Genomic DNA, 123,178 nt, shown 5'->3' with positions numbered 1-123,178 from the left:
CATTTTCGCTTATTTCAGCGAGCTACAAAATTAATTTGAACGAGATGATTCTTTTGATAAAAGTTTTTATATTCCATCATATTAATTATATTTTTCCTTCACTTATTATTACAAGTGTACATTGTTATCGCGCATTGATCAATATCATTAATAGTGTACTTTTAAATGTAATTTGAATTTAATTCTAATTTTATTCTAACTTTTGCAAAATTTTGGAAAAATTTTAAAATTGTCCTGAATTACAAAAAGATAAAAAAAAGAGGAGAGATAGAGGAAGAATTATAAGAAATAAAATTAAAAAATATATTATATTCCTAAAATTTCTTTAAACATAAATTTATTCTAATTATAAGCTAGCATTTTGATGATAGAAACAACATAACAAAAATTTTTGTAACATGTAATTTACATTTGTATGACTCTGAGCATGACTAATAATAGTAATAATGTAAAACTGAATCAGCAACAATGTATGCATTTATGTGCAGATAATAGAGAAGCCTTTTATTTTAAAACTGATTTTAAGATTCTTTAATCTTCGTATTTCAAACGCGATATCGAAGTAGATTGCGTTAAAACGCATTTGGCGACAAATTGTACTGATTACTCGTCACGTAATTATCTTTATCACATTTCCATTTTAAAAGCCGTACCATCTGTCGTAATTTTCAGGACTGCCGCTAATAGTGGTGCTCAATAATTCATTAGACAGTACCTGGATAATTATCGAAACTCTGTTTAATGTTTCAATCGCGTTCTTCATTTTTCGTATTCCTCGCGAACTTTTGTTTCTCCCCGCTTCGCTCCCTTCTCCGTGGGGTCTCCCAATGAGCGTGTGACAAGTCGCGGCAATGACATTTTACTTTACTCGCCGGCTCATTGTCTTGCCATTTCACCCGCAAAATGTCGCGACTCCGACGCGCCGTGCAACGAGAAGCTTACGAAAATGTCATACCTTCGTCTCAAAGTCCCTACCCGCGCCATCCCAGCCAATGTCGTTTCGCATTTTTCGAGCTCACTACGCTTCAGCCTGGGTTTATTTTCAGGCGCGGTTGCATACGTTTCGCGGAGGTATATGCCGCCGGCATGATGCACCTTGCATCCGAGAGGAGGCAGAAAATAAACGGTAGAAGTGTTTCAAATATTTGCCTTTTGGATAAGGCAACCGATGGGTCGGGCATTAACATGTGGATTATTATGATGAAACAAGTGGAAAAATTTTCATCGTGCTTTTTATAGACGCTATATTCTACGAAAAAAATGACCGAGTGATATAAAATACAGCGAAAAATATAAATTAAATTACGCATGTTCACAAAACATGTTAAAATATGAGACTTATAAGTATTATCTTTCGCAATCTCCCTTTCTTTTTATACAATTATTTGAATCGAAATTAGCCATTAAAAAATTTCTTATTCTTCAAAAATAAAATTCGTTAATTGCAATATAAAACTAATTGTGATAAAATAAATAGATTTTATATAAATAGATAGTATCAATATTTGCGTAACAAATTTTTTAAGATAGTATCTTTAATTTAAAAATATGATATTTGTAAGAAATATATTTCTGTTTCGCCAAATTTGTAATAATATTTATCTAATATTAAGACGCAAATTTTTTTAAATAATAAGCTAGATTTATAATAAGCTCAAATTTTCTTATCGAGAAACATTTATAATTATAATGATAACTGACAAAGTACTTGGGAAAATGCTTCAACAGATAGTGCAATTCACCATTATTTCGCGCTTTATCGATTTTTCTAGCGTATCTGTGGCTCTCCGAGTGACGATAAATTAATGTGAGGTGCAATTCCAAACGGTACCGTTAATCCTCCTTATGACGAAGTCGGAGAATGCATTCATTTGGGAATGTCAGAAAAATTACAAAGTTTCTTAATGCGGAAGCTCGACGCGGTGACCTGCGGATGATGTTACAATTTGCTCAAGGCGATGCCGTTTATTTCGCCGACCGATAACTATATTTTATACGTATGCGACGTGGTATAGTTAATGGTAGAATCATTAATCAAGCGATTATGACGTATAGAATGAACCAATCTGACAGAGTAATTTATTCTTTCTACTGAATTTCCCTACTTACACAGGGGCAAAATTTTAAATAGCGAGCTAATGAACCTCCGTCATCCTGAATATGTTCTAAATACCTGTTCTTTTCGGAGAATTCATTACGTTAACTGAAATTTATGCTTCTGTCTCATTTACACTTATTTCGACTACAATTTTGTTACGGCCAGCTAACTATACATTATTCTGATCCTTATTCAACCCTTAACTTGATTCATTATGTGCATGTAATAGCGTGAGATATGAAGCTTACGATCTATACCTACATCTTTCTTTCGTTATTTTTTCATCACAACGTGAAGTAATAATAACCAAATCATTTTTTATCCCACCAACCATTCATTGCCCAATATTCTCCACAGACATTTATCTTGCAGTTTCTTGATCGCTCATTACTCCTGCTGCGTAGCTCGACCAGAGAAACATTGCACGCACGCACCCTGTCTAAAGATTTATTCCTCACGCGAATCTTCCCCAATCTTTTTAGCCTCGGCAAAATAATTTCCGGCGAAGTTGTAATAATACCAACTGTCTCCATAGCTAATTCATCTCAAGATACTGGTACATGTATGATAGTATGTATAATTTATGATATAGAATGACTTGCTGATAATAGAATATAGTGCAAGACTTACTACAATGGTTAATCTGTTTATTTCTTTGTAATGCAATATCTGATTTTTGTTTGTATGCAAGTATATGTACAAGATATATATTTTAATACTATATCGAGTTATGTTATTTTAATTCTGAATAAGGTCAAAATATATTTCTAAAAGAAACTTTAGTGTAACATGTGGAGTGGAATATTACTCACGCTCGTAAATGGATACATTTTTAGACTACCCTTGTGTAGCATCCTAAAATATCCTTCTAATGAATATTTCAGAGGAGAAAGCCATTATCACGATATGTCATTGCTAAGTTTGAGTTGATGGTTTCGGTAATTAGGCAACCTTATTCGTAATTAATAAGCAGTAATATAGATACTGTTCGAATACTAACAAGAATATATTTGTTAAAATACAAGAAGCTTATTAAAACAAATGATAAAATTACATTTTAATGTGTAAATGTTGCTATTTATATTGTGCCATCTTTATGATTTATATATCTTTTTTATTACTATTTTCAAAAATTCAAAACAGAAACAATTTAGCACATTACTGACCACTTAAAAAATTTATAACGTCATCGTGCAAATAATGCAGAAATAAATCCATTGTGCTCAGAACGGCTACGTGTAATCTTATGATAACAAGAAAAATATATTTATAATTTCTTTCGGAACCGTTACAATGCGCTTTTACATGAAAATTTAGAATTATTGATCTCCGAGAAAGTGAGAGATGTCGATTATATCGTTTTCAAACGTATATATTCTGAATTCTTTTTTATTAATTTCAATAATATTAATAATTCTTTATAATTCAAACTCGATTGACATATATATATATATATATATATATATATATATATATATATATCCGTGCGACGATTACAAACTATCAGATAAAAGACCGTATTTTTTTCTATCTCTATTAAGCCAACGTTGGGGAAAATTGAGTTTTTTTATGATCTTTAAAAAAACTCTCACCGGTCGTGCAATAAAATGGCAGAAAAACTACATCCGCCGTGGCTCGCGGATGAATATAACGCTATTGATAGTAGACCACACTCAATCGAATCCACCATCCATCCACGCGATCCGAAACTAAACAACTGTGAAGTAATTTCGCCGAGCCGAATCGTTTGACGTGATAAAGTTCAATTAACTCCGTGCGATGGCTGCATGCACGTGGTTTTACGACAGCACAGTCGCTTCAAATCGGAGCGTATTCGAGGACAAGAGTGGCACGGAGATTCGCCGCGTGCACGGCCACGAGAGAGAGAGAGAGAGAGAGAGAGGGAGAGAGGCAGGCAGGGGAAAAACAGTAAGCGGGATGAAAGGTCGGAAATGGGGTAAGCTTCCTTCCGTAGCCAGCTGTTTTCGTACAAGCAACGACTCTGCTTTGCACGTGTGCAGGCGCGTGTGCAGAAATTCCGTGTATACAGATATGCGTTATTGGGGAAAACGTTACCCCACTTTCCTTGACTACTTCCGCGCTTCATCTTCACCCTTCGATTCTCACGGTTCTCCTCTCCTAGATTACAAGCTGCAGTTGCCGTTGCTGCTGTTGCAGCGACTACCGCATCGTATAATGCGCGTGAGAGAGAGCCCAGCAATACCGAATGAAATTGAAGCGCGTATCCTATCCACGTGCACTCGTGGGAGATGGGGAACGGGATAAGTGGGAGGGTAGCATGAGAAAAAAGGCAAATTGATAACGCGAGTTTCTTCAAATATTTCACATCGATAATATCATTCCGTCGTAATAAGTACGTCTGCATCAAGTGCGGCCAATCGTGTTGAGCATGTTCAACGATGCATGAGTCCATTAGTAGAGGATTGCTGTGTCCGCTTCGTTTGACTGAAATATCAGAAATCTTTCTCGGTGTAACCTGAAGCTCTCAGCAGGCACCGAAAAAGTTACCAAGACCCAGAAACGAATCGGGAGACCTGAAAACCTATTTCGTGAAGTATATTTCTGTATGTTATTATTAATGCATCAGTTTCTTCAAAAATTTTTTGTCGCCTGCGTTGTTTATTCCCACTAGGAGCTATTGGGAAAATGAAATATATAATTCACATAACGTGTATTATAGATTTTTTTCCCCCAAAACTTCTCAATGTGAATAAACAAACGCAGGCTTATATAGGTAAACTGCATATGATCTTCTTTTTTGCCTTAAGAAATTGATTGTATCTATTTCAGGAATCCGAGAATTTTGTATTCATGTGCATGTATTAAATATTTTGTTATTCTCGACGTGCCGTCCACATCAAAATTTATATCATGAATATCATGAAGGAATAAAAAGTTGTTTTGAAAACAGAAAAAGCCTACAAACACAAACAGACTGACAGTAGCAGGATGGCGAATCCTAATAAGAAATCGAGAACGATTCCTAAAGAAAGAAAACAAATGTAGCGACCCAATACTAAATTGACGAAAAAATATAAGACAAAAAGAATTGAAGAAGCGTTTGTGATATCTGAAATAGAAAAAAAATTTTAATATTGATTTATTTATTGTTATTACCATTCTTTAATTGTATATCATTTAATATATATTTTTTTTCTTCAAAAAATAGTGAATAGCTCAAGAGTGTGTAGACGTTGTTATTATATAAGATGTAATTGCGTGTAGATAAGAATAAGACCATCCTGCTTTCAACACGGGAAACAAAACCTATATTATATACAATATCGTACAATACTTGAAACAGTTACTTCAGATGACCGATCGTATAAAAGTACGATCTCTCTCAAGCAGCTATACACGAAATTTGAACTTTACAAGTGCCATCGTCTGTTAGTGAGAACCAAGAAGAAAGTGCCGCCGTCTTTTTCGATTTCGTGCACGAGTATTGCGGAGATAAGTGAGACTTTCAAAATGCATTCTATAGAATATTAGCCATATACGTTTCCCTCTTATAATCTATGATACGAATCTGCGACACTTTAACGATATCGAAACAAATAATGGAACCATTTTGCTGATGCTAACTTTTTAATCTAGTTCTACGAAATACGTATTCGTAGATTAGAAATATCTATTCGTTTCATGTTATCCTACTAAAATCAATCTGCCGTTGAACCAATCAACAAATCGATCGTTGTCAAAAGACAACGGGTTTAATATACTCGTAAAAAAGTGCGCTTGCCTTTTTTGTTGCCAATACTTACAAATGAAATATTGTAAACGTGAATTCCGTGTTGCAATACTTAGCATCCGATATAATGTATATTATGCTAATAAACATTCCGTATTTCAGTATGCGAGCTCGATATTAAGCGCGTATTATAGGCGCGTCGACTTTATATTGCACTTTTATGTAGCATATTCTTGTATAGGGAGAGTATTCCAAGCGTCGTGATAGTATAGCGCACCGACGATGCACCCGAATCGAAGGGTAAATTCAAATTTGCATCTCAGACCGGTATCCGTAAACGGAAGGAAACGCGTTTCCGATCTCGTCCACTTATAATCCACTCCAAATATAATGGTTTCCTCGATCGATGGCGCACCGCACACAACGTGCATGTAACGTAAAGAGCATCTCTCGCTCCGCGCACGACGCGAATTCTATACGTATTTGGTTGGAACAATTAATGCTCTCGCGAGATATTAATATCGGTGGCCCGCCTTCGCGTGCAACAGAGAGTATTAAACCGAGAGAATGTGCGGGATCGTTGGGCGGTGCGGTAAGCTTGAGAAACAAGGGAAGATAGCAGGTAAGAGAGAAGTGATTAAATCGTAACTGGAATTCCGTATTGGTCATTCTCGCTTTCCGCTCGCGTAAGATTAACTTGTCATCGGACAATCACCCACTTAGCTATCCGGCATACAAGACACCAAGGTCGTGCGAGCAAGTTTTGTGCAATATCGCTTATTCGGTGTGTTCCAAAAACTTATCACAAGAAAAGCGACAATGACTACATTGAGCCATTGAAAGATAGTGGCGGGCGCGAAGTGTGAGGCACGAAGTGAAAGTTCGTGTCTGTATACGTGTGTCGGAGAAAACAGAGTTGGCAAGAGGCAAAAAAAGAGGACCGGCGCGAAATAGAAGTGGCGACCCTGACCATTGACGCGCCGTTACTCTCGAGAGGAAATCTCAGCCGACCCGTAGCGCCGGGGTTTCCTCTCCCCCGAGATTCAGGAATTATCGTCGACAAGATCGTAACTCCTCTAACATCGGCTTCTTCCTAGGATATCCGGCCGACTGCCGCTCCGCTCAATGCAACCGCCAGTATCGCGAATAATTAATACTGCGGTTTGTTTGCACGAACAATCACAGGGGCGAGCATGAACGCGACTTCTCTCTCCCGTGTGCTCGCATCAGCGTCGGCTTTCTCGCCAATTCCGAACTATTGACCGCGAGAGAGACATTAGATATGCCAGGATTCTCCGAATGTTAAGCACCTTGATCCAAAGTCCGTCACATTAGAGCCGACGTCAGATATGTGCGGGAAATCGCGCGTCGTGTCGGTAAGGACTACCGAGTAATCAAGGGTCGTCAAAGGATTGTGGAATATTCCGCGTTACCGTGCCTCCCATGGATGCGCAATTTGCCGAATGCTACAGTGAGGAAGTACACAATACGTTTGCAACAGGCCGTAATGATTTCGAGAGTTTGCTCTCTCGGGAGAATATTAGTCGTAAGCGTTGCATTACTCGACGCGAAACAGCCCGTATAAGGTCGCGCTAAGTTTGACGTCTTATTAGCGTAATGGAAAACGGAAACTGAGGACATTATAGATTTGTGATAAAAGCTCAAAATTTCGTAAGACCTTTTAAATCCGATTATATACTTTTTTTTATTAATTCTACGTAATTCGCATATTTACGTTAGCTATAGATATGTAATTGTATCTGATGCGAATACAGAGTCGATGGAAAATTATGCTTATTTCCGACGTCCAATTTCGAAGGAAATAAAATTTTGTCTGGAAAATGAGATTTGTTCGCGGCGTAGCAATAGATGGCACATGACGGTGTATGACCATTTGGCAGCCACGGCTGGCTCTTGCGAGATCAAACTCGTAATCTGATGGGGCAGTTGCAAACATTCACAATATAACATATGGACGTTTTGCCAATAGATGAAAACATGGTGCTTGAGGTAAAAGTTATGCAACAAGGCAATTATGGAAAATTGTGGAATATACAGGTTGCCCCGGCACAATACTACTTTAATGTCTTTTTAGAAATTAATTAATGTTTTAACATAGCACAAGTCTTAATTATATTTTAAAATTGTTATAGAAGACAAAACATTTCGAAAATCAGTTCAGGACGCAAACAAGTTAATAATTTTCATATTTTAGATATAGCATCCTATTCAAATGTCATTTTTTATTATTATATATCGCACAGATATGTTGTATAATACGCTGTGTGCGATTTTGCATTTATTCGGAATAACGGAATAAAAAAGTGCACGTGTTGACATAAAGCTGAAATCATGATTATTATCTAAAGGAAAAAAAATTTCCGAGCGCTAATCTTCACGAAGCCTAACGAGTTTCAAGGACCCAGCTTCAATTAGATTTAGGACCGTAAAAATACTTCGCTGGGGGTGCCTCCTTTCCTTACACTGTTCCCACTTCCACAGGAAGCAATTTTGGCCCTTTAATGAAATTTTAAAATTTGCTGGAAAGTCGGGATAATACATAAATCGTTTTATTTCTAAAGCACCCTTATTTCCGCACTTCATAAGGTACGATAAAAATGAAAATGTTATAGCTGCAAGCACATCGGATGAGCCCTATTTTCTGATAAGATTTAGGCAAAAATATATATTACTTCCTACGAAAAAGGATAATTGAATTTATCTTGTTAATTTTTCAATGTGCTTATTAATGAAACAATTAGCACTTTTAATTTGTAATTTTTTAAAATTATAAAATATGTATGTAAAGCATTTCGTAATCGACTGCAGGATATCTTATAACTTTTAAAATAACTTAATAAAATATCAAATCGAAAATGTTGCTTATATTAAAATTAATTTGAAAAATATTTTTAAACAGTTAAGTTGTTATATTTTATTTTTTTTATTTTACTATTTAACTTTGTTTTACTATTAATTAAAATCTTTTATCTAAGATTTTTAATAAATCAATACTGTTTAAACAAAAAATAAAAAAATTAGAGTTCTTGATAACTTATGCACGTACACTTGCATAGTAAGTCACAGCAAAATTTAATATATAATGGATCACTGACAAGCTGTGTGCATGATTAATCCAAAAATATCAAGTTTGAATAAAAAGTTTCCGGCGATTTTTTAATTATAATCAACTAGGCGACACATTTATATTTGTACAGTACGTTCATGTCAAGATTTAACTCTGTTACTTTATAATTTTATATAAATATAAAATAATACAATCGTTTCTAATACAGACTTTAATGTAATTGATTTGTGAATTGTAGTATTTATCTTCTAATTGTTCTTTAAAAATAATACTTATGTTGTTAATAATTAGATATATTTTATATCTTAACAATTAATTTAATATATTAACAAATATAATACCAAATTAAATACTTCAATTATTTACATCTTTTATTTATCTTTTTCATCTTGTTTTTTAAAATGTATTGCATAAGTATAACGACGATTTCCAAAATCGTTGCTTCTAAAATCGTTCTAAAGTCGACTATAACGCGAAGAAGTATAACATATAAGTGACATGTTTGTTGCTAATTAGGAGAATTGGTGCCATCGTGTACTGCATAACACGGTGCGAGTCGTAACACCTTACGAGTCGTAATAAGACGCTTTATTATTTCAAAGCACCGGAGAATTTCTGAGATGTTTCTTCCCTCTCACAAGAGTCACTATACATAAAATCCACCATTACTCATGTTGCAACTTGAAATATAAATAAACTCGATGTCAGCATCGTCGTTGCACTAACGTACGTTCTCTTTGCGTTATTCGTGTTTAAACATATATTTACGTCTCTCTCCCCACCTCTCTCTTTTCTTTGTTAAAATGATAATACTGCGAGTCCGCTCTCCACTTAATAACATGTCCTATCAGAGGAAATTAATAACTTATTTATAGCGATGTAAAAGGATTACCGTCGGCGCAAAGAACCAATCACGCGATATTGGTTATAACCGCGCCGTATGCGACTGCCATGTGCTAAAACGAGTTACGCTAAAAAGCGTTAATTTCGCGGCGACAGTCGTCGGCATCGATTATCGAAAGCGCACCCCTTTGTGTCCCGTCCGGGCAAAGTGGCACGCGCTTTTTATTATTTTCGCCAAACGCTTTTCGCGAGTATCGCGCCGGCTAACGTGACTCGCCGTTTTCATTTCCGCCAGAGGTGCCGTTGACCAACCGTAAGGATAATGCATCGATTCCGTTCGAACGCGCGCGAACGAACGCCTATACATATATACGCGCACACGCATATATTCCGGCGATGCCGTAAAACAATTTCGCGCATTTTTATCGCGAAAACATTTCCACGGTCGCGAGAGGTTGGCGTTATCTATAAAACTATAACTCCTCCATACGCGGTTTGAGCGCGCGCTGCCGTGCCTGGCAAGAGAACAGAGAATCGAAAAGGGTATTTCCACGAGAAGCGCCCGATCTCTCGCCCGAGAGGAGGATGGGAAATAAGTAGAAAATAAGGGAAGAGAGACAGACGAACGACAGGGAAACGATCGGCCGAAAGACGACGCGACGCGCGACTCGCGACGGCGGGTGGGAGCCTAGAGAGGAGCCGCTTAACAAACTGCTGAACTCACACACACACCCCACGGGATTTTATTTCTACTTAAATGGAGTTGTTCAGATACGCACTGTGATCCTCGCGCTCCAATCCCTCGCTTTGAATTTATTTGTCCTGTTTGTTAACTTCTCCCCGTCCCGTGCAGAACTTTGCGAGCGTAGTTCAGTAATGACGTCGCCGTGCCGCTCAAAGCGTCTTAGTACCAATTTTCTAAATCGCAAATTACAGCGTATCTATGTTTTGGCATGAGAGTAACCGACGTGATTTCGTAATTTAGAGATAAAGATCTCTGTATTTGCATAGTAAACTTACTGCGAACTCTCGCTATCTGATTTTCATCTTATATTTACGGGGCTCTGCCGGCTGGCCAAACAGGAAAATGAAAGCCGCTCATATTAAACTTCCATTAATCGCAAATTGCATAATTTTGATGTAAAATCGATTGGAAATGAGTTTAAAAATTCTTTTTTTTTTTCCCCAAAAATAAAATTAGTGGAAAGTTGAAATAAAGAGTTAACATGTTTGTTATTGTCAGTCAAAATCAAACTGATGAAAATTTCATCAATTTTATCGATTAAAAAAGAAGGATCATTTCGAAATTCGATAGATGATATCACGTTATAATTTATCACGAATGTCTAATGAAATTTGCACGGCCAAAACCCCAAATACCAATCATACGGAGAGACATCAGCGCGCGCAACACGGCGTGCAATTGCCAACGCCAGCACAGCGGAATGTATGGCTGCAACCGCGCGTGGAAATAGGATAGCCGGGGTTATGATGTTGCGTCTCACCTTGTATGGTCCGAGACCCTCGACGATGCAGGTGAAAATGGCTTCGCGACCCACCGAGACTGTGAGATTGTTCAACGGTTGGCCAAACCTGGGTAAATCTGTAACACGTGAACGTCCTCGACTTAAGTATCACGCTATCGCGCGAATGCTCTACGTATAAACGGCGGCATACATACTCTTATACTTACTTACTAGTATACTTATACTTATAGCCCACCTACGTGCGCGCCGAAGTTTGCAAAGTACTCGAGGAACTCGGCAGTGAATAGCGCGAGTTAACGTAAGCGGGTCAAGCGAGGACTAAGCCTGGCGCTTTATAATTCTACAATGTTCTTTGTGTGCTCTCGATTTTGAAAAAGAAAGGCCATTCGAAATCATTGCACGCCGATCATATCGTTGCGCCGTAATAATTTTATTGATTTGCCAAGTAACTCTTATTGGAAATCAGCCGGAAAGACTCAAACAATCGTTTCTATTGCGTTTTTATATAATGGTTCCGAAGATTCAAAATGCAAGTGAGCGAGCAAACTCCCTTTATATTCTGACGGTAAATAATGATATGTTAATATCTAATAATAATTCATAATTAGATTATTTAACATAGATCCATATATAACGATTTTTACTAATTTCCTCACATTTTGCGGTAAAATTTATTACGGTAATGAGATAAACGTTATTGTAAAAATGACAAGATTGTTTGTCCAATATATAACAAAATTCCTTTCATTAAGCTCAGCTTTATAGACGGCCCGCTCATCAAGCTTAGAAACTTCTAAGAGGCCATTAATAAGCGAGCCAATTACTACTTCAAAGAAAATTTTCGAGACGAGGTAGTATACTTACGAAACTACGCGTGATGATACGAAGTAAGTTAGCAACAGTTTATAGATGCATGGTACGTGCATCATCACGCCGTTATAATCCGGAATTTAATGTGTTCAAGTATTTCTCTCACCTAGAGAATCGATATTGTCGCACGCGTTATTTGCATATTCAATATCACGTCAAATATTTAATTCTCCAGATTTTCGAAATCCGAAGAGACGTGATAAATGAATTATAGTTGACAGCACACCTGTTTATAATTTTTTCATGATCGTATATTTTTATTCTCAAAAAATAGTTTTCAAACCAAAATGCAATCGTGTCTTTTTTTCTTACACGTTTGTTAGTTGTATTAGCGCTATCATATTTTGAAATTTTAAACTATGTTTTTCTGCTGTCCTGTGCAAATTTAATAATCTCAGAAATATATCCGATAACTACACTGTTGCAACTGGAATATGAAATACTGGCATTTGAAATGACAGAGGCATTGAAATGGTCGACACATTATCAGAAATATAATATCGTTCGATTTTCAAATGCGTATTCATGTTTCTCTTTAAAAAAAAATCCCTTTGCTAATTGCTATACTACGAATACATCCTTTTTCATCGATATAACAAGCTACAGTAATTATAGCAAAGTCCATTCACCCGCATATTCATAGATGGTTTATTAAGCTTGGTATAAGTTTCATCGTACAGTATCTCGTCGAAGAGTGAGATGAATAAGATCTGTCAATTATTGCGAATTGCTCGATTCATGATCCGCGACGAGGGCTCGTTTACAAGATCAGGTACATTGCGCACGTCTGTCAGTGCAATGAGTGCCCCCATGCATCGTCAGTCACCGTTGCTCATTTACGAATATAGCCGTGCACTAAAACGGTCTCTTAATCTTGTTCGTCTGACAGACAAAACGTAGTCGCTATCGTATATAATTTCAATTTCACAAATAAATCACATTGTAAATACTAATCGCTTGATACATAGTATAAGAAACCTATATGTAATCCTCTCTTGTATTACATGTCAATTCATTATTATCTAGTATATCTCTTAATAGTTTGATGAATTACTTTTATCAGCAAAACAATGAAATGACAAATTTAAATCAATTATAATATACTGCCTAATGAATAATGTTGTATTGTTATTAAGTTTATACAGCTAGATGCTAGAAAATATATTTATGTATATAATTCACGATGTTTATACGAAACTTATGCGAGATGTAAAACTCGACATATTAAGTCTATTTTAAACTATTAAGTTTCTTTCGTCTTCATAAAAGAAGATTTATACTTGTGCGTGCAAGAAGATTATTATACATTCATTAATACCCGCACCCGCTATGTTTTCATGAATTTCGCCATGAAAGAAGTTGCTAAATTAAGATTTTAAAACTCACGGATATCAGTTTCCAATATATTCGAAAGATCTTTACATTTAAGAAAGATGAAAACAACGAGTATTTAATTCAAGCATGCGTGCTATTTATAAATAATAAATTTTTCATTTATAATATTTAAATTAAGAAAAACGGGTAACAAATTTGTAACTTTATTAGAATGTATCTTTTTTCTAAAAGCGACAATCTATGTAAAAGCTTCTTCCTATGTGATATGAATATATGAAGATATGATCTATAACATATAGTCTGATTAAATTCAGCTGACCTATTTTGTAAAATTATTTTACAAAAATATATGAACTTTTGATTTACATATTTCTGCTAATCAAAAATCGTTACATAGCGAAATGTTAAAATTTAAATTGTTGAAAAATAGACGAATATAATTGATAGATATAATAAAAAAATGTTTGTTAAAAATTATTTAAAAGATCCATGGATATAGAATAATATAAAAAAAAAATTGAAAAAATTTGCATGTGAAAAATAACTTAAAAAATTTTTTTCAAATATTTTAAATATTCAATAATTTAAATATTCATTTGAGTATTACTACGAGATATAAATTAAACTAATAAAATAAAGCATTTACACATCTGTATGTTTTATAAAGTTGTATCTGCGTATCAAAATCGATTAAAAATATTTCAAATGTAGTCACAAAATCGCAATACAAAATTCTAATTTTTTAACGCCGGATTCTAATTTATAGCCTTCATGTATGAATAAATAACCTATTTATAATCTTCTTAAAATTTTTGAATTAACTTTTTGATTATCCGCTGAGACATGTAATTAATTTATTTTAACAATGTAATTATCAGAAAATGATAAAAGTCATACATTTTTGCAGAGTCATACATTATTTAAACAAAATACAATACTGTATTTCTAGTGAAAGTGCTTGCATTAGTGTCGTATTTCATAAAGTAATCTTTTAAGTATCGCAAACCGTGAAAGATTAAACTGAAGTTATAAATCATATGTTAATATAGTCCGATTCACGAAGAACTAAAATGAAAAATAATGAGCACACTCCCTCCCTTAAATAGCAATCTAATCTGATTTAATGGTAAACCGAGTAAATGGAAAATAAAGATCGGCACGCAAAGATGTTCTGGATCGATAGTATCTCGGTAATCGAACTGAAGCTAATTATTCTGGTAAGAAACAGATACAAAATATATTGCAAGTCGACGAGACTGCTTAAGATATGCAATGTGCATTGTAACACAGTTTTAATTAAATTTAAATCTCTCGTTTACGTCGGTTACGTTCCATTCTATTCCATATGCACATCAACATAATGTTGCTGACAACAATGTGCTTTTTTTCTGTACTTGTAAAAAACTTTTGTATCTTGGCAAGCTTCATGTAAAACAGTTATTTATAGAAATTTTTGTTAATATAAAAGATCCCAAAAATATATTTCTCAAAGTATGCATTCTAAAGATAAAATATTGGCAATGTTGCAGTTATTAATAAAACACGAATGATGATATTTATATTTAGAATAGAAATTGACTAAAGAACAGTATTTGAAGATATGTCAATAGGACAGTCAAATTTCATGAAAATTATATAAAATGTGATTTATCTATATATCGATTTTAGCTGCAACATAAAGACGCTGAAGACGCATATATATATCTTGACATCCTTTCATTTTTATCTGTCATTTTTATCTTATTGATTTTTTACTGATTTTTTTTTTTATCAGGTCACATGTCTAAAACCAGTAGCGGAGTATTCTTTAATAATTCGCGTATACTAATTTAATGTATTCCACTTAAGTCGCGCGATACGCTCGAAAACTATATTTGAGAGCATGTGAATTTCTGGTTTGCCTTCATACGCAGACCGGCAAAGTCCAACATATCCGAATGTGTAATCTTCAGTCCAACCCGGGATCTATGTAAATCCAGATGGAAAGATCCGTACGCGCGAAGAGGGCAAGAGAGATAAACACAGAAGGAACGGACAGAGGGGAACCGGTACAGAGAGAGGAAACGATAGTGGATAAAACGAGTTCCGAATCCCCGCACGTTCGCGTATTACCATTGATAGAGGCATCAGGGTCCCTCCTGAAAATAAACGTGACGTCTCCTATTTAAGATCGAAGGATCAATACCCGTCGCGATGACCCGTGAAACGGTTACACCCGAACGCGCGGAACCAAACCGTTTCCAGAATTATACTCATGAACAATGCAAGAGTCGGCGGTCCCTAATCGAAGAAGTAAGCAGGCAGGCAAGCAAGCGCCACGGCGCGTATATACGCGACGGCTTCACCCGAGCCGAGTGACAGCTTCCGGTATCTCTTATTTCGGGCACAATATCCGACCACGAAGCTCATCAATCCTGCGTGTCGGCGTGGGCTACGGGCCAGAGCTGCACACACGTATGAGACAAACTTGCGCGTATCTGGTAACTGGAAATTGCGCGATACTATCTATCATTCCTTCATCCTACCGTAAAAAGAATACCAGATTCCGTGTATTTCGAGAATGTAATATGGACCTTCCCCTCCGCGGCCGTGCAGCCGGGATTAAGGCTGTCCTTATATTTCTATTGTGCGTAGATAAGCGAAATAAACATATATTGAATTATGAATCAATCAATTTTTGATTGATTCGCACATATATGTAATTATATGCGCGCGTGTAAGTATAGTAATATAGAACTTCAATGAACGCTACCTAATAGTAGCCGAACAGGTATAAACATTGAAAGCTATCTGATTTTATACTGCTTCATTTCCATTACACAAAATATAAGAGAATAGGTAGGCAATAAGAACACAAAAATTAGAATTCTCCAACTTTAGGCTCCAACTTTAGAATTTGATACGCAAGATATGATACATGTCTATACGTATAGTATATACCTACACAACGACTTATAATAGTTAATAATTTAGAATATTAAATTAGATTGGAATATGATATTCTATTAACATATATATATATATATATATATATATATATATATATATAATTTCACATATTGTATATATAATATATAAGGAACTTAAAGAATCAGAAGGCACATACATATATGTAACTAATTATATCACAGATTGTAGATCATCTAAAATGGTATTTAATATAAGGAATTAGGGCGATAAAAGTATGGAAGAAATTGAACTGTTTTAGCTGTATTCGAAGCATACTCAATTATATCATGTGACATACGCGTTAAACTTATTGATAAGAATATGAATTTGAATTCATGAAAATCACATGTCAGATTGTGTAAAATATTTTATACGCCACTTTATTTCATTGCAAAAGCCATTTCCTAAATAAGGACATTATTTCGGTTTTACATTTTTATAAAGCAATTAACTTTGATGAAAACATTTTATCATTAAATTACAGCGCCGCGTCTGTAACAGTATTCATATGGGCGCGATGGAAATTTCTATTTTATCGTGATAAAAGTGCTCATATTTCATTGGAGTAAATTTGACCAACCAACAGTATGAAGCAACTACGGTTGTGGCCATTGTGTACACATCGCTAATAGTAATGCTATTAACATTTGCACGTAAAGTACATTTTGTCATTCTTATGCAATTATATGTTACAAATCTTGGCTTGCCGCTATATATAGAACTATGTGTAGTTGTACATATGCATATTACGTGCGTGTGTGCGTGCATATGTAATTTATGCATCATGTACGTTTGATATCAGATGTTAATGTGACGAATGGCTATCAAAAACTTTTTTCATCTTAATGATTTCGAATTATATTATACGTTATATCTTACAAAGATAATACGTATAACTCAAAGGCTAAAATATTTTCGTCAACTTTTTTATGTTTAACCTTTTCTATCCCTCTCTTTTCCTTCCTTTCTCTTTCTCTTTCTTTCTTCAATTAGGTAATTTTTATAAAAAAATTAAACCTTTAGCTCACACACTGGGGCCGTTTCAGACCCCACCACTGAAATGCTTGTTGTGAGGAAACTATTGATTTTCTTTACTTAAAAAAATTCCAAGATAGTTTTTGAATGTTGTTTTAACAAATGCCATAGGTTATTTTAATAAAATGTAATATTAAGTATGAAAAAAATTGGAGAACGCAAAAGGAAACGAAAAAATGACTGTTTTCTCTCAAAAATTCATAACTCTTATATTGTAACTCTTCCATTTTTAGTACCATTTTCTTACTATAGGAGGGCTTAAATTAAAGCTGAATTAGACTTGAGCGTTTAATACCCCACAGTGCCAGCTAAGGGTTAATAATGTACGCACAAATAAAATATGCAACTTATTTGAAAATATAAAAAAAAAACGCGAAAATACTTTGGCTAAATAAATAACTTTCAACTTTTAATTTAAATAAAATTTCAATAAAATTATTTACTTATTTGCAAGTCGCATCCTGTCGCATAAAAAAACAGTTTGTACGAAAAAGTCGATGGTTATGTAGCCAAAGTATTTTCGCGTTCTTTTTATATTTTCAAGATGGTATTTAATTCAAAGTATCGTTAATTGTTTAGTTATAACGGGCACAACAATATATGGTACATGTATGTTTAGATCTTTAGATGTAACTTTGCATATGGTAAAAGGCAATCGGTCAGCGTCGAGGAAAATAATCGGTAAGCAACAGTGAATATTGGATATGTATCATGAATAGCAAAATTAAAATTAACGAAGTATTTTCTTGGATGTTAAATAATACTACAATATTCATTTATTATAACGCAAACTCCGTGGCTGGCCCGAAGTAGCTTTATATTACGATACGCTATTAAACTTTGCGACGATGATAAATAGCACAGCAGATATTTGAAAAATGTAAAAAGCGATGCAATAACAGTTCACTTAAAAAACGAAGGATATCGTACTTCAAAATAAGTAGAATCGTACTTCAAAATAAAATTCTATAATTTCTTAAACGTTCACTTAAACACGTTTATAGTGGAAATTCTACAGTTCTAGCAAGAATTTTCAAACCGACGATAAACCGATTGTCGAAAAATTATGGTAGTCTAAGGGGTGATTCCCTAAGGGGGATTTTCGAGAAGCCCACGTTTATCGACGCGGGTATAAAAATTGTTTAGTATCAATAATATCGTTACGATTTCGACGATCGCCCAAGAAGCGAGCACAGACACAGTACTTCACTTCGTTGTTTGCCCCTGAGGCTATTGGGATTCCATGAAGGTTTACACTCACTGCGATCGCGGGCTGTTATATAAATCGTATCTCTGAAATTGGAAAACAATCTCAGTCGGCGTGATTCCTTCACTCTGCGGCAAAATCGCGTCTCCGGAGCACTCGGAGAAAAGATGAAGTAGTCGCACTTCTTTACGTGGTGTGGTGCACTATTCGTCTCATAACATCATGAAAAATATCTCAAAAATATATACGTACCAACATGAAAATCGGAGATGAAATTTGACCGCATGGCGGTTTGTACGTTACACGAGATGGAATTGTTACACTGATCGGGCTGATCAAGATACGAGAGAGAATCAATTATAGCCAATATTGGTTCGTTAGTTCATACCTGATTAATGAAATAAATTATTTTTTTCAATATTATTATCGAAATATATATATAAATATATGTGTTGCAATAAGAATTTTAAATTTTTATTGATAAATTAAATTTATTTAAATATAATAAAAGTTTTTAAATATTATACTTTAATAAATTTATAAAGATAACCCGAACACGCGTATAAATAATACAATATATTTTTTGTTCTCTCATATAAAATATTTAAGATATTAATTAGATTAAAATATTTAATTTGAAAAATGTAGTTGCTTTATTCCTGGATGTATATAAATAAAACAATAAAAAATATTAGAGTAACGAGTTAAAAAGATAATAAATTCACGAAATGTAAGACAAAAAATATCACTTACATTTCTTACATTTCCAAATCATAAGGTAAATATCCGAGCGATTTAGTTTCCCTAATGAAGTTAAACATTTCTAGATCCTCACGTGTTAGAGTCAACGATTCCTTTACCCGGACTCTCGTTAAAGCAATTGGCCATTTACTGCAATCCCCGATAGCTCTCGTCTTTATCCGTACATCACTTCTTTAATGATTTTATTACGCCTTTTCTCTCACACACAAATCCTTGTTTAATTCCTCGTGTTACCGTCTAATTCCTCGATAACGGAGGAAGGATCGGGCGCCTTCTCGGAATAACAATGGGCATTTCCTCAGTGTCCTCCTTCGCGCCAAAGCACGTTCCACGGTTTAATTATTTCCAAGTGCGATCTTCGCGGCGCTGCCGGCAGAAAAGTTAGAGAGGGACACAAAGACGCCCCGGAAATTTACCCGCTGCGTATAACAAGCTAAACGGTTAACGGTTCTTGGGAATATTATACGCAAGATTGTCTCCGTGCTTGCGTGTCCTTCTACAATGCTTCCTATTATCCCCGCAATCGTAGCAATTTCGAGCAGCCGTAGGTTCCCGGAATTATCGTCACGCGAAAATAAATCATTTACTTTCCTCACCGACAAATTCTATTGACGCTCCAATATTTCATAAGGCATTTTGTCACATTAACGGGGTTACGACGGTACAGTGCTAACTTTATCTTCGTTCAATTATTAACATTTAAAAAGCAAATCGTGAGATGCTCATAAACATTTATATTTGGAATAATTCAAACGTGCTATTCGTGCAATTTTTTCTTGTTTTGAAAATATATCATATAAAAGTAATTCTCTGAAATTCAATTCGATTCTCGTTTAAAATTTAAATCGCTGAAGACAAAAAATAATGATCAGTTTTTATTAACAAGATCATATCTTTGATCTATTTCTACTTTTATCTTCACTTTTATCTTATTCCTGAATTGACCATATCCTCTTTTAACGTGTGTAGTACAAAAATATACTCAGTCAACAATCTGATTAACGGTGCGTAATTTATCACTAAAATCTGATTCAACAATTCATAAGGCTTCGTGATTATATTATCTGCCTCTTCGAGCGGCGCTCCTCTGTCAGGAGATAATTAGCGCGATTGTGAAGTGACGTTCTGATACGTTTTTCCTGGTAATTAACGACGAATAATTTACGCGTCCCGGCTTTGCACACCCGAATGAAACAAGGGTCTGCTCAGATAAGCGAAAAAAGGTATCAGAGATTTTCGATCTGATACGGTCGCAGATATAGCAGAAAGTCACGAAGCGGTTTCATCACGTGCTGGTTCGCCACAAATGGATGGAACGGCGCGTGAGGACTGATCGCGTATACGTCACGACGACATAAACTGGAAATGCGTACTCGCGCGACGACAGCGATTTGCGACGGCAGCGTGTGTATACGCAAATCAGATTAATTAACGAATAAACGCGTGGGCAAAGGTGAAAGAGGACTAACGAATCTAGGCACGAATCATCCCGACTTTGATAAGGTCGCAGGTCCGAGGGATCGGGACTCGCAGCGCGAATCATCGGAATACGGATCGGAGAAGCGACCGCGCGCGCGCGAGAGAGAGAGAGAGAGTGATAGTAGAACGCACGCCAGGAACCTCAAGGCATTAAACCAGACATCTCGTGTCCCATAAACCCCGGACTTTGATCCTAATCCCAACTAGAACCTGAGCTGTCGTCTGCTTAATCGAGTTCAGCCGCTTCGGATCCACTGCGTAATCGGCGCGCGAAACTCATACCTGATTATGCTGCCAGCTATTCGCAACGTTGTTATCCGTAGAATCGTGTAATAAACTTGGCAACGCGAATAGTTTGAATCGTTGGCGGTTATTCACCGAACGTATAGCGGCGCTGATAAACGGGACGACGACGTTCTACGTATCCGTCCCGCTATTGTTAGGGCAGGAGCTTTAAGAACACGCACGACACTTGATCCTAGATAGACAAAATGGTTTTGAAATCGGCGTCAAGGCCGACAAATTTGATATAAATTTCATTATTCATTAATCTTAATAATCTATAATAATTAATAATATATGAAGCTTCAATCTTCTATAGATATTAAATTTAATTGATCTTAATTCTTCACGTTAATGGCGGTATTATCCGCATGTCTCTGTACTATTATGCAGATATCCTTAATTATGATAACTGAACTTACTCTTCTCTTTCTCTACGAAATTCACCCACAAATAAGAATTATACACGAGCATTTACTTGTATAATTCTACCACCTACTTTATATGTACATACATGATTGTTCACGATTAAAAGACTCGACGCGACTACATGATATACAATATGCATCCTTGATTTATTCTATTACACACAATTAATGCGTGAAATGTGATGTGTGCTTACCTAAGTAGGTCAGCTGAAATAATGCCGCGCATGATATTTTTAAACACAATTACAAGTTAAGCTGTCAATAGTATTGGCCCACTTTGTAAATATCGATTTTGATTGCATTTTTTATTTCTTCTGAAATCCAGACCAATTAATCAAAAGTCAATAAACGGTTTCTATATAAAGAGAACCATTGTTTGCATGTTGATATCATGTAAATTAGCTAGCGGCTCAACTAAATTTTCCTTCGCGGGGCGCTACATTTTTGATAATAAAATGTTCTACATAAAACGCGGCCAATCCACGGTAAGCACCGTGGTTCGTACGGTTAAACTTTTGCAGATCTCGATTATTTTTTTAAAAGAAAACCACTTTTTCTCTGACCCAAGGCCGCGAAAGGTGCTAGTGGAACGAATAAACATAGCGGCGGTAACATAGCGTGTCGCGAAGTCCGCCGGCATCAAAAGTATGCCAACGTCGTCACTTCGTTCGGCATTGTTCTCGGCTAGCACCGATAGACGTCGTAACTATAATCTATAACACTCCAAGAATACGCTAATTAACATCGGAATGGGCAGGGAAGCGCGGCTGGCGGGTGCGTTTTCGTTGCGCCAGCAATAAATCCAGGAAGCAGATAAGCGTTATCGCGGTCTTTCGCCAGCACCTATCTGCAGCAGTCGTGGTTTCCCTATTCTCGAACAGACACACGGGAGGCCACCACACCACGTAACGTGGTCGCCATTGCGGCCATGATAGACGATTCATCGATCGGTGGCTTACCAAGATCGAAACGATCGAAGACTGCCCGGTTACGTGCAATAGCGATATCACGGAGTTAGACGAGTATGTGAATTGAGCATCTTTTACCAGTACCAATTTACTTTCGACGGATGACTTTAATATTTTATACTATGAAACTCTCTGGCGGTTAAATAAGTGGACCGTTTTTTTTTTTTTTTTTTTACATATAAGGAACATTATAAAAATGCGTTTTTATTCAATGTATATTTTTTTAATTTAATTTATATATTGACAATCTCTGGTTATATATGATATAGATTTTATTTGTAATAAAAATAAATAATGCAGATAATGTATAAATAATAACAGAAGTAATTTGAGCAAGTCGCTCAGATTCTGTCAATTTTAGTACTATGCTAAAATTTTCGTTCCTTCATGCCCTACAGGTTAAGTAAAGGAAGTACTACACCACCAGAATTACTAAACTTAGTAATTTTACCTAGTCCGGTGATTCTGCACAAAAGAGTACATTCATCTACTAAATGTACTCTTTCAATAATTAATTTTTACCTTACCCCGTATTATTCAGGAAAACTCTTAGAAACTTCATTAATCCCGCCAAAAACGTATATAGTAATAGACTGTATCGCGAGAGAAATAACTACTTGGTAAAATTTGGCAATTATTTTCCCGACAAAATTTTTTTTGTCCGTTTTGAATATATATTGACGTTGTACCAGATAAAGGTGCATTATAAATTGTTCTGCATTTCATTAGCTTATATAAAATATAGGATATAAAATTATGAGATCCAATCGTAATACTTGTAATACAAAATGCTGAATATTTCATGATTTATTTCGTTTAATGTAATAATCAAAAGTACATTTAATTACCTTTAATTTGTATTCAGATAAAAGCGCAAAATTGATGCAATTGACAGTTCTCAGAAATCTATCTTGTAACAAGTCTTTCGATAATATAATATTAACATTAATATTAATTCTAAGACTGGATAATTAAAAATTTATAATTCAACTTTATTGTTAGACTATTCAATATAAATAGAAGTATTTGTAGCGTTGCATCCGCAATGTTCAATGACTTTAATCTTATAAAGAGACCATTTTTGTAAAATCAATACAGCGCTACATGAAAATAACATTCAATAAAAGAAGCATTGTATCTGAGTGAACGGCATCAAAAAAGAAGAAAAAGAGGATTTAACATGATCCGCTATATCTGATAAATGTGTCGTAGTTGGATTATTCACACGTCGAATTATACATACACGTTAATAGTTGTTATAAATTATAAATTCCATGTTATATAAAGCTTGTTATTAAACGTTCATATTAATCTTATTTGAATTGCTAGCTTTTTTATATTCAACGCGCAAGTGTATCGTGAAAAGGGGCTGTAACAATTGTATTCATATTACTGTATCGTTGACGATTTAAAAGTTTAACGCGATATTTATATAAAATGATATTTCTAGAATGCCTTTTTAGAAAAATATTCCTACAATGCCTTTCACACGGATCTGTTGCAATCACGATCGGCAAGTGCAATCAGGATAAGGTGCTTTCAGAATTGACCCATCACGATACGAGGCTTAATTGTTGGCAAAATGAATTAACGGAGTGCATGCAATGCGCTTTAATTTATTCACCATTTATCCACGTACAACTATTTCCGGTGCAGCGACTATAAAGTATGTTGCTTCAGAACGAACGATACAACACACGCTCTTATACACGTACATACGCGCGCGCGTGCTCGTCATCAGGTCGAAATGCCTAGGTATTGCTAATGCAATTACGTAATTTACTAATGAATATCGAGGTCTATTGTTTATCAGTAAATCTCGCTTTGCGTAGTATGCCGAGAACTTGCGTATTCGAAACGGTAGAATATTCAAGGAGAAAAGTTTCGTCGTTACAACAGAACTCCACTCGCGCTGCAAATTATATGGTTCCCGAACTAGCTATAATAAAACGAGATCGAACGCAAATTATTCCCATAATAATTTTATTGCGAATGCATCTGCGAAATTGAATGTCGATATTGATATTTCGTACATTTAAAGGAATATACAAGCATTCGACAAAGAGATATTCCAATTCCGCCAAATATTTTTTGTTTTTAGAAAGACAATTGCCAATTTTTATTCACAAGCTCCCATAACTATTTTTTTAAAATAAACTTTTTATATGTAGATACACAAATCTCTTAATATTTTTATTTTGTCTAAATATGTATTGACTTCGCGTTCAATGAAAACTGTTTAATAAAGATAGATAAGAAGTTTATATCAGTAATATTTCAAAATAGAAAGTTGACGGGAGAACAAATTGAAGTTATTTTGCTAGCATTTTCTATCATCTATGTTGGTGTTTATCAAACATAACTTTTAACGATTTGTAACTGGGTTTATAACTTTTATAAGGATTTATAACTTATAACAAAATAAGATATTTGTTTAATGTCTGGCGCTAAAATTGGCAGTAGGTAAAAGATGTTTATGCTTAGACAATACAAGCATAATAAAACGGCCTGATGCGACGCGACCGACGAACGTCAACGGCAATAACAACGTATTCAAATTTAAGTGATGCACTTGCAGCGACGAAATTGTCGCGAGATTAAATCCTCTACGATTGTCGTAATCAGATTCAGGTAATAAACTCTCTATCTATAAATCCCCCGCGCTTTGCCTTTTTCCGCATAGTGTTTCTCTCCGTTTGTACCCAACACACAATTTCGTTGTTCGTGCCGTTGCGGCCATCCTCATATATTCCTCCCTCCTCAGAACAATTACTGCACATTTTAATTAAAAATTCTATTAATTCGCCGCGGTTTCATACGAACGACCGCCACGGAACAAACGACGCCGTTCCGAAGTATTAAAAGATAGTTTTAAGGCCGCAGAACCGTTCCCGTGTAATTCCCGTAAGGGAGAAGCCCCGCGTAGAGCCGGTGCACCGCGGAAAACGCTCCCCTCATTTTCTTTTTAATTTCTCCGACTCTTTAACAAAGTGCTAATTCCACGGGGATCTGAGGATCCCCAATGAACGGGAAGTTGTCAGAGTTTCGACCAATTGCGTTCGTGAATACAAAAATGCAACGGTGCGGAAAACTTCGCAGTCCATCGTCGTTTAGAAATTTTTCCTAATCAGGATTAAATACTAACATAATTTCTATTAAAACTGCGTCACTCGAAGAATCGTTGAATAACGAAGACAAATGTCTATCTGTTTTTAGAATATCGGTCAGGTTAAAAATTTACGATGCGCGGTGTAGCGCAATGAAATTACATGCACGGTCGAACGAATATCCTTACCCGCGTGAAATATAGCTTAATTAGCAATTAGCTTGCAAAGTGCATCCGTAACAAAATATGGTCACATCTGAATATCCAATTTACGTATTGATGTATGGGACCGTCAAAGCGTCGACGTAATGTAGATATGAATAATAATTCATCGCCACGCCGGAGAACTATACTGAAACTTAATGCATCTCATTACTGCAGATACCGCGCGCGCGTCACGCCGCCAAAGAAACGTCCGCGCGCTCCGGCGCTTGTGTATATGTCCCGCCAAACGTTTATGTATACGTGTGTATAAGTACGATGTCACCCGGTCCCGGATTTGTAAAGGGGAACATCCTGGCGGCGCACTTAGCACGGATAACGGTACTGTAAGATCCCAGGTTGGAGAACGGCGTAAAGTTTGAGCTTAAAACACAATTTAGCGACAACGTGTCTTCTATATCCACGGCGGAATAGGTAAGATAGTTTGCGGAAACAGGTGGAGCGAGGAAAACTCGTTCAGCGCCGCATCCTTTTCGCCTTGAGAATTTTGCCCTGGGAAAAATGTCCCCCGGAGAAAAATTTTGTTCATCGGTGCATAACAATTAACAGGTATTTGTAATGCTTCGCGCCGTACAAGTATCGTCGACTCTTATTATTTACATATCTTAACAAATAATCTTGTGAGCGTAGGATTTGTTATCCGACCATATAAAGCTTATTTCTATGAATGACCATATTATGTATCGAATTTTTTTATCTTTTATGAATCAAAGCATTTTAATATGGTCAGATTATATCTGCAGATAAGTTTATTTAAATAATAAAACAAAATGAGTTGTAATTACGCGACGCCCGGACAGTGTTTTTGCCAGATTAAACTTACTGTGATTTCACTTGCGTGAAATTACGGTCGCGAAGATAAATAAAAGTTATGACGAAAGTTTGGTTAAAATGATATAGGGAATTGAATCTAATTCATCGGACTCTCTGCGAGACGTACATTACAACAACTTTAGACGCAACTATTTAAAATCCAATTAAATTATAATCTCTAATTAATAAAAACATTGTTCGAGCGTAAAGATATGTTTTACAAATTTTGCATTTTATTATATCAGAATAAATTGCAATTTATAAATTTAAAAAAAAACGTAAAAAAAAACTATTTTAAAACTTTCTCTGAATGAAAAATAAATTACATCGTTTATGTAGCGACATTTTTCAGTTAAAATTAAAAAAATTACTTATTTTTCGCAATTTAAATAAACTATTTGGAACACACCTTCGCATTGCACTATTTATCCATAAATTGCATAAAATAAGAATTTAAATAGAAATTCACGGTAAAATGTGAGATTCGCCGAAATTTCTATCTTTTAATTTCCACGATCGCGAATGAACTTCGAGCAGCGTGTATTTTAGGCGTCCATTGTTTGGCTTACCATCATCGGCGGAAGGGCACCTGCGCGCATTGCGCACCGGTACGATGAGCCAGCAGCCCGCGTGGCGACCGAGGGAAATCCGAACGTCCAACGAAAATCGATTTGGCGAGCCGGCGCGGAGGGAGGCCGCGATACCGGTAATTTGTGACACGCGATCTCGCACCGAATGAAAACTTGATGCCGTCACGTGGATCTGGCTGGCGCCACGCAGACGTTTCGGTTATTTCATCGAGTTCTCTACGGTTTCCATACGTGCGCGCACCTGCCGTTTTTTTTTTTTTTTTTTTTTTTTGCGCCCCATCTGCACCCCCTCAGCAAGTCAGAATCTTATATGTACGTTCATGCTCTCGTGACTTTATATCAAAGATTGGTAACATACCATAATGCTATAATATCATGCATGATACTGTTCAAATCTATGTTCTTGACTTCCGTTAAAAACGGTCGTAAAAATATAAGGGATTAATAATGTCGATGCACAGCTAATCATTTGTATAATTCCCAATATGTCATTATATCCATATAAATATGTCGATAAATTTAATCCTAATTAAATCCTATTTAAACTTAGTAATCGATAATCATATTTATCATACGATTTTTCTCTATATAAAGTCATTGATATTAATTAATAATGAAATAAAATTTTAAACACGAATGTTCACGGCCGAACGGCGTCGTCACTGAAACCAACGATTTCCCATCAAATCGAGCTCGTCGGGCAATTTTTAATCTTTAATCTGTAAGTAACTGTTAAGCATATTTTAAGTGTGACAAAGAAGGAGCCTCGCAAGGATGTTCAACATCACGAGACGCGATTTTACGCACAAGCTGTAACGCAGGTAACGAGTTACCCGTAAGTGTGTGCAACGCATTACACGAGCGTGCATGCAGATATGTATTGCGGCCGACAATCGCATGCTCGCACAAAGGATCCCATTAGACGGTACGAGCACGCAGATCCTGCCCTTTGAACGTACGCAAATCAGTGACAAGTCGCGTACGAACAGGCACTCGAGGAACGGACTACTGCGGTACATCAAGGCACTAGGCATGTCCAACGTTCCTATTCGCCATCCTTCTGGAAACGCTCGTCTTGCCCTCCAGGAGAAACGGCCGACGGTGACACGGTGTAAATGGGTTTTCGATCGCTTTGGCGAGAGAGAGAGAGAGAGTGCACAGTGCACGTGGCCCGCGCGACCTCTCGTAAGAACGAAGAATCGGCCGCGGAACAGATCTGCGTGAATGACCGACGAGTTAAATTGGCGAGTAATGGGAATCGTGATAACTTCGCCCGACTATTTCAGTTCGACACGTCTATTTCTGTTTTAAAGAACATGACCAACCCCTTCATTTTCATTATAACGTTGATAACGTTTGCGGTTAAGCGCGCCGAGTAAACACGTGAAATAGACGATTTCGCTTTCTCTCCTCGCGGATAATTTTTAATTATCCGTGAAGGACACTTGATGGGTAAAACATGCGATTTCACTGGAAGGGTAATAATGATCAATCAAACGGTGGATACCCGAAGGAATTCGATTGTGTTATGTGTGTACAAGTTACTATAATATTAATTATTCGCGCGCGCCATAAAAGCGTGAGCAAATTCAGATTTGGAGCTGAACAAATGTCGCATTTGTAGCAGTGTTTGGCAATTAACCGCGCGGTTATACGCGAGAATAGTCGCTTTTCGCGTAACAATAGTATCCTACTATTCACGAATAAGTCACTTACATGCTCCGTTTCCGAAATAATATGTCTAATTGAGATATATATACACGTCTCTTTTATAAGAAACATGAGATTCCCTGTAATGTAACCGAAGTTTAATTAATTAAAGGACGACGACGTACAATACGATTTAATGTAATTCCCGTTAAAACGATACTATTTTGAATGACATTTCTGTTACTTCTGAAAGTGATTTTAACAATCGTGTTTAAACGTGTTTTCGAGTGATTCTATTGAGTTTCGCGAGAAAATGATCATAAAATTTATCTCGTATTAATTTTATCTATTCGCTTGACAGATATACAGTATTATACAATAATATGCAATAAAATATTTAAACGAGCAGTTAAGTGAAACGGGAAACGTTCGATAGGTAACTGAAAGAACCATTTAGAATATATATATATATGTATATAAATTTTCCGAGGGAAATAAATTGTTTCCCTTTACGGCAAATTGAAATCCGGCGGATATCGTCTGTTAATACGATGTCGCATAATATCCAAGCGAAATTAGACTTTAAGGACGAGAACGGCGCTCTCGCAAGCCCAGAAATCTCGTTTCAAGAAAAAGTGGACGGTCTGTGACAGTGGAAAATGGGATTTCGATCGTTCGCGGGACACCAAGCTGCCGCTGAAGAACGAGCTGTGGCCAGCTGCGGTGGATCGTAAAGTAGAACGGGTGGACCAATCAGAATGGGAGAAGAAGACAAAGACCTTCTTCCCTCCCTGTAATATTAAGCCAGGATATTAAACGTCCACAACGTTGAGGCGTTTCCGGTTGGACTCTTGTCGTCCTTTTTTCTCCCCAAAGAAATAAAGGAAAGGTACACACCAAGACACGACTGCCGCGCCGCCGTAGAATTTAGAGTGACGCGCTTCGTGACGTAAACCCGAGTATAACTTGCAGCAGGACAATATAGTGAGAGGTCGTTGTCTCGCGCGAACGGCATGCGTGCTAATCCTTAGAAAAAGTAGGACTTTGCAAGGCAATTTCTCATCTCCAGGAGAAGATACAAAATAACGGCTTTTAACGGCTGCGTCTACGTTAACCGGACGGTGTAAGTGTAAACCACCGACAGTCCCTGTATAAAAAGTATTGTCTACTCTGTCGCTGTATAAAAAGTAACTGTCGACACTTCACTCGCTACTGCGCGCGGCCACTCCGAGAGCTTTACTGTCCTTTGGAGGAAAAACGCGAAAAAAATCGGCCGCACGGAACGCTCTCGCGAATAAACTTCCGGAATCCTGCTAACGACCGCGACGCTTCGCGCGACTTTCAGTAGCGCGCGCGTCTCGATTTCCAAACGACGGAGCCGGGCACAGTCACGGATGGCAGTTTTATACTACATATATATATACATATATAGGTATATGTTATGTGTACGTATACTCTGTGGCACGTACGGCCAGGGATATCGCGAAGGATTAAATGGGGCGAGGATATCGTGAAGTGAAGCCGGTCGGGCGGGCGAGATCGAAGAAAACGCCGGCTGCGATTATTTGCGAGAGACACCGTTCAGACTCGAGTGCCACATACGTTCGCAGGGAGAGAAATAAGAAAACGCGAGCGGGCGTTTCGGGAGATAGCCGAGTGAGTTTCATGACGATAATCAAATAGCACGGAGCGAAGAGAAGGGGCGATGCCCGAAATATATGGGGCATTGGCAGCGAGGGAAAAAGGAGAGAACCCAACTTCCCGAGATGTCGTAAAGTCGCGCGCGCGCGCGAGAGGTGCAGAAGAGTTAGGAGCGTAACGGGAGAAACGATTCAAGGAGTACCAAAGAGAAGCGAGTGAGTCGAGGAATACGATAGAGAGTATGAGAGTAGCGAGGTCGATGAGTGCGCGCGCGCGCGCACACACATGACATGCATCGAAATCTTTTGGGCAATCAAGTTTTTAAAGAGCTGATCGGGGAGAAAACCTTATTTTTTCATTATCTGCGCTTTTGACGTAAAAAAAATGCTTCGTACGCTGGGTTACTATGTAATCTGTCTAGCTTCGTTAACGGAAACCGTTCGTACGTTCGTTGTAGTCATAGAAAACGGAACGTGATCGATCGAGGCGACGGCTTGTACACAAACGCCCTCGGTACAAGCAAATGTGAGACTCTCTGCGTTGGCAGATCTCCGTTGATTTTCAAAGTTACGAGAACGTACTAATTTATCGACCACAAAAGAAACTAGTTGGATCGAGTTAATTACGAGTGTACGACAATAGACCGTCATACCAAAGATGTAATTTACGTTAATGTCGCCGACGTTTTGTTAACGCAGACGACAATAACTCTAACATAACGGTCATTTGTGTTTCCTGCAATATGACCAGGTAGTTTCAAACACATTTCAAATGAATTAGTTTAGAGTTTACAAATTTAAGGATAACCTAAATACGAATAAATGAAGCTCAAGCCCTGTGAAATAATTATACTCAATTATTTAATATCTATTGATTTTTCAGAGTCAAGCAGGAGTTAGATTAAGATTATTTTTAAATTCTGAAGTATAAAAAGAAGATAATCAGACAAATGGTTTTATAATATAGAATTGTCTATTTTGAACTGCTCAATTTTATCAAAATGTTACTGAAAAGTAAGCATAAAAGAGGAAAAAGTACGAAAGTAGTCTATCGTAAAGGGAATACTGTTTCTTTAGGATAACTCATTCATATAGTTAGAGATAATCACCGAAGTTGGAGATAATCCAACTTGAATGGGAGACTTTATATGAGCCACCTTACTCGGTCATCTTTCTAGATTATCATTTATTTCTGGTCCTTAATAATAATAATCTGCGTGGAAAGATATTTAGGAATGACAGGGAGCTACTAAACTAATCTAACCATAAGAACTTTCTTCTGTTTCAAAAATAAGGATTTTTATGGAAAGAAGAAATGTTTATAACCAAGAAAAGATCGTTGAGAGAGAGAGAGAGAGAGAGAGAGAGAGAGAGAGAGAGAATCAAATGAAAATCTTCGATAAATAAAATTATATTCAATATAAATTGTTCTCTTTTTTTTACGACTATCAGAAATGATAAAAACTTTTAATTATCTGGCACAGAGACTTCTTTTTAAAAAGATAAGCATGATTAAACAAGCAATTAAGAGAAAATTAAAGAATCCAGCTTTACTGTCTACTGCCGCCAACATTCGTCGTCGCGTCGACGAGGGCGACGAGTACATTCGACGATTAGCCGCAGTGAAATATGATAGCGCCGGAAATCTACAGACAAGTGGAACAAAAATAAACCAGGTGCGAGACCGTTCGCGAGCGTTGGAATGATAATCTGTAACGAAGTAGCCTGATACGGCACGCGGCGAGAACACAACGATTGCTCCAAGCGCGGGCGTGAGTGTAGCTAGGGGAAAAGTTGCGGCGGCACAAGGATAGAACACTAATTAATTGGGGTTAAATAACTGACTGTAAAATACTTGGCGTGTCGGACTTGCGCGCGCGCATAACGAGATTCGGGAATGAATTGGCGGGCAGCCTCGCGGCAGTAGTGAAGAGTTTAGCCCGAGTCGGGTGAGCGACCACGGAGGGTAAGTAGGTACCTTTAATGAGGTTGATAATGGTGGTTATATAGTCCTCCCTCCTCCCTCCCCCCTGCCCCTCTTGGCCCAATAGCTCGCCCACCCGTTTGCTCACCTTTCTTCCCGCCGTTACTCATTGATTTCGCGGCGCAGCGGAGTTAATCGGGCCACGAGAATTTCGTATTTCAGCGGGTTTTCAGCCTTTACTCGAGGTTAAACACTCGCCCAAGAAGAGTGCCGTTAATTGGATACCCCGATTCTACCACCGCTTGTCCGCCGACACGCTGGAAAACCAGACCTCCATCGGCTTACGGCGGCAACGAGCGATTCCATTTTCCGCATAACGGTTCCCGGGGAGTGATAGCGACTCTATCGTGCGCCGCGATCGTGAACGGAGTCATTCCGTGCTCAAGATAATCTTCGATTCTGCTGAACTGTCGTTCGAAATCCTATGATCTGGCAGGGAAGAGGGAGACAATAGAACTGGGTCGAGTAAACTCGGGAAGGAACGCGCGGTATGGTCTTCGTTTAAATAGTCATCGTGTTTGGATGAGCAATTATCACGAACGCTTTTGCCCCGCGCGCCGACTCACTTGTAAAAACACTCCTCACGCGCGTAACTTTCTTAAGATGCGACACCGCGTCGCCGTGACACGCGCGCCCGCGCGCGTTAGGAATGAATAATCGAGTGTTCTTCATTCGAACGCCTCCCCTACGCGCCAAAGGGTGTAATGCGCCGTGACTAAAGCGCGCGAGAGACTCACGTCGCGGAAGACGCGTAAACAGCGGCGGCGTTAGTGTAAAATGTCGAGGAAAACAAGGTCTTACCCGTCCTACCTCTCGGTCGTTGTCTAAACAGCGCGCCGGCGAATAAATTCATTTGCAAACGGAAACCGTGGGGCACGCGGTCATTAGAATCCGCGCGAATTGTCAAACCGGTCGTAACGCGAGCATAAAGGCGAACCCCTCACTCGGAATCAACACACGCCGCCGGTCCGAGCAAGTTCGAATCCGCGCTCGGGCAACAACAATTTGAGGAATAACTCGCCGACGCGGACGACGAGGATATATACAGTTGAAGTCCGCTCGGGCGTAAATGTGCGGCGCAGCGTCGTGAAAGTTGTGTCCGCATCTCGATCATCTCTCAAACGGCGCGTATATTCGAGACACACATACACAAACTTCGACACGCCGGACAGGGGGGTGCGGACGAGTTTATTTATTTTTATTGACACTAAAAGAACCGTAAAGAGATGCGCACCTGATTACGCGAGCGTTATTCTATCGCCCGTGCCCGAAAAATGCAACTTTGTGAAAAAAAATTCGAGCGATCCGGATCACGATCGTGTGCGCGCTTTCGAAAGCTATGGCGATCACGCGCCCGTCTCGGTCGGTGGCCGAGCGCGCGCGTGTGGATCTTTCATAACTCGGTTTTGTGATTTATTGCGACCTCGGTGATTTTTCATCGAGCAGCCTACGAAATAAAGTGATTGATTGCGCGCGAGAAGGAGCGATGGCGAATGCGGTTGAGCGCGCGCGAGAGAGAAAGAGGGAGAGAGAGAGAAAGAGAGAGAGAGAGAGAGAAAGAGAGAGAGAGAGAAAGAGAAGAGATATATTTGTCAAGATCTCTCTCTGGGTGGATCGTTAATTTACGATTGTTAATTCGCGAAAGAGTTACCACGCTGCGGGAGCACGAAGACGAGTTCAGTTCAGACAAGCGATAAATTTGCGTGATATATGATATATACAGTTATTAATGTTTTGTTAATTAGTAATAAGGATCACAGAGAGAGTTAGTACAATGGCTTTGTTGTTAATGAGATCTTTGAATAAAGCAGAGAAAAATACAATTGCCATCGGCAATTTTTATATCCATTTCTGAAGTATTCCATTTATTTGCGCTAACGACATATTGTGTAAATTATTTAAGAATAATTTTTTTTTTTAGTTCCTGTTTTGAGATGTAATTTAAGAAATTTAATCTTCTTTGGGTGGAAAATTCTGACTCTTCGTGTACTTATGACATGAAAGATATTTATACCAAAAGGAATTAAATCGCATTTGTAAGATTTCATTAAAACAACGATAAGATTCAAATAACGAAAGTAATGAAATATTTATTTAAAAAATAGTATATTTATCAAAATTCTCATTATTTTATAACATCTTGTAATTGTCACTATAAAATGTAATAATAATAAGCAAAATACAACTATTTATTTCAAATAAATGTTTGCATTTGCATATGAAACGTTAATTAACATAAAAAGGTACGTAAAATAAATAAGCAAGCTGACTAAAATCTCTCGCATTTATTTTCACAATAAATATGAATTTTTGGGCTACTTTAAAGTAAATTTTTTGTATGATAAAAATATTACAATATTAATAATTTTTATATACAATGGTGTATATGTATGCAAAAAACCACAAATTTTAACAAATTAAATAAATCTTTCTCATAAAAAAATTTTTTTAAGGTAAATTAAATTTTATCGCTTAATATTAAACTCATATATTCTGAAGAAAGTAATACATGTTCACTTCATAAAATATCATTTTTAAAATTTATTAAATCATTGCAGATTTAATACGTAGAGTAACTCAAGATAAATCTGCCGTGGAAAACCATATCAAAATGTAATACTTAAATAATATGAAAAATAATCAAAGCAGGACAACGAAAAAGTGTAACTAATGTTTATTATAGATCAGCCATGACATTTTCCCTGATACGAAAATCACATATAGTTGTGAGAAACGAAAAAACAGTGCAGTGTCAGAATTACGGAAGCGATATTATGTCGTAGGCCGCGGCGCTGAAATGCGGCATTGATAAATGCTCCTTTTTTCTTCGACGAACGTCGTTAGCGTTGCCCTGCGATACATCATTGCTAATTAGCCATTAAACTTTTGCAACGCGCAAATCCTTAGCATGATCTAAAGAGGATGAAGAATTACACATATCTGACTCAGAACACGCCATTGAAAAAGAGATAAGGGGAAAGATATGGGGGGAAAAAAATCTGCAACATTAAGCTTGTAAGCAATCAGATTGCAGTTAACGCGCGCGTCCGCAATATATCTATTATATTTGCCAGAGGAAAATCAGAAGCTTGCGAGTCAACATAAAAGTCATATTGACTTTCGAATTGATTTTAAACGTGAAATTTCGCGTTCTTGCTACACATTATATCTAAATACCTTGATTCGATACTGTATCTCTATTTATAACATTTCAAATAAATACATCTACGTTAATTGCTGTAATATTAATAACTTTTGTGATGTCGTATATATTTCAAAAATATTTAAATAGATACTGTATTTTCATTTATATTAGCATATCAATTGCATAATAATTGCATCTATGTTAAGTGTTGCGATATTAACTTTTGTGGCATCATATTTCAGAAATATTTAAATACATGTTTCAGAAATATTTCGCTTAAAGGTGCCAATTCATGAGACGCTGAAAATGAGCGTCAACAAGGTGAACGTAGTGGTTTCGCTTTGACGCTAGCGTCAAAGAAATGAAGTTGAATTTATTTAATATTCAGCGTAGTGTCTCTCTCTCTCGCTGAATCGTCGTTAATCGTCCCAGTACAATCAAACATAGACTTCGAAATACGTAAAATATTAATTATTTTCAAGTAATATCTGCAAGTAATAATATTTTATGGATACATATATAAATAAAAGATATTATTTCTGAAAATTTTTACTTGCTGAAAATGAGCGTCCAGCGTTAACGTGAAAAGGCACCTTAATTTTTTATAATAACAAATGCAAATCAATTTTTCATAATAATTCAATCAGTCTAATCTAAAGATATTGCCTGTTTTCACTCTAATGATATCTCGAATCACATATATGTCTCGAAGTTACATTAACAATCTTATTTAAATATTTAAATAGACATTTAACAAACATTTTAAATAAAAATATTCAATAGATATGGTTTATATAAGCTGATTTGAGATTTTATACATTACATATATGCAAGATACATCGGTAATATATACATAACGAGAGCATATACTGCATCAATCAGGGTTAATAAGTATATTAAAAGTATACACGCAGGCGCGTGTATAGTTTTACAAAATAGCCGATAAGAAATACGTGAGATTGTTAACAGAGATGTGCGTATATATCCGATTGGCGACATATTGTTATAAACATCGTTACGAAGGTATGGTAAAACCGCGGTGATCACGATAACAGGCATTCGTAAAGGTCGCGAAACCGTAAAATTGAATTAAAATCGATGACAACGTTCGCTTCGCCATAATTCCCAATAACGTTACTGTTAACACGTTGCGCGTTTTTTTCGTCTGTTCGATGTAATGATCCAATTTCGTCCGTGTTCCCCGGCACGTCAGGTCGATCGTAGGAGGACAAGCATGCGGCCGATATATGCGCGCAATGGCCGTTTGCGTGACAATTAGGAGACAAATACAGAGAGCCAATAGCGGAGCGGTGCGTGCAATTCGTTTCATCGTCGTCGTCGTCGTCGTCATCGTCATCGTCGAAAAGCACCCTCTCGCGTCGCAACACGCGGGCAGATCTGCCGCTGCGAGAAGTTAAAAGGTCGTTAGCTGAATTCGCAGTAGCGAACTCAAAACGCCGCCATAATTTACGCGGCCGTGTCCCACTCGACCCCGTCGTGAGATCGTATCACCTCGCAGGTGTCTAGCCTGCATTCTCGCGGAGGGACATGCACACGCAAGCACGGAAACGCTGTTTAACAATTCCATTCTTGCCGCGAGAAAACGTTTCGCTTAACCCCCCGTCGGTTCTCTGTGAAGCTAACTCCCATGCGAGTTTATGGAACAGAGTAAGTCTTCAATTCTCTCGCGCATACCTCACTGTTTATACCTACCTAGCTAATTTTCGTCCTACATTATACGTATAAAGGAAAACATTTCTTTCGGCAAGAATTGATATTTTTGTACACAAATCTCGAGTAAGATCAAAAGATGTATTGAATAAAAATTAATTAATTAATCTTGAATAATAATCATACATAGATTATTATCTTTAAATTTCTAATATTATTTTATATAAAGAGAAAAGCGGGCGGTAAATCTGTGAACCAATTTATTTATTATAAGCTTGATAATATCACTGTTAGATGCATAAAGATTTTATCAGCCAATGGCTTATTTAAGTCGTTAGCTTAGGAGTGAAAGCGCGCTCGTGTTGTACATACACCTACGCCAAGGGCGTGAAAGAAATTAATTTCGCGATAGCACCGAGCTAATTGTGAACTGTACTTTGATGTCGCCCTCGATATATCACGATGCACCGAATGCATAAACGTATCGCTGCTCTCTATCCTAATGAGTTTCCCGGGCGCTGCATATCTTACCATCGCATTGTCTCTACGTTCTTAGCGCATGCATCTACAAAACATTTGGAAAATCGCATTAGAATGTTAGTGCCTTTAACACTGACTTCATACATCTGTATACTTGTAAAACGCCTATATTACTTGCCGTGATTATACTTAATGAAAAATGTGATCGAATTTTGTATAACATATAAAAACTGGAACATATATATATATAGGATCCAAGAAGTTCACATATTACTCCACAATTTGAATAAAACTTCATTTAATAATAGCATTAAAATATGATAAGTCGCAGATAAGTTAAGCAGCTTCAAAAATAATACCGTCCTCGATAAGTACCCCACTCAACTTTAGTGGCGAGCTAGACGAGGATAAAATAATTAAAAGGCTTTATACGCCAAAACTTACTTGTTGAAATTTAAGATAAACTTTTATAGTCTCGTAATAAAAATACTATTTCAGTATACATATACTGTGTAATACGTCACGAAGTGTCGTATTATTTTCTGACAAACGAAGACACCTCATAAAGGTTAGACTGTATTATTTTTTTCGGTGAAAAGTTAAGAATATTCTGCATGTACGTATAATATTCAATCCTAATATTATACAATTCATAATCGTAAATGAAAAGGGTGGGAAATACATTTTAAGATCAGAAATAGGAGAAACATAATTCGCAGCTTATCGTTTTTAGAAAGCTTCCATCGTAAGCGAATAGCGTTGATGCACTTTGGTGCAGTGGACCGCGCGCACGTGTCATTATACATTCCTCTTTGCTCATGCCAAAGGTAGGTGCATGAGAAATAGCGGTGCGTGGAACGGAAAAAACTGAGAACCGCACACGTACTGAAGATAGAGTGTGCAAAAGCACGTACATATATATATATATATATATATATATATATATATATATATACATGTGTTGCCTGCGCGCATATTTATCTAACGTACGCGTTCGTATTTCGCTACTACGAGATTTCGAAGCGCGAGGCACGGAATTGCCAGTTTAATACCGATTCTGCGTACAAACACACGGGGGTGTGTCGACAGTGGTTTGCTGTTTGCGAATTAGGTGCAATCAAATGCAAAATCACACTGGCAAATATCACACGATTTACCAATCACAGACTCCCGCAATTAATTGCTTGGCGCGATATGCTATTAGCAAAGACTATTTCACTGCGCTGAGAATCTGTCGGATCCCTTGAAGAATCTGTAATACACACTCCGAGATTTTGTCATATTTCGGCAACCCCACAATATTTTTATATTGATTATTCATTACTTAGATCGCTGCTGTATTATGTATTTAATGAATTATTACATTTCATACGCGATGTACAAAAATAAGCAAACAGATAAAAATTAATAAATGTCACATATACGTTTCGTACTCATATTCATCTTTTAGACATATTCCTTTATTTAGATTTAATTGAATTTTTCATAATAAAGGATATAAAAATTATAATATTATCGCAACAATTTAATTTTCAAATTAAAGTTTTATAATTAAGTCTTCAATTAAATAGCTGCTCAATTAGAAGATGACTATATCTACAATTAACCACGACGGAAGTTCTCGAAATCCCCTTATATAAAAAGATTTATTTAATTGAAGAACTTTTGTGTTATCGAGATGTTGACTTTCTATATAAATAATCTCTTATCAGATAATATAATTTCGGTAAAAGAGTAAGAGATTTCAGTCTCATTAAAAAGTCAAGCGTAGTTAATTCGGTAGAAATTATAGTACGTATTAATAAAAGCACGTTGGCAAAAGAAGAAACTTATAGCAGGTGTAAGTCGTTTCTAGGGTGAATAAAATATAGCCTGCGCGTCAATCATGCGCCGTCGAGCTATCACCTCGAAATAGGAAATGTGCGGTAATTGTTCCGCTCACCCGAGTTATGTATTTAACAAATCAAATTGCTCCTTCCGTGAATTGACGTTTCGCCTTTAAGGAGAGCACTCGTTTTAACTATTAATTTAGCCTTTCCATTATCGAATTGCTCGTGACCTGTACAATCAATTTAGACTGTGAATGAGAGTGGCGTAATAAACGGTTAAAAACACACAATGTCGCGCGTTTAATAACTGCTGATAAATGTGATCGTGAAAAAAAGTCTGTAGAATTGATCGGGCCAACCATTTGCCACATTTTTCTTGTATAAGCAGAATACAACAGATATATTTCTCATGACTTCAAGTGCACGCCGCAGATACATTGATTTAAAATAGCAATGACAGTTTAAGGCCAGATGAATGATACTACATAAATACTAAACATGATATTATTTGAAAGGATACTTTCCACAGTGTTATTTGCAAGTATAGTTTATTAAAAATCTGGAATATTTTGTGATCAATTTATACTATTTTGTTAATGAAAATAGTTTGCGTATAATAAAGAAATTCGAATGGCCTAACAGTTTGTAACATAAAAAAATCTAATTTTACAGTAGAAATTTCTACTTTACTGATTGTTTAAATTCTCAGTACTTTCGATATTTTTATTTCATCTATTAATCTTCATAACGTACGGATACGAAAATAAAATATTGTGATATAAACAGCGATTTTTACGATAACGAAATACAAACTAAATTTCAGATATGTTTTTATAAGATACCGGTATTATTGCAAGCAAGGCAAGTTAGTATTTAATTGTTTTGATCGTGGTTATAAAACTTTCAAAGATATACAAATTTAATCGAATGCCCCACAATCCATAAAAATATATAGGCTGGTATTCATAGTCGGATCTTATTTTAAAACTGTCTTAAGTAATGTCTTAAGATGCTAATACGGCTCTGTGATTGATTCATATAACATCTTAAGATCATATTTAAGACGCTCTTAAATATAAGATTCGACTATGAATACCGGCCATAAAAAGAGAGAGATATTGATATAATAAATGCTTGGTAAAAAATGCTCACGCGAGTAGTGTTCGAATAATCGTGCTAATTCGCAAAATGCATAAAATACGCTTGAATCCAGACTGTCTGTTTTATTTGTGCACGATAAAAATTTCGCTCCGGCGTGGCGCGTCGTGCATAAATTAGGGCTGTATAAGGGCCTCCGCACACGAATTGGCCTCATGTCTCCTTAAAAATGACAGTATTACGGTTCGAAAATACTTAGCGTAATTGGTGAATTCTTACGGTACGTCTTACGTTACGGCTATTGCATATTGTGTATAGAGGACTTAACAATTTTAAAAATCGTAAGTCACAGTCTCTAGCGCGCACGGCTTTCATCGATATCTCTTTGCGAGAGGCATTCCAGCGTAAATAACTCACGTGACGACTAGATTTAAAGGAGCATGTGTTTATTATCGGCCTTATCGAATTGCCTTATCAAGGTGCGATGTGACGTGACCCGAGAACGCGGATTAAAAAGCGTCAAGCCTCTCTCATTCGACCCGGCTGCAACTAATGCGGGACTAATTCGGGCGGTAAGAGGCGGCCAATTAACGGGCGGGCGAGACCAAGTGGATTTACGGAGCCTTCGGTCGACGGCGTGATAATTCGACGTTAAGTCATTAGCCCGCGCGATTACAGCGCAGGGCGCGTTTAATGGCGCCGGCGTATTTCACTGGCACCTAATCCCGCTGGCGTCCCACGTGCCGACGCGCGGCGGCGGCGGTGGCCACGCCGCGGCGTCCGGAAATCTCGCGATTACCTCCCTTTAAATTTTCTGCCGTTTGTCCCGCCATCGCGAGACGTACGAGTAATCGCGCCCGGGCCGGAGCGCGAATAAACGGATGATCGCCGGCGCGATCTACGCAAGGTGTCCTAGCCGACGGCTGAAGAACCCATTTCCCAGCCGACCGGTCGAGAAAGAGGAGTAATTATTATCACGCAAAAGGATAAGGGAAAGTTTGCTGGGCTAACTTCCGCCCGTGATAATTTATACTTGCCACGATTCGCCATAGGAACGATTGCGGCGGGGGGTTTGCGCGCGGCCAAGAGGGAACGGAAAAGAAGTAGGACCGATGTGTGCGCGAAAGAAAGAACAAAACAGATAATGAGATGGCACAACGCCGACTCTATGCGTTCCCATTTGAATGCGCACCCTCACACCCACTTTTGGTTACTTCCCGTTTACCATTTACGGCAGACACTAGCTGGCTAGCGACCGCGATTTCAATCGATGCGAGGAAACTTTTGGAACAAAAGATTTTTCGTTTCCGACATCATCAGTAATGTTGATTCGAAAGATCAACGCCCCAGTGAAGAAAAATTGAGCGAGGAGCCTTGATGGTTGTGTGTTTGTGGTTACAGACTCGTCGCAGAAATTTTTACGATCGAACAACGTATCCCACGATCGCAATCAATGGAATAACATAAACTCGCTTTGCGATACCGCATTACGATCGTTCCCGCGGGATCGGAGCAGAGCTCCTGGCGACAAAGCGACGCGACTCGTCGTGACGTGAGGCGATACAGCGGGATAGGCGACTCGATCGTGGCCAATCTCGTTCGTTTAAATTACGGCCGGCTCGTAATCACCTACTGACTTTTATCATCCACGTAATAAACAAACCGCAATCGTAAAATCCGACCGTAAAATTTCCTCGGAGGAAATACCCGCGAGAGGAAGAGAGAGAGAGATAGGGAGAGAGAAAGAGAGTGCACGGTTAAATACGCAGACGTCGTGCGGAAAAGTCATAAAAACAATGCAACGAGCTACCCCTTTTTCCCTGTCGCTCACAAAGATCTCGATCGCGAGGGCCCTTCGAGCTTGGCAGTGGTTTCGATCGCGCGACGGTTCTCGTCGGGGACGGCTAAGATGAAATTCATCGAGAGGGGAAAATGTTATATTGCATAATTGCGTAAAGTGCGTAACGCTGATTCGGATCGTGCAGAATCGGTGCGGGGAAAGTCGTGCGTCTTGCCGGGGGGGGGGGATGAATTATTTTTACCTGATGACGGATCGTTCAGCGCGGATACCCATGTCGCGACGCAGAACACCGGGATCGCGAGAACGGGGAGCATGTTGCTACGTCGACGACGCGGCTACGTCAACTGAGGAGTAAACGCGCCGGGCGCCGCGACGCTCACCGTCGCGACGCGGTTCCGCTTTGCCGCCAACCACGCGGGCGCCTGCGTGCTGCTGCCTCGTTCCGTGCGTCCTGCACATACGCGACTCCGCGTCGTCCGCGGTGAGCCGAACGGACCACGGCGAGGAGACGCGGAAATATCTCTGTTTACTATCAAACGCGATACAAACTCGAACGCGACGAAGCGCAAACGTGACGCAATTGCGTTTCGCCGCGTACACATGTTCGGCGAAAGGGAGAAGTATACGTGCAGTCATACATACACGGGATGCATGCGAACGCAAGATGTACGGTACATAACAATCTCGTTATTACTTCCTTGAAAAACTTTGGAACATATTGAGACTTCCTCGAATCGAAAATATCTGCATATCTTTTCTTGAAGTAGGTATGCATGTATATGGTAACAGTTTTTCTTGTCAAAATCTATCAAAATGTCTAAAGAGATTTGTCTATTACCGAAAACAATTGAGCCTCTCAGAAGATAAACTAATTGACTTCATAAAATTAAAAGTAGAAAAAGTTGATGAACAATGTGCTCCAATATTAAAATTAAGAATTTATTAAAAAGTGGAATTGATAAGTTTTGCTTTTGAGACCATCAATTACTAATGTTTGCCACGTTCTATATTCATTATATTAATAATTAATAACATGCAAGTTTAATATCATGCAATTGGCTTTCACGAGACTTTTCAATAAAAAAATTTCAACGTTTATTTAAAAAAAAATTGTTTAAATACTTTATATTAATCAATTTAAAAACTAAACGTAAAAACATTTGAAATTTTACTCGTATATCTAGTTTCTTTTTCTTAAATTGAAAATTGATAGATAACCTTTTTTATCAAATAAATTTTACAACAATCAATAATTACATGTAAAATTATATTTGTTTTACGAAATTAAGATTGTTACTGGAGTTGTGATTAATATACATTTTTTTCTAATTTATATAGAGCCGTACGCAAGAAACAAAACTTGTCTAATTGTAAGTCCACTTTGATTAACGAGAACACTTGTCGAAAAAGCCGAGAAAAAGCGAGTTTGTAGGTAATTACTTTCGCAATAATTACATTGCCTTGTAATCATTCTAACGATCTTATTTTGCTCCGCATTTGCTTCTTGTTTAGCACGGATGAATTTTTAAGTATTTTGATATTCATTTCACGTTTAATTAATTGCTATAGTTTAATAAATAGTTATTTAGTTATTGTGGAAAACTTTTTTTTTTATTTTTCAGACAAATATGCTATTTTTATCAAACTTGAAGTAGCGACTTCTAATTTCATACATTCGATAAATGTAATTGTTTGAAATATCCACATTAAAATATTGCTTGTCGTTTACGTGTCATCTACATTAAGCTAAGAAATCGTATTAAAACTCCAAAAATATCAGAACAAATACAAAGCAACGATCGATGAAATACAAAGCAGTTTATCGACGCATTGTTACGGAAAACAATCATTTGTTTTCACTGCTTCTCGTAACTTTCTACGCTTCGATGCATCAGCGAATTGTTCACTTTACCACCCGTAGCGTGATACGTATGCAATATTGCTTTTTTTCATATCCATATAGTTTTTTTGTCACCATTTCTGCCGAGCCGATTCGCGATGCACGTTCATGCAGCAAAAATCTCCTCGTGAAGTTCCTATGCGTTCGATCGTGGCAGAAAATTTTTATTTTTGCATGATTGCATGTCGCTGCGCGCTCCGATTCACACGATAGTATTTTATCGGCACGAGAAACGGATCAGCGAGCGCTAAACAGTAAATAAACACCGAAATCGGGAAGGACACTTTTGCGGCATACGGATGAGAGCTTAGCGTAGCGCAATCCCTATCAACGATTTATCCCTCAAGAATCGCGATGGAAGTGGCTCGCGTGATAATTCATGCTCGCCGCGCGGATACTATTTCGAGCACGCGTGCCACTTGATGGAATCGCACCTCCGGTTCAGCACCATTACGTACAATTGTTTTCGCTTATTACATGCATGCGATTCCCCTAGGTACGGATGTGGCGGAACGCGCCCGAGAAGCTCTTCCTTCTGTTCCTGAAGCTTGAGAAAATATTCCATTCGTGAGCCTAACAAGATTGAAATTTTCAATTTGACGTTGCGCGAGTACTCGACGGAAATTTCACCTGTAATATAATTCGCGCGCAATCATTTGCGCATAAAAAAAGACGTTTATATGGACGTAAAACGAAAAGATAACTAATGTACATACACATATATATATATATATATATATATATATATATATATATATATTAATGTGTACATAAGCGTTCGCGCTTTAAATTCTTGAATCTTAGTAATCCACGTTCATATATAATTTTAAAATATCTTAATATATTTAAGATATCGAAGACCCACTTAATGTAAACATCCATAAGCCGCGACACGAATTGCTACTTGTCGACTCCGTATCATGAAAGATGAGGGGCTAGTCAATTTTTCTGACAAAGACATGCGATATAAGAACGTGCGACCAAGCCACTTTGCGTGTCAGTGATTCCACTGTAAAAGCAACTTTACCTTCATGAACTTGGCACCGCGTGCCACGACCCGTGAGACACGCCATACCATCATTAATGTTCCGTAACGTAGTGCATTATTTTATTTGTGCATGATCGCGCACTCGCGCGCTGACTCGTCATTTCGGAGCGAATAATCAGTATAATCTGAAGTTTACGAAAGTATTTTGTGAAAATATTCTTTTACGTTAGTTGATTCGAAACGATCCGCGATCACGACACTGTATTTGTCTATTTTTCAATTTGTAACGTGTCGCGATAACGTAAACGAAATACTATAGTATTTCGTTTACGTTATCGCGACACGTTACAAATTGAAGATCAAGTTATGATATATCATAACTTGATCACGTTCCGCACACTATCATTAAACGAGAAGTATAGCGTCGCATTCCGCGAGAAGAGTAGGAAAGAGAGTAAGAATCTAATATCATAAATCATTTAAATAGTAATAATCTAAATAATGCGCGATTTAATCTGCATATTTTCCGCGATAGCGGAATACACGTACTCAATAATTTGAGTGTTATCGCAACGGTAAAGTTCGATCTCCTCCGTACGAAGCCTATATCTCCGTTTTCCTTCCCGACCGCTCTGGAGAACCAGGTTGCAATGAGTGTGACCGAACTCATTCGGGCGCAATTGTCGCGTGCACCCTTGTACTAGGTACTCCATCGCGGCTACGCCACGCCGCGGACAGAACGGCAGAATGGAAGCGGATATATTTGCGCCAATCGTCGAGGCCGCGGCGATCGATGCCGAGCGGCCGAGGATCGATTTCAATTTAGCGGCCGTTTAAGCGTGCACGCTCGCGGCTAACGAGCTTTCGAAAGTCGTAGATATCCGACAAGTTGGCCTACGGGGGCCAGTCCCGCCGCGGCTCACAACCACCCTGCCAGAAACTTACCGCAGTTAGGCAGCGCGAGTATCCGCGAGCATACATGTAACACGACACCGTTAACTCCCTTAACACCGTACTTGTACCGTACAGATATTACACACAGGCGCGCACAGACACACGCGCGGCTCTCTAGCTGACGTTTATGCGGCGCCCGGGATCGTGGTGGTAGGTATTGTTAACGTCTGAAAAGGATAAGAACGGCGCGCGCGATGGAGGGCGGCCCGACTGTTTTACTGCTTTACCAACGTTGGAGGAGTCGATGGGGGATGGCGTGTGGTTCCCATTGTAGAGATTAGAGAGACCGGCATATGCACCTGAGGAACGGATTTACGTTCGGCAGCTAGATTACACGTTACGGCCGCCGCGCCGCTTTCTTTCTTTCGAATCGCTTTCGTGCAAGAAGAAGTCATTCCCGTTTCTCTTTTTTTTGTGTTAATACTTCCTGAAGGATCGATGTCACTGTAATAGAACTTAAGTAGAGAAGTGGATCAGATATCGCCCTGTTTCCAATTGTAGAATCGCTCGTACCAGAACTGTTTGAAGAGTATATGAAAATGTTTGAGTACTGACTAATTAGTTTATTGACTGTAGTTTTAAGAAGTTTTAAAAAGTTTTGATAAAATAATAATACAGTTCGCGCGATGAGAAGTAATAGTGTGCGAAATCTTTATTATTTCTGACAGAAATTATAATCCTCGTTTATTATCACATACGGCTTTAAATTACTGTGAATGAATCTGCCAGTTTCGAATACATTTAATTAATTATTGTGGTTTTCTGGAACATCGAAGACGTCTGAGATGTACTTGCGCAAGATCAAAGGTCTCCCAGCATTACTACGTAGTACCGCCTTTAATTAATTCTTCCCAGTTAAAGAAAATTTTAATAAACAGTTTACAAAGAACTGCAACAACGGCATAATTTATATCTCTGTTCGCTTCTCCCTCGAGACATTCTAATATAAACATGAATAAGATCATGTTTCCATATGATATTTGTATAATGTAAAAGATAATGTAAAAGATTAAGATTAAATAACGCACGTTTTAGAAAACCATCTCATTTATTTACGTATAATATCTCTTTTTAGACAGTATAGAATATCTTAAAAATATCGTTGTACAGGCACGCGTTTTTGGACACTGCAGCGCGCGTGAGCAAAGCTGCAGTTTCGAGACTTTATAAATCAAATTCGGAGTATAATCATTTCGCTGTTATGATCTCACCCTGTCCAAGTTGAGCGTAAAAAAATGTAATTATAATCGAGATTGTACTAAAAGCAATGTGCAATGTTGAATTCGTAACCATTGAACTCTCGTCATTCACCTCGTATACATTTATAGTATTTATACAATCAGATCGTTGAACTCTCGTCATTCATGAAACCGATGAAATAATCGTAATTGTTGTGCCACGAAATGAAACAAACGTTTCTCTATGACAAAATAAAATACGTCCGAAAAAATAAATTCCGTCGATATATATCTTTGTCGGTTATTTGTAAAATACATTAGAAACGTTGCAGTATATATATGTATAATAAAAATTGATAAATTGAATATTTCTCTAAACTCTCCTTCCCATCGCGTATAAACTCTAAAATATCGTGAAAGTATCTTGTGTGAAAAAGATTCCATGTGAAAAAAAATATCGCTTTTGGTAGAGTGATTTGTCCGTCATCGCATACGGCCAATTCACAATAAATGGTTACGTATGGTAAAAACAAAATGTGTACAAATTTATAGATTACATTTGCGGACAGATTTCGTTACCTTTCCGTTCTTGCTTTGTTCTTGCCTTTTCGATTTTTTTCTTTCTTTCTTTTTCGAAACTTCGCATTGAACTGAAATCTCTGCAATTCGCTTACGAAAAGGAACAATGGCATGCGGAGTATTAACGCACCACCGAGTAACGGCTAACCAGAAACACATAACATTCGTCACAAACGCGTACCGGTTTCGTTGAGTTCGGCAAGACTGTAGTATTGTCACTGCAGGCGTTGCAGAAAATGTTCCCGCAATTGCGACAATGGTGCTGCAACAGAAACAATAGCCACAAATATTTACTATTATACTATTCATATTAATTTTTAAGCTTTACCTTTATCGATAAATAAACTATTGTATTATTAATATAAAGTTAATACCTACTATAAAATGTTTTTGCATATTCACGTTAGGAGTTATATCATCAAAATTGATATTTGAATTTTAATGATATATATTCATTTATACTACGATATATCAAATATATAAAAATATAAATATAAAATTACATTTATTTAATTTTACATTCAAATTGAATATAAAATAGCCATGCATTTCCACACATATATATATACATATAAAAATATACCAGCATTCAAATGTCTTTTATAATTATTTAAATGACGAGATTACGTAATAAGTATCTAATATCAGCTTCTATAATATGTAAAACGTATGGCAAAATAGAAAAATTAGTGTATTCACGTTTGCACTTATTTAAGAAAACTTGGACAATTGGTTATTGAACTTCAATGATTACTAATCTATTCGTTCTAAAAATAAAGCTATATATGTCACATAAAGATTTGTCACATTTAGACGTATATAGACGTATATACTTTATTACATTTACAATTTATATTGCAACTTCATTCGTAAAACATTTATAAAGTAGGAGTAAAGTGATAATGCGGCGGATTGACGTTTAACTTCGACTATTGAGTTCAACCAATTTCACTTTGAGAATCGACAATAATTTATAAGATATCTCGATTGTCCCGGGGCAATGTAAATATAGTACGTTTTAAATCTCGTAGCTAACAGTTTAGAATTTTAACCGAAACGTCCAAACCCCAATCATAACTTCGCGGCGGTATAATGGCGATGAGTTTTGCCCGCCTCAGGTCTACACGTTGAAAAGTAAAAAGCTCTGTAGCGTAGTTCGCAGTTACGGATTACGTGTGCTCGTTACGTTCGGGTAAAAAAAAGTGCATGCCCGTACCCTGAAGCTGGCACGCGGACAACGGCCGGAGCTTTTTGCACTCGGCACCGGGAATACTATTGTCCGCGCGTCAACTTCAGGTAAGAGAGCGCTTAATACTTTTTTGCGGTGTTTCTTGCACAGGTCATTTCCATGTGAGAGTCGTTAGATTGTTGAGGTATAGACGGACATGGAACAGGACTGACTGGCACATAAGCTGCTGAAAGTGACAAACTAAAAACAGTGAAGATAAGGACAAATAGGTGAAACAAATTCGTGTTAATCGCATCGTTTATGCAGAATGTCTTAATAGCCTCGTTCGTCTTTTTGTAGCCTTCTTTAAAATCGCAGATGCTAAAATATAAATGAAGAAAGATACTAAAAATATTAGCTAAAAATAAAGGCGTCCCGTATTGTATAGATATTTTGTCACGTTATTAAATTTTCTTTTAATAGCGTGGCTCTTGTTCAGAGCTAATGTAAAGAATTCATCATCGATTCGTCACACGAGAAATCCGTACAAATTTGTAAGTCGCGACGGGGGAGAACGTACCCCACGGTATCCATGCGTTTCATCTTTGCGTTCATTTCGCGCGTCCCTACTCGCGCCCCCGTTTCTCTATTATCCCGGTAATCCTTATTTTCGAGCCATTACCGACAGTCTATTATAATAACGTGGTATTCGCGTGCTCCAAAAGCCAAAAGAGAAGCGTAACCGAGGCGACGATTTTAAATTTTACATCTAAATTGAATCCTCTAAGTGAGACAGTCGGATAGTCGTTTCCCTCTTAGCGCGAGGGTGACGAGGGTGTGCGGGAGAGTGGTTGCCCGGTTATTACCGGGAAGTAAGAGCCCGAATAATATCGTCCCGATAACCGATTTCCTCGCGAAGTTAATTATTGAACCGTCATCATGACTTACGACCGAAACGTATAGTAGATTGGTGCCCGCAACTCCGTAACCGGCGTGCCTCAAGCGCGCCTTATCTTAACCGTGATAGATACCTACTTACAGATACTTTCCAAGACGAATAAATCAGTCCGAGAGATCAGATTCGAGAGATACTGTCGGGCAAATGATCGACCGTCGCGATCTATAAATTTCCCGCGAGATGACTTGACTCTTGGCGCTGACGCGAAAGTCTTGAGTAAAACCGAAGAGACCGTCTCGCGGCTTACCTCGCTCGCCTTTGTAGCGCGTAACATCGGGCAAACTCACTTTTATGCAATCGCATGAGCAAGGAAATGAGTTTTCGTCTCTAAAGTTAAAAGACGCAAATGCCATCGCACGCTTATTTATCTTCGTGGATAAAACGGAGAACGCAAAGTATTTTTTTTTTTTTGCAATTATAGTCGCCATTATCGGTCTCATAACCGATATGTTCAATGTGTTAATATATTCCAAACAAACTTAGATTCTTATCAAAAGTTAGCTTTATCAAGATTTGAAGAGGCCACATGATAGAAAATAGAAAGTTAAGATGGTTACATCGTCGTGAAGCCTGCCTTAATTTAGAATAGAACGAACAGAGTTCCAAGAGAATTCAGACAGATTAATAACGATTTTGAAATATGCATATTCATCAACTGTAAAATAGCGTCTTTTAGCTTCGCTTCAGGTTTATACAACACATAGGAACATTCTCAGAGCATCCTTTACGGCACCATTCTACCGCATCGCCGGCGGTATGCGGCGGCGAATAACATTCACTTATCAGCATCTGTGCATGGCCAACATGATATTGCTTATGATGCTCCAATATCGCAAGTGTATCGTGTATGCTCCCTTACGCAATAATCCCATGATATTTTATAAGTATTTCATGTTTTTATCGCCCACATGGCGAACAACAGAAGAAAAAAGGATGTTTACTTTGCATAAATGTGTAAAAGTACGTATAATAAGTTTTGAACGGAAATATTGCATATATTTACACACACATCTCGACACGACTGATTCAAATTAATATATGTCTATACTTTACGTACATTAAACTATTGACTCAACTCTGATTCTATCCGTTAGAAAATGTTTACATGCTGTTACTGCACAAGATGAAACTTGGTTGTCGCAATTTTCTGTTACCGAGAGCAAATTAAAGCGCCCGGCGACGCGTAAGATACATGGGAAAAGTTATGCGTACCTCTCGCCGCGGAATCAAAATTTCGTACAATCCGCGGGAACTGTGTCAAGTGCACGTGCAAAGGAATTGTCGGTGTGCCACGTGCGCCGAGGCGATACCGCGGGGCATTGTGCATTTAAAAATTAAGCCATGATGTGAGTTTACAGTGTCTTAACCGTGGTCAACCGCCGCGCTGAGCGATGTGGACCACAACGCGAGGAGAATTATTATTTTGCCCGCTTTTGTCCGCGCGAGAGCTTGCGCCCATCCCGCATTTTTTTTCCCGCCCGCAAACAAACCCGTGCGTATTATACCTTTCGAAAGTCTCGCACCTTCTCTCATACGGCGGGGCTTCTCCGTTGCGCACCTGCTAACGGAACACGGGCTTGCCCACTGGCACGATTCCCACCCACACAGCTGGTCGTGCCATGGGTGGCCTATTCTATATTAAACAGTATGGTAATACACCTACCGGGCGAAAAATGAGTAACAAGGATACCCGAGCACTGCCTTGTTATTATGCAATAACTTATCACCCTTTCCTACGCCCTCCTTTTAACGCTCCCCCGTAACCCGTTTCCTCGCGCGCGGCCGCAACGTATATTCCTCGAACCGTCGGCTACGTAAAGCAAAGAAGAGAATACGGTCTAATGTATTTTATGGGGCGAGCAACGTCTCTATCACATTGTCGACTGAATATGCATGCGGGCCATGCATGCACAACGCGTAATCATGAATGTATGTCGGATGATGGTGCAAATAATGTAATTGGACGTTCTGAAAAAAAAAAAAGGAACGCCGCTCCGTAAATATCCCAGACTTACGGCTAAAGAGGAGATTTTCCCCGGCGTTCTGCGTGATATAGCCAGAAACACGTGGTCATGCACGATTAATCGTTACGACAATCGTTGACGACTAAACGAGGTTACAATGTACGCGATTCTTTTGGGATTTCCGCGAGCGGGTTATTCCGAATTGTTGATGACCGCAAACGAGAGGTCACGATCTACGCGATACTCTTGAATTTTCCGCGAGCGAGTTATTTCCGCAGCGATTGGTGGGTTATCCCATACAGCTAATTTCAATAAATTCTATTATTTATCGCTCATGTCTGCGTATAATTTTGATAAACCCTCGACCGCGGGTAAATCCCGCTACAGAATTTATCCGTATGACGAATGCACGAATATATACTCACTCGTTGTCGGCGCGCTGCGCGCTTCCCTTATCGATGCACGCAACCGCAGCGTACGGAACGATCAAGATCTCCGCGCGAATACTTTAAGCGCCCATGTCGTGCTGGCACGCGTGATTCGCGCTCAAAAAAATGGAAGCGAGCCGGCGCGGGCGTGAGGAGTTCTCTGACCGAGCTTTGTTGCGCAGCCCGGGGAATATCGCCTCGGCTTTTACCGTGTAACGCGACACGTCTCTCACTCCCTAATGAGCGAATTAAAAAGCGTTGCGGACGCGTCGGCCGCCGTATTCTCGCGGCAGGTGCTTAACAACTGCCGCTCGAGAACTTGTTTAAGCCCAGTAATCCCTCAGCCGGGCTCTTATCTATGCGCAAATTCCGGCCCTCATTACGGCCTATCGCGATTTAATAAAGGGGGAAGTTAGGTAAACGAAAGCCTTTAAGTGTAATTGCCGACCCAAGCAACGCGATAGCCCGCTATCTCTAATAATACGACTGTCGTGCATCAAAGTTGTTGCGCGCGAGGAGCGATTTCGATCTCGAGGGATCCTGACGACCTGACGAGCGCCCAGCCCTGTGAGCGCCATCAGATCTTCAGCCGAGGGTAATGTATCCCGTGGTGATGCCAAGTCTGTTGGCCTGCCACGACCCGAACGATCCTGGTCATTTAGCGCGCGCGCGCTTATTTCGCCTTGTCTCCTCCATCGAGTCCGGACGGCTGGAATCCACATCAGGGTAAGCAGTAATTTCCCGAACGGCGGGGATAATTGAACAATTACGTACGGTGCGCCGCGCTTTCAGCCGAGCTCTTCGCGCGCGCGTGAACCATTGCATCTCCGCGAATAGATCGGATAGGCGAAAGAGCATGGCAAGGAGAAAGCAGGCGAGGGAGGGATAGTTTCAGCGAAGAAACCGGAGAAACCGAGAATTGAGGCGGAAATTTAGAGAGAGAGAGAGAGAGAGAGAGAGAGAGAGAGAGAGAGAGAGAGAGGGAGGGAGGGAGAGCAAGAGAGGAAAGTTACGAAGGCGTGAGAGCAATTAAAAAGTTTGATTACCTTGCGACGAGTCATGTTGAACTCACGGCTGCATCCCTTGCATTGGGTGACCATCCGATCATTTGCCCAGGTTACCGAGCTACCCTCTTGCAGTGCCGACTGCTGCTGCTGCTGCTGCAGCTGAGCGTTGTCAGCGGCCTCGCGCAGTTCAGCCGCCGCTAATTTGGCCGCGCTCAATTGTCCCCCAAGTTCCTCCAGAGTTCGTTCCTGCTCACCGCATACCTCCTTCAGGGCATAATACTCTTCTTGCAGCGTCAAGTACCTCTGGAACAAAATCATGATTATCCGGCATATACACATTCATTCGTCCATTGTTGCGAATCAGTTGGCTGCTGAGATGCGACTCGAGTATGAATGAGATGTAATCGATATCCAAAATGTATATACAAAATCTTTTTAGATAATCTCTAAATTTCATTCTGTGTTATGTTATTATATTAATTTTATAAATTATACCTTCAAATTTTAATTATTCTTGTATACGTATTAAAATCTGAATATGTTCTTGTATTTCCAATGTTCCAAAAAATTTTGCTATTTTATTTTACAATAGTTTAGGGTATTGATCGTCTAATTTTTAATTTTGTATTTCACGTCACTGGGAATAGTATACTTTTATGCATTGTACATTAATTATAGTCACCATGTTGGAGTACACCCGGTGGATATCACTGTGTCTCGCGTTCAGATTAAAAAAAAAAGAGAGAATTAACTTATCTTTATTATAGAACTACTAAATAACGCGCGTAATACGCTTTCGGGATTCGCAGAAATAATAAAAATTGCAATAGTTTGAAATAAATTTCATTAATCTATTTCAGTACGGGCGGCGCGCGGCGCGGCGGAACCGTAGTACTTACTGTCGGTTCTATTATCGAAAGGCGGATAAATCTCCGTCGCAGCGTGCGAATTGAATTAGGTATTATAATCCAGGTTTCGCAGATGAGATTTAAATAGAAAGATCGAATCGCTGTTTCTCCGTCGAGGCTCACCGTTGTCTGAACTTACGAGTCGGCGCGACGATAACGCGGCGATACCGTGAGATTTATTCGCGGGTACGCTTAAAAGGCAATACAGATCGCGCGCATGGATACGTACCTCGGACACCCGTTTCAGCTGATCGATCTCCTGATGTAATTGAGAGATCTTCTCCGTGTTACAGATCGATGTTTCCTGCAAGGAGGTTCTCCACTCGCGCTCAAGTCGCAATTCCCTCTCGACCCCATTCGTCCGCGCCTCTCGCTCGGCAGCCTCGGCACCCAGGATCCTCACCTTCTCCTCCGCCCCCGATCTGACACCATCCATCTCCTTGCACCTGATTAAGTCAAATCGGTGGTACTTAAACGTCGAAGACATAAAACTCGCGTCTACACCGCCAGAAGCTATCTTATTCAATTGGCTCGACGATCTTTAACTCGTACCTTGCTCCAAGATTAGTTCAGGGTTTCGAAATGTGAGTGTAATGATGCGTAAAGGTTATACCTAAGGTTATACCTAAGATGATGACCCTGTTCGCTCAATACGAAAATACCGAATGATATCAGTAGTCAATTTTATATTTATCGCCAAGAAATAATTTAATTTGTTTGCGATTCGCTATTTATGCCTGCTCATTTGCAGAGAAGTATATATTTCCATATTTTACATACAATTTACAAAAATTAAAAAAACTTACTAAAAAATATATATTTATTATTTAATTGAGAATTTCATCAAGATAAATGTTATATATGTGTTATAAGCAAATAAAAGTGTATTCTCGAAAAGCGCATTTAAGGAACTGTTTACTGATTGCATCATAAACAAATGTGGAAGAATTAATGCAAACTTACATAAAACAATAAAATCATTTATCTCATTTTGAAAAATGGACGAAAAACATACAATTATTATCAAATATTATCAATTAATAAACCTAATATGAATATAATCAAATATAAGGATAAAATTTCAAAAGTGCCAATCCAGAAAATTTACGTTTAATTGATATTATATTTTATACTTAATTACTTTTAATATATAATTAATAGCACATATTGTGCACATGTATTACATTGACCAAATATCAAAGTAAAACAAAAATACGTATCATACGTATTATACTGTTTTATATTTTATACACAAACGAGTTTAACAAAACAATAAAATCGTTGCATTTATGTAATTTACTAATTTGTAATTTATTTGATAATGCTATAATGTATATATAACTTACCTCACAAGATACATACAAACAGTAATTATATATACAAGAATAATTAAGGAGAGAACTTTATTCATCAATTATAAAAGTCACAGAAATTTTATTAGGTCGAGGCATCTTAATTTAATCGGCGATGACTCTGGAATAAACAAACTCACACTCTCTTCTATCATAAATTTATTTTCGTAGTGTTGGTACAAGCACACGTAGTGTTAGAGTGCGTTATAATTTTCACTGCGCTTATACAAGTAGGTAAATATATCAGTAATATGGATATGGCACGTTTAATTAATCACCATCGAACATTTTACTTCCAATAAGGAAGTAACGCTATCATCTAAACGGAAAAATGTCTTGGATAAATGTATCGACTACAGATATCAATAATGTAATAATTTACTCGTGGCAAAGCTATATTCATGTATGAACATTAAATGAAATAGGAATGATTTGGTGAAGCGGAATCGCGAATCAGTTCCTTAAACGCGATTATCACAAATAAAAACGAGCGTTTTAATTTAGATACAAAAAGAAAAATACGGAAATTTATATCTCCCCTTGCAATTATATCAGACGAAAATTCTTACATAAATAGAAGTTAATTTTTGTTCATCTTAAGGTTATTAGCAGATAATGGAAAAGTGATAAAAATAATATCGAATGATTAGATGTTCGATAATATTACTTTTCCCTGTTCGACGGCATTAATGAATTTCATTGATATAATTATGTGATTAATGTATAAATTTATCGATTATTGCAAAAGACTTTAAAATATGTCTTGCCAATATATTAACAACTACATATTAATATAACTATTTGTGTAATAGCTATTTAGTGAAATTTACCAATATCCCCGTGTGAGACGATAAGACTTCGTTTAATCCTAGAGTTTCGCGAGTTTTTAATCTACCCTACCTAAATCCCATCACATTCGCGACATCTAAGTAAAAAATAAATCATCTCTAGCTAGAGCTGTCCATTTATTTGCGTGCGTGCTTTATTTAAATATTGGTATAACCATTTGCATACCGAAAATTCCGTATAACGACAGCTGATAGGAAAATATTATCACAACAACTAAATATCTTAAAATGTATATATATGCATCAAAAAAAGTTTTGCGTAGTTTGAATTTTCGATATATGAAAAATGCAATTGCTAATTACAACAATTACAAAATAAAGAATGAAATATTCTGAAATAGAAAACTAAATTATTCACAACAAGGAGTGTAGAGCCGTTTGTTGAAATATACGTAAGTCTTCACTGTTTTACGAATGAAATGAAAATGAGCTGATAACAAACACGTAACACTTCTATTATTCTTGCACGTTTGCATTCTTGCACGAGAAATGTCGATGAGATTAATACGCTGATAAAGCAATATTGATCAAACTAGTTTCATCACCTCACTCATCATATAGAAATCCTATACTAGAAATTCACGATAAAGAAAGCTGGCTTAGCAATACACCTTTAACTTAACATGTTATTTAGTAATTGATCAGATAAAATGCTTAACAGAAAAAAGTGTTAACGCCTCATTATAAAAACACAAGATAATTAAAGCGCAAAACATTTTTTGATGTGTGTAGTTATTATATTAAAGACTACGCGCGCGCGCTACTTTTAATCCCGAGTATGCGCGTGATCAAATTGCACTTATAAGTTAATTAACACTAATGAAAGACAAATAAAACATACTTCTCATCCATTTTCTGGATGGTCTCGCTCATTGACAGTGTTTTAGCTTCCAGCTTTGTAATCAGTTCTGTCTTATGCTTAAGTGAGCCTTCGCACTCCTGAAATAAATATTTATTGAGTACAGGCGAAAGAGAAACAGACAATTTTGGCTTGCCCAAATTTCTAAACCTGGAATAGCAACGTGATGCATAATGAGTTGAAAATCATTTCCGTAATAATTAAGCATATGATAGCATGAGTTTAATAGAATGACGCATCTTCTAGAAAGTAGAATGTATATGATATTTTCGCAAACACATGATGTAACGAAATGCTTGATGGAATCTTCAGATTTTTTAAACTTCTAGTTCTATAAATAAAATTTGTCTTGCGTCTAATATTTAGAATAGCATCTATCGATGATAAGCAAATATATAACAAATCTATTTTGAAAATATATTAGGTTTCGAATTTATAACATTATAATTTTTGATAAGTTCTTTATTATAATAGTAAATAAGTAATTTCTATTACATGTCGTGCGATTTTGTTATAGAATATTATTTTTTCGCTTCACACATCAACATTGCAAACAATGACAAATTTTTCAAGACGCTCCATGCGTCCATGCGTCATAATTAAAATTAGTTAATTGGCAAATTATGATCAATAATTTCTTCAATAAAAAAATATTAGTGTATACATGTATTTTATATTGCAATATTGTAGAAATTTCTACAAGAGTTATTGTCTTTAACGTAACAGTTTGTATCGGATTAAAGCGTCGGCAACTCGATTCAGTGCTTTAGAGAAGTCTGCTGCATCATTTCGTTACATCACAGTAATTACACATAATTTATCAACGTAACATCGATTAATCTTCAAAAGTGGCACTGAATAGATGTGTACGACAGTGTGCTATATGCGCGAAACCCAAGTAGGAAATCTGGCAAAGTAATTTTGCACGACTCTGTAGGGTGTACGTATAAAAAATGTACGCCTCGCGTGCAGCACTGAATAGCCGCGATATCCGAAGTGTCAAGATCCGCTGTGGAATTAATCGTGTAAGGGTAGGCGGCTGTCTCTATTCTTTCGCAGTTTGCTCGGTCGTTGAACTATTCATGGAAATCTCGGAGGTAGAACGACTCTGTTTCAATTTGTCATTAGAGGCTGTCGCCGGCTGCTCGTCAAAAGAGCGCTGATGATCGACCGTCGACGGCGTCGGCCGGGTGGTCGCATTCTCCGCGGGTAGCATGGGTCGGCAACCCCTCGGGATGGTGGGGCTAGTCTTATTAAGAATAGATTTCGATACGCCACCCGGAGTGGTGGGACTTCGTATACCTTCGCCGTCCTTCATCCAATGATTATACTTTTCGAGGTTGTTAAGGATCTTGCCGATCTGATTGGTCTTCGCGTGAAGACGGCTCACCATCTCGCCCTTCTGTGTCAGTTCGTGCTCACACTCCTACAAGGGAAACACGTCCAGAAACGGAGAATTTATGTGCCCGTCGAAATCCTCTCCGAGAAAGAAAAGATTCCGGCGGAATAATAATTTCCACCCATTGTCAGCACATCCACGAAAAAGCGCCTAAATACGCTAGTGTAATGTGTAACAACAACCTATCTTGCATAAAAGACAGTTTAACTGCTCACTAACAGGCTGAAATATTAATAAATAGCGAAAATATCAATAAAATGCGAAAAAGTAAAGCAAGTTGTCGCTTCCGTGCTATAACTATAATGGTTTCATTTAAAAATAAATCCTGTGATTAAAAAATTTTATAAACAGTAAGTTATATAAAGAAATCACGTCTCCGTGATATAGTACACTTGTCTATATCAAATGTCGCATGTGTTTGATTAAAAATATTATTTATCGAAAGATGTAAAAATTTTTTTATTATATGATTAATTTTCTAAATTAAAACAGGACTACTAAAAGAAAATTATTAATATATTATGAAATAAACGTTTCTTTTTCCTTTTTTCTCTCTCTCTCTCTCTTCTTAAATAAAATTTAATAAAGTAATTTTGATCAAATAAAATGCAAGTAGGCTATATCACGGAGATTAAAAAATTATGCAAGAATAGTTGCAAGTTATACAACCTGCAGCTTTTTGTACATTTCCAAGTTGATTAACTTGATATCCTCCAGTTGTCGCCTTAAAGATATTATAGTGTCCTGTTTCTCATGTATATCCTTCTCTAACAATTTCATAGCTACTTCCATTTCGGATTTCATGCTAATCTGTGTGAAAACAGTCAAAAAATACTCATCAATCGCTATGTGCATTTTCATGTACTTAACTTTTATAAGTCTACATTGTCGTAGGAAGGTATCAAAAATTTTAATATTTTATTTGTATAAATATTCAGAAATATAAATATCACATAAAACAATACAAGCCGTTATTAACCTGCAGTTCCAGTTCTTTCTCTAAATCTTGCCGAGATTTCTTTTCAGATTCTATTCTGCATCTGAGTTCTTCGATTTCAGCAGTAGTTTCTGTTATTTTAAGAGGTACCTTTCCATTCTGAAATCAAATTGATTCTTCAGCAATACGGCAATCAGTACGTAACGCGTAATTTCAACGACGTTTACCTCGTTTGCATCTTTAATTTCAATACCAAGTTCCTTCTTTAGCTGTCGGTTCTCGTCTTGAACCGATAAAATATTGTTCTTAGCAATGGCAAGATCCTCTTTCATAAGAGCGTTCGTTGTCGTCAAAGATTCTACTTTAGCTTGGAGATTCGTTACCGTCGCGCTAAAATCGGCGAGAAAATATCAAATCGAACAATAACATTCGTATATGTATGCGCAACTTTTCATTTAAAATTCGCGAGATAACGAGATATTTACTTTAAATGTCGATTAAGCTCTTCGATATAATTCTTCTGGTCAAGCACGGTAGTCATATTGTCGTTTTCGAGTTCATCGTCTGGCGATTCACCAGGTATATGATTACTATTGCGCAGATATAACGAAAAGTCGATTACGCCTTGTTGACAATCGAGGTCTTCTTCCTGTTGCAATAGTTACAATCGATCTTGTCTTAATGTCATAATCACTTTAATTAAAAAATGCATACATGCGCACTTTCATATATGTATGTAAAGAACGCGACAATAATCCAGACTGACCTTTACACAGAAGTTACAATCGATCACATTTAATCCCACTAATAATCCCATGACTACAATTGCCTCTTCGCTCATCATTAGAGCATCTGGTTCGAAGTATTCGGACAAAATATCATCTTTGTGATCTATCAGAACTTTGAGATAATCTGCTAATTTCTTTTGCATCAATGCCATACGCAGCCAAGCACGCGCCCTACCCATAGCCGTCCTAAAAATGATAGTGATTTCAAAATATTATATTCCAAAAATATAATTTACTACAAAGAAATCGACAAAAATTTCAAATTAATAAAAATTCCATAAGTAATTAATTAATGTAATTATTAATTATATATCTAAATAATCTGATTTGAAAAGAAAGGATATAATTATGAAATACTACCGCATCTTTCGATAAATGCCGATAATAAAAAAGTAAAAATATATATATATAATAATGATATTAATATCTAATAAAAAACTTTTCAAAAAAATTTCTTGAGAAAATTTAAAAGATCTATCATTGGTTAACATACAATGTACCAATCACGTTTTAAAAAAAAAAAAAAATCCTAACAAAATATTATATATATATTTTTATTTTACTGCGGTAATGCAAAATATTGTTAATTACTCATATAATAAATCGAACAATTTGAAGCAAATAAATATGAATCACAGTGCCCAAAATAGAAATACATAGTACCTAACAGTAGGCAAATCACGAATGCTGGACGTAATATCTTGTGCTTCAGGACAATATTTCTCTACGAGCTGAAGAATATCCCACAGCTCCTTTTTGGGTCCGAGAAGACCCTGAAATCGGAGGCCAGTTAATATAAGATTGGAAAAATTATTCTGCTGTCCGCACGATGGCAAGTTTTACCTTCTTCGGCCGTAAACCATGCCTAAGCACGTGTTCAAGGACGATGAAAAAATGTTGCAACGGCATATGATCGGAATCGAGCATACGACCATATTTCAAGGATGTTTCAATCAGCTCCTTGACGATTAGTTTTGAAATGTTAACGAGATTACTTCTCTCGATGATCACCGGATCTCGTGCTGCAAAAACAATACGTCTGTTCTGACTTGCGGTATAATCTCGATTAATTCTTTTTTCCCCTCGTCAATACTTAAACTAATGATTTCAAATTTAGTAGCAAGTGTCCCAGTCCTGAATATAAAAATATCCTTAAAGATCATATTAATTAAAACTTAAACAATAAGATCGATTGCGTAGCACAGTATGCGTCAATTTCATAATTTTGTACTTTCTAAAAAATAAACGGAAAGTATAAATAAATAAAGAAGTGCAACCGTAAGCGAAAATTTGCAACGGTTTCGCTATTGAATTCCAACCAAAGCGCCCACGCTAAAGCGTGATAAAGAGGAAGAAACTTTGTTTTCCATTATGAGCAAGAAAAGCGATACTTGTTTCGTAAACGGGACAAATGTTATGATAACACAGTTAAATCTTGCTGAGCAAAAAAAAAAGAGAAAACTGATTCGAATATATCTCCGAATATATTCCGCCAATTAAAATGCGGGTGAGTGTGCAGTAACATCCAGTACGGACACAAGCTGGAGACGTGCTGCAATGGCGGTGGACTTGGTGGCATAATATCGCGAAGCTCTCGCTGCTCGGGAAGCTTTTGCAGATGATGATGATGGTGATGACGGTGATCATGATGATGATTAATACCACTGAGAGCGAGCGGCGGTGAGGGTGACCGCTGCATCGAATCCTGTAGCGAGAATTCGACATCCTGAAGCTCCTTCAGACAGAGCCACTCGCCATCTACCGACACTCGAAAATTGCACAGATATATTGTGTCCTGAGCACCAGCCATATCTTCCTCCAGCATGACCCCGCCGTGATGTACACCACCGTGATCGCCCGGCGGCCGCAATTTCAGACCAGTCAGGGATTCCTGCCGCATAGAAGACGATTCCTCTGCCGTCTCTGTCTCAATCGATTTCGTAGATTTATGCGATATCTTTCAACGATCGTTCACTAGACTCTTGATTTGCATAGACTTTTCTTCAATAATTCTGCAATAATCTTTGTAGATTGGAGTAGCTCGTTTATTCGAATTAAATGCTTTTCCCGTTATTAAAAAATAACGAGTTGATCACAATTAATATATATGCGTCGATTTGTTCTTTCAATATATATATTTTTTAGTCTATGTGTCTGTTAGTTTGTAAAATCACTTGCTCAATACCGTATAGTAAAGTATCTTCTTCTTTCCGTTACATCGATCAGCTGTGAGAAAAATGTGTCGCAATGGATGAGTCACCAGTGAGTAACGATATATCGCAGTCAGACTTTACGTTGTTGGCAACAACGTAGAAATCTGCGTATGATAGTCGTGTCGCTCCCCTCCTCCCGTTACTTGTTTTATTTCTTCAGGTACTATCCTTCGATCACTACTTGTCTCATTAACGACAAGTAGATGCTTTCTTTGATAAGGAATGCTGCTCCAGTTAAGCCGCAGGTATCGAAGAGACGACAATTAAATCTCAGCTCAAGCGAAGAAGAAATGGTGAACGCGCACTAAAACGCGACTACATCGTAGTCCTTCACGACGATGTAATTATTCGCTCACAAAGCGACACACGCTCAGGAATCAGCGCACTTATAGAAACAACTTGGAAATCGGAGTACAGAGTGTCGAGCGAGGAAAATTTCACGTCGAAAATAACGAGAGCGCCGGCAAAATGTGCTTGGATATTGATTTTCCCGCTGACTTTGCCTCCATCTACGATAATCAATACAGGTGCCGTTGCGCATTGCCGCGTGGTGCTGCCATCACTTTTCTGTATTGCTTTACCGGTATAGCAGCACGAAGCAAAAATATATAATTTATTTACAAAATTCTCATAGAGAAGAGTAAGATGGTAAAAAAGAAAGTAACGCATGTTTCCGAGTTTCAAAATTTTATTTCGGCATCCCGATAAGATCAATATTGTCACGTGCACGATTATAAATAAATATTGTAAATTTGTAAAATGCCTTATTTTAACTATCTCACTTGAATTAATAATTATCATAGCATGTATTCATTATGTCACGTAGAACTGGAGTAGCCATAAATACGGATTTCTTATGTAGAAAATTTAACAGTATAAACAATTTAATCATGCATTTTCACATCACAATTATTTAATCACAAGAAAAAAAAACAGATTTAAAATGTCTCACTAAACGTCCTATTAAAATGTTGGTCAACGTACGAATACAACAAATTGTGATTATGACTTTGTTTTCGATCGGTCACGATTAATCACAAGACAGATAGACGTACACGTGTCAAGAATTGTATACTATATGTACTACAAGCGATATCATTGCTCCCGGCGAAGCACTATCGCTCGAGATATAATTAGAGCGTCAAAAAAATAAACAGACATTACAGAAGTTGAGTAACTGTATTGATATAAATATTTAGTAAACTTCAGAGTAAAATTTTTCAAATTAATTTAGTAAACTGTCAATTTTATTATAAATGCTTTATTATGAATTATAGTTTGAATATTGTGCAAATATTTATGATTGTTGCTTGCATTGACTTGTATATTCTTAATCTGTTAATTTGTTAATTTGTTATAATAATATAATCGCGTTTAATTTCATATTAGAAAGAAGAAAATAAAATATAGATTTCCGAATTGAATTACCATTTATCTCATATTCTTTCATTCCTAATCTTCAAATTCTCTAAATCAACTTTTTATAAAGCTAATATGTGTGAGAAGGAATCGAATCGGCTGACAAATTTGGTCGACCGTCTCCATACGGAGCCACGAGTCACGTTTCAATGCTTTTATTCCATATTATTTTTAAAATATTACATGTTTCATTACTTGTAAGTATATGCATTGCTCCCAACAGCTTGAATAGACATGAAATAAAATTTATTAGGGCTGCTAAAAAAATCCAAACAATTTAGAATGTTAACAGAAATTCCTAACATGCTTGCTGAAACGTATTTATAGCGCGTTTATATATCCACTAATAATTATAAGGAATTCAGAAACAAGACTCAATTAAAGCCATTTGTCTTCATTCTATCTTTTTCGTTAAAAAAATCTATTATCACGTTCTTTAGAGAGTGTTACTTTTTTGACATCGTGACTTAAACTAAATCTTATATAATATAAAAATATTATCACCATGCAATAAAAACCATGTCTCTTTCCTTTAACATACAAATTAATAATCTCATGTAATCGCGCACGAGAAAAATTTTTTGACGCTCATGATCTTCGTAATAGAAAAAGTGCAGCCGTTTACAGCTTGATCGTCAGATATATCCAAATGCAATTATACGTATAATTATTGGAACACGTGTTATCTGAAGAGTTTTTGTGACGTCTCCAGCTGACACAGAACGATCGTCAATAAAGAAACAGCAACGATGGCGAGACACGTGCGCGCACAGTACGTCCACGCGCGCTTAACACGCGGGCGCCAAAGCCTGAGCCCGCGAGCAGCGGACTTTTGAAAAGCGCGCCGAATCGTGGAACCATGCAACCATCGGGCTGTGTACTCACGTCTCGGCAACCACCAGGCGTCCAGCTTTCTGGGTCTGGACACGACGAGGTCGGGCCATTTGTCCTCCCGTATGGAATAACTTGACGGCGAACGCGAGACACTTTTCTCGTTTTCGTCGGACGCGAGGCTACCGGTGAGCGATTTCTCGGACGGGGATATTGGCAAACCGTCGCCACTCTCCGCGGCCATATTTACGTTCCCACTGTTCGACTAACGGCGCATTCGCCAACACAGAAGCGCGCGTATACGTATACGCGCGGGTATAGACTGTAGACGTGTTAATATATATCTCTCTGTTGCGGCGAGCAGGCTGCCGCTCGGCCGCGTCGTCATTCCTCTTGCCAACACGTGGTAAGAATTCTAGCTCCGTCACGCGACACGTGCACGCCCACATCAAAACTCTGCCGAGCTGGATAATCAAGTCAACGAGGAATTCGGAGTAACGTGACGAAATTGAAACGAGTATAGCGAGTAAATGTAGTCTGCCATTGTGATCTTCTTTGACTCTTCCTCGCTCTTGTCGAACGATCGTGAATACTTGAATACAATATCGCGGTCGGAGAACTCTTGAAGAAGTAAAAGTCCATGCGCGAATGAAGACGAATGATTATTTGATCAATTCCCGTTTCTGGAAATAATGGGTGTGCGACAGGAAATTTATTGGGGCATCACTTCTTATTTAGATCTTATTATTAGATCGTATTGCCGCATCTTTATATATACATATATATATATATATATATATATACACCGAAACTGAAAAATTCTTTTTCCACCTTTCAGTTACTAAAGATTTCTCTCATACGCTCCGCGTATCTAATTTTGAGCGAGTATCAAAACCACGCAGATTTTTCTTAACAGGAAATATATTAATAAAATGTATCTATGTGCGTAAACTTTATACAAATTAGACTATAAACACATAATTGAAAAGATTTGAGGATTTTCTGAAATGTTTAAATGAGCATAAATATTCTTAAACAATGTATCTTAATGTATAATTATTTTAGAAAGTTTTATTGTGATGTATTTGAGATGTCAATATTAATAAAAGAATCTTTTAGCTATATAATTAATGAATCACCCTCGTAAAACTGCACCGTAAATAATATCAGCAACAAATAACTGCGAGTTAAAATTTATTTCGAAACAGGCGTGTAAACGCCTGAACAAACGATAAAGTCTGCGCACACGCATCGCGTACATCTCTCCAACTCATCCATGTTAGGTTGAGTAACCCTCAAACCACAGTCGAAACTGGATCCGCCGCGCATCATTCGACTTCCCTCTCTCCCACTGCATCAGATATCACGGGATCCTGATGGCGCGAAATACTTGTCTTCCGAACGTCGCGATTACAATGAAGCAATATAATGCGAAGAATTTCGTTCTACTCGTATTGTAAGATTGCGAAAAAAATACGTTTTCATAAATTCACTGAGGGAATACTATTTGATTGACGAACGTCTAATCAAGTAAATAAACCGAATTTGTGAGCGCATTCGTCAAGATGTACGGGATGCTGCTGGAAAGTGTGCAATATTTCGTGCAGGTCGGTAAAGTGCGAACACATCATAGAACTGGCATTGTGTATTTGACTTTTGACTAACTTGGAATATATATTTTTGGAGAATGATTGAGTATGAATTAAAATTTTATTTCTTCTTCGTTTTTCTCTTCATGGTAAGTAGCTTTTTCTAAGTAATTGTTTTAAAATTTGGTTTAATTTATTTTTTTCTTGATAATCATATAATTACGAAAGGTAAAAAACATTATTATGAATAAAAATGTATGCTTTATTTTACATAGAATTTTACAATTCAGAAGTGTCCCAAATTAGCATACATTTTCGATACTTAACTATTAAAAAATAATGTTTTCTGATCAATCTTCCTTCATGTCACACAATTATTTAACATTCTTTTATTATACATGTTTTACTAACTGTATAGGTTACATTTAAAAATTAAAAACGAAATGATTTATTAAATTTGGAATAAGTTTGAAAGTTACTTTGTACACTAGCTTTTTTATATTTAAAATTTTTATATTTCTAGCTTTATTTATTGTGAATAACATGGAGAATAAGTTTGATAAGTATGTAGTGACACAGCTGCTCCTGGATATTCAATTTAAGAAGTTTGAGATTGTGACTGTTGTGCTCATGAAGTACTAGACAATTCTTTTCTGCAATTTTTACAATTTACGAATATTAAAAATCTGTCTGAGTTAGTTTTTTTTTTTTACTTAATTGTTTGATTATTTTTCTTCTTTTATTAATAATGTTACTGGAACTTTTTTCTTCACGCGTATCATATTAAAGAAATATACGATCGATCTTTTTTTTTGCGTCAAAGTATATTTATCTTTCCGTTGCGCAGATTTTAATGAATCCCCTATCCGGTTTCCTTTACAAATACTCTCTTTCCCCGATAGTAGGTGATTTATTTTCAGAAAAATTAGTTATTATACTTATCTATACATTAGAAAACAATCTTTATTATAATAAATTTATATAATTGTTTATAAATTTCATAAATTAAAAACAAATAATTTAAATTACTTTCTGTTACATAATAAAATAAGATTATTATAAGATTATTATTTATTAAATGCTATATCAAATGCTTTTATTTGTCAAATACATGTAAAAATGCATTTTATATAACCTATATTCTTTTATTCAAACTTTATTTAAATTTTTATTAACTTTTATCTAAAGAAAATGTTCAATGTAAAGCATATGTGGTAAGTATTGTAACTAAACATTCTTACGCGATATGCTAATAAGTTTGACAAATGTTTATTAATTGCACGTTCGTCAGCATCCATTTTAATGAACCGGATGTAGTCACCGGATATTGAATTGCTGAGTTAAGGCCAAATGCATTTATCTTTAAGTTCTGGAATTTATACTAATTGTAATTTGTCTTTTTTTGTAGAGGAATAATAAAATCAAAATTCAACAGCTCATTCATCAATCTGTCTAATTCTTTACGATGTTTTAAGCACGATCGTAGAAGCATTTTCCCCTAGTTACAACCAACTGACCCTTAATTGATATTTTTAATTTAATAAAAACGTCAAATTTATTTATTTAAAATATTACACTTTATATATATATATATATATATATATATATATATATATACACTTTTATTAAAAAGCTTATGCAAATTATTTAAAAATATACTGATATTATCATAATCTACATTTATTTTAACATAATATAAGATCGTTACTTGGCGTTTTTAATACAAACACATTACCTAATTACTGTTAAAATAGGGTCTCTTTTGTTTAGTCATACACGTGTTATTCAGAGAAAAATACAAATAAATCGATGTAATATCGGTATCGATATTACAACTTTGATATCATCACATTAATTAATTTCATATGTTTTGTTTGTTTCTTGAGAATCTACGCGAAGCGATCTATGTACTTGTAATGTGTGTCACGTACTTACGAAGGAAACGTTTCGTAGGTAGGTACGTAATAAACGAGGTACTTGAATATGAATGCATTTAAAAGATTTCCTTTTAGTCTCTGACGCCTTAATTGTACAAAGTTTTAAAAATAGCATCTCATTCTAACATCATATAAGGTCGACTTTATTGATTTGTTTTGATAATATCTTGCTTCCTCTTATATGCTGCTTTTAATCATTTGTAATTATATACTTTGCTTTGATACTCCTTTACATTATTTTTTTCCATAAAGTATAACTTCGGTTACATAGAAATATTTCTTTAACAGTATTTTATTGTTAGATATACAATGCATAATGACAGTATTATCAGTTTTATAATCAGTTAATAATACAAAACTTTCTAATAATTATTAATTAAAATGGATTATGTATTATAACGTTAATTATTATAGATACTAATTTTCTTTATTTTGATGTATTTTTTAGTATGTATTTTTTATAAAAATCAAATTATTTATAATAATTCTTTAAATTTTGCTTAAAATTTTAAACATACACGTTTATATTACAATAGAAATACTTTAAAAATATTGAAATGTATATATATAGCTAATTGTTCATTGGGTCGTTTCAATCTATAATTTGCGTGTTCATTTGCGATATGGTTCCTAAGAGCCTTTCTCATTAAAGATCACATATTCATTTTCGTGACCGCCTGTCGTACTCATAATAAAAGAAACATTAATTGACGTAAGGGAACTAGGAAATTGGTTTGATTATCCCAATCGATTTATAACTGATCCGTAGAACCTATCGTCTGGCACGTAACGAGGATATTATCACAGATATTTCTCTTTAACAAATAATATTTTACGTTCAGCTTATAATGCATTATATTATACTTTGTATTTACATTGAATTTTATTTTGAAAGTCTTAGTTGAGAAAAATATAAATAAATATTAACTTATTATTTTAATATATTATAGCTTTTATATATATTACAGAATGTTCTACAACTTTGTCCACCTTATATATATGTATCTCTCTGAAATTTCAAATAATACGAAAAAACATTTTTGAAATTTCGGCTTTATTTATCCATTGATCAAAGCTATACTTATTATCACGGATGTAAAGAAACCGGTAGATAATTCTATAAAATAAGAGTGTTGAATTTTCCACAATTCAGTATCGATAAGTCTTTCATTGATCAGAAAGTTATCCATATGAAATTTCTATTCGAAGAACAATTAAGTTAAAATATTCCTTATTTAAATGGAGAAACTTAGAGAAATTCAATGTTTTCTATAAGCTATCCGTTTTTTCTATTACTTGAAATAGCAAAGATATGGAGGTGAATAGAGAGTGGGACACTATGTATGTATATATATATATATATATATATATATATATATATATATATATACATATATATATATATATATATGTATACATATATATATATATATATATATATAACAGATATATATATAACAGATACTTATTTTTCATTTATAATTACCTAGCATTCATATATAATTTTTAATAATACATTAAATGTTACTCATAATATTACTAGTAATAAATTAGGAATAAAGATATTAGACACAGAAAACTAAAAATATTTTTTGCAGTTAGAATTTGGCGAAGAAGTATGGCTTCGCATTCTGGAGAAAGCTGATTGCAAACACATGGTTTTCAATACAAGACAAATATATCCAGATGAGCTTATGACTAATTTAGCTACGGCTCTTGCCGCATGTACTAATGATTCCATGAATAATGTTATGCAATTTTTTGGAAAGTGCTTTGTTAGATTTTTCAGTAATTTAGGGTAAGTTCTACCTTTAAAAAACGTAAAACAAAAATTGTGTCAACACAGTTCTATATAATTTTTGAAATATAATTAATCGCCACTGGAAATATCGTTGATTTCGGCCATAAAGTTAATCGCAATATAAGTATCCCTTATATTAATGATAAATGAGTAATTAATTTTTTCATGCATTTTTAATAGTTAGCCGATGTATTACCCGAATATATCTATATATTAACCTTTAACTATACACGGGCGGGTCTGGCTGGATAGCTATTTTTACGTATTTTCTCAGTTATGCGAGATATCAGTTATATGTGTTTTATTTATTATGTACTCTAAAACTTACATTACTTTTAGAGAAAACAAAAAACTTGTGGGGATCCCTGCAGATCCCACCTGTAACTATATACGTTACTAAAAATAATGTGTATATATATATATATATATATATATATATATATACTTAAAAGTTAATATTTAATAAATAAAAAGAATAATTCTTTTTATTACACATGTGCTTCTTTTTCCATTAAAGTGTAATCCATAATTTAAAAGGCTTTATGACCGATTCTTGAATATTTATTTTACGAAATTCTTTTCATCCCGCCATTCGATATTTGAGCGCTTCAGTTTCATATGTTCAATTACACGTACACTTTACAATCGCGGAAAATTGATGCGACAGAAACCGAGATATAGAACTTAGGAAAATATGCATGGAGGTTTAATATACGTGTTAGTCCAATCGATTAGTTTAATTATAATTACTTGTGTATCATCTATTTCGAAAATACTTATACAATTTACATGAAAATTAATGCAATTTGCATATAATGCTTACTTTATTTTGTTAGATACGACTGCACTGTGAAAGCAACTGGTCGTTATTTTTGTGATTTTTTACAAAGCGTAGACAACATTCACATGCAAATGAGATTCACGTATCCAAAAATGAAGAGTCCATCCATGTATACAACGCATGTAGATCCACAAGGTGTTGTTTTAGTTTACAGAAGTACTCGACAAGGTTTCACGCATTATTTTATGGGTAGGAGTTTATTCTTTCTTCTTACATTATAAATACGAGAAAAAAAAATTATGTATTGCTATTATCAAAACTTTCATACGTATGAAAGAAAAGAAAGCTATAGATATATATATGATCAGTAATTCTTTAGTTTAACTACATTTTATCTAATATATTTTCTATTACATACATACTACTCTATTCTTTTTAGGACAATTATTTCAAATAGCGAAAGAATTATATAATACAGAACTGGATATTAAAGTATTGGAAACTTCAAATAATATTCCAGGATCTCGAAGCGTGATGGTTAAATTTCGTATTAATTTCGATAATCGTGAATACGTAAGTTTAAATTTCAACAATTAATTTAACTTTTTATTAAAAATATATATTTTGTATTTTTTTTTTTAATTTAGATAGAATTAATAATGTACATACTATACATATATATAAGTAGGTATATATAAAATTTTGCTTAACATTCAATTTTTAACGCTACAATTTACATTGGGAATTAGATTGCAAAGACCAATAGAATGAAAGCACCACTAGATCTTGAATTGCCACCTGTATCTTGCACATTTTTCTTACGTCTTTTCCCGTTTGGTGTCATAATGAACAAGGACATGCGAATACTAGGAGTTGGTGATAAATTACTTCAAGCATGGGGTGGCACCACGTCCATTTTGAACAAGCATGTTATTGAAATATTCAAATTAAGAAGACCGAAAGGAATTTCGTTTACGTGGGGAAACGTAAGTAATAAAAATTATATTTTGAAAGTCGAAACGTTAGTTTTATAAATTAGAATAACATTTTCAATTGTCGTATAAATGTACATATGTACATAAATACAACGTGCAGATATACTTATAAACGTTATATTTTCAGGTAATATATTTGCATTCGGTGATATTCGAATTGGAACTCATCAGGGCAAGCGATCATGATTCTTCGATAAATTCAGATGAAATGCCAAGCACAAGCAGTAGTTTAGATAGGCGTGGGAGTCAAGGTGCACGAAGTATCTTGTTAAAAGGTCAAATGAGGCATATTGAAGATATTAAAGCTATTATATTTCTCTGTAGTCCTTTGTAAGTTCCCGATGTCATCATAATTACATTTCCCATAGGATAACTCATTTGTAATCGATTGTCTTGTTACAATATAGAATCAACAGTTTAGACGAACTTCTCAATATGGGTCTGTATCTGAATGATCTAAATCCTCACGGTTTGAGCAAAGAACTGGTGTTGGCAGGATGGCAACATTGCGGAAGGTACAATTTCTAGTCATGTTCTCAAATAATAAAAAAAATTGTGTTACCTAAAATTGAATACACTTTGTACGATTTTTCGGATATCTGTATTATTTATTTGCAGATTGGAAATGATGTTCGAGAGGGCAGAGCAAAGATCGATTGAACTAGAAAATAGCTATGCATTACTGGATCGCTGGAAGAACAAGAGCGACGAGCTTTTATATTCTATGATTCCGCAAACGGTGGCAGATCGATTGCGAGCCGGGGCCAGTCCGTTGAGCACTTGCGAGGTGCGCAAACAGACTTCGCAAATTTCGATCTATTTCATCCTGTCTAATAACTACTTGAAAATATTTCATTTACAGTCATTTGAATCAATAACGGTTCTTTTCTGTGAATTATGTGACTTTGATTATTCGACCATCGAGGGAGCGATGGACATCGTCTTATCAATGAACGCCGTTTTTTCTTGTTTCGATACGCTAATGGATCAGTTTAACGTGTATAAAGTAAGATTATTCATTTTGTTAGAAATTTCATATATACTATTCCATTTCAGATAATGTAAGATTTAATTTGATTGCATAAACAAAAACATTTGTTATGGAGACATATTATTACGTCTGAAAATATTACGAGTCACGAAGATAATGTTTATCTGAGCTATTATATAACGTCGTCGATCGCACTGCATGTGTAATTGTAAGTACCATTTGCTATTTACAATAATGTGACAGGTGGAGACCGTTGGTCGCGTGTACATGGCAGCTAGCGGAGCACCGGACAGAAATGAAAACCATGCACAGAACGTCGCCGACGTTTCTCTACAACTCATCGAGCATGTCCGATCTCTCAAATTACCATCCGGACTGGATATACGAATCCGCATAGGTAACCATCCTATACCCAGTCGTTCAATTGCTCGAACATAATATATTCCCTTGTGTCTTTTGAGATATGGCTTCGTTTTTTTTTTCTCGACGCGTCGAATAATTTTATCTCCATGAAGACTGACGATCGTATTACACGCAACGCAACGAATGCATAAGAAACGAACTGAGATAATAGTATTTATCTTAAAACTTCTCAGGGATTCATTCTGGGCCAGCGGTTGCCGGTGTGGTCGGTCTCAAAGTACCGAGATACTGTTTCTTCGGAGATACTGTTAATACGGCCTCCAGAATGCAAACCACTAGTCTGGTAATATAGCTTATCTTTCAAATAAATAACATTAAATATAATGTCTAATCTAAATATAATATACGATCTAGGATCGTTTCATCCGGTATGGATTAATTTTTATTCTTATATTACTTTTTCGTCGTAAGAAGTAATGACTAAAAAAGTTAATATTTATAATTCAATCATTTTTTATAAAAAGGTGCCAAATATCTAAACTGACATTTTAACTTCAATTTCGTTATCAAGAAACAGTTCAATAAGTTATCGTTATATCAATTACGCATGACGTAAATAGCATTTATTATGACAGTTTCAATTTGTATTTGAAAAAAGATTTTATAAACATTTATAAAAATCAGTTTTTATCTTCCCTTTTCTGTATTCTTATATTTTCGCATTATTTAACTGAATTGTATGGCGTATAGCCAGGAAAGGTGCACATTTCTTCTAGCACCAAAGCTCTGTTACCAAAAGGTCATTATCATACCGAATCACGTGGAGTTGTCTGGGTAAAGGTTTGTATTATGAAAATCTTCATTGATTAATAATGTCACATATCACATGTATGTATATATAGAAAATTATATATTATTTATTATGTAAAGGGAAAGGGAGAAATGGAGACGTACTGGTTGCAATCAGCGGAAAATAACAAAATGAAAGAAGAATCTAATTCAGACGATGAAACCACAGTAATTAAAAGTCTTTTAGCCACTAGTATATAAAGCCTTAATATTAAAATAAATAAAAACCATATAGTATAATTGTTATAAAAATGTATGTTTTATTTGGTAAAAAAGAACCAAGTTGTTGACTATCTATTCCTTAATATATACAGGCCTTGATCGTGTACAATAAACAAAATGATTCAAGTTTTATAAATGATAATTGTCATTAAAAAATTATTACACATATATTGGACTTAAATTAATTATAAATGTCTTATTAATATAAATATATGAATAACAAGATGTACACGACGTGCATATATTTTACATTACTAATTCATTGCGTGGTGTAAGCAATATTGCAAATAGATAATGAGTTTTCACCGAAATTCCAAGTTGTCCGATTACGAAAAACAGAGAAAGTCTTGTCACTTCTTTCTCCTAAGTACACATTCTATATTGTGAATATTGACCAAAGTGAAGAGCGACGGACGTGCCTTAATTTTTAATCATTGTGTATACAGCATTGTGTGCGCAATTTACAATGTCATACATGATGTTATAGTAAAATGTTATAGGATCTCGTATTATATCATATATGCATGCTATCGTGAAACATTACGTACACTTACGTACGTAATAGAAGTAAATAAATATGTGTTAATTAATTATCGTGTCACGAGGCAATGAATCCTTGATTATATAATGCCAATACGAATTGTTAATGTGTGTTTCATTGTGCGCTTCATTAATTGTTTCTGTAACTTGTACATATATTTTCCGTCATTATATGAATAAATTAACTAAAATAAATATGTCAGTCTATATTAAAATTGCATATCAGCAATAGCAACCATCTTTCGTGTTGCTTGCAATCCATGAAAGGAATCGGTTTACTCTAGTATAAACCCCAGGATATCCGGGTTGCGCGCATCCCTCGCCCCAGGATACTACCCCTGCAAATTTAGAGAGTTTTTAAAAATTTGTTTACCTTTTTTTCTTTCGTTTCTGTAAAAGTAATTTTTTACAGTTTCTTTAAGTTTTACACGTATTGCCTGTATTATTAAATAACTAACACAATTTAAAGTTAAACTTACCAACTACCTGGTGAACACTATTCTTTTCTATGTGCAACGGACCACCGCTGTCCCCCTATAATGTGATAATGTAAGAATTTACATTGTAATTCTTTCTTTAAAATTTACAATATTTTACATTCATTAAAAATACATGCTGGACAAATATTCTATTGACATTTTTATCTGTTTCATTTATTATTTATCGTATTTTTATTATAATTATTTCCATATTGTGTCCACACATTATTTTTATAATTTAATTAAAATTTTATATTTCAAAACATATGCTATAAAATTTATGTTCTATTTATTTAAAATGAACAGTTTAAATATATTTATCTACTTAACTATTACTTCCTTAATTCGGTAATTTAAAATGAATACAACTTTTTGCTTACTTGACACGAATCCTTGCCGCCTTCCTTGAAACCCGCACATAGCATATTGTCTGTTATCCTGCGCGATGGGTACTTCGTAGCGCGGCATTCTTTGTTTGTAAGAATAGGAACAACTACTTCCTGTAAAAATGGCGATACCGAGCCACCTTCCTTGACGGCACCCCATCCGGTCACTATACCTTTTTCGCCGGCGAAGGTTTTTGCTGAAAACAGATAATAAATTCGTAATCTATCAAACATGCGAATAAATTTAACGTGTTTATAAATTATTTAAAAGTCTACTTTCTAAAAATCTAAAAAATCTAAGATTCGTGGTATCTCACTTTTAACAAATAAAATTATTTTTCAATAAAATTAACGACACTTATATATACATATATATGAATACGTAAACTAAAAGATACCTTGTTCCGGGAGACAAGCAGGTCGCATCAAATCTTCGAACGTGATAGCATTCCTTAGCTTAAGGAGTGCAATATCGCTGTCGTAATTGGTAGTAGAGTAACCACTGTGTTTGATTGTTTTTTCCACTTGAAAATCCTGCGTTTTGCTTTCACCGGTCAAGTTCCGGTCGTGTTCCAATATTCGGACAATCAATTTATTCGCATCGAATCTATCAAGAAGATACTGATTAATTATCGATCGTTTTGCACATACGCATATACACACATATTCAATGATGATCAAAAATCGGCATGAACGGATGAATCACCTGTCAATGCAATGAGCGGCCGTTAGCACATATCGTGAATTTATGACTGTACCACCACAATAAAATTGTCCTCTGTACATCAATAGGGCCATCCAAGGATACTGATTGACAATCGTCTCAACGCCTCCGACAATACGATTGTGTTTGTTTGTCAAACCACAAGCTATAAATAATACATAGATCAATATTTTACTATTTTATTTATACTATATTATACTATATTATATATATACACATACGCTATATAAACTTCCTTTTGTTAAATATCAATCAATCAACTAATAATATACAATTGAAGTAAATAATATTCTTGATAACAGTAGTAACACAATTAATAAAATTTCGTATTTTTTTATTCATACTACAATAACTTATAACAGATAAAATTGAGAAATACATTATTATATTAACTTAAAGATTATGTCAAAAATAAAATTTAATTTAATTAATTTAGATACATTATATATACATTATACAATTAATCTAGGATTTAATATGATAGTAAATTTAAAAAATATATGCAAACATACTGCATTTTGTACAATTCTTTGGTTGTGGTGGTTCTGTGACTGTTGGTGGATATTGTGGATATGGTGGATATGGTGCCACCGAACCGAACAACCATTCCCAGAATACTTTATCATTGTTAATTCCACTTGTGCTATACGAGTTTTCTTCCTCCACACGTATAGTTAAGTTTGACTGTAACTGTTATTCAAAACATATTGTTTTATATTATGGATTGTAATATTTGTATTACACAGGAGTGTCACACACCAATAAAAGATACAAAACTTTTTAGATTTATTGCACCTAATATTAATTGCATCTGTATAAAAGAGTATATTTTAATGCAAAATATATATGAGTTTATTATTAAAATATTTAATATTAGATGTAAAAAATATGTAAAAAAGACGGTATTTAATAAATTACGCATTTAAGAACAATTCACTTTTTTAAGTTAGCAAATAAATTGCGAAGAAAATATTATAAATTTGAAAGTTTCTATGCAGATTTCTCTATATAGTTCATTTTTATATATATCTGTGTTTTTTATTGTTCAATAAATTAGTTTAAGAAATGCTTTATTCATAAATGGTAGTAAATGTGCGAAAACACTACACTATTTACACATCGACGATACCTCATTATCAACGGCGACTGTTATAGCGACTGCGACAAGTGTTAATAACAATATAAACCGAAACAGCATTATTTCTTGCACTTCAAAATCTCGCACTGCTGTGTGTTGTTTCCTACTGTGCACTGAGAAGTAAGTATCAAACCGAGCTGATCCACCACACTTCCTTCTGAGGCAGTATATACTTTCACACAAGCCGTCGATTCGGTGTCACGTCTTTATTTATACGGAATAGTGGACAAGCCGGTAGCAGAAGTGAAAATTTAGGCTAGCGGTAAATTCACCGCAAATAAATGTCGTAAGCATGTAAGAGATCTGCTAAAGTTCGCTAAAGACGGTGTATCTCTTGCTCAGATAATTCCTTTTCCTCTTTCTCCCGCAATTTCTCTTCTCAGAATAAAAAAAGGGCAGAAGCGAATGTCCCAATTAAACGTTATTTATATAAGGAATAAAAAACACAAAATATAAGCTTCTCAACGAAAAATTTTTTTTAGTTCTTTTTTAATATTTTTTATAAATTGTTTTTGGAAAATATAATTAATAGATACATATTTTAAAAATTATTTATTTTTTATCAAGATTTCTTGTATTTTATTATAAAATAGCCATAATAATTTTAACAAATGTTTTAAGAAACATAAGTACATTAAAAAAGAATTCTGTTATGGAATTGTTAATGCATTTTTATAGATAAAATAAAATGTAGTAATTGTAAATTTTATATAGGACAAATTAAATATAAATGTTAAAAAACAGTTTTTAAATAAAATATTATAAAAATTAGTGTTTTTTTGTACATACACGATTAAATATACATTATTACCATATGAATAGAGAGAGTCATACATTATACATCTTACTTTCAAAGTCGTATATTTGAAAGTTTAATGAGTCTCATTGCAATTTGTGCATTCTGATTTAAAGACACGCTTTTACAAATCTTTAGCATTATGATATAAGCGTGTGTCACGTTGATACATCCATAATATTCCAAGTAACATGGAAAACGACAGTTCGTTTGGCAGATTCCTGTCCTTATCTTTATCGGCACTGCTCCGTCTGATCCGATTTATCATAACTTCGATTATTGCTGAACAAACAAGATAAGATGCGCGGCACGGCAACAGATTGTACACCACCTGTAACCCGTGACAGTGGGTCAAGGTATATAGGTAACGAGACCCTCATGCGGGCGAGACGCATTACCTTATTGTCTCGATGTACGTCTAACTTTATCAGAAGCCTTGCTTTATTTTCATTTATCTTCAGGGTTAGATTAAATCTGCGATGTAATCTCTTCACGGGCACAAATTTAGTGTCACAGATAATATTAAAGGTCGATTACACGTAATTTCTAAGCAGAGTTTAAGGTAGCAAAGATAAAAGAAAAGCCCCAATAAAAAACCATTAAAATGTGATAAAAAAGACAAATCCTTTTTATGATTATATTAAATTGGTTAATTAAATAACACACATATACAAGCGCGCACACATACATACACGGGAAAAGCAGAGAAGAAAAAGTATTTATACAAGAATATTAATCAATGAGGTTTTATTTTTATTTTTATTTTATTCAACGGTATAAGAATTCTTTGACTATAACTGGCAATTTAATTAAAAAGTCAACACGACGTTTCGACTCTAATTCGAGTCCTTTTCAAGTGTATAAATATTCTTACAGAGCAATTCCGGGGGCACGGGTAGCTGGGGATGAATGCTGCATGTCAGATATAATGAATGCTTATGCGTTGTAAAGAGATAGAACATGGTCAAATATTAAAAAAGTAAAAATCGATTGTGTCAGCAACCACGTCTGCACTCCTCGGTAACGGACAACACAATGAGTGTGGTGTGACTCCTCGGTAACGGACAACACTCATTGTGGCGTACTACATTGTGGTAACACTCCGGCGGCGTACAATGAGCGTGAAAAGGACGCGAATTAGAGTCGAAACGTCGCGTTGACTTTTTAATTAAATTGCCAGTTATAGTCAAAGAATTCTTATACCGTTAAGAATATTAATAATGTCACGCTACATATATTCAATTGCAATTTTAAAATCGTATACATATTTTAGCATATTTTAAAATTGCGATTTTAAATATAAACGTAATTTTCATGCACGTCAACATAGCTAACATCTTAAAAAATATTTAAAATTATTTTACTTTAACGTTCTTTTTCATCTCTAATTATCTCAAAGATATAAGTCCGTTCCAGTTTCCTAAAATATTTTGTGTATACATATGACAAGCAAGATAAATAAAAAATGCAAGATAAAAAGTTAAATTCGAGGTATACTCTTATCGCGCGCGTATCATGTATATCTGTTAGTTAACAAGAAAAGAAATGATTATAATTCTGAAAAATTTAACGAGTTCAGCGTAATTAAACAGTTCGATTCTTTAATAACTTACGTGTTATTTAGGCCTCGCCTCGGATTCCACTGCAATATTGACTAATGATTATACACGGGCCATGTAACTTGCGACACACATAAGTAAAAATAAAATTATCTGTAAGTCAAATTACAAAATATGATGTGTTAATTACCCGCCTTGAAAACGTGTGAATATAAATAAACGATGCGGAATCAGTTCAGTTTTATTTATGTTGTAGAAATTGCACTGTTAATTGAAAATCTTTTTGTATGCATTTTTACATTGCAAATCAGGTGTTTGTTGCACAAATCTCTATAGCCCTTATTCCAGATGACTAGAAATCCTTGAAAAGCCGCAAACGTTTTATTAGCTCGCGGACTCATCACATTTTTATGATTTGTAACCGCAATCTTAATAGTCCAAGAAAATTGTATAAACTTCTTCCTTTCATGTCACAGATTTGTTCTAGCTCAATGAAATTGATGACAAGGACAAATCATTATTACACTGACCCTGGTTGCTGTAACCGCAATAGCATCCTATGATGTTTAGCAAACATTGAAAACTTCTAAGAAGCCGCAAACGTTTTATTTGATTGCGGACTCGTCACCTGTTTTATTCTAACTGCAAATATTAGAAACTTCTAGAGAAACTTTCAATATAATATGTTTATATTAGTCATATTTAATTCAAAATAATTATCACAGCACTATTTACTCTTTCATGACATAATTTAGGTTATAAAATTGTATCATATAGTATAACAGATTTATAAACTAATGAATTTTTTTTAATTACTTCCCTGATGATTACTTCTCTTAGCATACATATTTGACTGATCACTGAATTTTATTATCGTACGCATACCACATCAGAAGATGGTTTCAGCCGTGCATAATAACGATTGGTCTTCACACCAGACGCTCGCACGTGAAGATCACATCGCAAATCACTTTCTTCGAGAAAAAAAAGTGCAACCAATTTCATAAATATGTATTCAAAGAACGTGTCTTACGGAATAATAATAACAAAAATTAAAATTCGATATTTCAGCGACTCTTTGCGTGTGGCATAACGAGCGAAATTCTTGCAATTAATTACTTTGCTCGCGAAATTTATCAAGATGATTTATCACCACCTATCAAAATCACCGTTATCATCATCATCATCGACGACAACGTTGTCGTCGTCATTATCGCTGACACTGTCGACGTAGTTATCATACCGCGACAATGAATCGGAACGGCCGTGGGGCGCGGTGGCATTCGCGTTCATTCGCTGACGAAATTGACATTGATCCAGTCTCGGTGGATCCCTGAAATGAAGGGTCGCTGCGAGAGGAGGTGGACCGGGTTGACATTGGACGTTCGTGGTGGCCGATGGTCGATTGCGCCACAAGCCGTCGCGCTTATACGTACGCGCGCAAACTCTCATTGTGCTCGTACCTGCGGCGGTACTTGTGCAGGTGAGACAACGGGCGCGTACACCGACCGCCCGGGTGATTTAAAGGCTGTCACATGCAACATCTGCCAATGCAAACGCACCACTCAAGGTTGACGATCCCCACCCGAGACACACGCGGCTGGGCTTTTTCATTAGTTATAATTTACTATAAAACGGCAAAACGGCCGGGATACTTTTAGACTTTTCACGCTACGGATGTAAGCACGTGCGCGGGCTCGAAATTTCGCGACAAAACAAGTTTATACCGATTGGCACGGATTACTTACCGGCAACCGCACGGCATGGACGGTTACGCAAGAACGAGATACATTTTTGTGCTATTTTTATGCCTGGGCTGCTGTTATGCATTGCCTCGTGTGGTAAGTTTAAATAATCAATTATATAGATGGCTTACGTTTATGATCGAGAAGACGCTAATAAAAGTAGCAATGATAATATCCTGTTTTCATTAGTCTAAATTTACATTTAAACAACTCGACAGAACCATAATATAAGAGTCAATAAGATATTAACATATAACGTAACAAGATGTTAACATATAACATATATTAACATAATTAGTTTGAACAAATCATTAATTTTTAATTATTCTTTTTATAATTATATCAAGTATCTCAAGCTTTATATATTCATGTACTACGTGTTATATATTTATATATTATATCAGTCAAATTTTAATTAAAAAATAATTTAAAAACTACTTGCTTAATCATTAATAAAGAATAGGTTAAGTTCTTTAATATATTTTATTTAATATATCTTTTAATACTTTTTTTAATATATCTTATTTTTATGTTTTCTCTAAATTTTTGCAAAAACACAAACAGTTCAAAAATAATGCATTTCTTTTCGAAAATGTTATGCACAAAATATCGTTGAAAAATATTTTTGTACAATAATTTCCTAATAGAGAAATAATCATGTATATACACACGGCTTTTTTCATAGCCTTTTTTAATGTCAATTATACTTATTGATCTATTATAATTATTGATCAGTCTTATTACCTAAATTTGCGGAAAATAACATGTAGAATTAGTATAATGTTGAAATATCTATTTATATATTCTTTTCTTTATAGATATTGTCGAACAATAGACGGAATTTTCCTACCTCAAATGCTCAAGTGCACTATAACATCACGAATGCTGAAGTTGATTATCGTCCGACAATAGACGAGGTGTCTTATGTCGATTTTGATTCGCTTACGTTCCCTTCTAAAAAACCGAATGTTTGCAATGATTGCGGTAAATAAAAGCATTTGAGCTAATGTATATCTGATCATCATTTGGGAATCTATGCAAGAAACATTGGAGACCATTATAAAAATCTTGAATTTTTTACATTCTTATATTGGCTACATTCGGAAACTTCATTCGGGTGCACACTAGCGTCGTTCTGTCCTTGTTCAATTTTTAGTAAGTAACAAAGATAGAACGATGCTGGTGTGCATTCGAGTGAAGTTTCCAAACGCAGCCATTGTAGCAATAATAGATGCAAACAATCATGCATGTTTCAATCTCAATTGATAGAAAAATATACATGTATAATAATTTATTCCTACTAAAATAAATAATATAATCCATATATTTATTTTTTATATATATGCATAAAAGTGTAATAACTGCGATTTAATATTCTTTAAATGTAAATTAATGGAACTAGCTATAAATATAATAAATGTATAAATAGAACATATATTCTATACATAATAGTGTTACAAAGTTATTTATAATTATATGGAAGTAAAATTATGCCATTTTCTTCTTTGCACAATTTTACACATAATGTTACGATTTACATAGATTAAATAATAAAAAAATTTTTTCGTAATCTTGTTTCACTATGTAAATTTGGAAATATTAAAAAGTACACCTGATGAATATGACTAAATAAGGTTAATAATTATTTTCAATAGTGCGCAAACTTAATTTATTGTAAATAATTAGGAAGCATGTCGAATAACCTTGCTTCAATCATATTGATTATTGGTTATTCAAGTTATACGCTTGTATTAATACGTTACAGTTTGCGGGCTTGGGAGAAAGACGAGAATTGTTGGCGGCAATGTGACCAGCGTTTATGATTATCCCTGGTTAGTTAGCATGAGTAAGAAAGGGACATTTTACTGTGCTGGAAGTATAATATCACGAAAGCATATACTTACTGCGGCTCACTGTTTGCAAGGGTACGTGTGATGCAATTATACAAATCGCAGATAATTATAAGTTTGCGGATTATACATATTTAATTTCAGAGTTATGTTATAACATACCTTCATTGTTAAAATAATTTTTAGATTTGACATTAGAACTATCAAACTTGTTTTGATGGATAGCGATCGATCCTCAGTAGGCAGCAATGCTATAGTTCGACGTATTAAATCGGCGGTCATTCACGAAAATTTCCATAGTTACACTTTTAATAATGATATTGCAATCATAGAGATGGATGAACCCGTATCTGTGAATGGCATTGTACGAACAGCATGTTTACCAGAAGACAGTAAGTTATTTCCAATACTATAATAAAATATACTTTTTTTAAATATCAGTAAGATATGTAGACAGTTTTAGAAAAATTTAATATTTATGTTTCATTGATTGACATAATACATTATAAACTATTACGTACAAGTATGTGTGTGCATGTGAGTATATATGTTTATTTGAATCATATCTAAATTACGATATTAATAATCTGCAATATAATATTCAATCTATACGTATAAATATCGTATTCCAAGTGTTTCGAGTTCCGATATTCACAGACAGTACTGAAAATCTATAATAGTATACGTGACGCAAACTATAGATTTTCAGTACTGTCAGTGGCAGTTCAGTGGCAGTGAATATCGGAACACACCCATTGTTAATAATCTTCATTGAATATTATAAGTTTTGAATTTATCATACGTCTCTAAATTCAAGTTAAAATTTTAGATAACGCTTAAGATAACGCTTAAAAATTTAGATAACGAGTTCTGTTCCAATAGAATCCATATTGATGCAATCGGCCATAGAAGATATTAGAATTATAAAATTACAGACGTGATTGATTACACCGGAGCCATCGCTACCGTAGTCGGATGGGGTCGAACAGGGGAGACCAAGCCGGTAAGTGACGAATTACGAAAGGTTAATCTGCCAATCTTATCGCAAGAGGAATGCGATCAAGCTGGATACGCGAAAAATCGCATCACTGAAAATATGTTTTGTGCCGGCTACATAATACATCCGGAGGGAGCGGTAGAAGGACGGGACGCTTGTTTCGTAAGTGTTAACTAGAGTTCAAAATAAATATAAATAATTGATATTTTTTGATAAGAAATATTATATTCATGAAGAAAAATATACGTACGTATAAATCGAATAAGTTGTTTCACTATTTTAGAATTGGATTATTTTACACACATTTTTTGTTAAAATTTTGGCATAATTCTTTTTTGCATAAATCTTTTTATGCATTTTCTATTGTTTTGATATATTGTCCCTCTTGTAGCAAAATCATGAATGTGAATATTTACATATTTTGTCAAAATTTTGCCATAATTCTTTTTTATATAAATCTTTTTATGCCTTTTCGTTTTTACTTTTACAGATAAAATTATTTTACACACATTTTTTGTTAAAATTTTGGCATAATTCTTTTTTGCATAAATCTTTTTATGCATTATCACCTATTTGCGTGTCTTATTACATATGTCCTCCGGGGCGAAGCCTGGGTAACTAGCTAGTTTATAATATTAGCAGAAGATTGTCTTTAAGTTTTTATTAATAGAAATTCTAAAATATTCAATATTGTACATAAATTAATATGTAGCTCAATTTTGTTATCTCATTATTGTATTAACTATCAATACAGTAAGCTATAATTTAAATCCAATTTCAAAAAATTAAATATATCACTTTTTTATACTACTCTGTTTCTATATACTGAAAAAAAAATTTCTGCATTTTAGTAAATATTAGTTTGCATACAACTGTGACTCTATTTACTAAAATAAAAAAAATTTTCCTCTTTATTAGTTACATTTCATTAGTTACAATTTTTACATTTTTTTTCTCAGTAAATACACGTACTAATAAAAAGAAAATATTTCTTTAATTTAGTAAATGGAGTCACAGTTGTATGCAAACTGATATTTACTAAAATGCAAAAAATTTTTTTTCTCAGTGTGTGTATATATAATATATTTATTTTTATTTTTATTTTTATTTTAAGGGAGATAGCGGTGGCCCTTTACATGTTAAAGGAATTTATGGACAGCTCGAAGTAGTAGGTATGTATAAATGTATAATAGTAGGTAATAATAAACTAAAATTTTTTATTTTATTTATAACTTTAAATCTTTTTTAAATTTAATTTTAAAACTAAAATAATTTTTTGTCTAAAGCTAAACAGAGAAATGCATTTCTCTGATATAACAGCTAAATAAAGTATAATATAAGTCAATCGTAGAAAATTGGAGCGTGGAACCGTAACAAGGTGTTGGTGTTCATATATTCTATACTTAAGTAAAGAATTAACGAATTGTAATGTACACGCTGTACATATACATGTATTCCAACTTAATAGACTGCGCGCCGATTATTTGTCGGACTTGAAACACCTTGTTACGGCTCCACGCTCCATTTTTCTACAATTGATGATTTCTATATAATCTTATGAGCCTTTCTATAGAAAAATGGAGCGTGGAGCCGTAACAAGGTGTTTCAAGTCCGACAAATAATCGGCGCGCAGTCTATTAAGTTGGAATACATGTATATGTACAGCGTGTACATTACAATTATTTATTTAAGTTAATTTTTTACTTATATATATATATATATATAAGTATAGAATATATATGAACACCAACACCTTATTGTTACGGCTCCACGCTCCATTTTTCTACGATTGATTTCTAATCTTTTATGAGCCTTTACTATTATATATATAATATAAGTATTATATATATATTTTTTTTCATTTATTCAGGTATCGTTTCTTGGGGACGTGGATGTGGAAGACCCAATTTTCCTGGAATATTTACTAAATTGACAAATTACATCGGATGGCTTAAAGATCACTTAGATGACGAATGTGTTTGTCCTCCACCACATCGACAATAAAATAAATTTGTTACCTATTGTTATGTTGATATGTATCGCGCGGATGTAATTGTCAGTAAGTGTAATTTTATTTCAATATTTATTTGATCATTAAGTTTACGAAAGGAATAGAAAATAGTAGAGAATAAAATGTTGTCGTTCTTTTAATTTCATACTTCAGTTTAATTATAAATATGTAATTTATCTTATATGTCTAAAAATATCTTTATATTTTACAAGTTTTTCGTATTAGATACTGTATAAACATATAAAAATTATGTCCAGCTATTTTTCTATAGAATAATCATAATACATTATTGTACATTTTCGTGCTATTAATTTATTATAACTATTAATACACATACACATATACATATATATAAATATATATAATGTTACACGCATCTAGTCCAATGTATATAATAAAATATTTATGTACTGCGATATTAATTGTGCTACAAATGTCTTGTAAAGTAAAAAAATGTGTAATAAGGAAAACGTAATTAATTTTTATTTCTTCAATGTATTGTACATAAAAGTGTCAGAATTACAAATAATCTATTAAAATCAGTATTTAGTTCAAAAGACATCTTGTATGTTCGCTCCCCTCCTTTCCTCTTCTTCTTATCTTATATAACTCTATTTAAATAAAAAAAACCTGTAAAACAATTTAATGTAGGAGCTCTAAATTGCACGTGCTCCTTTTAATGTAGGGGTTATTATTTTATAGTTATTATTGCTATAATATTAGTAAATATATTTATCGAGAAGAAATGTCATGTCGTATCATTGTCAAAAGATTAAAAATTTCAAACACATCTTCTTTACTACAAGTGTTTACTACAGTGGTTTACTACAATTCTAAAAATTATTTGTAAAGAAACTTTTACTATATAATAATAGTTTAAATTCACATTATAATAAAAGTTCTCGAATATTATTATTGCATAACAACACCATATTATATGAATATTATACTAAATACGTTTGTTTATTTATCACTTTACACCTTATATATGTTTTCACTTCATATGTTATATAAATATAACATACACTATCTCTATACGCGATACATATCGTGAGACAATTTTTCTGCACATCAAAGTGATAAGATAAGTCGCGATAAATTTTTTAAGTAAATAAGACGTAGTTACAGCTTACTTTTGAGATAAAAAAAAAAAAGATATTGTGTACATCCCTAGAATTTCCATAATGTGCATCATAGTTCTGCAATGGTGTCAAAAGAGCTTGCAACGGATTTCCAAGCAAGGCCCATAATGTCACATTCTTGCTGTACCCTCTTAATATATAAACATGGATTTCATAAACATGGATGTTTTTCAATTGCTTTTATAAATGTAACTAACACTGGGTTTCCCTTCATCCTTACACTATTACGGAACATCGCGCGGAACGATTTGTTAAATAAAATCTAATCACATGTGACATGTACATGCGCTACTTGTTTTAGGCGGGCCGCATACCCGAGCGACGTGCGATAAATATCTCTTATAAAATCTTGAAAAAAACTGTTGTATACTTTAAACATTAGTGCTGATCTATAACCTTGCTTTAAAGGGTATTTAAGCCGTAAGAAATTGACCAATCACAGTGGAATGTGAGGAGAATACTCGATTGTGATTGGTCAATTTCTTACGGCTTAGAGCTTAAATACCCTTTAAAGCAAGGTTGTAGACCAGCACTTAAAGAACGAAAGTTGTATATTTTAAACATAAAATAAGGAGCCTGGTAAAATACGGTATAGTACATATATTCGTAAATCGAAAGGAATAAGAGAACTCTCTTTTCACTCTTTTTGCGGATACACGATCGGTCTCGCTGTTGCATGAACTTGGCGCGAGATAATCGTGTCTCTTGGGTTGCATTCGGGGAGTGCGCTATCCAGTGCTATTGCATCATTCTATCTTTATCGCTCATTAGATGTAGAACAAGGATAGAATAAGCAAATAGCGCTAATAGCGCGCAACACCGAATTCAGCCTTAATCACAAAGTAAGATAAGAGAAGACAAAATGCAAAAAAATGCAGCATGAATGGCATAACGGTCTTATTTTATCTTGTGCACTATTAGCGCCATTCGCTTATTCTATGTTTTACACCTAATGAGTGATAAGGATAGAATAATGCAATAGCGCTAATAATGCACTCCCCGAATGCAACCCAAGAAACACGATCACCTCGCGCCGAATGTTCATGCAACAGCGAAGTCGATCGAGGCTGTGTTTCTCCGCAAAAAGAGTGAAAGAGTTCTTTCATTCTTTCATTCTTTTTTATTTACGAATATATATTATTTCGTATCTTACTAGGTTTCTCATTTATTTAAAATATACAACCTTTGTGTTCTTTATATAATGTATAAAATATACAATAGTTTTTTTTTTATTTATTACATTTATAACAGTATTTTTGCAGAAAGTAAAATTTAATATATACAATAGCTTCTTTCAAGGATTTAAAATATACAATAATTTTGTCCAATTATTTTTATGTATGACAGTATTTTTCATATGCAACAATGTTCCTCTTGATGCCTTTTTGTACCTTTAAAAAAAAATGAGTCACGTCATATGATTTCAGTTGACGTGAGTTTATAATTTCCCGGAAAACAAAGTTCTTGGTCATCCCCACTTGATACCGTAAAGTATATAAGCTTGCTCAGATATCACCGCATTGCACATTAAACCACAGTGCTGAAGTAGGGAAAGTCAAAGATGGGAAGTCCAAACAACTACATTGCATCTAACGAAGTACAAAAGTCTAAAATATTGCATATAATCGACGAGTTTAGTGAAGATTTAAAGGATGTACGTGGAAAGTGTATGGACATCGGTTGTGGTCCTGGAGATACAACAAAAAATTTTTTGTTGCCAAATCTTGGCTCAGATGCACAAATAATTGGTAAAAGAATAATAATTATAGAAATGTAATAACAAATCAACATTATAAATAATTATTTAATTCTCTAATTTCGCATTTCGTGAAGGTACGGATATTTCGGAGAGCATGATCAAATATGCGAATAAAACATTTAATGACAAAAAACGGCTCCACTTCGAAGTATTGGATATTCAAACTAAAAATCTACCTAAGAAATATATTTCTGAATTTAATCATATATTTTCATTTCACACTTTGCAATGGTGCAATGACATTCGGTAAGCAAGATATTATATAAAATATAATTAAAACTAAAATGTATTTCAACCCTTGTTAATAAAATAAGTCTTATCACTAAAAAACTTTTTAAACAATGTAAATTAATTTTTTCTTGCAAACATATTGTCCATGTGTGCTTCACTTTTTGAACAAGTGTTTTAAATTTGTGCACACAATATTATTTTACATTTTAACGTCTCTGTTGTTCATAATATTTCTTCACGTACACATTTCTATAATATATGATAATATAATAGCATAATTTGAAAAACGAGCAATACATATAATTAAAAGTGAAAAATATATAAATATATCACATGTTTTATAGAAAAATGCATTTAAAAAATATACAATTAACAAATATTTTAATAAAAGTAGGTGTTTTAAAAAAATTAATTACATTTATTTGTTTTATTTAACAGACAAGCCTTTACGAATATATATCAAATGTTACAACCCAATGGAACAATACTTTTGTATATAGTAGCATCTCATGATGTATATGAAGTTCTCAAAATTTTGGAGCGGAACATCCGCTTTGCACAATATATACCGGTATATAAATTATTAAATTTTAATTGATATTTGATTTGCTTTCTCATTATTTATTTTTATTACATGTTTTTTTATTACTTTGTGATTTTTGCACTATAAATTGTTAATTATTATTTTTATGTTTATATAGGATATGATGAAAAACATTTCTCCGTTTCAAGATTCAAACAATGCTCGCAAAGATTTAAAAGAATTACTTCAAAGTATCGGATTTACAATTCACCATTGCAGTCTTCGGGAGACGAGCTATTCTGAAGAAAAATCGATACAGTTTTTGAGTAAGTAATATTAAAAATATTGCAAGAAGTAATAATTTTACGTTATAAGATTATTAATACTTTAAAGAGTTTCCTTCTTTTGCTATTTTATTCATTAAAATTATAATGTAACATTAATATTATTATAAATTATATATACGTTAATTTGATAATTATACGTATATTTTTCTAACAGACTCGATAATGTCCTTCTTAACATTTCTTGAAGACATGCCACAAGATCTGGTGGAAGAATTCAAGAATACATTTATAAATGAATATGTAAGAAGAAAAATTAAATATAAATCAATATATAATAATAAGGAACTTACATTAGATTTATATAAAGTGTTATTAGTTTATGCACAAAAGATATAGTAGTCTATAGCAATTGCATAAACATATATGCGCAGTCATATAATAAAAAATCTATAGAAGACATTAAAATTTTTGTAGCACTAATTGTATTAACAGATACTTATGATTAATAAATAATTATTAATTAACAAATAGTTAATAATTTATTCCACATCTTATATCTAGATTGATATATGTGTGTGTGTGTGTGTGTGTGTGTGTGTATTTGAAATTAAATTTTAAAATATAAAACTTTTTATACACGACAATCACAATGTGCATTTGTATGTGTGTGAAAATTTCTTACATATTGTTTGACAAAGAACTTTATAATAAGATTTATACAAATGTAAAATTTAATTTATGTATTATATATTTCTAAAGTATATATATATTAGGTTGATTTATATAAATAAGATCTGTGTAACTTATCAAACTGGATTTTTATATTTAAAAAACGTTAAAACAATATACATATAAGTACTGATTCATAAATTATACACGTATAATTACTTGCAGTAGATAAAATAATTACATACCGTGGGTAATACCGGTTTCTCAGAAAGGACATATTTTGTATTCAGTAATTATGTACAACAGAACTCATTTATGAATCAAAAATTATAATAACTAATATAAAAATTGATGTAAATTAAAATCGCGTAAAAATAGGGGATCTTGGGGCACAGTGGCTCAAGGGGCACATTGGATCATTGGTTATAACTACGGGACTATCAGTTCTAGAAACTTGCTCTTTAAGCACATAGATTATGGTTTGTGTCACTACTTGTCAAACCAGTGACCGATACGCTACCGATGGGTGTGACAGAGGTCCAGTAGTAAAATAAGTAAAAAACTTTTTTTCAATATTGTATTTGTTTTGTACTTTTGTATTATTTTTGTATGAATTCTAATATAGTTTAACATTTTTAGTGTCTACAGATTTGTTTACAAGTGCGTGTACGTGAATTCGCTAGATATTTCATACAGACGTTACACGTTAGACGTAAGACAATTTTGCTGCACACAGCGATAAGACATTTATCATTTGTCGTAGTACAGTTGCAATGAGTTCTGTAAGCGAAATAAAAAGTTATGGCTTAACTGGTTTTTGAGATAAAGAAAGTGAAAAAAAGAAGCTATATTGCGAACATCCCTATAGAATTTCCATAATGTGCATCATAGTTCTGCAATGGTGTCAAAAGAGCTTGCAATGGATTTCCATGCAAGGCCCGTAATGTCATTCTTGCTGTAATCTTTTAATGTATAATTCCATAAACATGAATGTTTTTCGACTACTTTTATAAATTTAACTAAAAACACTGGACCTCCCTTCATCCTTGCACTATATATACGGGACATCGTGCGACGATTTGTTAAATAAAGATTAATCATATAAGACATATGCATACTACTTATTTTAGGCGGACTGCATACCAGAGCGACGTGCGAATATCTCTTGAAGCGTATGAAATGCATTGTTTATCTTAAATACCCGCACACTTGCGCGACTGCGACATCTGTCTTACGATATTTGTATTACATATAAGATTTAAGTATAGTACACATGTCTCATGCGATTAATGGCCCGTAGCAAGGATGAAGGAAGACACAGTGTCTTTAGTCAGATTTATAAATTAAAAACATCCATGTTTATAAAATTATACATTTAAAAAATTAAAGGGGCACAGTAGCAACTGTGCCGCAACTAACTATACGTAGAACTACAAATCTCAATTGTCACTATTTCATGGCACTATCTCACTTGTTCTACATCTTTCAAGCCTATTCAACGAAGGACAGTTGACGTAGCCCTACGATGTTGGTTGCGGATAAGTTGCTACACTGTGCCTCTTTAATTTCTTTTTCAGATATAAATTTTTTTTATTTAGGATTAACTGTTTTAATTCGGCTAATAAAAAAATTAAGAAACTTAATTCGAATTAAAATTTTACATTTCTTGCAGAACTCGGTAACCTTTTCACCAATCTCTCCTCGCCAAATTCAATACTAACCTTCCTTTAATGATATTCATGTAAAAATGTCATGTAAAAATTCTTCAGAAATTGCGTTTAAATACGCAAAATTTACTATGATTATTTGATTATGATCTGTTTTAGTATGTTGTGTTTTGGTAAAACAGCGACTTCTCGCAAAATAGAGTATTCTCTGCTTTAACAAAAAGACTTCAATTTACTGCTTTAAATGTTGTGTTTTGGTAAAGCAGCAATTTTCACGCAAAACGAGATATTCTCTACTTAAAAAAAAATATCTTCATAGCTATCAGATATTTTTTACACATTTGCGTATACATTTTTAGACACTGTCAATATGTGTATTATTTATATTAAATTTAGATAAGCAAATGTATTTTATTGCTATTTATAAATAAAAAGATCTTACTTCTAGACTTAAGTGTTAGATCAATTGCGTATCTCTAAATAAGATTTATGCTCAACGTTGCGTAATGCGTGCAACGATGGTCGCAAGGACTCGCGCGACCTTGTTAGTTAGCATGCAACTGCGTAGTTTATTAAGTATATACGTAATACTTGTTATGCATTAATAATTGAAACTTTTAATGACAAAGAGAATTCAGTGGCGCATTAAATATTATCCTCTCTAGTAAAATGATTGCAAATTCTGTATAAAATATCGATCACTGAATATCGATAGTCTCATAGAATAATAGCATCAAATTTTCCTCACAGAGGTGAAAAAATGGTTGAGGAGAATATGTCAATGGCAAGAAGATCCGCGAAAATTAAGCCGCGCGCCAACAATTAGCGAGTCCACTGTGGTTTCGGTTATGTTCTGCAAGAGCAGTTTCTGTATTGAGTCGTAAAAGACCCCAATGTAAACTGAGATAATCGGCCGACTTGGTCCACTTAAGGTGTCGGAACTTAGGCGCGTTTGTGAGCAAGTAGTACGACACGGCTCGTAACACTTGCAGTCGAAAGGTTCAAAACCTAATTTACACATATGTGTATCATATTACTGTCGATGCGGTGGTATGGATAGCCGGTAACGCAACCAGGACTATACATATATTTTGTGACTCGTTATGTTAAATAATGGATGATTCATCAGTTGGGCATTCACCGGCGTGTTATCCGTGACATATTGCCCAAAGAATTTTTTGTTGCCAACAATTTAAGACTAAAGTTGTCGCATTAACATTTACAATGTTGTTTCTACAGAATTTTTCATTTTCCGGTTCGTTTATGACTTATAAATAGCTATGTTAAATACACGTGTGTAATAACGTAGTAAATAACTTTTTATGATTTTCTATGAAGTAAGAAAATTAATGCTCTCGCAAAAAAAACGATATATCTTCAAAGCTTTCACTAGCTTAACAATAGCAATAATCTCTAGTAACAATTTCAGTAAAGTGAGTAGAACAATTATAACTGTATAATATCCAAAATACAGCATATTATTTATAATAAATCCGTACATTGTATATTTTTTTATAATGATTAGACAAACATATTGTGGCAGAAGTTTGCATGAAAATAAAAATTTGACCATTTAAAAATCGGTAACGCGAGTGACATTTTGGCAGAAAAAGCTACGAAAATGCGAATGCAATTGTTGGCGCGTGTCCATTTTTATCGAAAGATACTGGAGCCAAAGATGGTGTAAGAAATCCCAGTTGCATCAGCAGAATTCAAAAATAAAAGTGGATGATTGCTTCCGAAACATATTGCACTATTTTCTGAGATCTTTCTTCTTGCACTCCAGTCTCTCGGAGTCTAGCTTAGTAACGCAAATTGTTTTCTTACTGAAATTTATGTTATTGAACATCATAACTGCATGTCATTCTTCTTAATTCTGTACATATACAGAATATCTGATAATAGGTACAACTGAATAGAAAAGTTCTGTATCGTATTGCGATGGCAATAAATAATAAGGAATTTATTACTAAAAATCCGTGAATCACAGGTTGTCAGGCGCGCGGCGTAATATTGGTTCTTTATGCCTCTCAATACTCAAAATAACTGCTATATTTTCGAAACTTTTTTTGTTAATAACTTTTTAACGAATAACGACCGCCGGTTAAAAACTTCTGAAGGTCACTCAAAAGGGTGACCTTGACAACATATGTCAAGGTCAAGGTCATTGGCAGGTAGGGTCTTTTTATGCATAATTACTAGCTGACCCGGCGAACTTCGTACCGCCTAACCTCCTTCCCGCTCTCTCTCTCTCTCTCTCTCTCTCTCTCTCTCTCTCTCTCTCTCTCTCTCTCTCTCTCTCTCCCTCTCCCTCTCTCCCTCTCTCCCTCTCCCTCTCTCCCTCTCTCCCTCTCTCCCTCTCTCCCTCTCCCTCTCTCCCTCTCTCCCTTTCTCCCTCTCTCCCTCTCTCCCTCCCTCTATGTATTTTTTCTATGTATTTGGATATCTTTCTAAAATTAATTTTTTTTTGGTGAAAAACGTTTTTTTTAATAGTTATTCTGCTATTCCGGAAAATTCTACCCCTATTTTATATACAATACTTTCAAAATCTGTCCAGCTGTTCTTGAGTTATAAGTGCTGTAACTAACCCGATTTTGTTTTATGTATATAGATTACCCTTATCTTATCTTATCTTGAACAAAATCCCTTACTTCAACCAATCTTATCTTCTTAACTTTTCTCATCTTACTTTTTAAAAACTAGACATCACAGACGCGCGCTTCGCGCGCGCTATTTTGCTTTAATATTACACACAACTGTCAAAATATGCTATGACAGCCGCTCACGAAGTTAGCGCAGCAACAGAATCAATCAGCATCGCGGAAAAGAGCCAACAAAGCAATTCGAGACTTTCGAGAAGACTTCGAGAGATGCGAGTATCGATTTAACATGCCTTTTTTTAGAAAGAAAACACGGTCACGTTTCGCACAAAGTTCATGCAACAGCGATCGTGTGTTTCTCCGCAAAAAAAGTGAAAAAGTTCTTTCATTTTTTTTGTTTACGAATATATTATTTCGTATCTTACTAGGCTTCTTATTTATTTAAAATATACAACCTTTGTTCATTAATGTATAGAATATACAACTTTTTTTTCAAAGATTTATTCCTATTTGATGTTATTTTCTAATATTCTGAAACCTTTTGTAGATAGAATATTCAACAGTTTTTTGCAAAGAGTTAAATTTAATATACGCAATAACTTCTTCCAAAGATTTTAAAGAATACAATAATATTGTCCAATCATTTTTATGTATGACAGTATTTTTCATATGTCAATAATATTCCAACAAGCGTGTGTACTATAGCGCCTTTTTTGTAACTTTTTTTTTAAGACAAGTCTTAAAAAGATATAATTTCATTTGACGTGAATCCTTAAATTCCTGAAAGATAAACAAAATTCAATACGGAATAAAGTGAGAGAGGCAATCGGAGCCACGCGCGGTAATTATTGCCAAATCAATATATAGTCAATAAGATAAAATATATTAGTTAATACATATTCGGACGTTTCGATACTTTCTTTGTGTCATCTTCAGCGTGCTGTAAACAAAATTAATATACATGAAAATTACAAAATAATGCATTTTTCAGCCTGCGTGTAATAATAATAAACTAAATATAAGCTCTCCTGATTAAATCAAATAGAGAATATTGAAAAGCAATCGGAGCCATCAGGCGCGGTAATTATTGCGCAATCAATAATTAATAATTAATAAGCGTGGTCCCGATTGCCTCTCTCCGCAGTCTCCGCACTATTCCCTATTTAATTTATTCAGAAAAGCCTATACTTATTGTTAGTTCATCATAAAAAAAATTCTTGCGCATGTCTACTTGATACCGTGATAAGTATATAAAAGCTTGCTCAGATATCGCCGCAGCACATTGCACATTAAACCATTGCTGAAGTGGGGAAAGTCAAAGATGGGAAGTCCAAGAGACTACAGTACATCTAACAAAGTACAAAAGAGCAAAATATTGCCTATAATCGAAGAGTTTAGTGAAAATTTAAAGGGTATATGTGGAAAGTGTATGGATGTTGGTTGTGGTCCTGGAGATATAACAAAAGATTTTTTGTTGCCAAGTCTTGATTCAAATGCACAAATAATTGGTAAAAGAATAATAAATTATAGAAATGTAATAGCAAATCAACATTATAAATAATTATTTAATTCTCTAATTTTGCATTTCGTGAAGGTACGGATATTTCGGAGAGCATGATCAAATATGCGAATAAAACATTTAATGACAAAAAACGGCTCCACTTCGAAGTATTGGATATTCAAACTAAAAATCTACCTGAAAAATATATTTCTGAATTTAATCATATATTTTCGTTTCACACTTTGCAATGGTGCAATGACATTCGGTAAACAAGATATTATATAAAATATAATTAAGGCTAAAATGTATTTCAACCCTTGATAAACAAGCCTTATTAAGGCTTTTAAAAATTTTTAAACAAGTGTAAATTAATTTTTACTTGCAAACATATTGTCCATGTGTGCTTCACTTTTTGAACAGAACAAGTGTTCCGTTGAATTTCTATAATATGACACACATTCATAATATAATATAACTAGCTAATTAGCGTTTTTCTTCAAACAACTTAATTTGTGTTTCAATATCCTTAATAAAAAAAAATTCCTTTATCAGGCAATTGCTTATTAGACAATTGCAAGGAATCCTTTATATTCATTTGCAAAGAATCCTTTATATCCTCGAAAAATTAATTAAATTTTTAAACCAATTTAAAAAAAAAAATTGTTATCAAAAAATAATACACATTGTGGCAATTAAACCCATCCTCAAAAAATTAATAAAATTTTTAAACCGGTTTTAACTAAATCGGTAAATCGGTAGATTAATGTAAAATCATTCCCCGGAAAATTCTACCCCTGTTTCATGTATAATTCTTTAAGATTCGGTCAATTATTTCCTAAAAAATTAAAAAAATTAGAAAAATTGACTTCCAGAAAATCGGTAACAAAAACTATATATACATGATGGCACTCCCCGGAAAATTCTACCCCTATTTCATATATACCACTTTAAAATTTAGTCCACTAACAAATGAATAATTAACCAAACATACATACACACCAATCCACAAAAAGCTATAAATTTAAAAATATCACTTTTTTATCGACTGAAGTTCAATTCCGTCGTATACAATTTTTTAAGATTCACTCAATTATTTCCCAAAAAATTGAAAAAATTTCGTGACTGATTTCCAAAAAAATCGGTAACGAAAAATTATACACTTTATAGCACTCCCCGCCGGGAAATTCTACTCGTTTTAGATACAATTCTTTAAGATTCGATCAATTATTTCCCGAAAAATTGGAAAAATTTTGAATACCGGTACCAAAAAAGATCGGTAACGAAAAACTATACATTCTATAATACTCTCCGGAAAATTCTACCCCTATTTTATATACTTTTGGTAAAAATTCGGTCGAATAGTTTAAGAGTGTATAAAAAGAACAGACATTCTATTATATATATATATAGATAGCATAATTTGAAAAACGAGCAATAGACATAAAAATGCAAAATATATAAATATATTATATGTATTTATATAATTGCATTAAAAAATATACTAATATATTTAAAAATATTTTAATAAAAATATAGGTGTTTATTTTTGAATTTATTTATACATTTATATATTTTATTTAACAGACAAGCCTTTAGGAATATGTATCAAATGCTACGACCCAACGGAACTATACTTTTATATATAATAGCATCTCATGATATGTGTGAAGTTTACAAAATTTTGGAGCGGAATATCCGCTTTGCGCAATATATACCGGTAAATATATTATTAAATTTTAATTAATATTTGATTTGCTTTCTCATTATTTATTTCTATTACATGTTTTGTTATTTTATTACTCTTGCACTATAAATTGTTAATTATTATTTTTATGTTTATATAGGATGCGATGAAAAACGTTTTTCCGTTTCATGGGTCAAATAATGCTCGTAAAGACTTAAAAGAATTACTTCAAAGTGTCGGATTTACAATTCACCATTGCAGTCTTCGGGAGGCAAGCTATTCTGAAGAAAAATTGAGACAGTTTTTGAGTAGGTCATAGTAAAAATATGCAAGAAGTAATAATTTTAAAACATTATTATAAATTATGTATACGTTAATTTTATAATCATACGTATATTATTTTAACAGACTCGATAATATCCCTCTTAACATTTCTTGAAGACATGCCAAAAGATCTGATGGAAGAATTCAAGAATACACTTACATGTGAATTTCTAAAAAGAAAAATTAACTATAAATCAATATATAATAATCAGGAACTTACATTGGATTTATATGAAGTATTAGTAGTTTACGCACAAAAGATATAATAATCTATAACAATTGCGTAAACATATATGCAGTCATATAATAAAAAAACTAGAAGACAGAATTTTTGTAGCCTTAGTTCTTGTATCATCAGATACTTGTATTATCAGATACTATGATTAATAAATAATTATTAATTAATAAATAGTTAATAATTTATTCCACATCTTATATCTAGATTGATATATGCATTTGAAATTAAATTTTAAAATATAAAACTATTTATACACGATAATCACAATGTGCATTTTTATGTGTGTGAGAATTTCTTACATATTGTTTGACAAAAAACTTTATAATTCGGTATAGTGGATGGATCATTGTACGTCAATTATATAAAATTCGTGGCGGGTCGGAAAAATACGACGGTCTCATGTGAAGGCCGAAAAAACTAATGATACATTATCGCAAAATACAGTAAACATAGAAGGAGAACTTAAAGTGATACATTATCGCAAAATGCAGTAAACATAGAAGGGGAACTTAAAGTGAAGAAATTATTCGATCATAGACCAATGGTAGGTTTTCAGTGTCTTTCTGTGAGTTGATTGCCCCTTTATGTTTTGTAATAAATAGCATTTCAGAAATTTTTCACGTTTTTTTAAATTTTGTTCTTTGTGTAAGATTGTAACATCCTGCCATTTGAAATTATGGTCGCAATCTGTTCTATGCTTACTGACGACCGAATAAAAAACTTTATAATAAGATTTATACAAATGTAAAATTTAATTTATGTATTATATATTTCTAAAGTATTGTGTGTGTGGGTTGATTTATAAATAAGATCTGTGTAACTTATCAAACTGGATTTTTATATTTAAAAAACGTTAAAACAATATATAAGTACTGATTCATAAATGATACACGTATAATTACTTGCAGTAAATAAAATAATTACATACCGTGGGTAATACCGGTTTCATAGAAAGGATAGATTTTTCATTCAGTAATTATATACAAAAAAACTTATTTATGAATCAAAAATTATAATAACTAATATAAAAATTGATGTAAAATAAAATCGCGTTAAGATAGAGGATCTTGGGGCACAGTGGCTCAAAGGGCACATTGGATCATTGGTTATAACTACGCGACTATCAGTTCTAGAAACTTGCTCTTTAAGCACATAGATTATGGTAAAATTATTTCCTTGATAACGTATCAAGATATCTTTACGACGTCTTGGGCAACATACATGTTATCTGGGTTGTCGGACTTGAAACACAGCTATCGTTGGAACATTAAAAAAACAAAACTATCGTTGGAACACAGCTATCGTTGGAACAAAAAAAACTGTAAAGAATTTATTGCGAAAAGCCCGACTCGTATCGCCGTTTATTAATTTGTTGACATTTTCACGAGTCTAATGACATATTTGAATTTACGTAGGCTGAAACATGCGTTTGTAACTATTATTAACAGGTTATTGCGATAAATATTACACACATGCCTCGGTAGTCGAATTGATACGACGCCCTTCACGGAATGAGGAAGGTTCCAGGTTCGAATCCTGGCTGAGGCAATATTTTTTGCAATAAATTCTTTAGTTTTTTAAAAAATAATTAAATCGCGTCAATTTAATTCCGGGGAGGGAAGGGTATTAATGTTCCAACGATAACTGTGTTTCAAGTCCGACAAATAATCGGCGCCCAGTTTATTAAGTTAGAATATATGTATATGTATATTATATACATTGTAATTCGTTACTTCTGTAACTATTAATTTCTTTACTTGCGCACCACGTACCGCGCCTGACTCGTATCGCCGTTTATTAATTTGTTAATATTATAAGTTTATTTACAAGGGAATGTTTGGAACTATCTCTCACCTATTCTGATGGGCTTTGGAAATATTGTAGAGTAGCGAAAAATAACAGATACGTATTTCTTTTTATCAGCTTCGAAGCATGTTTAGAGATTGAAACGACCCCTCGAAAGAAATTCTACGTATTTGATTACGAGTAAATATCTCTGAAACCGTGACGTATATGAAAAAATGTTTTAGACAAAAAGGTTACGGTATTAAGTGATCTCTGTAATCGTGTATTTAGATTTTTTTGATGTCATATTTTTTTAACATACCCCCACCCTTCAATGTTATTTTTGCCAAAATAGCTAAAAGTTGCAAGTAGCTGCATCAATAACGTTATTATAAAAATATATTAGATAAAATCATTTAATATTAAAATATTTGCATAAACGTGCAATAAAGTAAAACCAGGTCAGCGGTTTGAGATGTTTTACTTTCATCGATAAATGTGGGTTAGTGAAACCGTTAAACCGTTATCTGCACTGCGTGATTCTTCCCAAATTAAAGTACACTAAATATATACTATAAAAAGAAAAACAATTTTATCTACTCAATAATCTCAAAACAGATTAAATTATGCTTGTTAATACTGATAAATGTCAAAAGATCACATTATATTATGCTTTTTCGGTTACCTTATAGTTTATTCTTAATAAACATTATTTGGCCTCTAATCTTTTATATATAAATTAAAAATAATGTATTTCTATGGTTTATGTTATCTTTATGGTTTATACTGTTACTTCAACGAAAGTCATTACTCATTTTCAGTATAATATAATTGTCTAAATTAGTTTATCCTTCACTATTGTTGATATGCTTATTTGAGAACATTGTCTACCTTCTTTCCGTGACATTTTTGCCGTTGAAAGAAACAAATAAAATAATAACTATTTAACTTAAGAAACGAAGAAGGCACCAATATTTTACATTAGATAACACATAAAGTTTTGTTATAAATGTATTATGGACCATTTCAACAGAACTGGAATGAACTGAATTTGTCTTTTTATTATGGTTTATATTTAGCTCTGAGTAATCCTTGCATTTTGAAGAAGAAAAGGGTAAAGAGTTTAAACTAAAAAAATATTATTAGAAAACTTTATATCAAATGCATGTTGATTATTTACAAAATTGATTATCAAGTAGAATTAGTTATTAAAATTGTACCATAAAATTTTGAAAAAATGATATAAAAAACATTAGTTCATGCAAATATGTATATCTTAAAGATATACATACGTACTTGCATAAACGTGTTTTTTCCTCGTTAACTCATGTACAATACATATTAAGGGTATTCAAATAAGTTAGAGTTTAACGGTTTGACAGATTATGTCGGGTTAAAATCGGGTAAAAAGTGAATTTTTAAACTTTTAACCCAAAGATTAATGAGATAGGTTAATAAGTCACTTATGTATTTTGCATAACCTTAAAGAGTAGCGCGCCCAAAGTTAATTAATTAACTTTTTACTCGACTTTAACCCGACATGACCTGTCAAACCGTTAAACTTTAACTTATTTGAATACCCCTATTATATCTTTAGGGTTTAATGGTAATCCAAAATTATTCGAGAAAAACGAGAGAGATTAAGAAAAATCACATAAGAAACAATATAAAGTGACATTGCGTACGGCGAAAGCTTCCATTGACGTACGTGTTTTCCATTCTTACGTGAAAAGGAAGGACATTATGATTCCAAATTGAGAGAATTCACCACGTTTATGCCACGTGTACTGAATGGGACCGACGATGGTGGCAGGCGCGAGAGTGAAAGAAGAACTTTCTTCGCAACCATAAAGACCGGCTAGCTCTCGGTCGATCAGTTGGACGTCTTTGTGGAGCTACGGTGAAAGCGTGCGCGAGCAACGGTGATCTTCGGCGAAACCAGAAAAAAAAATCCGCAGCTTCTCTGTAAAATTCACGAAGGCGAAAAGAACGGTGGAGAAGCCGCTCCGACAGCGGAGAACGAAATCGTGGCCGAATATTCGTACGGGCTCAATATAATGCATGTCGGTCGTGGAATCCAGCAAAACACGTGGTGTGCGGTGCTCCATCGATGAAAGGAAGAACGCATCCGTGATTCAGAACGATACTTGTGCATTTCGTGAACAACAAATGGGAAAATGCCTTTACTCGTGTCTCGTAGCAAGCTCTCGATCCTAATCTTGATCACGACACTTATAATATCAATACCAATTGAAGGCAATAGATTTCATCGAAAGATTAAAATGGCTCCAGCTACATCTGTGAGTATACTATAACATATAATTAGATCGAGACACATCAAAGCAAAGTTAGCTTACAAAGTACAAGAATATTAGGCTTCTCTTTCCTCTAAAATTTCAATTGTTAAATTTAATAGCATGATATCTAACAATTATATATTACTAAATTTCATTTGTGACAACAAATATTTACAAAATGTATAATACGATATATATAATCCTTAAAATGACTTTTATTGTGTAACTAACAACAGTATTACATGTTAATAATATCGTTGATAATAATTTAATAATCATTGTAAATCCTAAACAATAATGCTTTTAATTTCAGAGTTTAACGTGCTTTTATTTAAAATTTGCTGACGTTATTTAGCATACAACGACACTATGTTATACAATCTATTTAATGAGATAAGATGTGTGTTTTAAGTAACGGCTGTAATCAATCAAACATCAGAATTAAAAGATTCGTGTAAACATTACGTGCACGCAACACTTACGCACATAAGATATTTAGTCAGTATCAAAGATAATACAGCTTAAGCCTTGACCCATTATTCTGATCATGGTTACTTTCTCTCATCGTTTATGTCGTATTTGCAGTGGAAAGTGAGCGCACTTGAATGGTACTAGGTAATTACGTATTTCTTTCAGGAATTTTTTTCGAATAGTTCGCAAATTCGTACCGGAAGGCTTTTATTTGATGAAATATTCGGTATCGACGTTATCGATAATAATGATTCAGACGAAGATAGGCTCTGCACGTGCGGTAAGGATTCCATGCACAAATTAAATTGTTCTTATCCTTTTTTATCGCGATTACTTTATTAATTTTAAGAAATATTGAAATTTTTTAATATATAATGTACATTTTTAAATTGTTATATTTCAACTTATGTAACATATTTTCTATTATCTTTTTTACTATAGAAGTATATATATATATATATATATATATATATATATATAATTGGTTAAATTTATATCTTTAAACAATAAAAATATTTAAATGTTGATATTGGCCTTATAGAATGCGGTTTATCTAATCAAGAGAATCGAATAGTGGGTGGACGTCCTACGCTACCGAATAGATACCCCTGGGTCGCAAGGCTGGTGTACGACGGTCATTTCCACTGTGGTGCTAGTCTGCTCAACAACGATTACGTAATCACCGCTGCCCATTGTGTACGGAAGTATGTCTCTCTACCCAATAAGTTTAAAGATAATACAATGGATAAAACTATAATATACAACTACTAAAATTACAAAATTACTATAAATATGTCATAATTATTATAAATGTTATTAAGTATTTTGCGGAAATTCTGATATAAACTTCGATATTAAAAAAATATATGCGCCTTATATTCATATTTTGATCTTATCGAATGTGTTATGACGATTTAATCGATATTTTTATTTTAGTTTGAAACGATCGAAAATTCGAGTGATACTTGGTGATTACGATCAATACGTAAATACTGATGGAGTTGCAGTTATGAGAGCAGTGAGTGTTGTGATACGTCATAGGAATTTCGATATGAATTCCTACAATCATGACATAGCCTTATTAAAATTACGCAAGCCCGTAAAATTTTCAAAAAGGGTTCGACCAATCTGTTTACCTCAACCAGGTAATACGCACTGAATTAATCAATCGTCGTCTTTTCTAAGATATTAAATAATGTATTTTATATATATTAATGCAGGAATCGATCCTGCCGGAAAAGAAGGGACAGTAGTAGGATGGGGTCGTACTTCGGAAGGAGGCATGTTACCTGGGAAACTGCAAGAAGCGCAAGTCCCAATATATAGCTTGGCGCAATGTCGAAAAATGAAATATCGAGCAAATCGAATTAGCGATAATATGATTTGCGCCGGTCGAGGTGGCAATGACTCTTGTCAAGGGGACAGTGGCGGTCCTCTTCTCGTTCAAGAAGCCGATAGGCTTGAAATAGCAGGTGAGAGAAACATTTATATTTCGTTATCATAATATATATAATTTTTTAAATAATATTTAATTTACCATTACTAATTAATGTTTCGTATTATTTGAATAAGCATATTGTATAAAGTATATCTCCGAATCGCTTTATATTTACACAAATGTAAAAATTCGCAGAAATCACCTTACTGTAATTATTTTGGAATATTTGTTTTACGTGAAACTTACATGTGTATGTGTGTGTGTGTGTTAAACGTATCTAATAGGTATAGTGTCTTGGGGTGTGGGATGTGGTAGACCAGGTTATCCCGGAGTTTACACGAGAGTTACCCGATATCTCAAATGGATCCACGCGAACATGAGAGAAGGCTGTTCGTGCGCCAATTGAGGACCTGCTTTCACCTCCGCCTTGTGTACATAAAATTTCACGTGTTATGATTGTAATTAATCGGTATGACGAGCACGTTTTACGTTACCATTCATAAACGTCTTATTTGGGAACTGAGTACAATTTTTTATTAAATATAAAATTATTAAATATATATATAGTTCATTGTGGATATAGAAGCCATTATTATTGCTGTTAATTATAGCTATCGGCTATTGCTCATACATGTAATTGTAAGAAATACATCTTTGTAAGAAAATTTAATTTAAGTAAAATTTAGAACACAACTATAATTAGTTTGCTCCACACGTTTCTATCACCTACAACTGTACGAATAGCGGTCAAACGTTTCCGGAATAATTAGCAACCAGTAACGGTTCACTGTCGAACCGGGCTAAAGTTGACGCATGCAAATGCACTCCACATGCAATAGCATCTTTGTATGCGCAACTAGTAATTTGTACATAATGGAAGATAGTGTAATTTATGGTAACCAATTACTGATACTGTCTGTTATATGTACATAATACGCGTGTATGTGCATTATAAAATAATATGTACAAACCCATGCAAAAGATAAAAAATGTGTTAATAAATACAAAATACTTAGAACAATAAATCACTGCACATTCATTATCATAAATAGTACAGTAATTATAACGTAAAAAATTCTACATACTTGTAAAAATAATTAAAATTACATGAATAAAAAAATCTTATTATGTTACGCTTTATTTGTCTCTGTTTCTAAAATAATCATTATTTAATTGTATTATAATCCAACATTGTGTGTATCTGTATGTGTAACACTCTAAACGCACATATATCTTTATTACTTTATCTGATATTTGTAAATTTAAGATACAATAAGTGTATTAAAATAAGATTAAATACAATAAGATTAAAATACAATAAGTGTATTATTTTCTATCTCAGCGTAATTGTCTCAGTATGGCAATGTAATTTTACAATAATATTAGCAATAAACAAAGAAAGTTTAAAAAGTGTCGCTACTCTTTCTAAAATTGAATTCCTGTAGTCTTCATAGAAATGTAAATAGGTGGTCAATAATAACGATGACGAACTTGCTAAACCTGATCCTTCAATCGAAACTAGTTCTAAGGAATAATACGATATTAGTACGATAGCGATCAATAAAAACTTCATTACAAATTCTGGTCAAAAATGAAAATAACAGGATTTAACGCCGAGTATACTAATAGGACTACTTTTCTTCTTCCAAAACTGGTAGACGAGGTGTTCATTTATAACAATTCGTTCGTGAGCTGTGCCTACCAAACGGTACCAAATAACACACCAACTAAATGCGTATAATAAAATAAATGTGCATATAATAAATAAAGATGAGCACTTATTACAATAAGTACGACGTTCTCTTTCTGTACTCTCTTCTATTTCATTATGCATTCACACGATGAATAAGCTGTATTGCAAAATTGCACAAAGATGCTTCAATTAAATTTAATTGAAATTTTATTTAAAAGTCATTGTTTTAAGAAGTACGTTAATATTTGGTGTGTCATATATCTTTTTTTAACAAAAAGATCCATTTTTATACTAAAAAAATATATATGGTGTGTGTATATGTGCAAACTTAAAATAATTAATAAACTTATAGCGTTAATACCAAATAAAAAATATAAAAATGTTATTTTTGCATTTTTATTGGTGCAAAAATTTATAGAAACGTAGGTGACAATATCGAGACAACTCTCTGAGTATAATGATTTCTCGTCGCGGCCCTGATGACGGTCAATAACAGTCACCCGTGATTCGACCCTGAACATGAACGTGAACTGGTCAGGTACCGGCCGGCTCTGGCTGTGCCCGCCTTCCCTTCCGGAATAGCAATTACCTCTTCGACCTCTCAGTCCTCCATAGTCAGCGTAGGACGCCGGTGATAGCTGTTCTCAGTCAGGGACATGTCCATGACTCGTTCCTGACGGTGCCCGTGTGGCAACTCTCTCATTCAAATATCCACAAAGACCTTAATTAAACTAGAAGTGTATAATTATCGGTGCAACAAGTTACCCAAGTCGTAAAACATGAAGACTTTGTGTTGCTTAATTTTATTATTCATTCTGCTCTCGACAACGAAAAATTGTCAGGTAAGATTTTTCTTTGTAAATATTGTCTATTAATTTCATTGCCATCTAATATTGTTATATGTATGTATTTCTTAGAAACTATCGTTAAAAAAAATTTCTGAGATGTATGATGTTGGAATTTTTTACTTCCCGTAACATGTTTTTAATTTTAATGTTAGAATGGGAGTAAAGTAAATTTAGAAGTTAATTTAGAAGCTATCAATAGAACAATTAAAATTGAGGTCTATATGCGACAAAATGCGAACATAAAACTTGAACTGTTTTGACAGTTCATCAAAGTAGAAAAAAATTGTACATGTGACAAAATTATAAAAATAATTTTTTCTCAAAGTAATAATGCATTTTTATTTAAATTTTTAATTATTATTGTATATAAGAATAATTAACCTGTGAATACGATATTTATATATCTTATATTTATGCTTCACAAAACAAATAAAATTATTGATCATATTTTCTTGAACATTGTTTAATAATAAAACACATAATTCGTTAAATAATCTAATTATTTTAATTTTAGGCCGGAGAATTTAACGAGAAAATAAAGAATTTCTTTGGACTTTTTGGTAATAAACCACCTTACTCCACTACTGATTCACCTGCGCCCTGCTACTGTAGTGTGTACTTTAATATGCATTTTTGTTGAGTTTTATTTTTATTAGACGTAGTGTCACAAAAGGCGTAGAGAAAATGTATTAAACTTCGATCATTGCAATCTAGGTTGTGGGTTGCGGAATGAAGAAAGTCGCATAGTTGGAGGTCAAACGACGAGTATGAATGAATTTCCGTGGATGGCTAGATTATCGTATCTAAACAAGTTTTATTGCGGAGGTACACTTATAAACGATCGTTACGTCCTCACAGCTGCACACTGCGTGAAGGGGTAGGTATGACTAATAAATATCGCACACTTTGTGAAATTGTAAAATTAATATTAAAAACTTATAATTCTAACTTTTGTTACATAATTTTCGTCATTAAAAGTTTTATTAATGCTTATACATTTTTTTAATTAAAACGTTCCTAAAACTTTAGCAGATATTACACTAATAATATAACAGAAACACAAAATTTAACCGTAATAATAATAAAAAATAATATTACGTGAATCTTAACAGGAGATAATGTCTAATTAATTTTTTGGCATAAATAAAATTGTTGGAAGTGCGCGCGAAATACTAAAACTATTTTCATGAATTAACTGTGAGTATAAAATCGCTACAATTCGTGCTGTTGGCATCATCTACTCGATATGCAAACAGGTCAAACTTCATATTTGCATCCTTGATTAATGTCATGCTACAAGGAAAACTTTTAGTTACCCCGTTAGCCCCTCTATAGGTACTGAAGTAAAGGAGTGCTAAATTATTTCACTGTTGATGATTGCAATTTTTAGTTATCTGCAAACAACAACGTAAAGAATCTGTCACCTTAAAGCTGTTTGTCCACATATTTATTTTAATTAAGTAAATAGTTAAAGCTTAATTTATTGTAAACATAAATATCGTTTTAAAAATTCGTTTACGTGTCGTTAAAAATTCAATATGTAGTAAATAAGAAAAAAAAGCATTCAACACTCAAAAGTAAGAATTTGAAATATCATTTGTAGCATTTATCAGTACATGTTGTGTAGTACATTCATCGAGTACATTATCTCATCTATACATATACATATATCTTTCCTGAATAACATAATTTACAATCTATTTATAATTTTATTAATAATATAACTGTGTTTAATAAAATCATTCAAAACAGTTAAATTTTACATTACTGATGTAGATTTTAGAACATATAATTCAGTCGATATAAAAACAAATAATAATCGAGTCATTACTAAATAAATTAATTCGAGAGATTTTCTCTTAGTGTAGGGTTTATTTTTATTCATTTTAACTAAGTTCCCCCATCGCAATCTCATTTGCCAGGCGAATGTGATCAGTTCTTCTAGTCTTATTTTCAGATTCATGTGGTTCATGATCAAGGTTACTTTCGGAGAGCACGATAGATGTATCGAGAAAGAACCGGAAACCAGATATGTGGTACGTATTATGACTGGCGACTTCAGCTTTCTGAATTTCGAGAATGACATTGCGCTGCTTCGCCTTAATGAAAGAGTACCGTTAAGCGATACAATACGGCCGATATGTTTACCGTCAATATTTGGTAAGTCATTTTTTCTTCTTTCTTTATAAGAGTGTGATAAGATAATGATATTAATGTTTGATAGAAACACTTTTATAAAGATTGGATCACCATCATGTGAGTGTACTTATTTTCTCTTTATAAAGACTTTATAAAAGTGTAACAAATATAATAATAAAAATTATAACTTTAAACTTATAATTTTTATTAGATTAGAAATAACAAAATATATACTGTTGCAGAAAAACAATTGTAAACTATTTTAGATGTAGCTTTGATCAACACAAAAATATTAATATGAATATACATCTATCTTCTATCGACATTGTAAATAGCAAATCACATGCTCAAACAGGTCTTACGCGCGCGGCAACAACAGTCAAGCTAAGCGTGTCTTGATATCCAACATACCCCATCCCTAAATACGTTTTATTTCAGTCATTTATTACAATAAATTACTGTTGTTAGTCAAAATAACATGTCGTATAGTAACAGAAACTTTTCTTTTAACTAATGATACGTCACTTTGATTTACTTCTCAAGCTGGAGAACATTAATACGATATTTTAAAACGCTCGAAAATTTACTTGCCACCTCTTGAATCAGAGTTGTCTTATTTTTCTATTGTAATGCTTGTTTGATTAAAATAAAACTTTGGGAAAAGTACCTATGTCATATAAGAGATATTTTGTGATAACTTTTACATTGTTTTTTCGCTATAAATACATAAACGGAACGCATTGCCAACTTGCCTCTTGTGCCAACGAGCCCCGGTCTCCCCTACTATAACATGCTTTGTTAATAATTTCTCTTAACAGTTTGACAGAGATAAAGTCATAATAAAATTTACTAAAGACATGCGACCGCTGCAGCCTTAATCTAATATGTCGAATAAATTATCGATATCCATTTCGATATCCATTGTATCACACACAATTTCATGCCCCGTCGATATTACAATAATGAATTTGCGATTATTAATTTTGGCCAATATGTTTTGCATAACCGAGCATAATATTGAATAATATTGCGCGATCTGCGACTAGCCATCATGTTTATTATGCGACGATTACGCGATAGCGGAGTCATAAATTAGTCAATATACGGGTACCTACTCTCAGTTATTGTAATGTCGCGACGCACATAACTGCGTAATAATGAAGATTTCTCTGAAATCGGGGACTTCGAATTTGCATTTCGAATGCACGCAATATAATCTTTCCTGAATTTGTTAACGCAGCATGACATGATACATTTACATGCCCTGTTTTCTGGCAATACGAACAGCATATTCGTATTAATAATGTACGCATATAGAATAGACTTGTATTCGAAAACTTCTTATAAACGTTCATCTTTAAGTAGTTTTCAAATCTTTTATTATTTTAATAAAACATCGATTAATTCTAAGATTCTTTCAATTAGACTTATACCAATATATTATTACTATTAAATCTATATTTAAATTTACTTAAGAAAAATATTAAAAATAATATTTTGCTAATTATTTCTAAGATTATTGTTGTTGCAATTACCGACCTTGCGTGATTAATTATTTGTTATAATATATAGTGCAGAATTACGTTTTAGATAACGAGTATGTGGGATCAAAAGCAATCGTGTCAGGTTGGGGTACGCTAAAAGAGGATGGCAAACCATCTTGTCTTCTCCAGGAAGTCGAAGTTCCAGTCATGAGTCTTCAGGATTGTCGCAATACTAGCTATAGTTCTCGAATGATTTCAGACAATATGCTATGCGCGGGTTATCTTGAAGGGCAAAAAGATTCATGTCAGGTAATAATCACTGCAATATTTGTATGTGATAAATTAAAAATAAATAATTACAATAATAAATAAAAGAATTATTAAAAAATACACATGATAAAATGTGTCATTATTGTAATGCGTATTATCTAATAGATATAGCGCATTTAAACATTAAACACTTTATTATATGTATATGTTGAATATTATTGAATCAGATGCGCGAACAATAGGAATCTTTTGCATTACAGGGAGACAGTGGTGGACCCTTGATAACGGAGCGCGAAGACAAGAAGTACGAACTTATCGGTGTGGTGTCTTGGGGTAACGGGTGCGCAAGACCTGGTTACCCAGGTGTATATACGAGAGTTACACGGTATATGGATTGGATTTTAAAAAATTCAAAAGACGGCTGTTTCTGTGAGCATAATTAATTATGGTTACCCGGTGATTCTTGCTGGGAGATACAATAAAAAGAACAAAGAAGATGATTTTTACGTACTACAGTATGTATAAGCTCTCTGAATTATCGTGCTAAATGTGTTGTTAGAATGTACATGATATTTCCGTAATGATTTTTTACGCATAATTTATACATTTAGCAAATTTGAAGTGACGCTGCGCCAGATGTAAAACTGGATGAACTTAAATTGCTCAAACAATTTGAATTTTTGTATATTATTTTCACATTTTATCTTTATTACATATCTATATTACATTTATTGTTATATATTCTCCTATTTAATGTCTATACAACAGTAATGAATGAATAAGTAGAGACGGTATTATAAATGATATTATATGATGTCATCGCAGTATTTTTTTTATATTGTCAAACATTTGCAAAAATAATATTATACCATGCAATATTTATTTATCCAATAATCTTTCTTGCTATTGCTGAAATATAGCCAAAAGCTATATTTACAATACTTAATTTTATTGCCAAGGAAATTGACTATAGTGAGATTAAGGTTATATATTTAAGCTATACCAGTGTGTGTGTCATATCTTTCTACAGAAAATCTATATTGTTATAATACTTTATAAAACAATGTAATAAATTTGCATAAAGTAACTCCTTTCCCATACGTTTTTTAGAATGTAATTTATCATGTTCTGCGATTTAATTTTATATTTTAAGTTTTACATTATTTTATACTTCTGCTAATTTTGAAAGTTCTATAAAAAAATTTTTTTAAATAGATATATATATGTATCTAATATTTCAAATATTGTTATAATTTTTATGACAGTATTTTCGAAAAAAATATCTCTAGCGAAACCAAATATGTAGCTGAAAATAAATCACAAATTTTAATAGAAGAAGCATACAGAATTAAACATAGCATAAAAATTATTATAAACACGTAGATTTGCATTATTGCAATTATACTCAAAAATTTATTCATAAATCTCAAATATCAAAGATATCAAACGAATTTCGTTGATGTTAAGTGATATATTGATTGAGATTCCGAGAAACATATGTATGTATAACGGGACGGGCGAACCGGTTACCGACTTGCTTCTCGTGCCAAAATAAAATATAAAAAAAAAACGAAACGAACACAACGGTAGAATCAAATGCTTGAACACAAATGTGAAACGTACGGGATATATTCAGAGATATTACATTCTTGAGAGTGTCTCAGGATGCGGGCAATGATAGTCCCGCTATATGACACAAACCAGTTGTTTAAGTGAGAGACCAGTATCGCCTCGACTACCGACAGAAAAGTCATGAATCTGCAAGACTGTATAAGATTCTTAATTTGTATCTTGGTGGTGAATTTTGGAAGAACTGACTGCAACGAACGCGTCATTGATGTCGCCGTAAGCTTCTGCATATCAATTTTGCCGTGTTAATTTCTACCGCAGTGGGCTACTTTGACGATTTTTCATATAGTTCTATCAATTAGTATATTTGACACGTGCAACAAATTTTTCTATTTTAATGTCACTACATTTCCATTTTTCATAAAATTACACTGCTATTTGTTTTATTCTTTCTATATTTATAGTTTTCTATAGTTCTATATTTCTAAAAGAAGCTTAGAAAGATTGAAAATTATTACTCGAATTATATTTAAAAAATTGTAAATGTATAAAAATTTGCAAATATATTTGTTGGATAGGTCGATGATCAGATTGAAACGAGACATAAACGCGGCGTTTTAGATCTTCTTTTTGGAAGGTTTCGTACCTGTGGTGCTTGCTGTAAGTAATATTATTAATATTATAATGTATGATATATTAATATATACGTTTGTATAATTATTATGATTAAATAATAAGTACCTATGGTATAAGCTATACAGAGAAAATCATAAAAAATGGTATTACTAGAAAAACAATTTTGGCAGACTGATTCTTATTATAAATATGATCTTAACTATCATCTTTTAATTACTTTTTTTTTATCGTGCAAAGATATCAAATATATTTTAAAATGATAACTACACACACTTTCTCGGAAGTTTTTAGCAGCTCATATTACCTATGTATAATCAGAAACATTAACGTCCGCCCGCATTTACAAGGAAACTTCATATCATAGCAATTCACCTGCATATTTTCACTTTCTCTCAAAATAAAATAATTGATTTGTATTAGTTACATGTAATACACATTATGTGAAAAAGATATGTTTCTGGAATATCATTAGAGAAAGTTGATTGCAACAAATATCATTAATATGTTCCCGATTGTTAAACATTGTTGTATATTTCATTAAAAATATTTTTTCTTTATAATTTTAACATAATAATTTTTTGTTATACATATTTTTATCTTAATTTTTAAATGTATTTGATATAAAATAATTAATCGATACTTTATACACCTGTAGTATGCGGCCGATCAAATCGTAATGCAGCGCGATTATTGGGTGGCGAATATACAGAATCGCATGAATTTCCCTGGCTTGCGAATATTCACATAAAGTCCAAATTGCTAGTTAGTGGAGCATTGATAAACGATCGTTATGTCTTAACAGCGGCTAGTCAACTTGTTGGGTTAGTACAGACTGGAATCTTTAATATTATTATTAAACACAATCAAACCTTAGTAATAACGAAAAAGACTAATTGTTATAGAATATTCTGTAATTAATATTGTTCTCGGCAGAGCAACAGCACATGAAATAAAGATATCCTTGGGAGAATACGATCGATGTACTTTAGATGTCTCATCAGTAAACAACAGCGTCGAATCTGTAACTTTGCATCCAGAATTCAATCCGGAGTCGAGTACTCATGATCTAGCTTTAATTCGTTTGAGTCGACCAATCAAATTCGAGAAAAGAATATCGCCAGTATGCTTGCCCAATCCAGGTTTGTTTCTTTACGTTAGCATAAATCTAGGATATCTAACAAATATGATAATAAAATGTAGAGCTACACATCTAAATTTTCTTTTCTGAATTTTAGGATCAACTTATCTCGGTCAAGTTGGAACTTTAGTAGGATGGACCAGGCACAAAGACAAAGTTGATGTTGAACTGTGTAGGCCTCGAAAAATAGGACTTCCCATTCTGGGATATAATGAGTGTATTAAATCAGGAATAAATCTAACATTAAATGATGATTACGGATGCATTGGGGTTGTGGGTACAAAATCTTTGGTGTGCAGTGTAAGTTAATTACACATATATATATCATATTATATATCTTAATTTAAAAAGAATTTACAAAAATTACATATTATACTTAATTATATCGTAATAATGTTGCATATTTACAGAATGACGTCGGAACTTCTGTGCAATATCGATCATACATCGGAATTTACGACCTTATTGGTAAACATGACCATTTGTCAAATTAAAGCTAATTTAATATCCAAAAATAGCTACATACCAAATTTATATTAGTAAGAAATACCAACCATTTGATAATAATGTATTTTTAAAAATGTAGTAAACATTACATATGTAGTGAAACTTAAAGAAAGATATGTCTTGTTCGAAGTTGAACCTAAATTTATTGAGAGATTTTAGCGATTATATATATTTACGATTAGTACACATGTAAATTGTTAATTGCTGAAGCTAAAGAAATATATTACTAACATAATATATAGAGCATTCCATACCGAATCGACTAGAGTTTAACTCTCGACCTCTCGTATTTGGTCGGCGATTTTTTATGTTATTGTTCCACCTCTAAGATGCACTGAATTTTTTATAGATTTTTTTTTAAACAATTGATTTAGTTATAATTTTTTAAGCCGACATATGAATGGCCACAATTTAAAAATCTAAAAAAATTTTCAAAAATTCTGTTAAATATCAACATTTTTAAGCTTAGGCCGGCGTTTGCTTTTAATTTTTTCGAGTTTTTTTAGATTTTTCCGACGCGATTTTTTTTATTTTGGAAAATCAAAAAAATTTGAAAAAATTCTCAAAAATCTTGTGTTGTATATAAAAATGTTTAAGCAACAGCCTACAGTGGACTAACGTCTGCTTATAATTTCATTTTAACTCGAAAAAAGCTCGAAAATAGAAATAAACGCCCACTTTAGGCCCAGGCTTAAAAATTTTGATATCTGACACAGAATTTTTGAGAATTTTTTCAGATTTTTAAATTGTGGCCATCAATATGTCGGTTTAAAAAATTATAACTAAATTCATTGTTTAAAAAAAAATCTAAAAAAAATTAGTGCATCTTAGAGGTGGAAAAATAACATAAAAAATCGACGACCAAATCCGAGAGGTCGAGGGTCAAACCCTGGTCGATTTGACATGGAATGCCCCATATGTATATTATATATATATTATAGGAATTATTCCAAGCGTGAATGAATGCGACGACACTCCTAGGCCAACTGTTTTCACGAAAGTAGGACCACGTCTTGACTGGATATTACAACATACTAAGGATGCATGCTACTGTACAAAATAAAATACAGGCAACCTTTCTCTCAGTAATTCTATGAAAATATTATCGCACATATATGATACTGATAATTACATTTATTTCTTCTATTATAATGTTGCATTTTAGAAAATACACAAAATAATTTTAAATGTCAAAATAAACAAAATGTTATTTGCTTAAAATGCATATATATATATATATTGTTACACTCGTCGCGCGTCCGCTGCACAATTACGCACAATCACTCACGCGCGACGCGTATTCCGGCACTCGCACAGAAAGAAATAACTCGGTATTGTAAAAGAAAGACGCGATTTCACAGCATCTACCGGGCGACTCGCATGAGCGCACGGCACGGGCGCACAGCACAGGTGTAACAATATGTATATGTACTTTTTCTTATCATTATATACACAAACATTAAAAATATAAAAATTATAACATATAAATACAAATCATGTATTTCAAAATAAAAACATTTTTATTGCAATATAAAATATAAGTTATATCACAATACCAAGTTGGCACTGATATAGCTGAAACAATCTTTCAAATCACGTAATCAAATAATCATCATATATAAAAATTTATTGATAAGAGGAGTAAAGAAATAAATAAATTTCACTTTATTTGTCTTACAAATGTACAATATATGACGTCAATATTCTTGCAAATTTACCAATATTTAATTACGAACTTTCTCATGATATATTGAACGTTTATCAATTGTTGTGCCATACATAAACCTTGTTGACCGCATTGTCTATATCTCGTAAACTACAGCGATACTTATTTGTACTTGATCGTCGGCAAGCGTCCATGATACGGATTACAGAACCGGACTGATTTATGTGCCAAGGCAACATCAATAAATGGCGATACACCAACAAGTTCAATGTTCAATATTCGATGAATGTTTAATTTTCTTTAAGGGGTAAAGCCACTCTAGAATTTTCAAAAAATCGTTTTTTTTTTTTTGCTTAAACGATGCTTTAAGGTCTTAGAAATAAGGTACACTTGGTTTCAAAGCTCGGAAAAATCTCTATTATCCCTTTTTCGTAATCCGTCTGCCGGCGTGTTCGAAGCGCGCTTCGAGCGTCTGAAACTTTAAACGCGTTTTTCTCAAAATCGCTTTTTTAAAATCGGGCGGAATCAGAACTCGAACACCTTTTATCCAATTGACTTAAAATTTTGACTAAAACTTTACAATAACATTATCTTTAGAAGTACCTAAAGATTTTGCGATAAGTTAAACAAAACTTTTTTTATAAACAATTTTGTGCGACATTTTTTAGCAAAAAATGAAGCACTTTTTTCCAACATGCACCATTCTTACAAAAAATAATATTTCGCAATTCCCCTAGGTACTTCTATAGAAAATCTTATATATTTTTCAAAAATCTTTGAATTTTTGTTTCAGCTCAGAAATTATAGGAGCTTCGATTCCGCCCGTTGAATGCCTTCCGCAAAAAGGCACTTTGGAGCAATAGCTCTGGCGCCGCCATTTTGGCAATAAATAATTAATAAAAATATTTTTTTTATATTTTAATATATAGATAATAAATAGAATTAAACCGATTTTCATTTATGATTATTGTATTTCTGAAAAAAATTATAAAAAATTGGCTTTTTTGGGGACTCTAGAGTGGCGTTACCCCTTAATAGCCATAATATTTACATTAAAACTATTGTCCAAGACAATAATGCTGTTAAAATTGTAATTTTATTTATCCTGATTTGTATGATGTAATTGTACTATTATTCGTAAAATTACCTTTATCATACCCTATATATACACGTTTTAGATTTACATGTTACAAAGAGGCTTATTCTCTGATCTCTTTTTTAACGTAAGTTCTCAAATCATCATCTTCTTCTTCATGCACTGACTTTAGTCACAGACACAATTGCTAGAGAAAATCCTTATAAGAATTTATCGCCCATATACTACCCTAATACCTTTCCTGCCTTTTTAAGAGTAATTTATAACACTTTCGAGGTGAGGAAGAGCAGCGACCCGTAAAATCTGCCGACCCATCTTGAACAGGATAAAGTACATTCTTCAGATGGAAGGACAAATATAATAAAATTCAACAATTGAATGTGTATATTGATTATAAAAACATATGTAAAATATATATCAACAAATAAAAGATAATTTCATCTAATTTTTGTACAAATTTTTCGTGGTAAAACTTTCTTAAAAAATCTATATAATACAACTTTTTCTATACAACTAGCTCATCTATTTTATGAGGACTTCTGATACTTTAAAATCTATATTTCGATTTTATAATTAATTAATTTGGACCATGGGAGATTGCAGCGTATTTTGTGCTACGTGATCATTCGTTAGAACTGTCCAAGTGTTAATGAGAATAGCGATTTATTGGTACACGTTCCTCGAGATATAAAATGCCTACGAGGTGATATGCTCGACAATGATGCAGCATCGAAATTGGTTACCGTTGTTATTCACGGTTCGATATAGAAGAGAGTGTTCTCTGTGCTGCGCTCAGTAATCGCCTCGTGCTGTTTTCAGAAGGTGAAATCTCAACAGAAGTCGCGCATCATGAAGCCCCACTTAACCCTGACGACCGCAATTGGCATTCTTCTGACCCTAGACGTTCGTTGACAGAGTAATTAAATAAAATTATCACAAGGGCAAGTCAAAATGGAGCGCAAGTAATAATTCACTATTTACCGTATAAATTGCATTGTACTCATTTTCAGGCACGCGCGCAGAAGCAGCGTCTACTCTTACGAGTAAATCCAAATTGCGGTAAAAATTATATTAAAATTATACACATATATGCGCGCGACAAAACTCATGAAAAGCGTATAGGAATCAATATTAGATTTTTTTATTCTGGAATATCCTGTTAGTAAACATTTATTTTTTATTCTATTAATTTCACTTGTATTAATTGTACTTTATAAAAGTAATAATATGAACAAAATATATCAAGTCAAATATACAAGACATATGTTACGGAATAAATAAAAATTGACAGAAAAAGATCTTTTTTAATCAAATTTTCTTACTAGATATCAATATCAAATTTTTAAACAAATCTATGGAAAGGTATCGTACAATACGTATAATATATTTTATTATTTTTTGTTATACTTTATCTCTGCATATATATAAAATTTTACTCAATTTATTAAATCTCTTTCTTGTAACACACACAGAATGTGGGGAAACAGGAGGGATATCGAATCGCATCGTCGGCGGAAAAATAACAATTCCGCATTTATTTCCTTGGGTCGTCGCAATACTCAACAAGAGAAGTCTTCATTGCGGAGGCACATTAATTAATAATCAATACGTGTTAACTGCCGGACATTGCGTTAAATGGTATCTTATCTATATCTTTAATAGGAAAGGTTAAAAGTGCATTTAATATGGTATACTTTCTTAGAAAACTCATACGCAATACATTTGCAAGATTAATGACTGGTTTAATAACATATAAAATTTATTTAACAAAAATCATTAAAACATTTAAGTATATTAAAAAACATACATAAATAACATTCTAAATCATAATGTTAATTTGCAAACTTTAAGATTATTAAAGTCTCCATACAAATATTTAAAATAATATCAACAAAAAATAGTAAATTTTATTAAATATATTATTGTATTTTATTATATATTATTATTATAATTAAGCATTTTGGCGGTGAGAACAAGTATCATTGTACGTTATAAAATATAAAATATTTTATAATTCTCAAATTTTCTTGCAACTTGCATATAGGACGAATCATGCCGATCTCTCGATTGGCGTAGGTATGCACGATATCCTAAATCCAAACGAGGGATACATAGCTGCAATCGATGAAATAATTTTACACAAAAATTTCGAGAGTGATTATCTCCATGACACAAATGATATTGCCTTGATTCGATTACGGCATCCGGTTAAAATCAATGAAAACGTGAGACCAGTTTGCCTTCCACATAAAGGTCAGCCTTTTCATAATATTTAAGATATTCAGTTAAACTTCAATTAAAAATTCGATAAATTAAAAAACACTTGAAATATTAAAGTTTAAAAAAACTAAAAGTATTTGTTTGTATCTCTCTTATATTTTTATACACGTATATCAGTATTTTTAAAATATAAAAAAGAGCAATGTAAATAAGTCTTCAATGATAGATTCTGATTATACGGGGCAGTACGTCAAAGTTACTGGATGGGGACGTGTCCAGGTCGAAGGAGAACCCTCTCAATTTTTGCGTCAAGCAACCTTGAAAGTAATGTCTTTCGCAGCCTGTAAGAATACTTCATTTGGAGATCATCTTACGGAATCGATGATGTGTGCTTACAACGATAATACTGATGCATGTCAGGTATATTGTCAAGAGAGATCATGATCAATTTAATCTTCTAATATACTTTGGGATCAAAATAATATTAAACATTTGTTTTATTGTGCATACATCATCAGTAAAGATATTGACTTCCTAAATTTTCTTTTACTATGTATTCGACTGTTTATGTTGCACAAGTAATATACAGAATATTTCAGGATGAGTTTTTTGGAACAAAAATTAAATCTCTTGGTAATAAAAATAATTTACCTACTACCCTACCCCATAAAGTTTGTTCCATGGTGACCTGAAATATTTTGTATAAATCAACCAATATGAGATCCAGACACATCTACTTCTCAAATATATACATATATGCTGCATTTGAAGGATATTAATAATGTTAAAATTTCAGGGTGACAGTGGCGGACCTCTTCTGTATGAAAGAATGGATGGAAAATATGAAGTAATTGGTAAGAATATCGTCAGTTTTACATATATATTTTTCAATCGTGTTTTTGAAATCAAATATCAATTGTTAATTTAAAAAACTATCAATTATGCTATGAATTTTATAGTTTTGTTTTCAAGTGTTATAACTATAACATTTTGTCTGTTATCATTTTAATAGGTATAGTTTCCTGGGGTATTGGATGCGCCGATCCTGGGATCCCAGGTGTATATGTGAAAAACACGGATTATTTAAACTGGATAAAATATCACAGTAGAGATGGTATTTATTGCGTGGATAGATAAGCTTCCATGTATAACAGATACTAAGAAATAAATGTAAATTTAAGATAAAAAACTTTAGTTGTCTTAATATGAACATTGATTAGATATATATTTTTAGATAGATATTTTATGAACTAAATATTCAAATTATGAATTTTAAAAATTGTGCTATTTGTTATTAGAACGATTATTTCAAATATCTTATATGTATATAATCGCTTATATTCACAGACTCCCAAATACAATATCTTATCAATGTATAACCCAGCAGTTCTTTAAAACACGATAAGCTCGATATCATCAGGTCACGTAGGTAATACCACAGCATGAGTATTTCATGGTGGTATGGATATGAATACGATCTAAAACAATCATAATTCTTTCTACGTCGTTAACAAATCACAGTGAGCGTTTTCAATTTTATTTTATCATGGACACAATTACTTTTGTTGTATTAGCGATAACGCTTCGATCGTTTGATGAAACAATCAGAACTGATTATAACCTACGTGTCAACATTAATATAACCGGCAATTCTATAATGCTGTTTTGAAAGAAATATAAATTTGTGTAACAGCTTATTTTCTTATGGTTTTTGTTATACTATTATTATTATTAATAAGCATATTAATTTTATATATAAAAAAATATACTGAAATAATTTGTATATATAATTGTCTAAAAAACGTTTTCTTTAATATCTTATAAAATATCTTGTAATTTTTAAATAAGTCATTTTAGCATTTGTCTTGCTACATTCAATAAATTTTAAATTGGCATTGTGGCAAAAAATACTAAAAACCATATGAATTGATATGCTACCTAAAATGGGATAAATGCAATTAAGAGTAAATAAAATCATGACAGGTAATTAGATCCATTCTTTTATGTCCAAGCATTTACAATTTTCAAACTATATTTGCGATTAAAATTAGAGACAGACTAAATTTGTCCATAATATAATTAAAAAGATAATTATTATACTGTATCATTAACTATTTCTAAACAAGATAAATGTATATGTAAATATATGTGATAAGTAATTATATAAAATTCGTCATGTGTATGAGATAAAATAAATATGAAAAAATATATTCTAATGTATTTAATTAAGTTAAAATATTCAACATTTATATGTTATTTTAAATACTATAAACGATACAGAGATAATTACATA

General features: G+C 34.1%; 7 protein-coding genes across 10 annotated transcripts in view; 4 read left to right on the top strand and 3 right to left on the bottom strand.

The window, feature by feature from the left end:
• The window catches only part of LOC143905497 (protein amalgam), a 91,472-nt gene extending 48,541 nt beyond the window's left edge, over window positions 1-42,931 (bottom strand). Inside the window, exons 1-2 of the mRNA XM_077420943.1 lie at window positions 42,814-42,931; window positions 11,247-11,344 (exon numbers count right to left, since the gene is read on the bottom strand). Of these exons, the coding sequence (XP_077277069.1) occupies window positions 11,247-11,344; window positions 42,814-42,886 (171 nt within the window). The 5' untranslated portion in view covers window positions 42,887-42,931. The remainder of the gene's footprint in view (window positions 1-11,246; window positions 11,345-42,813) is intronic.
• Window positions 42,932-47,443: 4,512 nt separating this feature from the next.
• Window positions 47,444-65,523, bottom strand: LOC143905495 (protein RUFY3). 4 transcript variants are annotated; one of them, XM_077420940.1, is made up of 12 exons: window positions 65,305-65,523; window positions 61,631-61,809; window positions 61,451-61,560; window positions 60,766-60,973; window positions 60,485-60,648; window positions 60,227-60,389; window positions 60,042-60,158; window positions 59,732-59,872; window positions 57,646-57,743; window positions 54,834-55,050; window positions 53,736-53,999; window positions 47,444-48,433 (listed from the first exon to the last, which is right to left on the bottom strand). In XM_077420940.1, the coding sequence occupies exons 1-12, from the start codon at window positions 65,492-65,494 to the stop codon at window positions 48,293-48,295; spliced, it is 1,992 nt and encodes a 663-aa protein (XP_077277066.1). In that variant the 5' UTR covers window positions 65,495-65,523; the 3' UTR covers window positions 47,444-48,292. The 4 variants fall into 4 exon arrangements, with proteins under 4 accessions (XP_077277066.1, XP_077277063.1, XP_077277064.1 ...); XM_077420937.1 differs by lacking the exon at window positions 65,305-65,523 and adding an exon at window positions 62,324-64,157; XM_077420938.1 differs by lacking the exon at window positions 65,305-65,523 and adding an exon at window positions 62,450-64,143.
• Window positions 65,524-66,152: 629 nt separating this feature from the next.
• On the top strand, window positions 66,153-87,602 carry LOC143905499 (soluble guanylate cyclase 89Da). The gene is made up of 18 exons (XM_077420945.1): window positions 66,153-66,857; window positions 70,375-70,574; window positions 71,414-71,607; window positions 71,798-71,931; window positions 72,108-72,344; window positions 72,481-72,683; window positions 72,761-72,868; window positions 72,972-73,140; window positions 73,216-73,359; window positions 73,588-73,741; window positions 73,941-74,050; window positions 74,458-74,547; window positions 82,964-83,129; window positions 83,911-84,070; window positions 84,182-84,387; window positions 84,931-85,154; window positions 86,107-86,164; window positions 86,863-87,602. The coding sequence occupies exons 1-18, from the start codon at window positions 66,816-66,818 to the stop codon at window positions 86,994-86,996; spliced, it is 2,733 nt and encodes a 910-aa protein (XP_077277071.1). The 5' UTR covers window positions 66,153-66,815; the 3' UTR covers window positions 86,997-87,602.
• On the bottom strand, window positions 74,820-78,509 carry LOC143905498 (trypsin-1). The gene is made up of 7 exons (XM_077420944.1): window positions 78,037-78,509; window positions 77,420-77,597; window positions 76,890-77,052; window positions 76,582-76,790; window positions 76,178-76,380; window positions 75,798-75,852; window positions 74,820-75,656 (listed from the first exon to the last, which is right to left on the bottom strand). The coding sequence occupies exons 1-7, from the start codon at window positions 78,103-78,105 to the stop codon at window positions 75,541-75,543; spliced, it is 993 nt and encodes a 330-aa protein (XP_077277070.1). The 5' UTR covers window positions 78,106-78,509; the 3' UTR covers window positions 74,820-75,540.
• Window positions 87,603-89,659: 2,057 nt separating the features above from the next.
• LOC143905500 (juvenile hormone acid O-methyltransferase-like) lies at window positions 89,660-99,783 on the top strand. The gene is made up of 8 exons (XM_077420946.1): window positions 89,660-89,893; window positions 89,979-90,150; window positions 90,574-90,706; window positions 90,837-90,984; window positions 97,476-97,647; window positions 98,967-99,099; window positions 99,227-99,374; window positions 99,475-99,783. The coding sequence occupies exons 1-8, from the start codon at window positions 89,707-89,709 to the stop codon at window positions 99,654-99,656; spliced, it is 1,275 nt and encodes a 424-aa protein (XP_077277072.1). The 5' UTR covers window positions 89,660-89,706; the 3' UTR covers window positions 99,657-99,783.
• Window positions 99,784-103,590: 3,807 nt separating this feature from the next.
• On the top strand, window positions 103,591-113,146 carry LOC143905490 (transmembrane protease serine 9). Its single transcript, XM_077420931.1, has 12 exons — window positions 103,591-103,713; window positions 104,347-104,461; window positions 104,723-104,885; window positions 105,118-105,326; window positions 105,402-105,653; window positions 105,904-106,022; window positions 108,098-108,154; window positions 108,675-108,771; window positions 108,875-109,037; window positions 110,106-110,320; window positions 111,890-112,092; window positions 112,314-113,146. Exons 1-12 carry the CDS (start codon window positions 103,591-103,593, stop codon window positions 112,494-112,496), a joined length of 1,899 nt encoding a protein of 632 aa, XP_077277057.1. The 3' UTR covers window positions 112,497-113,146.
• A 566-nt stretch (window positions 113,147-113,712) lies between these two features.
• On the top strand, window positions 113,713-122,606 carry LOC143905489 (transmembrane protease serine 9). The gene is made up of 16 exons (XM_077420929.1): window positions 113,713-113,898; window positions 114,201-114,282; window positions 114,914-115,079; window positions 115,192-115,397; window positions 115,494-115,696; window positions 115,807-115,864; window positions 116,845-116,955; window positions 117,940-117,953; window positions 119,434-119,568; window positions 119,676-119,724; window positions 120,138-120,303; window positions 120,710-120,918; window positions 121,112-121,305; window positions 121,682-121,739; window positions 121,898-121,999; window positions 122,233-122,606. The coding sequence occupies exons 1-16, from the start codon at window positions 113,806-113,808 to the stop codon at window positions 122,262-122,264; spliced, it is 1,878 nt and encodes a 625-aa protein (XP_077277055.1). The 5' UTR covers window positions 113,713-113,805; the 3' UTR covers window positions 122,265-122,606.
• The last annotated feature ends 572 nt before the right edge of the window (window positions 122,607-123,178 follow it).

This window comes from Temnothorax americanus, unplaced genomic scaffold, assembly GCF_048541705.1.
Source record: "Temnothorax americanus isolate GAGA-0224 unplaced genomic scaffold, ASM4854170v1 Scaffold62, whole genome shotgun sequence".
In the NCBI taxonomy this organism is placed as follows: Eukaryota; Metazoa; Arthropoda; class Insecta; order Hymenoptera; family Formicidae; genus Temnothorax; species Temnothorax americanus.
This window is presented reverse-complemented; position numbering and strand designations above follow the sequence as displayed.

What these genes read in the sequence shown, in the direction of transcription:
- LOC143905495 (XM_077420937.1), bottom strand. Translation starts at nt 62,687, where the DNA reads ATGCGGCAGGAATCCCTGACTGGTCTGAAATTGCGGCCGCCGGGCGAT. An exon ending in ATTGTAACTTCTGTGTAAAG is followed by an intron (nt 60,649 to 60,765) that starts GTCAGTCTGGAT and finishes CTATTGCAACAG; the next exon opens with GAAGAAGACCTCGATTGTCA. An exon ending in AGAAAGAACTGGAACTGCAG is followed by an intron (nt 59,873 to 60,041) that starts GTTAATAACGGC and finishes GTTTTCACACAG; the next exon opens with ATTAGCATGAAATCCGAAAT.
- LOC143905499 (XM_077420945.1), top strand. Translation starts at nt 66,816, where the DNA reads ATGTACGGGATGCTGCTGGAAAGTGTGCAATATTTCGTGCAG. An exon ending in ATCAGTTTAACGTGTATAAA is followed by an intron (nt 73,360 to 73,587) that starts GTAAGATTATTC and finishes ATAATGTGACAG; the next exon opens with GTGGAGACCGTTGGTCGCGT. An exon ending in GAATGCAAACCACTAGTCTG is followed by an intron (nt 74,051 to 74,457) that starts GTAATATAGCTT and finishes TATGGCGTATAG; the next exon opens with CCAGGAAAGGTGCACATTTC.
- LOC143905498 (XM_077420944.1), bottom strand. Translation starts at nt 78,105, where the DNA reads ATGCTGTTTCGGTTTATATTGTTATTAACACTTGTCGCAGTCGCTATA. An exon ending in AAAGAATTGTACAAAATGCA is followed by an intron (nt 77,053 to 77,419) that starts GTATGTTTGCAT and finishes TATTATTTATAG; the next exon opens with CTTGTGGTTTGACAAACAAA. An exon ending in TGCTTGTCTCCCGGAACAAG is followed by an intron (nt 76,381 to 76,581) that starts GTATCTTTTAGT and finishes ATCTGTTTTCAG; the next exon opens with CAAAAACCTTCGCCGGCGAA.
- LOC143905500 (XM_077420946.1), top strand. Translation starts at nt 89,707, where the DNA reads ATGGGAAGTCCAAACAACTACATTGCATCTAACGAAGTACAAAAGTCT. An exon ending in CAATGGTGCAATGACATTCG is followed by an intron (nt 90,151 to 90,573) that starts GTAAGCAAGATA and finishes TTTATTTAACAG; the next exon opens with ACAAGCCTTTACGAATATAT. An exon ending in GCTTTGCACAATATATACCG is followed by an intron (nt 90,707 to 90,836) that starts GTATATAAATTA and finishes ATGTTTATATAG; the next exon opens with GATATGATGAAAAACATTTC.
- LOC143905490 (XM_077420931.1), top strand. Translation starts at nt 103,591, where the DNA reads ATGCCTTTACTCGTGTCTCGTAGCAAGCTCTCGATCCTAATCTTGATC. An exon ending in AAATGGCTCCAGCTACATCT is followed by an intron (nt 103,714 to 104,346) that starts GTGAGTATACTA and finishes TATTTCTTTCAG; the next exon opens with GAATTTTTTTCGAATAGTTC. An exon ending in GGCAAAAAGATTCATGTCAG is followed by an intron (nt 112,093 to 112,313) that starts GTAATAATCACT and finishes TTTGCATTACAG; the next exon opens with GGAGACAGTGGTGGACCCTT.
- LOC143905489 (XM_077420929.1), top strand. Translation starts at nt 113,806, where the DNA reads ATGAATCTGCAAGACTGTATAAGATTCTTAATTTGTATCTTGGTGGTG. An exon ending in AACGCGTCATTGATGTCGCC is followed by an intron (nt 113,899 to 114,200) that starts GTAAGCTTCTGC and finishes TTTGTTGGATAG; the next exon opens with GTCGATGATCAGATTGAAAC. An exon ending in ACGAGTAAATCCAAATTGCG is followed by an intron (nt 119,725 to 120,137) that starts GTAAAAATTATA and finishes TAACACACACAG; the next exon opens with AATGTGGGGAAACAGGAGGG.